Genomic DNA, 144,179 nt, shown 5'->3' with positions numbered 1-144,179 from the left:
AACTAGAGCCTCACAACGGTGAACCGTATGAGATTGTGGAGATGTTGAGTCTCAACACCGCAATCATCTCTGATCAGCGTGGTCGAAGGAAACTGAAGCACCTCGACAAGCTGAAACCGAAAGACGCCGGTCCCGAGGGAGTGCCTGCAGCCAGCCACTAAGTCACCAAGTCTAAATACCTTCTCTCCTTTTTCCCGAAGTTCCCCTTTGCTCATCAACAAAAACTATCGTACCTTGCGCCGAGTGTAAACGCCCATTCTGCTGGAACCACCAGTTAATCCGGTGTTTGAAGCCAGGGTTACGCATTTAAGATGCATCACTTTATCATTGGGTGCGTTTGCCTCCTGGTGCAGACGGTCCATGGACTCTATGAGGAACCTCATAGAGTGGAAAACCACAACTTCAGCCCGCTAAATCAAAACCCCGGGCTGTACTATGAGAGGCTGTCCACACTGCGGTTGTTCCATGTGACCTGGAAGCTGGTGACACGCTTAGAGATCAAGGATTTTCTGGACCAGAAACCTGACGTAAAGAGCAGCATGGAGTATCTCCGGCGAATCTGTCTCCTTCACGAAAACAGCCCGTGTCTGGATAACAAACTCGAACCTGTGTTGCTCAGCAAGATGGGCGATGCACATAAATACGAGGAAATGCTGGCCAATACACCCGACATTGATAAGGAACCCACGACCAAAAGACAGAGACGCTCAGCGCCTTTCGGTTTCGTCGGAAGTGTAGGGCATACCTTGTTCGGATTCCTTACATCAGCAGACGCGGAGTTTTACAATGGAGAAATAGCAAGAAGCAAGCTACAAGAAGAATAGAAGCAGATGACCATGATAATCGAGGAACAAACACACGTCCTGAGTGAACCTGAATAACCAGACGTCGCAGCTGGCTGCAACAGCCAACCGGCTGGCCGTAACCGCAGATCGACAGTCCAACTACACCACTTGGCTGAAATACGAGGCTACCAGGGACGAGTGGCTAAAAGCACTAGAGCGGCACGTGGAGGAGTACCGAATGTCTAATCATCTTAGCCACCGTAGTCACCTTTGCCAAACAAGGAGTCCTACATCCAGTCATCCTCACACCCCAACAGCTATAAGAGGCAGCGGCGGTAATTCAGCATCAGACCCCGTGGGATTTCCCAATGACCTACGACCAAGGAGCTACGTTCGGAGACCCTCAACGAGATCGGAATGGTGACTCCAGGTTACCATCAGGGGAATCTCATCCTCCAAATAGAAATCCCGTTGCTGGACAGGAGATCGTATCAGCTACACCGACTCCTACCCTACTCAACAAAGCAACAGCTGGGAACCAACAAGACGTTAGCAGCTTTTATCCAGCCTCGATTTCCATACCTAGAGATGACAGATGACCAGAGTTAGTACAGCACTCCTAGCGAAGAAGAGCTACGGGGGTGCAAATCTCATCACCATCAGTTTATATACTGGCAGACCATCCCCCTGTACTGCACTACGAAAAGACGGACCTGCGAGACCACGCTGTTAACTGACCCTTAGCGCGTCTCGTGGGACACGTGTGATGTCCAAGCCCTAGAGACGTTAGGCACTTACTAGGTAAGACTGTAAGGAAGACAACGCTTGGCTGTACTCCACAGCCCACATACGGAAGTAAAGATAGCTTGCAGGGACCACCAGGTAGTCTAGGAGACTCTGAGTGCACAAACCCGGCTGACCGTACAACTGATGCTCACAGCCAAAATAAAGAAAAGGTACGTTCCTGTAGTCTCATTGAACCTAACCGAGATCTCTCCAGGACTTCACGGCCCAGAAATGGGGCATATCGTGCGGACGATCTTCCCCCCGTCACAGGCGAAGAAAACTGACTAGGAGCATTCCAAGAATGCCCTCACCTTGAGGAACTGGAGCATCAAGCGAAAGCCCTTGGGAAAGAAGAATATGTAGCCCAAAGGGACACCGCCGTCTATGCCGGATTAGGAAGCATACTGGGCAAATTCGCCTTGATCCTAGTGTACCTGATCTACAAACGATGTACGGACAGGACAACGAGGCCACCATGCAAGCCTCCGGTTCCGTACATTCTCCAACGTACTACGCGGCCGGAAATCGTTCATGCGATACCAATCCCGAGGACCAGTATCGACAAGGTGCGCAGACCTAGCCAGCCACCACCGAGCGACCTCAAGAACAGGGTTGCCCACATTGGCAGAGAATCCGACAGCTTCGTCGTAGTATAAACCACTAAGCATTGTAGCCGGGTACCTTCATTTCACTTTTATTAGAATTACCGTAGCACTACTGAGTATTAGAGATTAGCTTTAAACACTTCCGGAAAAACGAGCATCCCATGAAGGCAAGTAAACTGCAAATATCATTCTAAATCATACGCTTAACCCCGTCAACGGAGTCAGTGTCTTTGGGGAGGCTGTTACAAACAGCCTTTTTCCCCAATATTCGCTAATATTTCCCGGCTATGCAGTCAACGCATTCCTGCACACGCTCGCTTTTCCGAAAGTAGAACAAGAAAGAGGATGACGCAGAGGAGCTGCGATAGAACCAAGTCTGCTGATGTTGCACCTTGCCTCATCAGCGGACAATTTTGAAATCAGGGAAAACTGAGGTTTCTTTATCTAAACCGCGGTAAGTGCTATCAGTCCTTCTGCCCTTTTTGGTGAGTGTCGTGGGCAAAGTACCCATTACCTGAATCCCTTCGAGGCAGTACTTAATCGCTGGAACACCGGTACCGACGTGACGGCAAAATAAAACCAGGGACGTGGATGATGTTGAAGGTCCTCAACGAGAACAGCTGATACATCTTACCCGGTGCCCTGGCAAGGCGCCGATCGGCGTACACGGATAGCCAGCGCTAGGTCAAACCGAAGCTGACCCGAAGCGGATAGGGGAAACCTTTGGACTCACCCCTTTGTCTTATCGATTTTACCCAAGATATCTCAATAGTCGAACTTAATTATCCACAGAATCACAGGTGTCCTTAGGACTTCATTCAAGCTAAGCCCACGAGGATAGTCTCTAACCGCTCGGAGATTATTCTCATTTTATTGAGTTAACAGCAACCGGAGCCTTCAGCCTCGGTTGCACATAATAGGGCCATTGGCTCGTCTCCACCGTCAACGTGAGGCACCTCGTGTCTTACTGCAGGAATCGGTGGATTGTCCTCCCATCTTGAGAAACTACAACACAACTCTACCAGAATCGACACTCCTCTGTCACTGAACAGAACAGACAATTCCATAAAAAGAAAATAATACGTACGTCCGACATATCTGCGATTGACGCTAAAACGGAACGTTACAACAAGTACTACATAATTTCTCATTGCTAACTTATATCTTTAACTTTAACTCATAGTTCATAAACCTTTAACACAAAACTCAAGTTCATAAACCTCACTGACTGAACGCAAAGAACGTAACAAAAGAAAGGATAAGCTGTTCACAAAGTATCATTCTCAGAACTCAAAAATGCTTTCTTGCAATTAACGATCTTGTCAGCTCTGCACCGATTGGCCTCTTCATGACCAATCGTCTTGCACTGATGTACATAAAAACTAATCACAAGTTTCCTCTAGTCTCCCACTCCAAATAAAACTGATGCCACGAAGAATCATCCTTCAGACACCAGAATCATAATTAGAACACAGAACTAAATCGAACGTCAGGAAACATAGAACTAAATTTAAGCCTTAAGCAATCAGAACCTCTTAAGACTTCAAACAATTCAGAACTCTTCGAAATCGAGCACAGCTCATTCTAAATTACTGAATGCTTACATTCATAACCTTCGAACTCAGTATAACTAACTAAGTGAATAAGAACATTATTGTGAAACCATATCTCTAAATCGATTGCAAAAACATCTCATTGTTAATAAATGTGTATTTAAATTAAAGTGTTGTGTATGAATCATAATTTCAATCACGCATAGTGATAGTTGGCACGACCCACAACAACATAATTTTAGATGCCAGCCAAGCTGAACGAGAAATCATACGAGCAGATCATCAAGGTTCGTGAACCTGGACATCATAAGGTTTGTGAAATCAGTTTAAGGAGAAACTTACACAGTGAATCAAAGATTTCTCCTGACGTCCTCTCCAGGACGTGACAAAACATCAAAAAATGGATTTTTCGTAACAACGAAAATAATATTTTTTTTACGTAGACGTTGGTTCACTTTGTAGAGAAAGTTGATAACTTTACTGAAAGAAAAAAAAGGGGATATCTTACCGCGTTCTTCAGGTAGCGTGGTGAAACTAATGCAAATCGTTGTGTTGAGAAAAAGCGTGTGAATATACAGGATGAGTCAATTGAAACGCCGAGAATGGAAGAAGCTTTGTAGATGGATTAGAGCGGATTCCTCAGCCAATCTGGAGTGAGTCAATTGAAACTCCGAGAACAGGAGGAGCTCAATTGTGTTGATCAAAGTAAGCTTCGAAGTCTATATGTAGGTAACCGCTGTGAATGAGACATAATAATGAAGATATAACAATAAAGGAAAGACGACACCAAGAAATGTTAACAATTCGAACTGATTCAAATTAATCAGCACAACTGCGCTCTTCCCATTCTCGGCGTTTAAATTGACTTACCCTGTACATACATACTACGCCCGAACTTGAGACTCTCGGTTGTCTTCAACGCTTAATATTTTCCTTAATTATTCATATTTTTTTTTTTAAATACCACTGATTTTCATCGACAAGAATCTTACAAATAACTTTAAAATAAGGAAAATTCGGTACGTTTTTTCAATTGTTCATAAATGCGAATTGAATGTTTACCCCATAATCAACCGTCAAAACCGTTCTTGCCCCCCTGATGTTAATTTTGCGAACCTTACAGTTTTTCTTACACAAAATTTTCAAAAGAGATTGTAGTAACAAAATCAAAAAAAGACGAATAAATTCGAAATTTTTCGATCCTTACTCCCCTTAAGTAAATTGTATTAGGTCTAATAGGGGTTTTTCTGTAATTGAATACCGAAAACTTAGTTTTGGGGAATGAAATTTGGAGGAAATTAGCGGCTAATTTACGGTCAAGGGAAACCAAATATTTCTCTAACGTTCTGCTTAATACGGGTATACTGGAGTTTGAGGAAGAAACTCTCATCGTCAGATCATCCGCATAGCAAGAGAGTAGAGATATAAGGGGGGTTCTGGGCTACTCTGCCCTATCGACCGAACGGGGACTGCAGGGTGTCTCCCACCTGCAGTCGGTGTGCTAAATTGAAATATAATAGAACTGGAACGCGCGCCGACCGCTCCGACCCGTATAGAGAGGATAGCTCCGAGCGGCGGCTGGTGGTATCCCCGTCTCTGTCGGTACAGTCTAATCCAATATGTTAATTCAACAATAAGTGATCCCATTCACTATAGTGACTGAGGAAGAAAAAATACCGCATCCAATATGTTAATTTAACAATAAGTGATCGAATTCACGGAATGCAGTGACGGACAAGAATTGGCTTGGCATAAAAGTAACGAGACGTGCGTAGCATGACACAACTTTTTGGTGATGCTGTACGGTTCTCGATGTACGCATGCGCGACTCGGTAAGAAAAGGACAAGGATACTGCCAGGTGTATAGTAGAGATCAGTGATTACCGGCGAGCTATCTCTCTCTATATGGTCCGTGTAATGCAACAGAATGGTCAGCGCGCGTTCCAGTTCTATTATATTTCAGTGGTGTGCTACCGACCTAAGAAAATGGCGCACACAATAACGGACAATATAGCGTACAGGATGGTGGACAAGATGGCGGGGGGTGGGAATATAAATTTTTCAAAATAATATTCCAAGAATGGTGATGGCTTACAAATTTGTCCCAAAAGTGTACCGTTTTAAAATAATAGACTAGAGGTGTTGGTGGCTTACAAACTTTTCGCAAAATTGTTTGCCCCAGGCATATTTTCATTCGGAGAAAACGCTACAAATATGAATCAAGATGGTGATGGAAAGTGGATATACCGTTTAGAAATGATAGTAGAACAGTTTGAATATACATTTTCATTTATTCATGGTTACAAATTACAAGTCTCCCAGCGATGTATTTTAGATAGACGAATAAGTTCCTGATGATGGATTTACTCCTTAGAACTCCATGTTGCTGCAGAATGACATATTTCCTTAAACGAGTGATCAATTTATCGCGAATAAGGCTATTAAGTAACTTTTCAAATACTTTCTATTTGTTGATTGGACTATATTTGTTTACGTCAGTTGCGTTGCCCCCTGCTTGTAATGGTGATATAAAAGAAAACTTCCAAGAATTGGGGAATATACCATTCTTTATAAGAAAGTTCAGTCTCCTCAGCAAATTTAGTAATTCTAACAAAATATTGAATCCCATCAACCTAAATTATGGTAATTCTAACAAACCATTACCTTACTTGACCTGAGCATTTGTTCATCCAATCGATATAACACGTCAGTCAACGGAAGATTTGTTCCAATAAATGATTTAATCACAATACTGAATTAAATGTTCAGTCAGTTTTACCTAGCTGTGATTCTTCCAACTACATATTCAGTTCCGTTAACTGAAAATTTTCGAAACACAAAGAATATGATCATGTATAAGAAAAAATGTGTTGGATCGAAAAGTAGGATATTCAGGTCAATAAAATAATTGAAGTTGAACCAAACGTTTTGCCTTCACAAAAATGTTATTGGTTTGAGAGAATTATTTCTTATCAGGTTACTTCAACTCACAATATTATTCATTTACCTAATATTCACTTCATCGCCAATAACCGCCGGATTTACTTGACTGAAACCAATTTCGTTTGATTCAACAAATTTTTTCTCTCAGTGTACCCGATTCTTATTGGTTCTCGGATTACTAAATTTTTAAATTCTAGGTCATCACTAACGTCGATGTGTGCTGTCGCAGACCGCTGGTTGGCTGATAGTTTATCGGGTACTCCAGATTTTGGCACAGGTGTCGAGATGTCTTCGCGAAGCAGTGGTGCTCAGGTGTACTGCGAGGAGACTACGGCCTGCTGGCCAATAGAGTAAGGAATACCGCTCGCCTTAGTTCCCCTCGCGTTGTTGATCTCCATTTGCGGTGCTTTCCATATGCTCGTCGTCATTTTTTTCGAAATCGCCATCACGTGACTCTGCTGAAACTGCTGCCGTCCCTCTGCTTGATGTCGCATATACTCGATAACGAAAAGAAATAAAAATCCACCTATAGTTCGTGAACCCGTTTGTAACGAGAATTAAAATGCCACTTTACAACTTATACCACCCCTTGATAAACTATACTTGTTTCTACTGCCCACGGAAACGGAAACAGGATATAAACAATAGTGCAAGTTCTTTCAAGTTGCTGGAGATCAATATCCGGCCCTCAAATATAAAAAAAAAGTGTCGGTAAATGTCGGTATTGGAGACTGTATCCAGAACTCTTATAACTATTTTACTGATTTCTGCCAGCCGGCCAATGATCTTGTTTCGTGATGAATAGTCGTAAACATCTGGAATGTCACTTCGATTGTCTTTTTGCGATCGTATTTTATTATTTCAGTGCGTTTTATTTCTTGTTATGTGTAGCAGGAATAAGTAACTTAATTATGGTTCATATACTGTCTCATTTTTTACAAATATTAAAAAACATCATGATTTGATTCAACGATTGGCGAGAATTTTTTTGATAATAAATAGCTGTATGGTTTAAAAATTGATAAAACAGTAAATAAACTTTCTTACTAAATATTGTTGGTATGGAAACATAATGTGTTGTAATGAGAGTTACGAAGAAAGTAATTGTTTTTGAAACGCTTGTATTTCTCGGAGAAGTCCAGCCAAACGTGTCGCTGTCGCAGGCTCACGAACATTGTTCGATGGGCTCTTGCCACGCATTCCCAGCATCTGCAACTGATTCGTAATTTGTGCTCGCGTCACCCCTGAATGAGAAATCCCATTCGTACTCAAAGGATTGCTACGAGTTGTGATGCAAACAAAACTATTCTTCTCATTATTTGCCTGAACTTGTTGCTTCAAATGGAGAACCTGGAAACAGAAAGAGAAATCGTAACTCGGGCGAAGTATATCAAAATAAAGTTAAATAAATCGTACTAATTTTTGCTAGTGACGAGTAAATCATTTCCAACGAAATGCATCGTAAATTGTTATAGGTAAATGACTTCTTGAACCCCCCAAACAGCAGAACGTTCATCCGCATGAATTTCCTTGGTGCATGAGTGGTTGCCATAATTGTAAAAACTGCAGTTACATTGGCAAACAATTATCTTCTTGGAAGTATCGCATTAGACAAGTATACGTGCAACAAAAAATTTGTCTTACAAGGAGAGGTCCCGGGGGCCCCTCCCCGATTTCGTTCATTTTAGGATATGTTATTCTTCATCAAAATCTAATATGACTTGTATTTTCTTATCTGTGGAAATACGGTTTAAAGGGGTGAAATCAAGCCCCAAGGTTGAGCATCCCCAGTGGTAGTTTCGCAGTTTCACATATTTCCAGTGGTGATATCCGAATGAAACCAATTGGATGATGATTCTCATGTCGATAATCAAAAATACATCTTGCCCGATAACGATGGGGTTAAATAGTCAAAAACTATAGCGGTTGAAAGTTACAAATTATTTATAACCGAAAAACCATTGCTCATATTTGAATGGAATTAATTGCATTTGAAAAGGTAGAAAAACGTAGGGGATACGTGTTTTTGCGTTTTTCGAAATAATGTTACATAGGGGGTGAACCATCCGTATACACGTGCAACCAAGTTACCATTAAATTGGTAGTATTTTGCTTCACCTCGTCTTATTTAATATTACAAAGCTCTTTCTAGGCAGAAATTGAGGAGCTTATTCGTTTAGATAACATTCGGTTGCATGATTGACAAAAACCACCCTTCAAATGCCTCTGTCTCGGGATTTTCAAATTATCCGTTCAGAAATATTTCTTAGGCTAGAGGAACATATGCCCAGTGGTTTATACCTCAATAACCCCTTTAACCCTCTCCGGGGGGTGAAAAATGACATTTCATGCACTCGATTTTCTATCTCAACTAGGGGCTTTACCCCTGCGCGCTGTAGTGCGTTCGCATTTGTTTATTGTTCAAAGAGTAAGAGATGTACTTTCTGGGTGTTCCCATACTAAGCTTGTCAACCGATTGAATAAAGTGTATATTAGGGATGTCCTTATTTAGGGTGTGATTACATTATTTTATATTATTCAAAAGCTTGGCGCTTCACGCCTCACTCATGCGTAGACAGAACTTATTCTGACCTTTGGGCTGTGACAGTCACCTTCTTTGTTTCAAAAACATCGCCCCGTCTATTTGGACGACAGAAATAACCTTCCTGTCGATCTGGACCACCATCTACATAGCTACAGAGCTGGATCTACAGAGCGGTGGTTCTGAACGACGGAAAGACGACTTCGGCCACAAATACGCTCGCTCCGTCGACCTGGACCATGAATACTACGGAACGCTGGTTCTGTACTACAAAAAACAATGTATCAAAAACGATAACTTCATGCGTCTTAATCGTCCCTGCGATTCTGGTTGCGTCTTTCTTGCGATGCTGGTTGCGTCTTAATTGTTTCTCAACTGTTTATGTTGAGAACCTATATGTTTGAATGTCCTAAAAACGTTAACTTCGGGCGATGAAATCTTTTTAGATAGAGATAGAGAGAGAGATTAAGACTCGATTGACGGATCCTTATGAAAAGAATTATAGATATCCTTTACCCAAAGACCTCTAACGTGAAATAATTTGGCCGCGAGGGGCCACTCCCAAGGTTCTAAAAAAAATTCGTAAAAGTACAAAATTGGTATATTTCAAAATAATCAAAGGAATAAGTACTTTCCGTTCGTCATTCCACCAACGCAGGTATAAATTACTTCCGCGAATTATTTCAGATTTTTGTACGTGGTGCGCCACGTCGAAAATTACGATTTCAGCGCTTTTTCGTAATTATTTCAATATTTTCGGCCATGTCTTGGAAAAAAGTTGTCATTTTCCGTAAGACATTTCATTACCGGGATGTGGAGGGGGTTATGGAGTTATGAACGCCTGGCACATGTTTTTCTGACATAAGAAACATTTCTGAAAGGATACTTTGAAAATCCCGGTACAGAGACATTTGACCCCTTTTAACCCGGGATACCCTTCGGGACGGTGGTTTTTGGGATTAATACACCCGAATGTTATATAAACAAATAAGCTCCTCAATTGTTGCTTAGAAAGAGCTTTGTAATATTAAATAAGACGAGGTGAATGTTACCCTCTATGCGACATTATTTCAGAAAATGCAAAAACAAGTATCCCTACTTTTTTCTACTCTTTCAAGTGCAACTAATTCCATTCAAATATGAGCAATGGTTTTTCAGTTATAAATAATTTGTAACTTTCAACCCCTATAGTTTTTGACTATTCAACCCCATCGTTATCGGACAAAATGTATTTTTCATTATTCGCCATGAGAATTATCCTTCAATTGGTTTCATTCAGCTATCACAACTGGAAATATGCAAAACGGCGAAACTACCACTGGGCATGTCCAACCTTGGGGCTTGATTTCACCCCTTTAAAGCGTATTTTCGCAGATAGGAAAATACGAGTCATCTTAGATTTTGATGAAGACCTTGGAACCTTGGAACCTTACCTAGTCGGATATACATTTTTTTTAACAAGTCTTAACCTCCTACTCCTTTTTTCTAGCCCACGATATATCAAATATTGTAGGCTCTCATTCGGATCATTTTTTTAAAGACTTGCGGCAATTATTTTGCAATAGCATAAAGATGAAAAAGTTTTTAGAATACGTATCATATTATGTCTACTCATATCAATGCAAAATAACTCGATTGAAAATGAAATTAGGAATTATCTTTCGATTTTCTGCTCTGACTCAATTCCTTATATCCATCTTTCTTTTTCAAGGAAGACTTGTTCGAAACGATTAAACGCCGCAGATTTAGTCGTGGCCGCAATGCTATCGAACAAATAAAAATAATTTTTTGAATTTTTACTTACAATTGGTAAGTGAAAATAATTTTGTCCTTCGATTTGCCATAAAAGTAAAATAATGCAAAACATTTCAGAGAAAAAACACCTCTTTGAAAAATGTCAGTATCTCGTGAATATCAAATTGTTATTCTTTGGCAAAATTTAACGAGGAAAATATATTTCTTTTCGTCGAACCTGGATAAACAATATGGGATATTTTCCAACACCTAATTGGAGAGTTCGATTTTCGAAGTCTGTGAAGCATGTGTGAAATGCAACATGGCGGACCCAAAATTAAAGATTTTGCAGTATCGAGTGTCGAATTATTTGAGAAAAAGCGCCAGAACTGGAGTAACTCATTCGAGATTCCGAGAGAGGACACTGTAGGGAGTAGCGAATGAGATATTTCAGGCGGTTTGTTTATTTTTTCTTTCGAGTTTCAAGAGGCTGCGGACCGGGAGCCAACGGAAATCTCTGCATCGCGGGAATCCAAAGCGGACGCGATTCCTGCTGGTGATTGGCGAGCCCCAGTCTCTTCTCCGCTTTTTCCTGCCATCAACTGACCACTGCCTTTGCGAAGAATCGACTAGCGACGAGGGATCATCACCCCGCTCATCGCCGGACCATCACGACGCTGCGCGGCGGGCGAAATTGCAATCTAGCGTTAGGTTCTGCTTCGCGATGCTTCAGCAGGTACGTGTCGGGTTGTGCAATCTACGAAATTGATCTAAAATCAATTGTTGCGAATCTTGCGGGTTTGACGTGACGTAGCAAGGGGCGCAAAGAGATCCGTGTTGCAGTAGACCGTTATATTTTGATATCACCCTAGTTCTGGCGATTGTGAGAGATAGTCGTAATACAGTCAGTTTCGGATAGCGAGTCGTTCTTGGTGAAAAGAATTCCGAACACGTTGCGCGTTTCGGGATTAAAGTTTCGCAATTGAAAAGTTCCGAAAGTGCCTAATTCCGAATTATTTGGTGGCAAAACTTGAAGTAAAGAAATTCAAACCTTACGAAACAACAAAGTTTCAAATGGTTGAAAACCCAACGGTTCAAAATTCCGAAATGCAAGATTCCCAAAATTTAAGTTACAGTAGAGCAAAGTTCCGAAAATTCAAATATACCTGCACAGCGTAATTTACTCAACGAGTGGATGTAAAAAATCATAAAAACCGAAAGTTAGAATGACGGGGATTCCGAACATGAAAATATTGAAAATTCAAAACAAAGAAAGATCGAAGTAGTGAAATTTTATCAAGTAAGAAATTCACACAATTGAAAATCTTTGATTATTCGGTACCTCGATATTTCAGTAGTTTAAATTTTCTCATTTTCTCTCGTTGGGACCTTGACTTGTCGGAACTTTGAGCGTCGGGTTTCCGATCATGCAGGTAAACGGTTCTAAAGAGGCCTAGGCCCTCGAGCGGCACGCCCCTAGAAATCCTTCCAGATTTCACCAGAGGTGACCAAGGGAGGCCGGAGGGTGGTTATTCCCCCCTTGGGCTACCCCAAGACCACTCTTGGCTTCGAGCAGGGTAACCTGGTGGTGCTGACGCTGGGAGAGGCGCTGGACTCCATCCCAGAAGGGGAGGAGGTTTCGCGCTTCGAGCAGTATCAGCATGACCAGTGCGTCTTGTGGACGCAGTGCCGTCTTTTGGTGAAATGCGCCCATGGGCTACCGAGTGCGAGTGTAAATGAGGAAATATTTAGAAAACGATGATGACCCATCAACTTTAGCTCCTTTGGCCTTCACCGAAGCAAACTTGGTTATTATATTTTCGAATGAGACAGAATCAAGTAAATCTACATTGGCCATAAGGGAAGTTATAGGAGTGAGTCTTTCATCAGGAAGAGAGTTGGTTAAAGAATTTTTTACTCTTTTCAGAACTGAAAAGGAAAAGGAGCGCTCTCCTCTAGCATTTGTGGGTAGAATATGTATATTGTAACGCGAAGCCGCGAGATTTGAGAATTCGAGTCCGCGTACCCCTCGCAAGAGGGGAACCGGGAGGGGAATAGGCCAGTGAGCCACCTTTGACCAGCAGTCAGAATTCGACACTCAAAGGTGTTAGCGGCGCGTATTGTGATCTCGGAGTCAAGTGTCCCCGTGAGAGAGTGTGTCTGAAGTGCTCTACGGCTATCAGAAAGTTCGGATAGGGTGCCCGTGAGCTACAACTCAGGGATTACCTTGAATAAAGTACGAAATAAATTGATGTCCAATATCTAATTAATTCACCCGTGTCGAATTTATCAGATTCCATTCTGTTCCTCCTCGCACACTCTTGAGATTATCCCCGAACCTCGCTCAGTAGCCGTGTTTCAGTCACGGACACACGGCCCTCGGGCCACCGACTTAGCTAATTGGGGCAAATATTCTAGTTTGGCTCGGAGATAGATAAGACCAATCATATCCGACCTGGCGCTCAACATTGAAGAGGAGTTTGGTAAGCAAAAGCTTCGTGCTGGCGAGCCGTGGATCGCCGGCGCACGAGAGATCGGCCCCTTTGTGCCCCTGCATGCCTTCGTTTCATTTCCTTAGCAATTACACGCAGGGTGAAGAAAGAGTTTTTTCGTCACAATATATGAATATTTTAAGCAGCGTATCCAAATTTGGGTATGATGTGACGAACCCTTTGTTGCAAATAATTTTCAAGAGCTCTCCAGGTGAGTTTGTCTCCGGGGAGAACGCTTTCAGAATTGCTGAAAATATACGCATTCATTGATCAATTCCTCGTCCAGATCGTCGGGATATATCTTAATGATTTTAGTAGCCTGCCTTCTGATGCTGCTGGCTGAAAGCGAGGACAATTTACTGAGAAATCCAAATCTCGACTCGATCTCAGAGTAAGCAACATTGCTGCGCGACAGCTTTGCGACCAATTTGTCGATTACGAATAAATATGTCACTACGAGCATCAAATGCTGTTTCGTTTGCTCTACTCTCGTCACACCTAAGCTTTCGTCCATTAGATCTAATACTCTGACCCTGATACTCTTCAGATCCAGATATCTTCTTGCCTTCCACTTCGTAGAGATCAAATTGCTCTCGCAGACCGTCGATGTAATTTCTCAGGGAATTCTAGTAACACACAACGTCATCCAAATTAGTGGAGACACTTTACAATGATTTATTTACTTTATCGACACTTGCTACGATGTCTGCCCAAAACTTCATGAGAATCCTTGTCTCTAGAAGTTGGAATCGGTGACTTAAACCCTCAGCCTCAGCTCGAATCTTTGGCTTTTCATTGCAATTACTCGATATTTTGGTCATAGCCGAATGAAATGCATGGTACGAATAAGAGGGTATCGTTTCTACAAGTTCGTTTCTACAAGTTGCTATCTTACAAGTTCGACCGAGAGGTTCGTTTCTACAAGTTGCGACCGGGCGGTCCGTTTCTATAAGTTCGACCGGGTGGTTCGTTTCTACAAGTTGCGACCGGGCGGTTCGTTTCTACAAGTTCGTTTCTACAAGCGACCGAGCGTTTCCGTCGATTTCGTACATTTTGATTTAATTTAAATTAATTCAATTTAATTTAATTTAAATTATTTGACCTCCACTTGTAGAAACGATCCTTTCGGACGGAATTTTAGGACTGCGACTTGTAGAAACGAATCGTCCGGTCGCAACTTGTAGAAGCGAACCCACTCGGTTGAATTTGTAGAAACGAACCGCCCGGTCGTACTTGTAGAATCGCAACTTGTAGAAACGAACCACTCGGTCGAACTTGTAAGATTGCAACTTGTAGAAACGAACTCTTCGGGAAAAACGAACTTGTAGGATTGCCACTTGTAGAAACGGCCCTTTCCCGTACGAATTCAATAGTGCTCGGCATGCGTCGTGTTGCATGGACTAGCCAAAGAGTATAGGATAGAGTGGAAGGTACCCGTATCGCCCTATTACAGCGCCGCCAGCAGCTCTGAGGAAAAGTATAACGTGTATGTGTAGCGTCGGTGAACATGCAATGTAGTATTGCTTGTTGGTGTGATGACGCGGTCGCCATATTCTTTGAGTAAGAATCAGTGGTACGAATTGAGTAGCAAACAAATTTTCTTCCGAAGATGCCGCTTTATTGTGACGTCAAATTATGTGGAAATAAAAAATATCGGAGAAATCTAAGCATTAATAATGAAGATCAAGTGACGTTTTTCGCGTTACGTAAAAAAGAGCAAATGTAAGTAAATTTGAATATATAACCTCATTTCAGTTATTTGTATAAGCTTTTTATCATATGATAGCATATTCATTTATATTCTCAAATTGTCTGGGTCGATATAGGTACGCCAGTTAAAAGACCTACAGACGTTTACTCAAGAGGCACATCATCCCAGTTTCGTAGGAAGTGCAAATGGTCCCCAAACACGGCGCGACGATTTCACATGCAGAGAAAAATTATAAATAAATTAAAAAGTAGATATCGTCGTCTACAAAAACGTAAAGTAAAAATAGAATCCAAGCAGGTCGCAACTAATATAGTAGAAAAATGCACTTCTAATTTACCTAAAGCAACCAAACTGTTGTTAGGGGCACAACTGTGCTTGGGAAATACTAATAAGTATGGAAGACGATATGATGATGGTTTAAAAGACATAGCTCTTTCTATATATTATCATTCACCAAAAGCTTACAAATTTTTAAGATCATTTCTTACATTACCAACAACCAGAACCCTTCGAACGTATCAGAGCTCTTTTCCTATTACAGCCGGGATTAATGAACAAGTATTATTGAATTTACAAGAAAAATTTAAAGATGCAAAAATTGAAAACAAAATAGTATCCCTTCTGTTTGATGAAATTAAGTTAGAACCGGAAATTCATTTTAGTCCAACAACTGATGAGTTTGTTGGTCTTGCTGATGACGGATCAAATAAGGAAAATCGAGTAGCAAAATCAGCCTTAGTTTGTGTAATGACGTGGATCAATATGAATGCGAAACAAGTTGTTGGTCATTGGTTCTTACCAGGTACGGAATGTTCCAACATAACGCATGATATTGTAATGACAACTACAAAAGCAATATTTAATAACCAACTTATTGTTAAAACAATAATTTTTGATCAAGGTCCACGGAATACTGGTTTTCTAAAAAAAAATGATATATCTCCGAAAAAACCATATTTCGAAATAGACGGTCATAAAGTATTTGTCATATTTGATCCACCTCACTTGCTCAAATCGCTCCGTACCAATTTTAAAAACCGGCCACTCATTTATCGCGGAGTGCAGATTCAGTGGAAAGATATTGAACTAATATTTAATCTCAGCAAGGAGCACGAGTTAAATTTAGTTCCAAAATTGAATCGAAAACATTTCGTACTCACCCATTTCAATAAAATGAGAGTTTCGCTAGCAGCACAGATTTTTTCACATACAGTATATATTGCACTGATTTGTTTCCGAAGAATGTTTCCAGAAAAATTTGATCCGAGTACCGAAACAGAAAAATTAATTCTCGACATGGATAAGTTGTTCGATACGATGAACAGTACATTAAGAAATAAAACAGTTCCGCATAAGTTAAATTATGCGATATCTGATTCGACCGAACATATTGATTTCTTAAAACAAATGTTTGAAAATTTTCGCACCCTTAAATTCTCTTCTGGTAAACAACCACCATGTATGAATGGTTGGATTTTGACCATAAATAGTGTAATAATACTATTTTCAGATCTAAAATTAAATTACAATATACATCAACTGCTTACTAGACGTTTAAATCAAGATGCTCTTGAAAATTTGTTTGCTACAATTCGACAACAACATGGTTGTTCGTTGAACCCATCCCCTCTTCAATTCCAGGCAGGGCTAAGACATATTTTGATCACTCAATTGTCAAAATTATCAGAGGCATGTAATTGTCAGGTAGATGATTTCATTTATTGCCAGTGAAGTAAAATGAAACAGTTGCCGAAACCGACATTACCCCACCAGGAAGAAATTCAAATTACAGTTCCAGAAACATCTACACTCTTAGAAATGCCAGAAATTGAAGAGTTCGGAGTGGTGAATGCTATTTAGTATATAGCAGGATATTTGATCAAAATTTTTTTAGACCATCACAAGTGTCTCGAGTGTAAAAAAATCCTGGTATGTGATGATGAGGCAAATTTTAAACTCCATCGAACCTTTGCATATCTGAAAAGATACGAAGAGACGTCTGATATCGTATTGCAAACGACAAAGTATATGAAATAATTAGAAAGTGGGAAAAAAAATATAGCATTTGTATCGATGGGTTGCTGAACACAAAGCGTATTTCACACGTGTTTGCAACAATATTCAATAACACCTATCCTATACTCCAACTGTGTGGAACAGAAAGCACTGAGCAGTTTGTGAAAACTTTTATTCGAGTGAGATGCCATTGGCACGCGCGGTACCTGAGGCGAAATATGGTAGTTTTGGTAGAAAGTAATAAAAAATATAAGAAGTTTTTGAGTTGATGTAATATTTTATGTAACCATTTTTTATAACATAGTATTATGTACCGATATACATTTGTATTAAGATTTGACATTATTGCTTACGTTTTTTAAATATAAGTCCTTTTTTTGATGTTAAGTATTGAAGATTAACTACATAAATATATAATTTCGATACAATTTGTTTGATTTGTTGCCATTTATTTCATTAATTTTTTATTTGACTAAATTCACACCATATTCATACATTCCCCGGTTTAAAAGGAGCGCCAAAATCGTGGTGGGGGTACTTTACTTTTCCTCAGATCCAGCAGAGCGTGCTGAAAATCGAGGTACGCTTTTATACATTGGCTCTTATGGGACCTTCCACTCTATCCTATACTCTTTGGGACTAGCGTGTATCAAATAATTTTTTGGGCAACAGCTTGGCGCTCAAAAAAGTATATACGTTTCGCAGTAATATGAAAAAAACCGTAACTTTCAAACAACAATGAGCAGCAGCTGACCCTACTAAATTTAGAGAGTTGGCGCACAGCGCACTTAAATTCCCAATGTGTTGTGTGCTTTGATCTTCGCTTGTAGTCCCCCATATGGCCCTGACATGTTTGCGGCATTATCGTAGGATTACCCTCTGCAATTCTTAATGTTTATGTCAAAGTCAGAGAGTGTATTCAAGACAGCGAGCTGTGATTCATTACCAGAGTGCCCGGGTTGAGGTATGAATTTTAGGAACCTTTCTACGTGATAATCATAATTATCAATCATCCGCAATATGAATGTTAGTTGATCGCAATGAGTTATGTCGGCAGTGGAATGCACAGAAATAGAGTCATATTTACTCGCTTTCAGTGTGGCTAATATTTGATTGTTTAGCTCTTCGTGAGATCAATTCAAAAAACTCATTACACACGTTCTTCGTGAAACATGACCCTTTCCCTTGTTAGTATGCGTTTCGAAATGGGTTTTGAGAAATGAGTCATATTCGGTGATAAGTTTTAGAAGCCCCAGAAATTCATCGCTTTGATTTGATACGATAACTTCATCAGAACCCCTGAATGCCAATTCTCCTTTACCAAGAAACTTGATCACGCTGACTACTCGACGCAAGACTTAATGCTAGTAGTCGACTTCTTTTGTGCATTGTTCATGAAGCTTTGTAACTACTTTACCTAAGCATTTGCGCGCGTTATCATAGATGTCAGATTAGCTCGGTGCTCTTGGCTTCGTTGATGTTCCCGAAAGCGATTATCGTGTTTCCAAGCATTGAAACCCGTTGAAAAAGCATTCGGGTGCAGGTTACCAGAAAAAAGTTTGCAAGAAATGCAGAAAAATTTTCCTTCCGACTGAGAGTATCTAAGCCATTCCCTCTTATTAGTCTGGCCATTTTCCATTTTAGTGACAAATATAGACTTTGATGCTGACCGTGTTTGGCTGTTATAAACGCGCTTCGATTTTGCAAAACTGATATCGTCCAAGTTGCCTTAAGGTGTTATATTTCTAATAATAAAATCATTTTAGGCCTATCATCAGGGGCCACTTAGCGCGATCTAAAAGGTCAATCACGGGCACAACATCGGCTTTGCGTCCTGAATATTCTGCATGATGCGTTTTGAAGTAGGAAAGTCAGCATTTATATCCGTAATTGGACCCGAATCGACTTCCCCATCATCAGTGTTAGCGGCAACTGTAACATTGCTTTTGGACTCCTTTTCTTTATGTCGTGTGTCCATAACGCTCTCAGTAGTACTGCTAGTGGATGAAGCAGAATTTTCATTCGCAAGCGACTTAAAACATGTATTTATTGTTGGGACATTTTGTAAAACAGTTGAGAGTTCTTCTTCCTTGTCCCTATTTAACCTTCGGCGCCGCGCGCAACTCATTTTCGAACCCATGACGTTTGTATTTGGCTGATCGTGAGGGCAACAGAACTGTAAGAATACCAAGCGGTCAAATGAAATCATGCAGCTCAAACAATATCAGGCTCGGGCAAGAATGTCCGGTTTTGTAACATTCGAAATCAATAGAATCGCATGACAGATTCACCACAACCAGGCCAGCGGTAGCACATCACTTGGTGCTATTCTATCTGCCGTCACATTTTGCTTGCTAGCGGAGAAATTACGACTTTACTAGGCTGCGCCTCCCCGTGGTGGCTTTAGAAACTTTGCCTGGAGCGGGCGCCCGGCGTGGGCGCAGCGACGATGCTTGAGCGCTCGGAATACCAAGAAACGCCGCAGAGCAACGCGGCGCCCCCACTCGGAGACATCTCTAGGCTATAGTCCTGCTAGCCCATACCTAAAGACGGCACTGTCTGTAGGTATAGTGCTCGGATGAGGTGGCGCTGACCTGGCGACGGAGAAGGGAACGAAGAACTCCTCGCCAGGCAGCGAGGTCGGGAAGGCGCCGCAGGGAAGAACACCAGCACCGGCAACGGCAACAAGGCCCTCGTGCGCCGTTGCCCCGATGAAGGACGTGGCCCTCTCTAGCCCGAGGACCGGGGGTGCAAGCCCCGAGGACCGGGGGTGCAAGCCCCGAGATCCGGGGCACGAAGGGGGCAACAAGAGGGAGCAGAGGCTGTGCCGCAAGGCCCAGGTGTCGTCCCCTTAGGGCCCATGAGCTCAGCAGAGTGGGGCGAAAGAACGTACAGGCAGGGTCGCAAAAGATTCTGCCGGGTGCGTTTCTTGCACCAGTGCAGTGGCAGCAAGGGCACCAGCTAGCTGGGCACCGTGCGGGCAAGAGGAAAGGGGGGACTCAGTAACGGGATACCCTCATGACCCGAAACAGCGAAGCTGACGTCCCACGGCCCAATGACCGCGAGGAAGATCAAGTTTGCGCAGATCAACTTGCAACAATGGAAGGCGGCCTCAGCTATCTACAGCCGTAGCCTGGCAGTGGAGCAAACAGACATATCAGTCATTCAAGAACCATGGATTAACAAGGGACTTGTTTCAGAACTGGACAGAAAGATCGGCGTGCTGGTGTCCAAGGAAGGCGTGACTGAACCCGGCCCCAGGGCAGCGGTCTTCATCAATAGCCGGCATCAGGCACTTAGGCTCATCCAGTACTTGGCAGCGGCCTCAATTAAGCTGAAACGGGATGTGACTCCATGGAATCACCTTTCATGGAAGAACTCAAAAAGGTGGTCAGCTACTGCACCGACAAAAGGTTGCACCTTGTAGTGGGCTGCGATGCAAATTCGCACCACACAGTCTGGGGCGGCTCCAACACCAACAAGAGGGGCACAGCTCTGCTGGAGTACGTATCACCAGTAGAGCTCGACATACTGAATAATGGCTCAAGACCAACCTCCATCACCTCCTATAGACAAGAATGATCGACCTCATGCTCTGCAGCCCCAGGCTTCTGGAACTCACCAGCGACTGGCGGGTGCAAGAAAAAGACACACTCTCAGATCACAGGCGCATCATGTTCTCCCCCTCGGCGGAAGCCGAGTTGAAATCGACGGGAATGCGCAGGAATTCCAGGACCACAGACTGGCCCTTCTACAAAGAGAAACTTGGCTGGAGGCTCCAGAGACCCTGCGGCCACCTGAGCAGTGCTAGCGTGGTGGAGAGCGGAGTAACACACCTGAAATCCTACATAATCCAAACCTTTGAGGCAGCGTGACCCGCAAAGCCCAAGGTGAACAAGTCGAAGGTCCCTTGGTGGAGCGGAGAGCTGGGCAAACTCAGGTCGAGCTCCCGAAAACTGCTAAACCTAAGACAAACAAGGACACGGACTGGGCGGCCTACAAGGCTGCCCAGAAAGAGTACAACAAAGTGATCAAAAGATCAAATATGGGGGCCTGGAGAGGGTTCTGCAGCGAGACCGAGGCCCTACCACTAGTGGCCAAGCTCCGCAGAGTCTCTTCGTTTCTGCTGAAAACACTGGAATGACTAGTGAACAGATTCATAAGGGATGGAGCTCTGAATGTGAACCCCCTTTCGAAGATACAGCATCCCTACCAAGCCGGTATGTCAGCAGAGACGGCACTCCACCACCTGGTAAGGGAGGTAGAGGGGCCACTCCACTGAAAGAAAGCAGCGCTTAACATGTTCGTGGACATTGAAGGGGCGTTCGACAACACCTCCTTCGATGCAATTTGTGAGGCTGCTACAAAGTTCGTGATAAGCGCTATACTGGTTGACTGGAACAGGCAGATGCTACAGACCAGGACTGTCACCGCCAGTCTTGGAGGCACCGAGGTCAGGACCCAAGTCGGCAGGGGTTGCTCGCAGAGGGGCGTACTCTCTCCCCTGCTGTGGACCCTGGTCGTGGATAGACTACTCATGGGGTTCGAGAAGATAAAGGTGACGGCGGTGGGGTACGCCGATGACATGGCCTTAATCGTCGCAGCCGACAACCTTCCATCTATGACAAGCAAGATGCAGAAGGCACTCGACTTCGTACGGATTTGTGCACATTTTAGAGACACAGGATTAATCCTAGCAAAACCGAGATGTTACTTTTCACCAGGAAGCGCAACCTCAGGATGGGACATATCGAGATCTTCCGGTAAAGATTAACCCTTTATACCGGGCTGCGCTACCGGGGAGTCATCCTGGATCCCAAACTTACATAGAGGGCCCACATCAACCACCAGGCACAGAAGGCTACGGCCACCTACTGGGCCTGCAGAAGGATGGTCGGCTAAACTTGGGGACTACAACTACGGGTAGTCCGATGGATATTCACAGCCATCAATACTACCTCAAATCACCTATGCCTCACTCGTGTGGTGGCCTGCAATGGGCAAGGCCACATTCCGAAAGGTATACGACCGCATCTACAGGATGGCGATCATAGGAATTAAGGGGGCTCTTCTAGACCTTACCGCCTCCACACATCACGGTGAAGGAGGCGACCTGGAGGGCGGCACTACGTCTGTGGCATCCAGGGCACACCAGTTTGGGACACATGGTGATACTAAACCGGGTGGGAGCACCGCGGACCGCTCTGGGACTGAGCGGGGACCGCTGCTTCAGCATATTCCAATTCGACCACACTTTCAGGGTAATCCTCCCCCCATGGAGCCCTGGGTTAACAACCCGGACGAATTGCTCTCACCAAAAGGTCTCGTTTGGTATGCAGCCGGGTCTAAAACCGAGACAGGCACCGGGGCCGGCTTGTGGTACAGGCGATCAAGGACGAGCACATCGCTCGCCCTGGGACCCCCGGTCTCGGTGCTACAAACTGAAATGTACGTCCTGGTGGCTCGTGCCAAGCACATGCTGAGCAAGGGCTACAGAGGGAAACACATATATTATCTGCAGTGACAGCCGGGTGGCACTTAGACACCTAGACGCATACGTCGTAAGGTCAGTGCTGACCTGGGACTGCATCACTGTTTCAACACGGCTCGCCAAAGATAACCGCGTGAGCCTTATACGGGTGCCAGGACACAGCTGCATCCAACGCAACAAGCTGGCACAGAACCTGGCCAGAGAGGGAGCCTCACACCGAGCGAGCGACGAGGGCTGCCTCGCCGGCCTATCTCCGGGGCACGTAAAATGCCTATCCAAGCAACAGACGGAGGCCCACTTTGCGGAACTCTGGAGCAGTGCACCGGGCATGACTCACATGAGGGCCGTATTCCAAGGGCCATCGCGCGCACTGGCAGCTATACTCATGAAACTGAACAGGACCGAGCTGAAAACCGCAATGGGTCTCATTACTGGTCACTGGTACACAGGCAGATACCTCGCACACTTGGGACCCAGAACAGAGTCCTTGTGCCCGAGATGCAGAGAGGAGTAGGAGACTCCCCCTGCCGCATCACCCGGTGTGGTCGGCTCGAGGGACCGCGCAAACAGGCCTTTGGAGCTAGCTATACTGGCCAGGGAAAAATTGAGGAAATAGGCGTGGGCAGGTTGCTTCAATTCGCCAAGCTGGCTGACCTCACCTCGTTCCTACATACTAGTGGTGCCCCTAACGGGCCTGAGCACAATGGTACAGCAGGACTGAGTGCCCGGCTACCCCCAACACATACAATACAAATCAATCTATTGGATATGTCGTATTATTTTCGGAACTTGGACATTTCTGTGGACATAATTACGATATTTTCTACGTTTCCTAATTTTGGAATCGTCACAAAATGATTTGTAATTTTGCGCTTTTAGAAATTTCAAAATTCTGAATTTGAACCCTACTCAAAAAAAAGTATTTGGTAGATAATTCTTTTTTTACACATCACAAAAGTATTTGGTAACTGAATGTGTCATTCAGTTGAAAATATAATTTGAAACTTACAATATTGTTCCTCTATGATTTATCAAAAGGTGCAATGGATCGCGATCGTTTATTCTCGATAGGCGTAGAATAATTAAAAATCCTGAGTTCGAATTAGCTTTAACGCTTATTAGTATCCAAGATCAATATGGTCGTAAGCATTTTTATAACTTGTTCATAGGTAAATTCTGTCTATATGATCACTACGATAGACGTAGGGAATAAAAGAAGAAATTATTAATCACAGTATGTGGTAGTATGGGTTAAACGACTCAGCGAAACAATGAATTATCTACGAGCATGACCTGATATACTCGAAATTTGATTAACTGGACAGTTGCAAAACGATTCAAATATAACTATACAGGGTGAGTTTTCTCCGATTCCGAATAAGGGATGGGCATATCACTGCCATTATCTCGCCTCTTGCTTCATTATACTGTTATGAAAAACTAGCTCTTACGTTGAGCCGTCCAACAATACCTCACTTGACAAGGCTAAATATCGACGGCTTAACGTAAGAGCTTGTTTTCCATAGAAGTGTAATAAAGCAAGAGGCGGAACATTGGCAGTGATAAGTCCCTCCCTCATTCGGAACCGAAGAAAACTCACCCTGTATAATGCTGTGATTACCATAATAGTTATTATCGTTACATACTTCTCTGTATAGATCGACGACAGCATTAATTTCTTCTTCCTTGGCATTGAGTTCCTTCTCTTTAGCTGTGATTTGTTCTGTTATTGATTTATCGTTGGACTTTGCCGCCTGCGTCTGGAGTTTTTCGTACTCTCTGTAATATTTTGAAGTATTTTGAAGTAGGTGATTTAACCAGAATAACACGATTATTATGCATTTTCACCGTGTGATAGATATTTTCGCATTTAACATACGTGTTTAATTTTTCAAATTCGTCGTGTAACCTAATCAATACTTCACGAATCCCCTTGGAATCACCGGAAACACTGTTGGTATAATTATATTTATTGTCTCCAATGTTTATTTCTTCCTGTAAAATTTGTATTCTATGTTAAACTTGATGAAGAAAACATTTCTCATTTTAAATGTTGATACATACGCTGAGGTGATACAAAACTTCGCAATAAGTGAAAAAAAGGCGGACGAAACCCAAGATAAAATTATGATCTGAATATTCAACAAATTATCTAGTTTCAAACCAATTATTCAGTGAAAGAAATAGGAACAGAAATAGAAATTAAGAATTATTCTTCCACCTTGGAGTAGGTACGGGAAAATCTAGAAAAAGAAACGACTATTGCCTGGAGAACGGTTATCATTTTCTATTTCTATTTTTTTTTTTCACACTGAGTAATCAGTTAAAGCCCATCGTTTATGGTTCTAGCAATAGCCACAGTAGCAGTTTACTTGACGCTTCCTTAGCAGCGCGCTTGTAGTCAATGTTGGATTTCCTGTGATGCTCTTTCTCGATGTATATTGCTTTAATATTTTGTTATAACTTTTACTCTTCTTTGGGCAACAAATGCATCCACTCTCTTGTTCCTGTGGCCAATTTACCCCTTCAGACCCATCCTGCGCAATAATAAAATACAGTATATATAGTCACTAGCGCCAGGCTGTACACGAACTTACAAGTTGGATATTATTGTTGTTAGATATTATTGTAATAACTTATTTCCCAATGTTTATCAATTATTGTAAAGTAAGAAATACACGTACAGTAAAACCTCGCTTATCCGGCTTTCGACCAACTGAGTCTCCACCTTTCGATCAACTGAGTCTCCACGTTATCCAAGGCAACGGACTTATCCAAGCACTCCGCATTAATAACTCGAATAATACGGCAAAACTCGGATGAAAAGGATGGAGCCGCTATTCCTACGCTGTACGCGCGAAATACTTTGCGATTGCTACTTTGTTACTCATGACATACACGTTATGTAGTAACAATGCTTTGTACCTCAAAAATTAATCTACGTTCGTTAGATTTTTACTTTTATATACTTTTGTGATCAAATTTCATTCTATCATTTCAAATACATTAAAAATGATTAAAATTTTCGAATTTTTTATTTTTTTCCTGTTATCTGAGATACCTCCTCCCCATAGTGTCTCGGATAAACGAGGTTTTACTGTATTTACGTTTTTTTCACACAGTACATCCAATTACTTGATATTTTTCTCTATACCTTTTGAGGAAATATTGTACAAAAAATGTATGCATCCTACGGTTGTAAAATCCATTTTTACTCCGAATCTTGTGTAATTTTTTGCAAAAAAATATTTCGGTAATCAATAAAAATGTTTTCAAGAAAAAGTAAATTCTCTAATGCATTTTCCTTCGAGTTCTTCTTTTGTATTTTTTTTTAATCAATTTCAATGATTTTCTGATATTTCTTATGTTTGAATGAAGCCAACCAATAACCCATAAATATATTGTAACAAATTTTTCTTTCAACAATTCAATTCAATGACAAGATAGACGAGGTTGATTAATTCGTTGCCCTAGTCTACAGGTTACCGACGTTAATGAAAAAAGATAATACAATGTGGCGCCAGACGCAATAACGTTAAATTTTAAGAAATAAAATAGAAAGGAAATCAAATCAGATTTTACGACGATTTTACACAATCATTTCAGTATAGACAAGGTATGGTAGAAGGGCAGAGTGAACGCCAACGGAATATACAACGAAAAGTAAGTTGTACCGGTCACGGTATCAAGTGTATTGATATTAATGCGAGAAAACACGCTTTAGGAAATGAAGTTTGGGATAGTATTACTATGGCTACACAATAGGGCCAAATGGCCAGAGCCATTCAAGAGTTAGAGGTTTTGAAAGTTCTTTTCAAAATTTATATACTCAAAAGTATACAGCGTTATAAGAGTTTTCTATTGATTTGGACACTCCACATTCTGTTACAACCCCACCATGGACATGATATTGACACATCAATCCATTTATTCTTTATGTAGCGCATTCGAAACTACAGTACACGTACAAGAGTAAGGTGCATGGTGGTCTGTGCGAGCTAAACAACGCGATGTGTCTTATATATTCAAACCTTCTTTTCCTCAAGCGATGGGCCTCGTGATAATTTTGCTTCCAAATGGCTATGTTTTTGCCCAAAGGAAGCTTGCATGTTAAAAACGCCGCTCGATCTTTTGTTGCGTTGCGATATCAAGCAGATTCCGGTAGATCTTGACTCGTCATTCTCTTCGTCCAATGCTGCGCATTCAGCAATAATACTCTTTTCATTTTCCCAAGAAATATCATCAGTCTGTCTACTCATTAGTAAACAGTTTGGCAATTTTGAACTGTATGGATCATTGATCCGACCCAAAAATGTTGATACTGGTTTAATGCCCTTGCTCATTTTGCGAATCAACAGCGGAGTCATTCCAGTTGCCATTGGCTGTCGTGTTTTCATTATACTCAGTACCTGACAACCATTATTAATAATCAGTCTTTCGAAAAGGTATAATCAGAATGTGAAGTATATAATGTCACTGTTCAATTATAGTCTGTTTTGTGGAATGGTCACCAGAAGTAAACCAAAAGTAGAAGGTTATAAAGATCACAACGAAACCTCACGAATGAAAAAAATGAAAGTGAATACATGCGTCACAAAAAAAAAAAAAAAATTTTATGTTTCATCAAAGAAAATTGTCTAAAGACTTCAAGTTCTTAAAATTATCGGCATTTGTTCCTTTAATTGAATTATTATATTTTGTCGTTCTACTGAGAAATGTGTCATCGGTAGGGCGGTCCTTAAAAAGGTCATTATTGAATTTCGATCGGTAACCCCCCCCCCCCTGCCCCCAAATCAGCTCCAGATATCTAAAAAATAATTCCCTAATTTTTTCAGATTTTTATCTCAATTCTAACCCGTGCCCCAAAGAGAGTGGATTTCTACATCAAATCTACCGAACGGACTTAGATGAAATTTAATACAAGGGGTTTTTTTGGATCGCTGATTACGAATCTGAACTCAACATTTTTAAATTCAAAGTGGCGGAACCCAATATGGTGGTCCAAAACCCAAAAAGTCATTTGATACTGCCATATTGGATCCGCCACCGTGAAATATCAAATTTTGAGTACAAATTCGTAATCAGCGACCCACGAAATCCCGTTGGCAAATTGCATCTAAATCCGTTCGGTAGATTCGATATGCCCCTGATGGCTTGAATCGAATGCACTTTCTTTGAAGCACGGGTTAGAGTTGAGATGAAAATCTGAAAAAAATTAGGGAACTGTTTTTTAATTATCTCGAGCCAATTTGGTGGGCACGCCAGTCGAAATTCAAAAATGATCTTCTTGAGGACCACCCTTGTTATTAGTTATTTAATTTTATACTAGTAGATCATTGTGATAATTATTCAGTTTGTTGAGATTTCAAAATTTCAGCAATTAGCAGTGAATTTGCTTCGTTGAGTGTAGTCGTAAAAAAATTCTGATACGTATACGTACTTGTTGGATATTCAATCCCAAGTTATGGCTTGGTGAAATGGAAGTGCTGACAACAAATGGAATATTTCTGAAATTGAACCTGTTGAAGTAAGACCTGTTGACCTTCTTGAGCTTTGATGCTATTGTTGGTGATTCATAATTCCTTGTAATCGTAGGATCGTAGTATGGAGAAGGATGGGAAGCGGGCTTGCACTTCGTAACTTCTTGATTAGAATTTTCATCTGCGTAATTAATCTGGTTTTCTTCACTTCTCGAAGAGTATTTTTGAAGTTCTTGATTCTTACTTTGCTCCAATGATCTTAATACGGACAACCAATGAAACGGATTGGATGATTATTCATTGTATCATCCAGTTACTTTTCATAATGAAACAATATAATAATACTATATCAATGAAGAGCATGAGCTAAAAGCAGTCATTCATGACAGTCGAACTGATCAACAAGCTCCAAAAAAGTAATTGAAGCTAATTTTGATTTCAAGTCACTATTCTACTTGCGAATTCCAATTTCACACTCTCAGGAATCACTTTTCATATTTTGGCTAGGTAAATGTTTTTGTACTACAGCACTTCACTTCAAATGTCTAAGAAAATTTAAAATGTTTCATAAAAGCATATTTTTATTTCCGAGCAACTCCGAATATATTTTTGTGTTCGAGACTCCGAAAATTGCTAGTGACATTTCATTTTTAGGTAAAAGGTGTAACTGTAAAAAGGGGTTCTTCATTCATATTACCCATTAATTTTTGTAATTGGAAACCTCAAACGAAACAAATCATATGCGAAAGAGTATGTTTTATCGTACTCTGCAACCCGAGAATTCGATCTTGAAATAGATATTGTACTACGAAAGTTTCTCACATGAGTGAAATTATTTTGGATTTTTAGATGAAAGTATTGGTTTTACAGGAAATTTGTTTGTTTTGAAGTTTGCACAGAAACAATTTTGATACACTCCGTAATACAGTGAGATTTCATAGTTTTTAAACCGAGAAGAGATCATACTTTTTGTAAAGAAAATTAAAAAATTGTAATAAAAAGAATTTTTGGCAATTCTCAACAAGTTATTTACATAGTTCAACACAAGTCTTTCTACCAGGAATGTTCGATTTCTTTGGCTCTAAACAACCACATGCGAATGATGCAACGAATTCAGTGTGTCTCCAATACCTGGTATCGTTATGCTTATGAGAAGTCTTATGCCCCGATTCAGAAATTTGTTGCTGCTGATGATGCGGATACGTTATATCACAGTTCATCTGTGTAAGACCATTTTTTTTCAATATAACATTATTATTCCGTGACTGATCCTCGTGCTTAGAATGTTTACTCGAGGAAACTGATATACTGCCACTTCCCCTGTCAACAGCGTTATTGTGGTAGATTTCAACAACTTCAGCTCTATTATGTCGCACATGCTGCACGGGAGTTTCACAATCATGTGTTACGTGCGTACCAGATGGATTCCCTGTGGAAATATTATGTTAAATATTTAATGCTAGTTCTGAAACCCTGAGTTGCTAAGGCTCGCTCGGTGTCACCTTACTCGTGCAACTAGTATTTCATTATATTACTATATGGACGTCAAACTTGGTTTTCATCGCGCTACTAAAGACATAGAACTTGTTTTTAATTGCGTCCCAAAAGATGGAAAGACAATTCTCAATAATGTCGAAACATAATTTAAAAACAATTTCATTATTATGCCTTATATAGGGAGAAGTAGTAGATAGCTAAGATGTGATATTGATAGCCCATCTGCGGGTTAAAATATCTGCGTTATTGTATATTGTACAGGGTATTGTTTTATTTTGATTTTAGTCAACAAGACTTTCTTTGAAGAGACTCAGTAGAGTCTCACGGTAAGTATATTTGTAAAAAAATACACGTGCGAGCTGACGCAATCTCTTCACCACGATGAGAAGCCTACGGCCCGTATAGCGAAAATATGATCACATATTTCTTACCTTTCACGATCAACTGCGACATTCGAGAATTTCACTTAGAAGATGGATTTGAAGAGCTTTTATATAACCTAAAATTCAATGCAATCAGTGCGATGGGATGTATAATCTCTTGTATTTCTAACGTCGTCGGCTCAGTCAATTCGCTCAAGAATATTCGTTTTCTTTTTAGCCAGCAGATATACATATGACATTGGCTTAAGAGTTGAATGTGTGTGTTTTAAGTTGTTAGAATAGCCGTGATAATTGGACGCGTGTGTGAAAAATGGATCACATCCACGAGAGATTGATTCTACATGAGAGAAGATTGGCTTATCTGACAAATACTATCAATTTAATCAAGTGTCCGATTATTTCAATACCCCACTCCCTCCTAAAACTGACCCTCGTCAACTTTGAGCATCCGACTGAGGGGGGTTGCAATCACCACCGAAGGGTCATTCGAACCGACCAGGATGCTACACCGTTACAACGATGATACCGGAAAGTTTATTAAGCCTTAGAGGTCACTGAGAGTGAATTCCATTTCAAATATTTCACAAATTCCTCATAGAGTCCGTTAGTCGTGGAAATGGACCTCTTGGGGCCATTCTTCAAGCGAAATAAAAGCCTTTTATTCGACATTTTTGGCGTATACAGAAATGGATCCCTGAAAGCGATGCTGGATTATTCGTTGGCTACGGTCAAAACAGAAAAGGGCGTAAAGTCTACTTTCCAGACACAGATCCGATATCCATTGGATGTCTATGTACTCCATGCACATGAATGGAGGTCCCATTGAAAAACAACAGGCGGCAAATAATTGCTCTCTTCTCTCGCCATAAAAGAGAGCTCTGAACTATACAAACCCCAAGCAATTCTCCCCATCGTTTACTTCCAAATTTGTCAGGTAGTGAGGGGCATTTATACCTTTGAAATTTCCAAAAATCGATTTTCGGTTTATGTCATTATCTTATAGCATAGAGTCTTAACTCTCATTTGCGACAAAAATTTTATGCAAATTTCAAAAAAAGACCAAGTTATTTGGATACCAGTGGAGCAGATCAGAACATCCTCGTGCGTTACGACTTTAGCGGTCCACGGTGGGCGGTTCGCTGTGACCTTTCACGTATTATGATTTTGACGTACCAGGTAATCCCATGGGCAATGTTTGGAATATGAATTAGTGCTACCAGGTATTTCCACAGGTAAGTTCTTGCAACTATGTACACCACAAAAGCAAAGCCGACGTTTGCCAGCACTATTTAGTTAATCGCAGTAAGTGCTACAGTACAGATCAACGTGCAAACTACTAGTAATTAACGATAATGCTGAAGTGAACGCATTCTGACCGTAAAGTTACTGAAGATTTTGCTGGACATCCTTGCCGCAGTAGAAAAATATCTCAGGATCCAAATTAAATCACTGGGGATCGAAGAGGGATGATAAAAACACCAGTACTTACCGCGAAAAAATTGAAAAGAAATGACACGGACGTAGAAGTAGATGCGTCGATTGGTTATCGCATCATAAACTATGTTACAGTTTTTTCTACTATTAATGAAATTGTAAAGTGTGAGTCGTGCAATAGAAAGGTGAAATTTACAGAAGTAAATATTGCTGGACTAAGTTTTCAATTATTGATCTTGTATGACAAGTGTGATCCTACAATAGTTTCGGCATGCTCCAAAATCGATGAAGCTCAGCAAGACTACGATGTGAACCGACAAACAGTTTTCGCTTGTCGATGACTTGGAAATGGTTTGAGTGGATTTGGAAAATTTTACGCAATAGTGGATCTGCCGAAACTTATTTATAGAAACTCTCATGACACAGTTGTAAGAAACATCAACCTCGCAGCAAAAGCTCTTTTGCACAATTTTGCACATTTTCAGCGGAAGAAGAGAAAAAGGTCTCACTGTTTCTGGGAATGGAACTGGACAAAAACATGGCTCGATAGTGTAGCGTCTCTTATTGGGCATTATACGTATCAAGTATTAAATTTTGTAGTAAAATCTTCGTATTGCAACGCTTGTGAATATTGGGAAAAATGACAAGGAACTGACGAATACGCAGAATGGCTAATGACCCGTGAGGACCGTTGCCAAGCCAACCACAAAAGATCTGCTGGAACGATGGAGGTAGATGGAATGAAAAAACTGTTCGCAACCTGTATCGGTCAGGAAAATTATATGGGGTCAAATACACAAGCTATAATGGAGATGGAGATAGCAAAGCATTCAAAAGTGTAGTCAACTCAAAGCCGTATAAAAATATAGTGATAAAAAAAAGAATGTGTTGCGTACGTCCAAAAAAGGATGGGTACATGACTGGGTAATGTGAAAAAACAAAATAAAGGTATCGGTGGACTTTGGACTTGAAATTAAATGGTATTCATATTCGGTTGAGAAATGAGAGCAGCTATTTAATCGACACTTTATAACAAAGTTTTAACCGTCGAGGAGCCACAACGTCATTGCTGGCCTCCTGATGTAGAGACCTGGGCAGAATGCACATACCAACCATAAGTGCCAGGAGATTGATGCACGGCGCCTAGAAATGGCTGAACGGTGTGCACAGGAATCATCAAAAGAAGTGCGAAAACTTCGTCGAACAGTCCAGAAAGAGGTAAAGGATATACTTGCTGCTGCAAAAGGATTGTTATATGGCGCAGGAATAGCAGATTGAAGGTACGCAAAAGAATTATAATTTAAACAGTTAAATTGTTTATAAAAAAAAAAAAAAATTCAGAACAAAATACATGCCACATTCGTATTTCCCGTACTGTAACGTCTCTGTTTGCTGTGCCTATCACAGACGCGTTGGACGTACTTTATCCCCTCGCTAGGGGCATTTATGTCGATCGGTGTTGGTGTGGGCGGTTCTTGCTCAACAGTGCTGCTCGTTCCTTGGTGCGGAAGTGCAACGTTGGGCGCGGGAGTATGAGGATTTATGTGAGTGGAGTGGCAAAGAATCTACCACTGCAATAGTGCGTAGACGCAGCCGGTGAGTTGAGTGGAGGATTCAGCAGTGCAGTGTGCGCTGCAGTGGCGCACGACCGCAGCCGTGTAGGTATGTGTGCTGGCAATGCATCTCTCACTGCAATAGTGGTGAGACGCAGCCGGTGAGGTGAGTGGATGTGTGACTTAGCAATGCAGGGTGCTCTGTAATAGCGCACGACCGCAGCCGTGTGCGCGTGTTCAGTAGCAATGAATCCCTCACTGCAATAGTGATGAGACGCAGCCGGTGAGGTGGATGGACGTGTGGTTGAGCAATGCAGAGTGCGCTGCAATAGCGCACGACCGCCGCCGTATGTGTGCGTGTGTGCAGTAGCAATAAATCTCTTACTGCAGTAGTGAGAAGATGCAGCCGGTGAGGTGGATGGATGTATGAGTTAGCAATGCAGAGTGCGCTGCAATAGCGCACGACCGCAGTCGTGTGTGTGTAGTAGCAATGAATCTTTCACTGCAAAAGTGAGAAGATGCAGCCGGTGATGTGAGTGGGTGTGTGATTGAGCAATGTAGAGTGCGCTGCAATAGCGCACGACCACAGCCGTGTGTGAATGCGTATGTGTGGCGGCAATGGATCTCTCACTGCAATAGTGATGAGACGCAGCCCGTGGGATGGGGGTGTAGGTGATTGACTGTATCTCTCTTTTCGTGTTTGTTGGAAAAAATAAGAATTATCAATCTATTTCACCATGAGGCGAAAAAAAAATTATACAAATACATTACACAAAAAAAAAATAAGAAAATAAAGAATCAAACGGTATCGAGTGATAAAATAATAATAATGATAAATAATAACAATGAAATAATACAGAAAGTTGTGTGGCCTAATATCGGCGCCAGCTACCGAATTAATTGATTAAATGTTTGTATTGAAATTGATGACAATCGTTATAAATCGTTTGACTAGCTGCAGTGCATCAAATAAAGATAATAAAAATATATATAGGTTTGCTTTTTGAGATGATCTGAGATTTCGAATAGAAGGATATAACACTTTAAATAGCCGTTATACCATTAGAACACAATGTATATAATTGGATCAACTGAGCGACCTCGGCTGATCCTTTGTTTGGGAATTAGCTTCTCCAAAGGAGAGCTGTAAGAAAAGAGTGTTCCCTGTGTCCGAGGCGCCGGCTTATATACTATTTTGGTTGCTTCCCCCTCTTTGTCGGCACACGAGGCTCGGACGCCGTGTGTAGCGTGCCTCATATAGGTATATTTCTTAGTATATACATATTATTCTATTCTCTTTGGTTTTACTCGTTTCGAATATTATATGGCTAGTTTTAGTCTTTTATATGTTATATTCGTGCTTTGCGACGGCTAAAGTTAATTCAAGGAATGATTGACTCGAGGGAAATGGATTGCTTCCGTGGATATAATACATGATGCCTTTTGGGCGTCACAGTACCCAGAAGTATGGAGAACCACCAAAGATGTTAGGCAAATCTCAAAATTTGTGCAATACATGGAAAAAGTGGATTTCATTCGGTTTCTTCTCTTCCATTTATCTCGAAACTATGCTTTACGACCTGGCGTACGTGATTCTCAGAATCTATTTGTTCAACCAACTCCCAATTTAGATTGGACATAATTTATAAAATATTCAGTAGAATCTCCATGTGATTTTTTCATATATTTCTCCATTTGCGTTTGTAAATTACAAACATTTAAAGTTGTTTTTTTCTTAGGACGAAAACTGAACTGTTCTATCAAAATGTTGCCATTTTCACAATTTCCAAAATTTCGAAAATTCTTAAGAGAATTTATGGAGTCGATCATGTCGGAAATACAGCAGATTATATATTTAATCTCTCCACTCATTAATTGCATTGAAATAGAGGTTATATGAAAGGTCTTTAAATCCACAATCTAAATAAAATTCTCGAATCTCACAGTTGATCGTGGAACTTAGGAAATATGTGATCTCATTTTCGTCGTATTGACCGTAGGCTTCTCGTCGCCGTCAAGAGATTACGTTAGCTCGCGCGTATTTTTTTTTTTTTGTTTTTTTTTTCATTCGAGTACTTAGCGCGAGACTATTGATGTGAGTCTCTTGATGAACCGATGCCTGTGATGTCCCAATCGAGCTTCAGCTGTAATAGGACCATAATAATAAAAATAACAGTGGAAATAGTAGTAATAGATATAACAGCAATATTAATATGACTAGAATATAACTAGGTAAACGACAAGCGTACGCGCGGATAATTTTCCGACAGACGAAAATTCTAGATAGACGATCACATACTTTACTCATATTCAATGACATAATTTTTTTGAATTTAAAGATATTAAATCATATTTTACGTTTTCATACCTTTTCGTTTTGTTGTTTTCGGATTCCCTTTATCTGTCGAATTCATGTCCCTAGTCATGACTATATTCCTCGAATTAGCGCTTTTCGGCTTGCCTTTTCTCCGTTTGTTTTTAACATTAGATGTTACTGACAAGGTATCGTCATACTTGGTATGCAAAGTCTTCTTAAGCACTGAACCGGCGCACAAACCTGTTTTCTGCTTTTTCTCAACTCTGAGGATTTTTTTACGCTTGACTGTCGGAGAACTAATCGTACTATTGGTCAGTTTTAAGACTAAAGTTTGTTTTTGCGACTCCATGCTTTCATTATGACAAAACTCATTTCTCCTCCTTCCACTGTCAAGCTTTTTCTCAGGTACGTATCGGTTCGAAGGAACTTTAGTGGCTGCCAAATTAATTTGCAAGTCCGAAGCGTAATTAGTAACATCTCCACAGGCACGTTCTAAGGCCGTTTTACCGTCATTGGCATGTTCTTTTCGTATCTACGGTAAAATTCCTGTAGCTAGAATTATAGGATACGTGCATTTTTTCATTAAATTTAGAGTGAATTTTATTTATTGATAATATAACAGACTCTGTTTGAAAGAGTGCTTTTTGGCGAAGTGATCCTGCACGTATGCTGGACTTTTACCGCAAAAGCCATATCCGCTCTCTCCCTGAACCACACACACACATACACTATCTACAGAAGAAGAGATTATTGACTTCGCCAAATACGGCGAAATTAGTATTTTGTGTTACGAGTGCGGAAAGTAAGCAATTTTCGAGCGTGTGGAGCTTGCAGCGTGTACCGCTAGTGCTGCGTTCACACGAATATAAGTGCGAAATTGATTACACGAGCCGAAAGCCGGAGCTACAATTGCACGAGCACTAGTATGAACGCAGGCATGAGCCAAAACAAGAGCTGTTATCACACGAGACAATTATCGTTCATCGACACGTATGACACATGCTGTTCATTTCAAACACCTGAGAAGGAATCTCTGATTCTAGAAAAATCGAAGATTCCACTGACATAGTGTGGAATTGAGGTTAGCTATTTGACGCTGAATTATACAGTGCGTAAAATTGAATTTTTCGAAAGTGCGTATGCATCAAAGAATGCCCTAGTGTGTGAAATAGAGCATTTTTACTGTGCACATAATTTTTTTTTCTAACACCTGCTTGGGATCTCCAATTTCCGAAGACTATAGAGCGTGCGTCAGGTGCTTTATTTCTAAGCAATGCGCTAAAACAAAGTTGGTGCATGCGTACAATTTGCGTAATCATAACGCTCGTCTTGGGTTATGCTGCGTCCACACGGGTATTCCGTACTGTGTCAGCACTCGTCAGAAGTTGTCGACTTCCCGCACTTGTTGCACAATATACTCTAGGATGAAAAAAATAATAATAAAAACTTTAACAAAATACCCATAAAAAGAGAGTTGCCACTAACAGTGTTATGGCGCATCATGACATGCAGCACAAAGGCTCTATCACGCTTACACACACGCATATAATCACTCTAGTGTATAGATATAACACTCTCGAATCTGTTTATACATAAAAAATAAAGAATAGAAAATATACTTATTAAACTAGAAAAACAATGAAACTTGTGCGTTTCTGACGATTAAACTGTGCACAGATATATTCAATAAAAGTAATACCTGTGTCCAAATCTCGAAAAATGTTATTCACATTACAAATTCACCCCAGGAGGTTTGAGTGCAACATTTAGCGTGCAGCCAGGATTTTTGTGAAATTTTCTATACATGTTCAGGTTTATAACTCTCCGAATATTAGAATCTGAGTGAACATGGTAAGTGTTTAAAAATTGACATGCTGTAGTGTGCACATGCATAATTTAGCAAACGAATTAAAATGAGAGATTTTCTTGAAATCCGTATTTAGTGAACATCTTCAGCTCTGGTAAAACCCTTGAAGTGTTCATTTTCAAAGTAAATAAACTGCGAAATCCGGAAAAGTTCAACGTTTGACACTTTGGAGACTAACTAATTATCAAGGCATTAACAATCTTCAGAATATCAATACAACTACCAAAATAAATTCTCACTGAATTTATGAGAAACCACCTTTTTTCTAATACGGGCTGGAGACCGTGCGTAACACAGTTATATTTTTCTTTTGTTTTTTTACTCTTTGTTAAAGCATAGAGGGATTGCGATTGATATTGACGACAACTATCAATACCCCTCTATACCCACCCAAGATGTTGTTTCGGGCTTCTTTGGGTCGGTTCTCGCAAGTGCCCTAGGCTCGGGCAAAGGTGGAAGGAGCAATAAATGAGATGGAAAAGGTTTAATTGAATGCGTAGACGATTTATTAAACTAGTGAGTAGTGTAAATGTATAAACAAAATGAATTTTGGAATTAAAAGTTGAGTTGGTTGGACGTAGAAATAGAAGTTGATTGAACAAACGGTGAGTTCAAGTGTCTTGCTGAAGGATTGAAAAGAAGTGGGCCCGAGACAAAGAGTGCAAGTAGACGAAAGGTGTGAGAATCCAGAATAGTGGGGAATAGAATTGGCAGAGTAAGGGCGATAATGAGTGGCGTCAGGCTGGATAAAAATAGAAGGATAGGATGGAGACTATAGTGTTACTATGAGGAATGTGGATCAATTAGCAGGTAGAGGCAAGAGGTGGTCGAAGATGATGGGGACTTGTGATAATTCGGCATTGTAGCTCGTCGCTTCAAAGTGGATTGGATGTAAGAATTTCGATTCTCTGCACCTAGTGCGTTTGTTGAAGCCTTAGTAGGAAAAAGCTGTAAAGCATAAAATATAAGAACACTTTGCCGCTGAGTTGCAAATTGACATGCAAGAAAAGCGTTTTATGAAAACTATAGTTCTTCGAAGAAGTATAAATTTTAAAACAAGTTTCTTAATTTTTTTTTTAGCTCAAATGATGCATTCGGGATCTTAAAAAAAACGAAGACAGAAGTCCATACTTAATTTTGATCTCTTGAAAATTATAAAGTTTCGAGTGTTTCAAAGTAGCATTTTGCCGGATTTTACGTTTTTTCATGTTAAATACGAAAACTTCAAGGCTCTTGTCAGAGCTGAACATGTCGACTAAATACAAGTTGCAAAGAGGTTTCTCATTTTCATACATTTGCACAGATCCTGTACACTAGAGCATGTCAATTTTCAAAAGTTTTATATTATCGCTCAACTCTACTGAGTATAGCAGCTGATCATGTTTATTGAAGAGATGCTAATTTTGCTTGCAATGCCTGCGCGTGAATATCCAGAATAGTCACTTTTCTGGTATGATTGCAATGAATGGCTTCACTATAAATCTAGTTTACCGGCAGAGCAGCCTCAACCAGAATTTTCATGTGTAACAAAAAAGTCAAATCAAAATTTTCACAGAATAGAAATGATAGATTTAAGTTTCACAGTACTAACTGAAAAGTGCTCAAACCTTCTTTGTCGGGGGTCTGCGCACCTGTGGTTTGTTTATAACTTATGGATGCCTTGTAATTCTCCGAGCAAAGGAAAACTTTTTCTCGTAAACAATCACTGAGATATGAAATATGCCCAAATCACTACCGAATTACCAGTCAGTTTTCAACACTTTCCATTACATAAAAATAATTGATAATTGGAACAGTAAATAGTCAAAACAAAATTTCTGCAACATCTAGTAATACATCGCAACTAAATCCGGAGTATTGAGGGTAAGGGATAATTACCGGAACATTACGTGGATGCGCGACTTAGGGCCTGTTCACAGAAGCACGAGCCTAAAGGAAAGCTCAGCGGCGCGTGCGACTGCGCGTGCGCGAGGGCCCCCGAGGTTACGCTAGTGGCCGAAAGTCGGTAGAACAACCCGCGTATTTCCGAGCGTACACGAGCGTCGGCCAAGTACCGTGATACTCATCGTCACGCGTGAGCTGAGAGTCCCCCTTTTGTGTGGAAAGTGAGAACGTGTGTGAGTGCCTTCGAGCCAAATAATTGTGGAGGAGGATAACATTTACTTAGGTAATAAATGTCATTTGTTCAACCAAATATCAGTTACGTCCCATAATTATTTGATGGCCCTCGCCTGTACCTGACTTCCTTAAGATTATCGCAAAAACTCGCTGCGGTAGCCGTGCTTCAGTCCGCAGACACATGACCCTCGGGCCGAGAGTCTCCGGGGGTTAGCCGGTATCTCCCAGTTTGGTTCGAGGCTGGGTAAGTAAAATCGCACTCGACCTGGCGCCCAGAAGAAGGATGGTGGATATAGCTTCGTGCCGGCGGGCCGTGGAACGCCGGCATACACTAAAAATTAGGTGTTTAGGCCTGACTTGTGCCCCTTGTCGCTTTCGTGGATTCGCCACACGACTGCGGGGAGGGTGTTTTGCCACAGTGTACCATAAAACAAAAAGTCGAAAGACTTGAAAGCAAAGAAGATGGTGCTCAAAATCTGTACACATAAATAAAACAAGGTAAATAATTAATTCAAGATATTTCTGTATGCAATACTGTAGGCTGCAGTGATAATCATCGGTTACATTTTTTCGATAAATTAATATTTTTCAACAACATTCATATTATTTTATCATTAATATTAACATTTTGTCAAACAAATCACATTCATCTTTTCTTTATCAGCTGTCCTTTTACATATAACGTTATTTAGCAAATTAAATGCCGCATTCATTTGAACATGAGCTTGTTGAAGCTCAACAGGATTGATGCAATGTTGAATTGTTGGATTTATCTGTCAGTGTCACCCCCTGGTCTCGCCGTATCTCGCCGAGAGTGTACTGCCTGCCGCCGGCATAAAGGAAGAACGCAAGATGGTGTTTGTTTCGCTGCGTATTGCCGACCATCGCAAAGCTGTCGGTGCTCACATGCGTATAAACCAACACGCAGCGCGTCGACGTCGTGTCGAGAACGTACGGATAGTCCCCCCTACTCTCGGAATCTAACGTAGCGTCACGTACTCGCGAGAGCCGCGCGCCACCGAACATTCCTATAGGCTTGTGCTACTGTGAAAGACCCATAGAACCACTCTGAGCAGTTCCCAATTTCGACGACGCGACGTCAACTCTAAGAGTATACAAACATGGAAGAAGCCTAGTAAACCCTTCTGTGTAAGTAGAAAACGGCACAGAGAGGGAAGTATTAAGACTACATCCTTTCTCTGTCTCGGAGGCTCCAAATTGGTCGACTCACTCTAGCACCCCGAGCACTCACGCTTGTATGTACCATAAAACCCTGGTGCCTGGCTCTAAGGCTTTGTTGTAATGTACCCTTTAGAGCCGACACACGTTAGAGTATTGCTGTTGTGTTGTAGTACCTATTAAGTTCCATTTAGTTACTGAATCATGTCGTTAAAATGTTGCTTTTCTTCGTGCAAGTCAATCATTACATTTTTTTAGCTTATTACTCAAAAACTTACCTTATATTTCAACATTCATAAATTATATGATTTCGTTTAAAAATCTGCTAAACATTGATATCATTGATTGTTTGTATCAATAACCTGACCCACTATGTATAATATGTATTTACATTATCCGAATTATATTAATGCAATACTCGGGGCAATCAATTACGATAGGTACGCTCTGACCGTAGAAAGAGAGGGCATGTAGGTTACTACCACGGTCTTCTATACAGGTCTTGTAACTCTAGTGGAGAGGGTGTCCCGCTTTACGGGCCTCTTTTATGTAGTTCTTACATTTACCGCTAGAGTCGCATGTTGAAATAAGTTTTGTTTTGGAAATGCCTGACTGTGGACGACGCGACCTTATCGATCGCAACGACTTATGCAGTGATAGAACTAACTATTGAAAAAGAGCCCGTTAAGCGGGACACCCCCACCACCATAAAACCGGCCGAGTCGCCAGACCTGTATAGAAGACCGTGGTTACTACTTCCCTCTCTCTCACTGACTCGGAGATACTTTTTCAGCGTTGATGTTTCCTCAATGTCTATATGCTCTGAGCGTCAACCACACGCTAACGGCTTCAATCCAAACAATCTAACTATGTGAAATTCGGAATTCAGCTCAGAATGTAGGTGAATCTTGGATTGCATATATCAAGAGTCCTTGTATCGCGCATCCATGTAGTATCCCGTTATGTAATAATATGTGCTTATTACTTCTGGTACTTGGACAGATGTTGGAGACGGGGGTGAAGATCTCAGGATTGACATGATGTTTGGAGTTGCCTGATCGACAGCTGATGTTAACAGTGTACAAGTTTTGCGGATCTGTTTTACGTGTTTGCGTTCCGATGATATACTTTCATGCTCATTCTCAATCATTGTGCGATTCTGCTCGGTAACTCTTGAAATTGTTTTAGGAGATCTTGGAGACTGTCTTGGGGAGACTTCTTCTAGATCTGATGAATGGTAAGTTGCAATAATCAGTCCCTAAGTTCTGTAAAGCGTGATTCGTTTCGAGAAATACAACATTAATCAAAAATATGCTACTGGAGCATTCAATAAAGTGTTAACAATTTCGATACTACAATGAATATCATTGACTCATTATGGAAATTTCTCACAGTATGTAAGAGGACTTTAATGTCTTCTTGTCTAACACAATAAAACCCATCAAACAGCCTCTGTGTATGTTAATTATAGGTAAACAATCGGGTACAAAAATTTAGAGTTTTCTGAAAATTTGTAATGACTTCTTAAGGAGAAAAATATCTAGTTACAGTAAGTATATTGTAACGGTGTGAGAAAGTTCAGTGCAATTTTGTGACAACTCTCTGCGTCGTTGAATCAACTATGATGAGTAATAGAAACTAGAGTACTAGAGAAGAGCGTACCCAGCACTTTTGCTACCGAAAATGACTTTGCTGTCATAAGGATGTATTAGCAATTCTGGCATTGGAGCTCCATAAGAAAAAAATGCGAACGTATTATGCTGAAATAGGGTAAGCCACGGTCGTTTTTAAAGTACCACCGCTATAGATGAGGTATAGATCAAATTATTTAAATAATGATTTTAAGTTCTTCTGGCAGTAGGTGTTTGCAACTTTTTCCACTTTTACGATTTTACTTCGGATAGTATAATCGCTGGCGTGGCCACATTTTCCGAATAATTTCACCGATGCCCTTATTGCAGCACTAGGTTAAAAAGCCTTGTGGCTTACGCAGAATTTGATCTCATCGGGACGTGTTTAATATTTTCACCGAAACTCAATTTTGGTTGGGAATATTTGTCCCATAATACCTTAAAGGATAGAATGGAAGTGACTTGTTGGAACTGGAGTAGTATTCCTCATGAAAGTCGAATGGGAAACGTACTTACTGAAAGTGGAATTTGATGAAGATTTGATAGAGAAGTATTTGATGGAAAATCTAAAACTGTGAGTGCGGAAGTCAGAATAGTGGGGATTAAAATAGCTGAGTAAGGGCAATGGCGAGTAGCGTGAGGCCACGCAAAAGACCATAAGGTTACGATGAGGAGTGCGGAAGAGTTAGCAAATAGCATTAAAGATGGGGCTGACATATGGTTCCCAGACCAGACGTAAGACTCGTAGGGGGTTTTTCAGAACGACTAAAAAAAATTATTTCTGGTGCTTTAAGGCCCCACTTTTTACAACACACATAAAAAGTTTAAGGGAAACGAAGAATATGCGGGTTAAGACCCGATCGATTGAGCATGGAATGTTTCATATACATGCATATCTCACCTGAGCTTGAAATATAATGTCTTAACGAAAATTTGAGAAGTTTTCTGCAAAATACAGAATTCAAGCTAAATCAACTTGATGGTCTTCCATAAAACTTGTAGTTTCGCATCAAATTATTGAGTTGTAATGAAATTATGGAAAATTTTAAGAGAAATTTTATCCGAAAAATTCTCGACGTTCTTATAATACCTTATAATTGTTCAACACTGTGTTTAAAGATGGATAAAAAAAGTATGAGTACCTATATGACACTTTGTTCAATATTTTTGTGAGCATTTCAAAATTCCTTTCAAGTACTTCGTTCAGTATTATCATAAAATAACTCGAAAACATATGAGCCGTAATTTTAAGATATATTCTGTTACGTGGATCATGAATTATAGCGAGCTCTTTCGCGATTAAAATTACAATAAAGATTGATAGTTAGTTTAACTATTCACCAGGATCATTCTCGACGATTTCTTGGATCTTGTGGATCTCCTTCAAGAATTGATAATATTTAACATCATCGGGAGCAGAGCTTTCATTGCAATTTTCCTTGTCCATGGCAGAATTTTCCGTCTTCCGCGGTGATTGTTGAACCGCATTCTTTGACTGATCGTATGTTTGCTGTAGTAAGTGTTCCCCTCCCACTTCCATCGACTCTGAAGAACATGGCAGTACTCCTTGATATAACATCTTCATATAATCTAATTGCGACTTTAGGGACCCACATCTTGTTTCCGCAACCTCGAGTTGTTCTTCTAACTCTGAATAATCACCAATTATTAAATGATACGTAAGAGAGTCAAGCAAGGCATAATGTACCCGTAGGGTAGAGTGAACATCTCAAATATTTTCTCGTTGAGCGTTGTTAAAAAAAAACTGTATTTACACAAAAAGATTTGTTCTATGCTAAGTGACAAAGTAAAATATCGTAACAGTCTAAAATATTTCATATTTTGGAAAAATTAAGCATCTGCGTTTAATACGCTGTGAAACGATAACTTATTGTCAGATCAACTAGGGTTTCAGATTACCATATCTTAAATCGCATTCTTGGATCGTTATGATTTTCATTTTTTCAATTAGTTGTGATGTCTGATTTTGTACGGTGATTTTTATTTTCATTTTTGCGCGGTTGAAAATAATTTCATTAAATGTCAAAAAAGTTCCAGTTATTATATTTTTTTTTTTTTGCTGAAAATAACAAGGTAAGTGTGTATTTAACTAAACATGTTTCTGTACAAGGCTTCATTCGACAATGAAAAGATGTTACATCGCTAACGGGATTTTCTGAAGGTTGATTCAACATATCGCGACTTTTCGTGGATCGTTAACGCTAAGGATAGCAACCCAAAGCTTGCACGGTCTAGTGAGATTGCGTGCAGACATACCCTATTCAAGCTAGCTTTATTCTGTTCGAGATCGAGAAAAGCGAGCGTAGAATTTGAAGTCGAAAATAGCTCGCGTAGAATTTGATGGCTGGAACCTTGTTGAACGAAAAAAAACGTACATTGAATGAGTTTGCCCGTGTGTAGAAATTATTCTGCCAATATTTATGGAAAATGAATCAATTTAATTTTTATATTGGGTGCTTTATTTGAAAAAAAAAAATAAGATAATCTTGTGAATAAGTGCAGTACGGTAAAATTGGATCAAGGAAGATGATAAAATGTATTAATTAATGTCAGGTTTGACTTGCAATCAATTTATCATCAAGAATCAAATCATTTGTAAGACATTTTTGTTGAAACGTTGGAACAATAAAATAATTCTTAATTACGGTGTATGATTAATGATTATAGGCTAACAACATTATGCTACATTAGTAATTTGTGTCTGCGCAATTGCGATTAAACAACGAATAATGAATAGATGAATGAGCAAACTTTTCGGATTGAAATGGTGAATTACTAAGAAATCGTTTATTTAAGAATAGTAGTAAGAAATCCGAGAGAATTAATTTTCGGACGATTGTGTTGGTCATTTTCAAACGTCAATGTATTGTCGAGACTCATCGGGAGATTTTGCTGATTTTCATCGAGGTATTTAACTCCAAAAAGCTGCTTTGCTGCAGCTTGACTGTATAGACGAGGTTCATCGAGTGACTGATGTATGAAAATGGCCAACACAATGGTCGAAAAATTAATTCTCTTGGATTTTTTACTATCAGTTTTAAATAAACAATTTTTCAGTGATCCTTTACTTTAATTCGAAGAGTTTCCTGATTCATTTATTCATTATTCGTGCGGTAATTATAACTATGTATAACACAAATTACTAAAATAGCATAATTTTGTTAGAAGATAATTATTATAAATTTATTGTAATTAGCAGCAATACAAGGGGAATTCTGGATCAAGGTTCAATCTATTGCGCATGCGCAACCACGGGAAATTTTAAATCCGCGATGACGTCACAGCAATCGACTCGAAGGTCAAAAATGTGTAGGCATGTTCTGGTTAACCTTGAGCGGCTTCTGGTGCGATATCAACCACCCTAAATTCCACAATTAATAGTTCCGAGAATTGTTTCCGTTAACCCGGATACCTGTGTGATGTCAACCACCCCACATTCCCCAAATTCCTACGATATCAACCACGTGACATTCTTTCCCCCTACCAAGTTCCAAATGTATGTAGTGAGTACCTTATAAAAGTCAGAACTGGAAAGTTCAGCGTTAGTCTGCAAGAATAAGAAGAGTCTTGTTCTTCCTTCAAATGAAAAGTACTTTCCAACAACGTGAATTAAAGAAGCGACTAGAACTACTGGTAAAGAATATTGACAAAGTGAAACATCTGCTGCGAATCAAATCTGAATTGGATCGTCTCACAAGAAAATTTTGCCAAATACATATATATCAACCATTAATCTGACCAGGGCCATATCAGGCGCGCCTCAGTAAGGGATGCCTGATGATAACCTGACGAGGACCTCAAAAAGTACACCTTGGTAAGGGATGCTTGAGGCCGATCTAACCAGGTCCACGTCAGGTGTGCCTTAATGAGACACGCCTGATTTTAACCTGACCAGGGCCTGCACAGACATCAAGCTGGCCTGATGAAATTTTTACTCGAGTGGGGATAAGGAACGCAGGTAGCGAACGCGACTTCAGTATTTGAAATAACAGCCCGACTATTTTAAAATTCATTTCATAATCAAAAATAATAAACTGCAGTTTCTTGTCAAAAATGTTATAATTTCTTCTCCTGTAATATTTGTTTCTGCGTGAAAAATAAAACAATAATAAATAATACAAAACAGAAAGTAAAAAATAAATGGAACAAATAATATAATGATGAATCATAAAAAGGGAAATTAAAAAAAAAATAAACAAAAATTAAAAAATGCATAAATAAATAAACTAATAATAAATAATTAGCCGGTTTGCATAATCCTTTCGAATTATTTATATTTCGTGAGAAAGAAAAGTAACGCCAGCGCGGGATTCGTATCCGGACGGCCAGCATTAGAGCCAGGAACCTTGCCCGCGTAAAGCGCGCAACGTTTCCGGTATAATAGTTATGAGTTAAATTGCCGAATGTTTTATTTGGAAACTGTGGGCCGTTGAAAAAAATCTAGTTAATTAGGCCCTTAGGGTGGGTCCCTCTAAAACATCCGAGACACATCAAAATCCGTAAGTGACAACCTGTAAGGTCCTCTTGTAAGGTCATAAGTTAATAAATCGGTGAGATTGCTTCCTAGAGCAAGGAGCTTGAGCTTTATATCCATAGTTATACGAAGCAAGCTCTCCGTTTCGCCGAAGCGCGCTGTCAGGAGCACCAAGGCTCAACTCCGGGCGGACACTTATCATAATTAGGATGATCATGAGTTGAGCTGTAATGATCGAAGGTTGCTCATATCGTTGACTGAATTAGAGTTACGTCGTATAGCTGAATCATAATTAGTTAGCTTGTTTCTGCTGCCAATTCCTTTGTTTTCCTTTCTACACTCACGCAATCGCCGTGACATTCGATTTTGCACGTGACTGATGCATTCTTTTTCTTTCCACATGGATTTACGGAATTCATATCACTTCGTATTCGGCAGTATCTTTCTTCGCATGCCTAGGCTCGCACATCTTGTCCAACAAACTTTTTACCGCAATGTCAAGGATTTTTTCATCCTGGTATCCGATAATAGAAGAAACTACAAGTAATAAAGTAAAACCTCGTTTTTTCCAAGTTCCATCGCCATGAAGAGTCATTCAGTCGATGGTACATCATTATTTTCTTACTAGTTTTTTCTACTTCTTGGTTAGAAGCTATTTCAACATTTATTCCAAAAATAGTTATAATGCAATCGTGAATGTTTTTAATATAGAATCATACGTAGATTGATAGAAAAATTCCGGCATGACAATCAGACCGCAGAATTTTCAGGCTATTCATAATCTGAGGCCAAGAACTCTTATTGTAAATATTAACCGGGTATTTATTTCGTATGTACATCCAACATTCGGTCATAATGGAAGTACAGGTGCAAATCGGTGAAGCGAGGGGGGGGGGGGGGCGATCGCCCCTCCATATACTCGTATATGTGTAATTATTTTTCTTCGGCATTGAGATAAATCAGATCTTCAATTGTCAAGGCCTATTTTGGTGAACCAATATGGCTACAAATACTTTTTTTACTAATCTAACATTACCTAAAAATATTGGACACCAATAAAATAACGGTCGTAGAGATACAGGCAGGGTAAAAATTCCTTTCGCGAATATCTGAGTGGTATTTTATAAATAAGTAAGGACACGTACGGAAATTGATGCAATGACAGATAATTTTTCTTAACGTGCTACAGGCTGAAATTTTGCAATTGCAATTCATTGCCAACGTATCGCCAACGGTCTGATCGGATCAATTTCCATATTGCAACGTTCAGCTGGACAGCTTGTTCAAAGCCACCATAGTCCAGTGAATATGTCGCTCGGAAAGGGGTATCTATATGCAATAACGTGAGTTGTATGATAGTATGATTTGCTAAAGGGGTGCAGTCTAAGCATAATACCAGATTTACAGTGTTCCCCGAGTGTCAGTGGCACCACTATCGCGAGTAACGCGTTTAATTCAATATCTCGAGAACGGTTCATTTTACACAAAAAAAAAGTATACAAGCCTTTTCTCTCATAAATTTAATTTCCTAACTTCTTTATTCGAAACTTTTTCTTCGAGGATCAACATTTTCTGATTTATTTAGTTCGAAATGCGCAAACTTTCCTTTTTCCGTCGTTTGTTGGCCTCTTATCTCCCTAACCGTTGACTTTTTTTGAATTTCACCTATGATCAAACTTTTTTCCATTAACAATACGTGGATAGTTATTTCTCAGTTTATCGATCAAACTCCGCGCTATCAACGCAATATGAAATTTCTTATAAATGCAAAAAAATTGCGGAAAAGTTTGTGGGTGCAGAGAAGCTAGTTTATACTACTCGGTTACCTATTTGTATTAATTGCAATGAAAATTCTTGTCCTAATGTATCCAATATTATTCATACTATCAACCAAGATGAAGGCGCAAAAAGAAAAAAATAGGGAAGTTTGTGCATTTCGAACGAAATAACTCGGAAAATATTAATGTAAAAAAAACCTTTAAATAAAAAAGTTAGGAAATTTAATTTACGAGAGAAAAGGTATGAATAGTTTGTTGTGTAAAATGAACCGTTCTCAAGATATTGAAATAAACGCGTTACTCGCGATAATGGCGCCACTGGTACTCGGGGAAGCCCGCGAAACCGGCATTATGCTCAGAATACACCCTTCAACAAATCATACTGTCGCACAAATTACGTTATCGCATTGACTCACCTACTCATTGGACTAATACAGAAGACACTACTATTGCCGACTGAAGCCGGGTATATCCGAACGCCGGCAGACACGATGATTAACGAAGACAGCCGAAAGAAGCCGGGTACATCCGAACGCCGGTAGACATGATGATTAACGAAAACAGCCGAAAGAAGGCGGGTACATCCGAACGCCGGCAGACACGATGATTCACGAAGACAGCCGAACGAAGTCGATATGCATTCGGAGTCAGCAGCCACAGACAGGACTCACAAGCGAGACTCACCGCGGCGGCGCAACACGAAGGAAGGGTCACACGCAGTGTACAAGTAAATAGAGGTGGGCCATGAGGCCTCCTCAGCAGATTGGCAGCAAAGCGCTTCACTGACTCAACGCATTAACGACGGGATTGTCGGCACCAGGCTACAGCAGCTAGTACTCTCTTAGATTTTGTTAAACGTGGAACCTTAATTGAGAAATGATTTTTCAGTCGAAGAGGCTAAATTCATAGGTGGAGTGAGATAGTCGTAAATCCACGGTAGCACGGAATTTCAAAAGATAGAATGAGCTAAAAGGAGTTAGCACGATAAATTGAAGAATTAGGGAAGATTTAAACCTTTAGATTATCAGTAAAATCTGTGCTATTTTATTTTTTATTGATTTTTATGTAATTTTTAAGTATAACATTCGTTTTCTGAATTCTACTTATGATTTATTAAATCGTTATGAAACATTATATATACGTATATATTAGGGTGGCCGTTAAATACCATCTTGAGGAGTGAAACCCCACATTTTATAGACAAAAAAAGAAAAAAATTTTGACACCAGAGCGAGGTTTTTAAAATAAAATTAACCCGTGACTAAAAGACCTCAAAGTTTCCCATGTAAAACAGATGCGTTTCCACGTATCTCAATTCAAAAATTCACTGTGAAGCTAATTCTAATTCAAAAAATTCTAAATTAGGTGAAAGTATCAGGTAAGTGTACTACTACATGGAGAAAAATCGCGGATACCGTACCGTTGAATTTGCTTATTATCCCACTTCAAACTAAAATTCTCTTTATCGATTTTACGGGTAAAATTCTAATTTTCGGTAAGTATCTTTCGGATGAAAATTAGAATTTTACCCGTAAAATCAATAAAGAGAATTTTAGTTTTCCCGAGAAATTTCACTCCGGAAATGATTTAAATTATCATAGAATTTCCATCCGAAAGATACTTGCCGAAAATTAGAATTTTACCCGTAAAATCGATAAAGAGAATTTTAGTTTCTCGAGAAATTTCACTCCGGAAATGATTTAAATTATCATAGAATTTTCATCCGAAAGATACTTACCGAAAATTAGAATTTTACCCGTAAAATCGATAAAGAGAATTTTAGTTTGAAGTGGGATAATAAGCAAATTCAACGGTACGGTATCCTCGATTTTTCTCCATGTAGTAGTACACTTACCTGATACTTTCACCTAATTTAGAATTGTTTGAATTAAAATTAGCTTCACAGTGAATTTTTGAATTGAGATACGTGGAAACGCATCTGTTCTACATGGGAAACTTTGAGGTCTTTTAGGCGGGGGTTCATTTTATTTAAAAAACCTCGCTCTGGTGTCAAATTTTTTTTCTTTTTTTTGTCTATAAACTGTGGGGTTTCACATCAAACGTGGCTGAACGGAATTACCGGTTTGTTGAATATTCACCGTTTCTACGATTTCAGAATTTCTTCCACTTTCTACAGGGAGATAGAGATATATGAAAGCACACGCATAATCCGGGAAAACCTATGCTATCAGTTGGATTTCCGTTCGGCTTTCCGTAAATCTGACACAATTCGACTAGGAAATTTTCGGGTGACAGGAGCCGGTTCATGATGGCTGATAAGACACAACATTACTCTAAGTGATGTCATTGGCCCATTCCATTAGATCCGAGCAATCAAATCATGTCACTTAGTTTAACGTTGAACGTCTAGGAGCACTTCATGGCATCGCGAAATGTAAAAATGCAAGCCAGTTCAGCGGCGCCTTAAAAGACTGCGTGCATTCACCACGGTAGTTGGACGTCACTGTGAAAACTATATCCGGGAACGATATCTGGGGAACCGCAACCTGACAGGCAGCCACGGCTACAGCCCTGGTCTGCAGTTTTTCTGACGTATTTAATTAAGTCAGGGGTTATCAGCTTCGGCGTCTGTGCCCAAGTGTGAGCAGGAAGGCGGCTCCGGTTTTCCCGAGTCCGCGCTATAGAAGGAAGCACTGGCATACTGCCCGTGTCTTTGATAAGGTAGCAACGGTTTAAAACCCTTGTCTTATTAAAGGAGCAACGGTGAATAACCCTTGTCTCTGACCAAGGAAGCTCTGGATATTCCGGAATCTGTAAAACTGATAGCAAGATCAGGGTGTTTTCGGGTCGGCGAGACTAGTCCTACTTTTAATCCTTTTGAGAAAGTACTTTACATTAATTAATTCTTTCCAATTCCAGCTAATTGCGCAAAGACATCCACATTACCATGGCCTTCTCATAAGCTATCGCTTCGAGAACAGTCCGCACATGTTACAATATGTGTACTATTAAAATTAGAGCTGTGTGGGTACCAGAATTCTTTGGGGCGGGTCGGGTCGAGAAAAATTTTTCAGTTTCGAGTCGGGTTCCCGAAATTTTCGGGATTCCCGAATCTCCCGATGACAGATGATATACTTTTTACTGAAAATAACGGTGTCATTTACACATACTATTTACTATACGTAGTATGTAAAAGTTGTCCATTATTATAAATATTAGATAATTTAAGTTACACACGTTTCAGATTTCTCAAAAATTTCTGGTGTCTCGAAGATTTCGGGTTTTACAAAAATTCGGAGTTTCCCGAACATCCTGAGTTTTCCGAAGATTCCGGGTTCCCGAAGATTTACGGTTTCACAATCATTCCGGCATCGCCAAAGAACCCGTTCAGATACAAACCCGTCCCGAAACCAACCTTTTTTTTGACGAGTTTTGAAAAATTCGATCAGCCTTGATTAAAATACTACGACCCTAAAAGTATCAAACCTCAACTTACTGCTTTTTTCAGAAATAACTAAAACTGAAAAAAATTAAACAATATTTTTCTCAGGGTTGACGTAACCGATTTGATTGAAAGTTTAATATGTTATTGAGAGAGTCCAGAGCTTTTACAGAAATGATGGACAATTTTTTGGGTTATGTACTTTCATGCTCGAAAAGTATCACAGTAAGAAACAAAAATTTCAGAAAAAATAATTTTCTTTATCATGAATTTAATAAGCTCAAAATTTTTTCATCGTATCTATTAAAATTCATGACTTAATTTTTCAATAACGTAATTAACTTTCAATTACATCGGTGTAGTCAACCCTAAGAAAAAAATTTGATTTCAATTGAGATTGAAGTGTGATATTCTGGATCTTATTGTTTTGATAATATCTACTTATGCATAAAATATCATTCAAATATTCGCAAGAAGCATTTTTACTCTGCTTTTCCCCTATGACCTTTTTCAAATTATCTTTACTATATAAAATATGGTAACATTAATATTTTAATTATTATCTTCATCAATTTTTCATTAAAATAATTTATCAGCATAAAAAATATTGCTTGCATTATACTGCTTCATGAAAATAAACCTCAAATTTACATTACTTTGAAATACATTCATGAAAGCAATAAAAATATTGAAGTTTCAAAAGTTGCTAAGGGATTTTGAAATCGCAATGATTTACGTGAAATTAACGATTTTTAGTAATCTCACTCACAAAGGTTACAAACTTGGGCGAGTGGGAATACGAGGTGTGTTATTATACCGTGGTTTTTAAGAAAAACAAGTAGTCGAAAACTTTGGACGTTGATCAATTTATATGGTTTTAAAAGTAGATTACTTGCACTTTACCTTTTGTTTCTACAACACAAGCCTAGCTAAAAATTTATTTTCTGTTACTACAGAATTTTTATTTCAATTCCTAACCATTAAAATAAAATTGTCAGTCCAGTATTCTTAAAAATGATGTTGAAATATATTTGTTTTATATAAATGTCATTTGAATATCAACGGCAAGGGTATCTTCTACTTACTACAGTGATTTTTAACAAAAAAATCGGGTCGGAGTGATTTGGTACAATTTTTTTGAGGCAAGGCTGTTAGTAATAATTCGTATCACGTATTACTTATTGAAAAAATACTCAGTAATAATTTTTATCAAGGCACATCTTGATTTAAAGTTTAAAAACGAAAAGTATGACATTTTAAAATACAGACATAATGTATATATCTTTTTTACAGTCATGGATACAGTATTTTTTTCATATGTATAGATTCATTTCACCCCCCCCCCCCCCCCCCCCCCTCCTTGTGCCCCAGTCTCATTCAGCTTCGCCCCTCTGCCCTCCAAAAAATCTGCTGTGGATCTACCCCTGGGATTATACAATTGTCGCAGCTGTCGCACATGACAAAGATTTTAAAGACAAGCCACGCGTTACGCCAGTTTAAAATTTTACTTCGCTGTTGCACACCTTACACTTCACGAAAATGGAAATAGTTGCGAAGACAGTGATGAATTTGGCGTATTCTATTGAATCATTCTGGGGACCAATCAGTTCTGCTTGTCGCTTCATTTTTTTCGCCGACGCACTGTAACTCTCACTTTCTTGCTCGACGATTTTCGGATTAAATACGTTTTTCGCTTTTTCGTTCGCGATTACCGGATACCCGCCGATCGACGTAATTCTCTCGAGTCTTACAAGCATTCTGTTTTTCAAACAGCATTAAGTTTTTGTTTCGTGTGATTGAATAAATACTATCCCACGCTGTAAGAACAGATACAATTCAAATTTCCAGGTCATTATTCCATGTTAATAATATGACAGATTAGTCTCCGTGATCACTTTGTGTCTACAGCATTCATAATTAATTTTCGAGAAAAATGTGCCCACAAAGTACGTAGCTCTTGGAATGATGTTACGATATCTCTACACAAAACAGCGAGGTCCATCTTCACGACGTAAACCTACGTGCTGAGATATTCTAGGGCTTGGGGTTCTTTCCTGATGTCACGATAGAGACTGGCAATATTTTGTTCTTGTTGATCTTGTATCTTTTTTTTGTGATGTGGTTTTCGTAATTTGGCAGATTTTTTAACATTTCAGATGTTTTTGCCTGGATTTCGTTACTTTTTGTAAGTATGCCGTAATGATACTGCTGTACCGTAATAACCAACCATTTATAATTGGTATCGTTGTTATGAATTATAACCGCCACGATGAGAACGCGGAATACCAATACTGTTGTTTGATATGTGCCCGTTTATTCGTACAACATAATATAATATAATACGCTCTATACGAAACTTTTTTGCTAACGTTGTTTTATTTTAATATTCAATCAGTTTTGCTTGTAACTTCTTGTTTCAATTTTTTTCCAACAGACTATGTAGATTAGATTGTTGTTTTATTTACAGATTGAAGTTGTTATTTCATCTCCATTAATAACCTTGTTTTCTATTCTAATGGGTCTTGATGAGGTAACTGACTCCTTGTTTTATATGTTGACGTACATTTGGGTGGTGATTCCAGTTCATATTTGGGGTAATTTTACTATAGTTGAACTCGAGGTTGAACTATTGCTCTAAAATTTTCCTGAAACAAATACCGTCGTGTTCACCCTCAGAGTTTTCAGTGTTATCCGCCTTAAATAGCTATTTTCAAGTTTTACTCTGCATTTTAATAATTTCTCGTATCGAGTAGGTAGTATACGTATAATCTAGGACTGCGATCAAACTAACATGGTGTTCATTCACAGCAGTTTTTGTGAGGGGTAAATATATGTAATAATTTACTAGCAATTAATCAGGCACGGTCGTAGAGTTAAATTATATTCGACATTGTAGAAGCCGTTAGTATTAGGATAAACAGTAGATTGACTTAAAAAATCACGATTGGGCAGCATATTATGATGACAAGGAATGACATGTAATATTGAATTCGTATATGCAGGTCGTAGTTAGATCTGAAGCAAAGGTTGTTTCATAAAGATGCACGTGACTGCGCACCGTTCAAAGTGATTGGACAATGACATATTAATTGTAGCGTACAATATTTCAATAATCTGATGGATAACATATTTCACAAGGTATCAACCGATTTGACCAGGTTTTACAAGATATTAAATGATCGAACTGATTTCATACATCTTAAAAGATTGTATAACACTCTACATTATTTCATCATTTTCAAATTGATTTTACAACATTTCAACACGATTATTTTAGAAGATATCACTGGTTTACAAATAATACCGGAAAACTTTAAATGATTTAAACGTCTTAAATAGATGAAATGTGAAACGGTTTTACAAGTTTACAAATCATTCAAAACATTTTAAGAAACTCCATTCCAAACACAGACTTACAAGATTCTATGAGATTTAAAATGATTTGAAACATTTTACAGTTTATATTTAGTTTACTCTTCCGGTAAGAGCTGGTACTCTTAATTGCCTTGTGTAGGATACTCGAGTGTTTCATCTAACAATGCAACACTGGTGCCTTGACAGTCACTGCAAACTGAGACACTTGAGAAATTTGATCATACAAGAGTTCACACGCTCGTGAAAGAAGGCGCGAGTTTTCAGTGGGATGTTCAACAGATTTCGTAAGTGAATAATCCTTTGGTTCAAAGCACTCATTATGCTCACATCCTGATTTTGACTGTCATCAAGACTGAGTGTAAATTCTCTCAATGATGATAAGAACAATTTAGGTTTCTGTGAAAAATATACAAAACAAGAAACATGCAACTACTCACGCATTTATACTATAATCGAATGGTTACGAAGTTTGTAGTTTGTTTAATATGATTATCGAGGAGCAATTAGAAGCAATCGTCAGTCGGACTGAATTGACATTTTTTGTATTGCACACAATTTGCATCTGCCGCTCATCGACCTAACCTCCAAACCTGTGCCTCCCTTCTCCCAGTTTTCTCTAAAACAATGAGGGAACAAATACCGAAATTTAGAAAAAAATCCTAATTTTTTCATTTATTAAAAAAATTATTAAATTATAAAAATTATCTTTCCCTTGATAATTTTTTTTTGTCAATAACGTCTTAAGTCGGCTGCAACCGCATCTATCACAATATAGAGGTAAATTCGAACATTTTCGGTGACTCGAAAAATTAACGACGGAGCCGGGAATCGAACCTGGCACATAAGGATGCTTTGTCTGAAATTAACTCCATCGAACCACCTAGCCACCCTGACTACATTGTCGTTAAATTCTCTTTTAATTATTCTATCTTAGTTTTTGAAAGAAAAATTCCAATACGAGGTGATAAAAGAAATTAACAATATGGTTGAAGTGGCTAGATAGTATAGTAGAGTAAATTTTCAGCAAAGCATTCTTATAGGCCAGGTTCGATTCCTGGCTTCGTCGTTAATTTCATTTTCAAGTTACCAAAAATGTTCGAATTTAACTCTATAATTTTATCTTCGCGAATGATTGATACATCTTCTTTATAGATCATATCATTAATATTCAGACACGTTCTTTAAGTAAACTGTACTGTAACTGCACTTTATCTACAAATGTGATACGTGATATAGCTGTATTACATCTGCCTCCAAACAGCATGGTCTTTAATCTGCTATAATCGACAAAGCTTGCATTAAAATTTAACAATATCTACAATAAGTTGTTCCCCATTTCCCAAACTGTGTATTCCAGTGACTGCTAGGCGAGAATCTTTCTCGTTTGACTTAAGACTACGAAAAACCTTCTTCCGGTTCAAAAAAATTTCCTTTTCCTGAATTTGAATATGTCACTGAAATCGGTTTTACAAACATCATATTATATTGTGTATCAAGTGCGGGAAGTTGGCGATTCCGGAAGAGTGTGAAGTAGAGTCAGGCATCGCCAACTCGCACGAGTTACAAATCCTATTTTTTTGTAAAACCTGTAATGGGAAGTTCAACTACAGAAGATGGAAAGCAAATGAAATAAAAGTAATATTTACCAGAAAATTGGGCGAAGAAAGTCGGTGGGGAGAGCGGAGGGGTCTAGGGGGGAAGCCCCTGAAAAATATGTTAGTTCAAGGTTATTTTTTTATTATTAATACCGAAAAAAATGGTATTCAAGTAACAAAATCATTGCCGTCATCGGAGTCATTACTTAATTAGACTCGTCGTTCTCACTTTTTGTTGGTCGGTTTTTTGACACCTTCTCGAACACGTGAACCCTCTGCGGTTACGGTACTCTAACCTAAACGTTCCTTCTAGGCATCAGACGTGGTCGTAGTCACCACTTAACTCGTCCGATGGCGCTAGTTACGCCCGTTTCGCTCGACGTACATTAACGCACGCTCTCTGCCCAGCGCAGGAATCGGCCACTTCGCGCACATTTTACCGTGCGCGAAATCGAACTTCCCATGCAGGTGTTACAAAAAACTTTTCTTCATCATTTTCACCTACATTGCTACATTCAAAGCGCCTTGATATCATTTTCTATGGCTAAAAAACAAGTGAGAATTTTTTTCCAGCGGCTGAACTGATTAGGTATTATGGGATATATAACAGAAAAAGCTTAATAAGTTAACGTTCTTTCGTATGCAGTCATACTATAATATTTTCTGTGCCTGTTGACTTTTGGCTTCTGATTTATATTGATAGATGGCATTACTAATCATCATTACATCATCATTAATCATCATTATTACTCATCATTACTAATGCTCTCTGAGACGGCTATTAAGCTGACTCAATGTCTAACTATGTCAATTTTCTTGTAACAAAGGAGATCAAACTAATTATTTATACAAATTGTAAAAGAATTTAAAAAGTCATATCCAAATGCGAAAACAATAAGTTGTAGTTGAGAAACTGAAAAGAGTTGAGGAACTAAAAAGTTTATAAATCTTTCAATCACATGATAATCTTTTCAGTTGTGAATGAAACTTTTTCCCCATGTATGTTTCTAAATGAGTAATAGCGATAATGAGTTCTCATCCGTTTATTTACTTTTTAATTTCATAGAACATTCAAGATATTGTACAATACTTTTCGTGACACCCACATGGGAAGTGCAATTTCGCGCATTGAAAAATATGTGAAAAACGCCTGATTCCCCGTCACTTTAAAAATAGTTAGGTATGTTGTGGATATTTTATACATGGATGGTAATATGGAAAACTGTGAGGTAATGTTCATTACAATATAGTTTTCAGATCTAAACTAGCACCATTGGACGTGATGAGTCGTGACTACAATCGCGCCCGCTGTGTTGCAACAACGCGTCTACGTTCAGATTAGGCTACCACGATTTCAATTTTCGCGAGTCAAACTTCCCATTACAGGTGTTACAAAAAATAGTGTACGATACGCGTGCGTGCACATGACTCTTGCACTCGTATGCTTTTGTGACCCTCGCTTCACTCGCCCGACAAACTACACTAATGCGAGAATCACGTACTTCGTGCTCTTGTATCGTAACTACTATATTACTATATTGAGTGTGATTTACAACAAAGGCTTCTAACAAGGAACACCAGTTTGGTGTCCACCCTTCGAATTCCCTGCGACTCATGTATTGTAGAACATTGAAAAATAAAACACATATATTTTGCTATCGGCGGAGGAACGGTTTAAAGGAGTGAGAACGAATCCCAAAAATGATACCGAACGGGGTGATTTAATAAAGAACTTGATGTATTTGAATGAAACCAACGTTGAAATGTTTCTATCGATGAATGAAATAGTTTAGCGTTGGTTTCGTTTAAGTAAATCAAGTGCGTTTGTCCGAAACTGAGAAACTACTCCATTGGGGTGTATATCTACGGGAGTCGTTTTCACCCCTTCAAATAATTTTTTGTTCAACCTGCACCGAAACTATCCCTTTTCGTGCATGTAAAGTGCGCTCAAAGAGGCTTGTTTCCGCCCGGTGTCGAATAAACGGGCGCAAAATGCTGGTGGGCGCAAACAACGTGTTGCAAGCAAGCAAACATGATTTTGTGCCCGCTTCAACAAATGCCGGGCGCAAAATAGAGCTGTGTACCGCGCGATCAAATACGAAGAACTAGCGCTGCCACGCATCGTAACTCCTCACTATCGCGGTCTGTGAGTCGGTACCGCAGTTTTCGCGTATTTCTTTCGTAATTTGTGCACTCAAAGACAAACTATCGGTACGGGTTGTGGCCAAAAAGTATCGTGTGCACCCTGGGCGGAAAGCGCTCACTTTCCGCTCTAGATACACAATATATTATTTCTGTAGATAGGAAAGAATACGCGTATTTTAGTTTTCAATGTCCTACAACATACATGAGTGCAACGAAATCGGAGGGTGACATCAAACTAATGTTCCTTATAAGAATTCCAGCTCGTAGACAATGTGTACGATTGGCGCTAGTTCAATCGTAACGAGAAATCGACGACTTTACTATACTCTAAAATATTTATTTGAATTTTAGGTGGAAGTTAAGACCAACAGAAGTATTGATAAAATTGCTGATAAAAAATTATTTGCAAATTCATAGTAGCCCATTGTGTTCAAATTATTCCAACCTTTCATCATAACGCTCAAGCGGAATTATTTGGGAGAGCTATCATCAGAAAGTGCCATGTATACGAGTGACGAAAGCCACTAAAAATTATAAGCCGAGAGCAATTTTTCTTTACAAATTTAGACTTTTCATCATTTCTCCCGATTTTGATATCGAAATGTTGTTTCTCACTTAAAATGTTTTTAAGTTCGGTCCTTGTTGGTCTAAGCACCTCAGCACCTTCGCGAATCCTGGGTCTTGTTACCGTTTATCAATATGAATCAGTAGTGAAAACTCAACGGGTACAGAACATATCACAAAATAGCTTATTTAGCTTTTTCTGTAATTATCTCCCATAATATAACATTTACGTTCCGTTCAGCTACTGGGAAAAATTTCTTATATGTTCTTAGCGGTAAAAAACGATGTCGAAGCGTTTTGAATGTGGGGATGCATGTGAAAATTATCGTGCTTTAAGCATTATAAAGCAACAGTCTCTTTGGATCGGACAAAGTTTTTTTTTTCAACACGTGCATGAAATAAGCCCTTTTTCTCGAATGTAAAGTGGATGGAAAATTTCTCATTTTGAACGTGGACCTCATTACCTTCCTAAGGAAGTAATGGGAAATAGAATATAACTGATTGTGAATGATTAATTCATATAAATGAAATCAAATATGAAATGTCATTATTTTATATTTAATATTTGTGAGTTTCGTCACAGTAGCACATTTTTGACTGTGTCTGTAAAGATGTTAAAAAATGTGGTGTGTGGCGATTAGAGAGTGTAACTCAGTATCACTACTCCAGCCTGTTAGACGGACTAGGCCGTCCATAGAGGATATGAAAAAGTCACATCAAATCGATGCGAAACGGTAGGTTTTAAAGAAAAACGCAAATTCGAATTGATATGACTTCTTCATATCCTCTTTGGACGGCCGAGTCCGTCTACAGGCTGGAGTAGTAATACTGAGTTACACTCTCTAATAGTCACACACCACAGTCTTTAACATCTTCACAGACAGAGTCAAAAATATGTTACTGCGACGAAATTCACAAATATATACAAAATTCGGCACACCAAAACAAGTTCGAATACACAGGTTGATGGAAGAAATTAATGACATTGGGGTCAGGGTGGTTAGGTGATCTAGTAGAGTAAGTCCCCGGCAAAGCATCTCTAAATACTAGGTTCGATTCCTGGCTACGTCGTTAATTTTTCAAGTCACCTAATTAACATTCGAATTTACATTTTGCAGTATTTTGTATTGTCCTACATGCGCAAAAAGGGCCTATATAGGCATTCGTTGAAAAAAGTACACTATCTCGGCCCATTGCCCCCTTGTTGCACAACGTACTATTCTTCGTTTCAACCTTTAAAGCACCAGCTTAGCTCCATTTGAAGCGGGCATGTAACTCGGAAATTTGACAGGACGTGTTGACTATTTGTATACATAAATCATGTCGGAAAAATCGCGAATCTTAGGAGAAAAATCTCGGCCCTCTAAGAGTCAAGTCAAATGCGGAATATTTCCACTCAGGATTCCCTAAGATATGCAGCTCGGGAATTAAGGAACACCCTAATGATACTAACATACTTCTATACAGGGAAAACCCCAAGGGGCGGGGGGAGGCTTCCCTCTCACAGGTATGGTATAATCTTGAAATTTTCTGGTGTTTATTTTGAATAACAAATTACGAATTGACGTTTTCCATATGTTAAAATTAAAAAATTCCGATTCTATATGATATTATATGCGCCAAAATAACTTCATATGAGTTACACATTTGACGGTACATATCACCTATGGAGACAATATGACCCAAGACATAATTAATATCTAAGGTGAAACACTATTTGTACAAAAAATGTAATAGTTTTCAAATTGAGAAATGATTTGTTGTGATATACTAATTGTTTTAAGTATAAGACGATCCTGAATTCTGAGACAGTATTTCAGGGTGTTTTCTTAATTACCCGTACATAAGACAGTTCGCCGCATAGAGGACGAGGACCATTTTAACGGATACTCTCAATGATAAAAAAAACCTTGGCTTATATTCGGAACAATACGGTTTACCGGATAATTGCAGCCAAGTATCAAATTTTCTTGCAGGTTTAAATCATCGCTGTGTCCATAAAATTTGATTTGACAACACCAAAAATGCATATTTAGTATGCATTTGTAATAGGTATGTATCTTAAATCTAAGTAACCTGTTAATCTTGTATCTAGACCGTTCCCAGGTATCTTTACGTCAGTCTGGTAGCTGATATTGCATCCGACTAACGGTGAATAGTTACCTGTGCAAAAATCGATCAATCATTTGATATTATATCAATAATATGATATGATATGATATGATATGATGTAGTAAATGTGAAATGAGGAGGACTTGAGAATAGTGATGAAGTATGGTAAAACAATTCTTATAAGAACTCATTTTTTGTAAAATTTTGTATTTATCTGTTTACCACATGTCCACTGTTGTATTTCTTGATCGTCCATAACGAGCTTGATTCAAAATAACTGTAGAATTGTAATCCCAACAACTTTTTAAAAGTGATAATTTAACTGATAATACGGAATGAATCCGAACATTTCAGTCTAGCGCTGACTGGAAAAATTTAAACATATTATTTTAAATTAATCGTAACGAAATCGTAACAAATTTATTTATAAAAATAAATGGGTAAATGAGAATAGAAAATGACGCGAAACCAAGAAGAATTCGTAGGTTACGGTACTGAGATTATCTTGTTTCCATGTCATTTTTCATTGAATTATTAACCTGAATCAAACAAAAAACATTTCTACCAATCATCGATGCACAATTTTTTCGGAGTGTATCTCAGAACACATCGTAATTAAAACTATCAATATGTGACATGTTTACCAGTTCTGAGTAGCCTCATGGTTAATCCCTTGGTCACCTAATGATACTTTGACGCACCTTGAGAGTGTATTGAGTGCTCTATCCATATATAAACTCTCCTAGCCCTGGGTTATTTTTCGTATAGGCTTGCCAGGTCTTGGGCGGGTTTGAGGATATTAGCAGTTTCATGTATTATCAACCAAAAAAATGTAAAACATAATCGATATTATACCGGAAGGCTTACAGAGCATTGTCGATTTTGATTTTAGCAAAAATGTTGATTAGGAAAATCATCGATAAATAAAACGTTAAGCCATCTGTCTCTATGGTTCTGTTGAAGATTGAGGGATGATTTTTTGTAGGAAAGAGTATCAAATAGACCTATTAGATCCTGGAAGAATATGTCCGGTAACTTGAAAATTGTCGATGATATTTCCATTCGGTCATAAGTCCAAATGTTCTTTTCTCGAAAAATATGCTTTTTGCAACAAAAAAAAAAATCTAGTATATTCTGAGAGTGGGTACTGAAAACTATTACCGTGATTTTTTAGCAGCTTGTGAAACTTACAGATCAGTAACGATCGAGGAAAGGCGGATTTTCTGAGATCGGTTATGGTTGCTAAACTGTATCGCGTTGCTGGGTAAGCGTTGAATTTTTTTTCGGGAAAAGATTGTTCCACGCCTCGAATAAGTTTTAGTTCACTACGTTAATCATTGACTGAATCACTTACAATGAAGAAAACAATCGATTCTTTTGTTTACTTGCAATATACGGTTAAACTAACAACGCTATGTGATTTTTGTGAAGGACTTTTTTGTAGAGGACAATACGGTGCACAAATTTTGTGCGGAACATTTTTCTCTAAAACATAAAGAAAAAAATGTCGCTAGTTTGCCCGTTTTTCAATTTTTAATCATTTTCAGCGCCCAAACCCGGACTTAACTTTTATGGATAACTTCAAAATCCTTCCTAGCCATTCAATTTACCGACAAGAAAAGTTTCAGAGATGCGTTCTTTCTCGATGGAACTCATGTATGTACATTCCGACCGGTCTAATAACCGCTCGTCGTGATCACAATCATGCACCCCGTAACACCTACGCTACAATTCAGCAATTATCTTTTTTTAGAAAATGACATCTTACGTCTCCCTCTAAGCCCTTAATCTTTTGTCCAAAACGTTTTACCATAAAACCTAGTCTGTCCAAGAAATTTGGAGATTCGACTTCAAATCTTATTCAAGCAATTACTCCAAAACTCTTCATTTTACGATCATTAATTATCATTCATGGATGATCAAATCAGTTGACGCTTATTATTCTCCGTCCGAATTCATTGTGAGATTCGCGAGACATTTTGATTGAGATATTCAGGAAAGGCAACATCGCAGGAAGGAAAAATATTCTGCGTTAAGTGCTGTGGCAAAATTCCTTTTTGTTCTTACTTGCTTCGTCATTCCTGTATCTGCTCGTCGCGACGTCTCGGCTTTGCCCGGGAGGCTAGGTCAGGGGGTTAGGGGTTGGCTGAGTCCATGCGTTGAACTGGATCGACGTTAGTCGCACCCTGCGCGACTGAGAGTACGGACCAATCGACCGCCTAAAGGTAGTGAACTAAGTACGACACAAATTGTGGATCATAACAAGTTCAAGACCCGAATATTTTCTTAGTGGCTAACTCGTTATCAGTAACGGAAAACGAGGACGATTGTGACATCTCAAATTTGTCATTCTACGGTGATACTCGAGTTTTTAAAATTGTTTGATTATTTTATAATTTCAATTTCGCTGACGTCATACAAACTACAAGATGAAGCATTTAACGGTGGAAATGGTGACGGTGGTTTTGCTTTCGGCAACGATTACAGTTGATGCAGGGGTAAGCTTTCAAATTCTTGTACGATCCTTTTATTTACCATGTTAAAGACAATAACAGCCATTGCACGAAATGGAGATGAGGAATGATTTTATCGAATGTAAAAATCGTATAAGCAGTGAATAAATTAAGCAAATTTCAAATCCTTTGATATCATTTACTATAATGTTCTAGTATTTTTACTATAGTTAGAAGAGTCGCTACTTGGAATTCCCTTTTTACGAATATTTTCTCAAAAAAATAAAAATCTAATTATATACAAACCAAGCCATATTTTTTTTAGAATTAGATCTCTTCAAATTCATTCATGTTTGAGTTGACGGTATAACTTATCCAATTGTAAATGTAATTCAACTTAGAAAAAAAAAACATTCGTCAGATCTGCGTATAAAATTATGATCATTATTGGTAAAAACATCAAATAAATATCAAGAGTCTTGAGTATAATTTATATTTAGACAGATTGAATAGAAGAAATGTTTTACAGCCTATTACTTTGTGTTCTATCGCCACGTTTGCAATTCTTTTGATCGATGGCAATTGCCATGTGAGCTAAATGAAAAAGTAAATCTACGTCTGTGTTGAGGGAGGCACACAAACAGAAGCTAACGGAGGTTAATAAACATTATTAATCAATACTTTGCAGACGCGGCCCGGCTTTGTCTCTGATGACATGATAGCAAAGGCGTCTAGTGTCGTGAACGCTTGTCAAACACAGACAGGAGTGACTACCAGTACGTAATGTATCAATAATTGTGTATTCGAATTGTTACCGATCGAGTAAGAACCTATAGATAGGATTTGATGGTAGGATCATTACTTTAAATTACATACTTACGTCTTACATATGTTAATTCATAAAAAAAAATATGCAGACGTGTGATACAATATTTTGGTTGTATAGTTTTTGATCAACAAATTTTTATATTTTGAATTCTATAACAAATCAACTCTGCACCGTTCATGACGAAATCAATGCAAGTTTATTCTGATAACGAGCTGTTTTTCCAAAAATTATCAAAATATTTTACTAATGTTAAGAGGGTAACCTGGTCGATTTTGATATTGATGTGTGGGGTTCGGTCGTGGGATTTAACAATTATTCACGGTAGAGGTATTGATAATAATTACAGCTAAGCACAATATGTACCCTTAGGCAAGTGAAGTCCGCACTAGCTATATCAATTCACTATGTCAAACGTAACCAACCATCTATTTAGTTTATGTATAGGGTATTCAAGCGATATGGTAGCATCGCGTGCCAAGTATTATACTTATGGGGCATTCCGGCTCATCTCAACCAGCTGGAGGAACTTGTGCCTCCGATTTTTTTTTTCAAGATTAGTATGTCGCAGTATCGCGAAAAAAGTTCATCTATAAATTTTAGCTTTTTATTTGAAAAATTGCAAAAGATCTGATCTTATAAACACTATCATTTTTCTGAATTTTGAAGTTTTCAAATATTCGCAATAATGAATGTGAAATGCAAATGTCATAAATTTACTATGATAATATCCATGTTTGTTAGTAGTTTGCAGAGAAATTAGATGAACGTAATTTTTTCGCCCAATTAATATTTCAAGCGGTTCTCTATCAAAACTTTCTTAGGAGTACCGTAACTTATTCCGATTTCATTTTTACGCAACATTCTGCATCAGATACGAAAATTTTCAAGAACAGAACGCCTAGACCTTTGGTTTTGAAGCTATCAATTTTTTAAATTATGGATTATTTGATCAATTTATTTTCATTCTAATCTTATACACATAGGACTTTAATATTTCTTTATCATTCATTGCGAGATTATCACAATTTATTTTTAATTATTAAGTTTTTTTTTGTCAGCATATGTAATGTTTTTTGTTGTTCTTTGCAGCTGAATATTTTTAGTGGTTGACATATTATCACTATGACATGTCGACATGATTGTTTTCTTCGTTTAGGAGCGGAAAAAAACTTAGAGACCATAGCTTATTTATTTTCATCTATGTATTTGAGAGTGATGTGATATATTTTTGTGGGTTGAGAGGCCTATGGGGTATTTCAGCTGAACTCGACTGATGCTCGAATGTATCTGTTCGGATTCAGTTTTTAAGTTGTTTGGAAATTCCATTCGCCCACAAGAATATTCTGATTTTTTTTAGTACTTTTAAATGGATCCGTTTTGAGTTACGATTTTTTCTGCAAATCACCCTTTTCTAAAAAATGATATTTTTTAGGCGAATGTAGCGCAAAATCGTAAGGTCTGACAATAAATATTCATCAACATAAAATACTCAATTCGGTTGGAAATTTGAAGAAAGAAATGAAGAAATAGTCTAAAACCTCCCCAAACGTGATTTTCTTCTTCCTAAATTGAAAAAAAATATTTTCGTCAAGTAGGTCATGATCAATTTTGCCCATATTTTGTTCACGAAAAGATGCATCTGTTATGATCATTTCAAAACCTAGGACATTATGCCCCAATTTTTTGTTGAAGAGTAATAAAGGGAAAAAGTTTTTTTGTAGTGGTAGTTATACCCTGAATCGACCATTGCAGATAGACATCTGACTTCATATGGCATAACAAGACTTCAGTTTCAGGCAAACATGATTATAAACATAACGAAAAAAAGTTTTTAAATAATCCGTGTTAATTTCTTCAACGTATACTATAACATATTTTCATAGAAATTTTGACTGCTGACCTACCAGGTACAGGTTTGTTTAAGAATTGGCAAAATAACCTATACAACCTAACTAGAATACCATAAAATTTATCTGAAATGTAAACATAATCTCTGATTATTCACGCCTTGCTTACCTAGTAAGGGAGTGTTACTGTTCTCATTTGCGATAAGCTGATTTTTTTTTCTTCTAATTATACATTACTATGGAAAACAGGAAAAAAGAGTGCTTCTATTGTATCAGTACATGGTTTTTTCACATGGTAATTCAGCGCATCCAGTACATCGATTTTTTAAATTACTCGGCGTAAATATTGATAAATAATCTTCATATTTCAAAGATTATACTGTTTAAACTACAATATTCATATTATAATTAAGAAAAAGAAAATTCATAAACATTTAAATATACAACAAGTTATAGACAAACGTTATAATGAATACAGGGTTGTCAACCCACGCCAACTACTCACCCAGACATCGTGGAGGGGATTTGAAATAAGAATTTGAACGCTTTTTATTCGAATGCAATGCTAATTATCAACACAAGTATTACATCACCATCATCAGTACGTAGTTATAGGTATAGATTTATCTATCAGTGATTCCTTTAAACTGAATGCTGGCGGTAAAGAGGCAGTCCAGATTTTGAACGGCACATATAAATATTATTATTACGTACAGACGCGACGCCGATATGGCATTACTCCAGGACCCGAACTGTGGTGCAGGTCTGGCAAGTCATAAATGATCCCGATTCTACACCGGGAGTGATAGTCAAAATAATAACTCAATTTGTGACATGAGTGTTAAAATTACACCTAACGCGATCAACACGATGGCAAATAGGATGATAAAATAAAAACAGGAACTCGATATTTTGCATAAAATTAATCAATTGAATAAACGATATTTAAATTATTCATCGAAATATAAAAAAAAAATATTAATTACACGATTTAACACGCAAACATAAGGGTGAAACGTAACACACATACGTGGGGTGAGATTGACACTCACCTTATAACAAAGAAAAGGTTGAACAATAATTATTTGAAAAAATTATCTCCCCTCCACACTATTTCAAAATTATTATCAATAAGCTAACTTTGATAATATCATGAGGGCTACTCGCTGCTACCACTCGGAACTTCACGAGAAAGCGGAAGGAACATGCATTTTTTAAATTTCAACCTTTCATCAGGTTTATGAATTCATTGACGTTCAACAGTCTCTTACCGTATTAATTTACGTTTAAAGTGGGTAGTACACAGTTACTGTGTTGTGTAACTTATAAACTTATGAGACTAATGATGTAATTGTACCACACTGGTAATTGTGGTAGAGAAAAAATGTAGTAAAGTAATTAGCCATAATAAACACATCAATGGCTATTTAACAGTGTTCACTGCGATACACGGAGTCATCTTAAATAACCCAAATGTATCGCTGATCACGTAAAAAAAGTCTTGTTGGCTGAAATTGAGATGAAACAATAACCAGTACTGCGCACATTGTGACCAGCAGATCGGCAACCAATGCCACATCCTACTACAATTCCTCACATAAAGCAAAATAAAGTAATTGTTTTGAATTTATTTTCTTACATGATACAGAATTATTTGTAGGGTCCGTCGGATAGTTCAACGCTTTTTCGTCTCTTACTTTTTGGTCTCATATTTTTTCGTTCTGATACATTTCATTTCAGAGCACGCAATTTTTTTTTTGTTTAGACATAAAAAATTGCGATACACGTCGGATATTATAGATTCAAAACTTTGAAATCACAGAGCAAGTATTTCTTGAACGATGTTTGCAACGATACTGAAATACACGTTGACCGCCAGGGACGAGTAGCGGCGGGAATATGCGGGGGAGGGGGGGAGTATCAAAAATACTTCTCGTCCGAGTTCCATCTTGAAACTTACCTACCTTTCAGGAAATCTGCCAAGGAACACGCTCATATTAGTTTCTCAATGTTGAAGACGAGTTTTCACCTTCAAAGCCGCGTTTAAAAGATATAATTATTTATAAGAAATAGTGATTGTTTCTATAGTACAATTAAAATAATATCATATGAAGGTATATTTCAAGGACTTTAAAAGTCGACACGTTTCCGTTTTATGCCCGTTTTCGACAAAATTCAACCCCGTTCAACTTTGAAACTAATAAGGATGAAAATTGTTTTGAAGTTGGTTGATAGTTATTTCACGCATAGAATCTGTGAAAAATGGGAACCGAATCGAATAGCGGATCCAATCAGGCGGACGAAAATTTCAAATTCCATTGAATCCAGGGCAAAACTTTCCGGGGGGGAAAACTACGCAGGGGTTTTCGGGATCGCTGATTGAATTCACCATATTGAATTTTCAAAATCTGATGTCAGGTACACAATCAGCGGCCCCATAAAACCCTGCACAAAGTTTTTTTCCGGATTCGATCCATTTTGAAATTTTCGTCCGCCATATTGGATTCACCGTACTAGATTTTGAAAATGCGATCTCAGATTCGTAATCAACGACCCCAAAAACATGTAATTATTTAAAACATATATATGTGTGGAGGGGTAACTTTCTCGGAAATAATTATTCCTTCAATTTTCACGATTTTACCAGGGTTTTATTAGCTCGCGTTCTTGTCTGTCTATTTGTCTGTTTCTTGATTTGTCTGATCGGTGCAAATTTTGCAATTTATTTTATACTAACTTCCCGATGAGCTAAGGACTTGAAACTTTAAACATAGCTCAGAACTGAATGACAATGCAATATTATTTGTTTGGTTGACCGGTACAAACTTTACAATCGATTTCATTAAACTATAGAGACACGAGCTGACGTTGACATGAAGACGATACGACGACCACCGACGGAGACCGAAGGTAGCCGAAGACCAATAGCCACGACAATAGCTGACGGATACCGGAGGGAGTCAAAGACGTTAGACGAAGACGACCAACGGCAGACGTCTAGACGGCAGGCGTGGTCAGTGACGCGCACTGACAAAAGACAACCGACAAGCTTTTGATGCAGCGACCTGAAATTTGCCACATGGCTCTGTCATAATTTCAATAAGATATTGAAAATCGATTGCAAATTCTTACACACACAACACCAAAAAGCAGAAAATAATCATTTGAATGAAAATAAAAATTTAAATTTACCACGTCTTAAAAACGGACTGAAAATTACAAAATAATAAGTTTTAAAACTAAAAACGTGGGTTGCATGCAATAGATAATAATAAGGAGTGTAGAGTGTAGTTGTGACTCAGAAAACTCACACAACAGTTCATATCATTTGCAGTGCAATAAAATTGTTACTGATTTAGGTGAGCTATTCATGTATCAATTATCTATTGCATGTGCCCCACGTTTTTCTTTTTATACCATTATTTTGTACTTCTTACTCCGTTTTAAAAACGTGGTAAAATGAAAGATGAATTTTCATTTAAATAATCAATTTTCAATTACTTTATTTCTAAAAATAATAATTTATATTTTATCCCGATAATTACTCTCGGGTATTGAAAACCTATTAGCATACTATAAGAAATATGTTGAAAAGTTCTCTGAATGTACAAAAAATGGATGTAAAATGGGTGGTACGAATACTTAACACTATAACTTAAAGGGATAAACAAGCGTGTCTGAGAGACTTATTCAGCCTAGAAATTCCTCCATCCAGACACTTCTTCATCTTGATTCTTTTCCATCAAGACTTTTTCGTCTGGCTATTTTTGTTTCGGATACATCTTAGTCCAGGAATCTCTTCAAACTTGACGGTTAAATTCAAACCTAACGCATGAGTTTGAACCGTCAAGTATCAGTCGTTACAAAATAGCGAGTGAGGTTGGATTTGTAAAATTTCAGTCAGATATAATGAGACCACGATGGTCATATTATTTCACATGATAGTCTTGGTACAGAGCGTGGACTTTTGGTGCAGGGCACAAAGCGAGAGATTGTAGGTACGATACTGAATAGTAGCGAGCTCCGCTATTGCCGCAGTCCGACTCTGTCCGAACGTGTGCGCACAGACAACTTATCGTGTGCGACGTTGTGTCGATCTCTCGCCGGATGGGGTATACGTCTATAGTGACATAATAAAAATAAAGTCTTACGGACATAGAAGTACAATGGAAATACGAGTTCCACGTATATAATGATCCCGAACGAGCTTGATCGAGTAAGGATTTTGAGGCTAGTGTCAAGTAATAGATTGAAGGAATCGTGCTCTTGGCTGTTACCATCCAAGCCATTCACATTGCCGACAAATGATGTAACAGTACAGTTGTCCGAGTAAAAAGTCACAAAATTAATTGGAATCTTCAAACATTCATCTCTCTCAACATGGCGAGCCGGGAAATACTGCAAACGAGGAGGGAGGGGGGAATGGCACGCGATGTTCTTACAATTAGTCCTAAATCAGATCTTGGGGTAAACCAAAAAATTCTATCAATGAAGTGTTTTACGGAATTTAAAATGTTTTATGCTTTAATTGTATTGAAAATTATTTCATGCTATGGACTTGATTTATAATATTAAACACAAGTAAATTGTGTTTCACTTGTAGACGTTCGTAATTGATTTTTTTTTTTACCTTTAATCTGTGATTGTTTGTGATTATTTTATAATTGCAATTGAAAAAATCGTGTAGCGAAAATGCTGAATTTTATATTCATCAAGATTAATTACATCATTTCAGCTGACATCGAAGCTGTGAGAAATGGACAGTGGCTGGAAAGCAGGCCTTTAATGGTAATCAACTTTCAATGAACCAATGTTATACCAAATTGTATATCTTCTCCTCCTTGATATGATCAGTGTCTTCTTTTGACTCTGTAATGACTCTTCATACAAATATTCTGTTATTGTCTTATCGGATAATAAGGCAGACATTAAGTTTGGTAAAAAAAAATAGTCAAAGATAAAAATTATAAACTCCCGGTTGCAAAAGTGAAACCTAAATTCAACTGGCAGAAAGTATCGCCCATGGCCAACTGTCTATAGATAATTAAGCTGTTGTCTGAGTTATTTGCAGAGAAGTAAAATTTGTCTACCGACATTAACTCGAGAATGGTTGGATCGGTTTAGGTAAAATTTATGCCACAGATTTTGTGTTTTTATACTTGCAATAAAACTTATTAGATTTTGAACAAAATCGACCGAGCAACTACGAGTGTCTTTCTTCGTAGAAAGAAAATCTTTTCGTTATTATCCCTGCTTTTGCATGTTGCACATTGCTTTTTGTACTTTCCTTTTCTGTATATAGTTTAAACTTGATGACTCTTTGAATACTTTTAATGATCATTTTTCACCGTTCCCGTATTATGCTTTTCATTTGCTGGTTCTAGTCTATTTCGTCTTAGATTAGTTCTCCTTTGTTACATTTTTTATGTCACTCACAATTATAAGTGCGTTATATTTTGGCACCACCGTGTCGGCGCGGAGTCGATTCGGCGCTTGGACGTTTGGACGCCCGACGTTTTGGCGCAGGAACGTTCGGTCCGGGGATGTTTCATCATCAAGACAATTTGACACTACGGTATTCCATTGCCGTTCCGAAATGTGCTACAAAGTACACACATCCTGGGTTGAAGTTCAGACATTAACATCCACGAAATGTGTCATACGCCGTGGCGGCATCCGCAGATGTATCTGGATAATTTTTTTTTGTCCAACCTGCACCGAAAGTATCCCTTTTCGTGCATTTACAGTGCGTACAAAGTGGCTTTTTCCCGCCCGGTGACAAATGAGCGGGCGCAAAATTCTGGCGGGCGTAAAATAGAGTGGTGTACAGCGCGATTAAATACGAACTAGCGCCGCAACGCGTAGTAACTCCTCACTATCGCGGTCAGTGAACCAGTACCGCAGTTTTCGCGTATTTGTTTTGTAATTTGTGCACTCAAAGGCAAACTTTCGGTACAGGTTGTGGACAAAAAGTATCGTGTGCACCATGGGCGGAAAGCGCTGGACGCTCGTGCGAGTTTCAGCTGAGCCTCAGGTCCCCTCGACTGAGCTGAAAACTCTCAGTCGAATCAATCGCTCACTTTCCGCCCTAGATACACAATATACTATTGTATTGGCCTGGACTTGGATTGGGACCTGGAGGCCTACCCGTTTCAACTCTGTTGTGATGTCGTGGTTCGCGTTCATTGGCTCTTCACTAGCTGCGTAACATATATTGTAATGTGACGTTTCGAATGCACGTTACAATAAACTCCCTGAACCTTAGGTGGAACCTCAAATTATCATTTGCGCAAAATTCATTACGGTAAATTACGAGAAAGGACCAGAACGAGAGTCACGTATCCGAAATGCTGTGAAGGGACAGTTTACTCGATATCGGATAAGAATCACTTCAGGCCTTTTGTTTGTTTTTGATTTTCAAGTTTCCACGGCATCAAGCAAGGAGTCAGTGAGGATTTCGAAGGAGTTTCAGAGTAGCGGAGTGGCGCCAATTTCGAACTAAGGATATCAAGACTACGTAGAGGGAGCCAACGTAGATCCCCGCAGTGAGGGAGTCCAAGGCGGAAGAAAATCCCGCTAGTGGGCGGCGAGCCGCAGCCTCTCCCCGCCTTTTTCCTCGCGCACTGCTCATCGCGGAATTCAGCGATGCGACTAGCGACGAGGATGCACCTCACCCCACTCGGCAGCGTATCGCCGAGGACTTGCGCAAACGATGAAATTACGATCTATCGATAAGTTTTGCGTCGAAACGTTCTGTCACGTGCGTGTTAGATTCCGCAATAGGCAAAATTTATTTTGAATCGATTGTTACCAATTCCAATAAGGCACGTAAATCACGTAACGCAAAGTGGCGCAAAGAGATCTGCGTTGAGGCAGGTCGTTAGATTTCGAATCACTCTCATCTTGGCGTTTCGTGTTGTAACAAGTTTCGATAGTTCCGAGTTTTGTTTTGACCTTTTTGCGCAGTGGGTAATTATTTCTGTCGGATTGAAAAGAGCCACGATAGCACTGGAGCCTTCCTATGGTAGCTGTATTCGAAGATAAGCGTTGCGCTTACTTCTTGCGATCGAATTTTGAGTGTAGAGTATTCGCGGTTTGTCGAGTAACTGTTAGCCATTTTGAATTACAATTACGACGAGTGCTCGAAATTATTTTGCCCGTCTCTGTGCTTAATAACCAAAGCCTGGGTTGCGTGTTACGAAATTACGAAAGATTACGATGAAAGTCATGATTTTGTTTAACGGTCAATTTTTTTTTTTTTTGAATTGGCAGTATATATCGGATTTGTTTTGTTTTGTTAAATTAGTGAGTCGTGTTGAGTGTCTCACTCTCTCCCCAAATTACCCATCCGCTCTGCACAATACTAAGTAAGTCGAGGCGTAGTGATAAGACCGAGTGAAATAGAGTTCGAGTAATAATTGGTGCAGTGATGTATGTACCTAGTGCCCAACTAGACAAATTACGTTGGTATCATCTGTTCTGGGATCATTGCGGCCGCCAAATTATTTTAAACATTGCTTCGCGGATGTCAGGTTCTCCGGCTTGGCGATCGCTTAGAAAAATCACGGCTATATCTACAAGCAGTAAGGTTAATATGGCGTCACTATGTGGCCTGTGTAAATCTGCGCTCAGCACAATCAGTGCTAACGTCAAATGCGCTGCAGGCTGTGAAAATCAGTTTTACATCACATGTGTGAAAAAAGAGCTGAACATCAAGAAAACAAAACCACTTCCATCAAAATTTAAATACACTTGTGAAAAATGCGAATTTCACTTGTCAGATGACGATCACGAAAACGACAACGCCACCAAACCGTCTAAAACATCCGAAAAAAGTACGTTGAGACAATACATGATTAAAATTAACAACAATATATCGAATTTATCAGGTATACAGCGCAACGCTGAAAGTGCTAACAGAGGCATTAAACTAATGAAATCAGCATTAGATAAATGGGAAAAATCGATGAAATTTTTCTCGGATAAAATCAACGATTTCACCAGAACCATAGATAAACTAACCACTGATAACAAAAAAACTCCAAAATACGTACAACACACTTGAGAAAAAATACATCGTAACCCAAGAAAGATGTATCGAACTTGAAACACAGATCCACAACCTGGAACAAAAACTCAGTAGGAACGAATGGATCAACAGATACAAGCAAAAGAAAATGATCACTGCGTCACAACTACATTCAAGTTTCCCTAACAACAAAATCTACATCAATGAAGCGCTTATCACTGCTAAAAAAAGCCTCTGTACGAGACCAAACAATACGCACAAGGAAAGAACATCAAATACGTTTAGATCAAAGACGGTCAAATCTATATCAGGGAAAAAAAGGAGCCAAGGCAAGACGGATTAACGACATAATAGAACTAACTGACAAAAGGAACTAGAAAATAAACCAAACAATACAATAAAAACCTTACACCCACACAAATGGCAGAATGGAATGAAGACATAGAAATCTTCACACAAATAGACACTGTCGTCTACAAAGGCATACAAACCCTCAACCAAAATATAAGCACACACAGCAACCTCAAACTGCTATACATGAATATTAGAAGTCTGAAAAAGCATGTAGATGAATTGCAATTCTTTTTAAATATACTCGGCCTAGACAAGATTACAACACCTTTAACGCAACAAGTAAAATCACCTACAGAGATGGAATCACAATATTAATCGATAATCAAAGACGATAATGTTAAAAAATTGAGGCTACAAATAGAAAACTAGGGAATCATGCTCTACGGAATCTATCATTCACCGACTCGTAAGGTAAAGAACTTTATTACAAGCCTCAATGAAGAACTGGAAAAAGAGCATGTTTCAACGCAGTCTGGAAAACTGGAGCTGGCAACTCGAAAAAAACGAATCACAAGTACCATATCAACCATGATATTAGAAATCCAAATCACTGATCATTTTACAGTAATTGCCACAATTGAAGATAATCATCGCAGCATAATGAAACACAAAATAAAGGAAAAAATTAGTCACCGGGTTCTGAAAAACTCACTACAAAATAAAACATGGCAACACATTCTCAACGAAACCGATACAAACGGCTCAACCGAACTATTTATGAAAACACTGACGGAACACATACGCAAAGCAACAACGACGCAGGGAGATATGAACAACAATCAAAAAAAGGAAACCATGAATAACCTACCGAAATAATCATAACCTCCATGAAGCACAGAAAAAAATTTGTCAAATACCTGAAGAACAGCCCACTTATAACAACCGAGAAAAAGAAGTATAAAACATACCGAGACACCCTTGCAAAAAGTCATAAAACCAGCAAAAACTGACTATCAGACAGATCAAATCACAAATTCATATGGAGACCCAAGATAAATATGGAACATGATAAACGAAAATAGACCAACCAAAATTACAGCACAAATCCCAAGATAAAAAGTCGACGGACAGTACATAGAAGACGATGACAAAATCGCCAATACCATGAACAACTACTTTGCACCGATAGGGAGTGAGATAGCAGCCAAAATAGTCGCGTCCGCATACACCAACATAACTAAAAATGCGAGATGCACTGAAAACTCAATATTCCTCACACCAATCACCATAGAAGAAGTAGGAAGTTGCATTCAGCAGCTGAAAAATAACACATCTAAAGAACCAGATGGAATTGACTCAAAACATTAAAAGAAGCTGCAAAGTATATAGCAACCTCTCTCACACACATTTACAATAACAGTTTACAACAAGGGGTATCCCCAGAAGTATTTTCAAAAAAAGCATAATGACACCAATACAACAACCGATGGCACAACGAGTGCATCAGAATCCACACATGTGAACAAACATCTTATGATCGTCAATGTGACACAATAAATAGGGCCATGGAACAAAAATACCTCGAAATAATAATGGACGAAAAAATTAAATGGAAATCACAGATACAACACACGACCCAAAAACTGAAAAAGCTCTTCCACACACTACATAATCTGTAAAAAAATTCTAAACAGAAAAACGAAAAGACCAATCTACCATGCACTTTTACACTCCTTAATCCATTATGGAATCACCGTATGGGGAAGCGCTTTCACAAAGAATCTATATCCACTCGAACAAATACAGAAAGTACTGATTAAAACCACATTCAACCTGGATAGCAAATACCCGACGGAAAAAGTCTACAAGGAAAACAAAATACTTGACATACGCCAGCAATACTTGAAAGACACTGTAATGAAACTGCACAAAAAACCGGACAAAATTAAAGACAAAACCCGTGAAGGTGGACATGAGACACGGGCTGTTACATCAAGTGCTCTAAAAATACGCAGAGTACATTCCACGTTCGGCCAAAAGCAAGAGACGATGAAGCCAACATCAACTTTCAAAAAAGCCATCACTGATCGGCTAATCAACTAAGAGATAGATTTTTACACGAAGCTAACAGCGATCTAAGACACCAAAACACAACACTACACTGAAACGTCATAAGGAACATAACAATCAAGTGACCCACTCCCTACGCACAAGTTCCCAGAACTCATGTAGAGTACACACGCCATCCACACAAAACACTTATACACAGTACATACAAATGTAGGAGACTAAGGCGAATTGAATAAAATAAACTAAACTAAACTATACAATACAATACATGCACTATACTGTGCATGCAATCCGTGTATGTGTAAGAATATCAGCGCCACCTATTTGAGTTTTTCGGCGTTAGTGGGGTAAGCCGTACATGTCTGTACCCACTAATTAGCTATACTTAATCACATCGTTCCGTATTTTTTTGGCTCAACTTAACTGAGCACTCTCGTACTATTAATTGTGATAGGTAATTATGAATGTAATTATGACACCATTAAATGAAAGTATCCACTCCGAGTTTTTATGCCGAGCCAAAAGGGTTCGCTCCAAAATGTCCCAAAACATAAATGGATTGTGTCGAAATGGCACACCGAAACGTCCTGTGGTCGAAACGTCCTCCTGCTGAAAAGTCCTGGCACTGAAATAGTGTCACCGAGACAGCAGTGTTGGAACAGCCTGCTTCCAACAAGAATTTAGAACTATCTAGGTCAGTCAAATAAACGACATTTAGGGTCTGAAATAGAAATAATTCGATAATTGATGAACAAAAATGAATCACGTTCGAGACGAGGTACAAGGTAACGATCTCACTTGTTACGACTGTAGCTTGGCATATTTTCGAAAAAAGAAAATATGGAAACACCAGAAAATTGGCAATTTTTTCGCACTGCGAATACTTTGAGCCCTAATGTTGCGAGAACAGGTAAAGATAGAACAAAAATGTCCGGAACTCGTCTCGTAGAGAGCAAAATTTTCAAGTAAATAGTCAGTAATGATACCTATTTATCTTATTTATGGAATTACATATGAAAGAAAAAAGTTTTTTATCTAGTGGGACAATTTTTTTTCTATATTTGTTTGTCGTCACTGTTTTGAACAATTTATAAACAATGGTTTGCAAGAAAAATAAATACGGGGACATTCTTCAGACAGGACCAATCGAATTAAAAAAAAAAAATATAGAAGAAATTCTTGGTTCTTATAAAAAATCGCGAGGGAGGTTTTTTTTTATTTGTTTACTTGCACGTATTGGCGATACAATTATATGTGTGCTAAACGTCAGATGATCGAATTTCTGAAGTACTTGTAAAAGGAAGCGATTGCAAACTATCCGAGCGTGTTCTGATTATTAGATCAAAAGTTACAATAGATCTATTAAAAAATATGATACAACAGAAAGAAAAAATAGATTACAAATGGTCGGTGAAATTCGAAATCTTGAGATAAAAACTGTTTGAATAAAAACTCTTGTATAAAATCTTTTCTTCCATAGGTTGTATTGCAGCGAGAATATTTGTGATTTTTTTCGTCAACATTGACGTATTCAAAATAGATTTAACACTGAGTACTATTTTTTTTTGTCAGTAGCTCACGGCCAAACTGTTGAAAATATGTAGGTGCCGTTACTGAATTTTTTTTCCAAAAACGTGCCAACCTATAGTTCCAACAACTGCGATCTTTATTATGTACATCGTTCTGAATGTGATCTATATTTTTTCATGAACTACAGAATTATTCGGACTCAAACTGTTCATTTCTCTGGCCTATAATTCTAATTTTCCGGCTCCCGGTTTTTTTTATAATACTTGATTTGTTGTTTTTTTCAGGTTGTTCACGCACGTTTCCTTTATACCCTTTTCCACACTTCTTTATTCATTGATACTTGTGTTGTAACTTTTCATACTTACTTGTACAGTGTATTTGTGTAGTCTATAATTATTGTACGTTGTTGTCTAACATACGGAAAATTTCTTCATCATCTTGCCAATTACCATTGAGAATATTTAAACCCCGTTCTTTAACTAATCTTATCAAGGGATCCCCGTTTCTAAAACTTACTGAACATCTGGACATTCACTTTTCCTTGCATCAACTCTCTGTTGCAAGATTTTCCTCTTGTCCGGTTGGGTCAAAATCGTCTTCTATAACTAGTATCTGTTTTTCAGTGTTGTTTACTTTGACCTTTAGCTTCTTTTCGTATTATATTCGTTTTATTATCAGTAATTATTCAGTAAATATTCTCCAACCCTTTCACCAAGTCTAATTCACTGTTCTACTTATTGAGGATTCTCGCGTTTTCGTTTTTATATATATCTGACTCTAGTTAATATCTCTTCTATTTCACTTCCCTTTTGTCTCATGCCGATGAAGCCTTACATTTATATATTCTCCCAAATTTATTTTATAGGTTGTCTAATGTCATGTTACTGTTATCCATCTTACATAAAACCTGATTTTTACGTGTCTTCTACATCGCTACTATCGTTTCCAGAAAAATATTTTTCCTTTTTTCTGTTGCCTCAATTCCGACCAGTCGTGATCGTTTTATAAAGAAATTATTTCGCCTCAACTTTTTTCCTTAATTTCGAATGTTTGAATCATTTGCTCTAGTCCTTTATCGAGTTCCTCCTCTAACTGATGTAGTTTCTTCTTCAAATGCTCAATTTTCTATTTTAGCCTAACTTCTGCACCTCTAGCAACTTTCTATCATTGTCTAGCATTATCTCATCATTTGTAATTTCCTTATTTTGAGAAATCCCATTCTTCAGTTTTTTGATCTCCGTTATGATTACTTTTAGTGACACCATTATAGTTTGCTTTCTTGTCCTCTGATAATTTATCTTTTATACTACCATCCTCCTCAAGTTTTCAGTAATGAACTTTCCTCTTGCTTAGTTAACTTTTAGAAACTTGCAATTAATCCTTTATAGCACTGCAGTGTTCTGCTTTTTCCTGTCATCTATCAGCTTTCAATTTCTTAAGGCTTTTCTTCTGGTCAATTATATCCTGTTTCTGATAATCTTCAGCGGCCTCGTCGCGTACGAAAGTAAAGCAAGTAATCGTTTTCAATTTGATCAATCACCACTGTGGTAAAAGAATACACTACATAGTTGAGTCGAATTTAGTAGAGATATGTGAAACTATTCTTGCTTAAATGCTCATGGCTCTCTTGAAAAAGAGTATTGAATCACATGGATTCAAAATTTCTTTCCAGTGTTACATGTACTGCCTTTGGGAGCAGTTTGGCTTGGTGGATGACAAACGAGAACTCAGCTTGAACGGAATGCTAACTTTTTTCCAACGGATGCCAGCGTATCGGGCAGAAGTTCAAAGAGCTATCCGCGAGTGCAAGAGGATCGGTAAATACTTTGGTATCTTGGGTGTCGTTGTTTCTCCGTTTTTCTTTTTTTTTACAATTATCACAACTCGGCAACTTATTGAATTTTCCGTTAATAAATTGTTTCAGCTGGCGGTGACAATTGTCAGTATGCCTACACGTTCAACAAATGCTACGCGGAAAGATCGCCAAGGGTAAGTTTGACTTAAATTGATGCAATTCAGTGCAATTACCACAACTTTCGCGTTGTTCGTACGGTAATGGTTACAGTTATACTTGTGACGAATAGGTAGCCGGACTTTTTTCAGCCTTCGGGGTGCCATAGTCACTTACCGCATTGTTCGGACGGTTTGGGTGACTTGTGGTTTCGGTAACGCACCGACAGAGAGGCCTGAGAGGTTTTTTTACTATACGTATTGATAGATAATCAGTGATTCATTCAATAGAAGGTAGAATCAAAGAATGGAGAGTTATTTAAAAAAAAATATAATATATGTTTGGTAAAATTTTTGGTGGGGTCCGTCGTGGCCCAGGTTACCTTACCTTTGTTTCGTGCAAGGCAATGTTCACGTCGACTAATAAAAGTTAGATTGAATTCAACCTTTGTTATACCCTTTTATTCAAAACCATCTCGAAAACCATAACACATATATGAGGTATGAGCTATCCTGCCGGTGTTTGTGCCCTGAGAGTTATATCATACTGGGATATTTGTGCTTCAGTTATTTTCTACTGGGATGATTGTGTTTCCGTTATTTATTACTGAGATATTCGTGTTTCGGTTATTTTTTACTGTGACGATTGTGTTTCAGTTATTTACTACTGAGATATTTTTGTTTGATTATCAGTTATTTTGTCGGGATTATTTCACCAGAGATATATTATCGCGAGCTCAATAGACATGAAACCGATTAACTTCATCAAGTCCAGCCACTGTCCCATTCCTGAAACTTTCATTAGCTGTTGCTGTATTGTCACGAATGTGATAATTTTTATGGCTGAATTATTTTGCCGGCATTACTTTCTCACGAGCTCAATACACGTGAAACCGATTAATTTCACCAAAGTCCAGCCACTGTCCCATTCCTGAAACTTCCATCAGCTGTATTATCACCGATGTAACAAATTCGAGGTTATACCAGTCATCCAAATCAGACGACTGAGTTAATTGCACGGTCTTCGTACTGAAAGAGTTTAGGTCGAATTTACATTTTGAGTGTACATTCGCAGACTATGCTAGTGTATAATCTGACACAACCATGCTTTCACAATGCTTCTCCACTGCAAACATTTCCGTTCTTTCACATTTCCCTGTGTAGTTGACGCATCTTTAAAAAATTTTTCTTTGAGATATCGCCACAAAAAAATCTGGTAAGGTCTGGTGTTGCACTGAGTATTGCTTGAACAGAGAGGTATGAAATCGTTCTGTTCATGATGTTTTTGAAGTGGTTTGAGCAAATTATATTTATTTGTTAGGTATTTATAAATTTTGAAAATGCCTAATCACTCGAAAATAATAGGACCGACCAAAAAAACGTTTGAAACAAAAATTGATTATTTTCTCACTTACATTACGAATCTGTAAAAAAACATGGGTATCCATTGAGAAAAAACAAAGCTGTCCTTTACATGTCCTTGAAGTCTTACACTGACCTGAAAATAATTATAGCTATCAGATCCCACTTCGAAGATGATAAAACTTTTTTTTAAGTTACTCGCGTTTGTTAACTTAAATACTCCGCCCTGTATATATATTCATGAAAATAAACTGTAAATTTTTTGTGTTCTAGACCTACTACCTTTTCTGAGATGGCATCGGTAAATTGCAGAGACTGCGCATGAGATGAAGTTCGCCGAATCCTGTTGAGATTGATGTTTTAATATACAGATAAAATTATTAAAAACTTACGATAAGAATGTTGTAACAAGTTTGAATCTATTGATATATTCGATGTACCAAGTGGAACATTTTTGAGGAATTCAGTTGAGTTTCTTTTCTGTGTAAGGCCCCTCAGTAATATGCATAACTAACTCAAAGTTTAGAAGTATTATGGAAGTCAGAGTATTATGATCCTGCATGGGAAGTTCGACTTCGCGCACCATAGAGGATGCGCGAAGTGGCCGCCTCCCCAACAGTTCCAAAACTTATAGGAAATGTTGGAAAACTGTTAGGAAAGGTTTATTCCCCCATGCTAATCTGAGTAAATCAGGCGCAAGTAGTGCCATCGAACGTGATAAGTCGTGACTACACTCGTGCAAGAATCCCGTACTTCGCACACTTGTATCGCAACTTACTCATTTCAGTATCTTACCACCTTTGTTCTCTAGAGGTTAACTACCCTGTGTTACTGTTCAGCTGGACGAGCAGATTTTTTTGACTCTATCGAGTAACCATACCCTATGGGTCATATTTCGTGCCGCTTCAGCGGACCAAGTAGGCTAAGTGTGCGTAGGTAATTTTTACTTCGCAGTGTTTGTCGAATAGATGCTGCTGTGGTGTCCGGTTGATAATAGAAGATTTTTTACCTTTTCGTAAGACATGAAAAAAGCATAGAACATACCGCATATCTTTTTTAGAAGTTGAATAGCATCATATTGAAACTTATTCCCACGGAACGAATAATGTATCGACTCTTTATAATTGCTCCGCAGTTTATAATAGCTGCTTAATCATACTTTTTGGGAACGGTAAAAAGAAACCAAACAGGCACTTCTATAGGTCAAGTTATGCCGAATTTGATATGAATTTCGAGTTACGGGCGTTAATTCGACCAAATCGACGATTTCTCTTGATTACTTCATGGTCACTCGTAGTGGATCTACGTATGTTAGTCACCCGTTCATGAATTGTAGGAAAAATCGAAACAACTGAGAAACGCAGCCCGTTTTCGGGCAGAATAGCGGCAAATTCGAACAAAAACCTTGACACAACGGATATGATTCGATCAAACTGATAATTGTTCCTAAATATTTCCTGGATTGCTCCAAAATGCACTACTAGTTTTATTAATCATCCCAATCTTAGTTTTGAAAAGATTCAGAAAAACTGAATTGCTAATTCCTAGATAGTGTCACGTAAATTTAAACACCGCATCACGTACAAGCGAATGGAAATTCATCAAGTTCTGAAACTTCAATAAATTGCTCTTTTGATGTTCTTAATTTTTCACTTGTGAGTTGTTTTGTTGAAGAAGCAGTAAATTATGGCAGCTTGTTAACTGTTGACCGGTATCAAACAGAGACAAAAATTTTTTTAGAGACGAACTTTATGCTAGGTAATTGGTCCTCAATTGCTCTATCCATACTTTTGATTGCACCTCGGTGATTTTTCCAGAAAACAAATTGAGGAAGATTGCTCCCCACTTGCTTTATTTTGTAGTTACAATTGCTGTTCGATAGTTTTGTAGATCAGCAAAAATGTGAACCATGTTTATGAAAAACATAACTTCAATATACACTATATTTATAGCTTATGTCCAATGTTCTTAACAACCTTCTCGATATGATAAGTTGTTCACTAATTATATGAATCGTAGCATATTATATACGTATATGCAATTTGAATATCAATAAAAAATTGTAATGACTGAAGATGTATCAAGACTGTCAGAATTATGGGACTTTTCGGATGCAGGAATGAACGAAATTTATCATTAGCCGAGGCCCTCTACGTTCTCCATGTAGTTTCCAAAGTTCTCCAAAGTTTTAGACTCAGAACATAACTCTAGGAATATTTTTTGAACGTTTGTAAAATTGCAATATGACGTCAATCAAAATATTACACTTTGAATATTTCCGAAACATTTTGGAGATATCTCCATAGCAATATAAAGTTCTAAATATTTTGAAATTATGGATCAATTTTCTCTGTGTACAAGGCCATTAAAAAGGTGGGCAATTTGTTTTACCAAAAAATTGTGTCGCAATAGGAAAGAGTTTTAACCTTTCATACAGAATACCCTGTAATGGTTGTAACAAATGTTATATTTGGCAAACTAGCAGCCATCTAAAGACTAGAATTAATAAACATAGGCGTAATATCTTTCCAGAGCCGGAAAAATGAATAGCCTTGACAAAACATAGATTAAAGTTTGATCATAGTTTCAATTTTATAGGTGTTAGCATCCTTTTCCCGGAAAATGATTATAAGAAAAGACTTATATTGAAAATGTGTTATATTGTTAGTGTAGTGTAGCAACTCTGTTAATCTCAGATTTATATCAAAATAAACATCTCTAAATGATAAATTACGTTATTATGCTAAGTTTTATTATTGCCTCTGCAGGAATGATATAGGAAAAACTAGATTCCAGAGAACTAGAATCTATGAGATTAGTGTAGTTGCTAGGACATGTAACCAGTAATGCAGACATCGGTGAGTATGTCGATTTCAATCCCAGTTAGTACATACATAATGGTGCGACGTATCACAGCATACTTTGAATAGGCATTTGAACCGACCTTTCATGCATGCTGGTAATTTCTTACCGACATTACACGCATGCATTACCGGCATGCGCGTAATATCGGTAACAAATGCCGCCAAAATGAGATTTCGGTGTACTTCGTAATCGAAAACCAGATCAGCTGCCATTTCGTCATTTCACCATCAAATCTCATGGGACTGGGCTCAAAATCTGTGTTTCATCACCGTCGAGTGGCATCATACCGGATGGGACGATCCATTCAGTGCAACTGTGAAAATTTGGCCAATTTTTGTGAGTGGTAACCAATCTGTAAAATTTCTTTCAAAATTTTGAAAAAGTAAAAAGACGCTCCACTTTTTGCCAAAATAAGGCATCAACTGCCCAAGTTTCACTCTGATCGCTTGAGCGGTATAGAAGTTTTGCATCCCCGCGTTTTCGAGGTGTACAACGGGTCTTTATATGCACCCACGGTTTTCTATACAGGTTGGCGACTCGGCCAGTTTTATGGTGGTGGGGGTGTCCCGCTTAACGGGCTCAAAGAGTATAGGATAGAGTGGAAGGTACCCGTATCGCCCTATTACAGCGCCCCTAGCAGCTCTGAGGAAAAGTATAACGTGTATGTGTAGCGTCAGTGAACATGCGATGTAGTATTGTTTGTTGGTGGGATGACGCGGTCGCCATATTCTCTGAGTAAGAATCAGTGGTAAGAATACATGGTAAGAATTGAGTAACAAACGAACTTTTTTCAAAGATGCCAATTTCTTGTGACATCAAATTATGTGACAATAACAAATATGTAAAAAATCAAAGCATAAATAACGGGAAACAAGTGACGTTTTTCTCGTTACCAAATAAACAGCAACTGTAAGTAAATATGAATATATAACCTCACTTTCGCGGGAATGTTGTGGCTCCTCACGTAACTTCATATATTGTGAAAATAAATGTAATGATTTTCGTACATGGTTGTTTTGGTAGAAACTAATAAAAAATACAAGAGGTTTTTGAGTTGATATAATATTTTATGTAACCATTCTTTATGATACAGTATTATGTACATATATACATTTTTATTAAGATTTGACATTACTGTTTACGTTTTTTAAATATAAGTCAGTTTTTTACCACTGTCGCCACTGAACGGTTGGTGAAACTGCTTGGCTAGTTCGCTAGTCGACTACTGCGCCATCTTCGCACTTTGCATCTTATTTCTTGTTTACCTTTTTATACCCTTCGCTGTCTCGGCCTCGGCTTGCGTACGATTTGAAACCACGAAGAAAAAGAGAAAAATAACAGTTTCTTCATTAGTTAATTTCGGATGACCGGATTCGTTGTGTGTGAATTGTGTGCTCCGCTGTGCGTTTTTATCCAGAAAAAGGTAAGGATGCTATTGATCGACGATCACATTTACCCGTTCTGTGAGCTCATGTGACGTTTAATAGGAACATTTATTTAAGGATGTCAGTCTTAAGTGCTCTGAAAAAAAAGATACTGAAATGTAAAAATCTGCACTTTCATACTATCGAGCGGGTTATCTCGTCAATATTTTCTTTTCTTTTTCGTTCATTGCGTGTCGACATATTTTTATATTTGTACACGTTTTTTTGCATGTGCTATGATATATTTTTGCGTTTTCGCGATTGCAATAGCCGTGGTGATACTGGCGATGGTGGTGGTGGTAAACTTACCAAATTTTTATTCAGGTAATCATGTCATCTGCAAGTGAGGACGAGAATGATGAGAACGACTCTGGGAACGGGCCCCCCACGCCAAAAAAAATGAGACTGGCTCCTGGAGGCGCAAAGCCCAAAAAACAAAAACATCGCGTTCAAAAATATCGAGTCGAATGGGAACGAGATCCGCAATGTTCGCCCTGGCTCGGACCGGACCCAGCTTCAAATACAAAAGCGAGGTGCAAATGGTGCAATGTCATCCTTATCGCTGACATCAGTTTGATCAAAACCCATAAACAAACAAAAAAACACGAAAAAAATGCTGCATTGTACGAATGTAGCTCCTCAAAAGTTTTGACCAAATTTTTCAAACCTCAAGCTTCGTCAAACGCTCGGAATAAAAATATAACGGACGCGGAGATCAAGATTTGTGGTTTTATGGCTGCTCACAATATTCCCTATGCCGTGGTCAATGATCTCATTCCATGCATGAAATCGGCACTCCCAGACTCGAAAATTTTTGGAAGGAATATGTATGAAAAGACAGAAGGCCACAAAAATCGTCACCAACGTCATCGGTGCTTCTCATAAAGAGGAAATCGCCAACCATCTGAAAAAACAGAAGTTTTCGATCTTAACCGATGACTCTACGGATTTTTCCAGCGTGAGGACAGCATGTATTGTAGTTCGATTCTACAATGAAGATCTTGGACGAATCACCAGCATGTTTTGGGAATTGTCGAGCATTTTTCCGGAAGACGATGCTGCGGCAGCTCAGGAAGGAGCTAGTGATCGGCACCTGTACAATTTGCTCATGAAGTCATTTGAAGAAAAAGATATTCCCTTAGCGAATATATTGGGGTTTCGTTGTGACGGCGCAAGTGTTAACATTGGAGCCCGAAACTCGATCGCAAGTCGCCTGAAAGAATCATGCCCTGCGATAATCATCATGAGGTGCATATGCCATTCTCTTCACTTAGCGGCCAGCAAAGCATGCGAACAAAACATTCCTCGGAGCTGTGAAGACCTCGCCAGGAATGTACACAACTACTTACAGCACAGCGCGAAGCGCATTGCTAGTCTCGCTGTGTTTCAAAAATTTTTGAATGTAGCTGTGCACAAAATTCTACATCCAGCACAAACGCGCTGGCTTTCGCTACTCTCGGTTGTGGATCGCATGTTGGAACAATGGGAGCCGCTTCGTCTCTATTTCATTGAACGACACATGGAGGAACGAACATTAGTAGCAGAATCCATTTTCATGTGGCTAAGAGACCCGTTCGTGAAGCTGTTCTATCACTTCCTCTCGTGGGTTTTACCCAAGGTCGTCACGATGAATGCATATTTTCAATCGGAATCGGTGGTCATCACATCTCTCGCTGAGAAAATGGAGTATGCTTTCGAAGAACTTCTCACGACGTATATGACGCAGAAGTACGTAGCGACGACTCCACTCAGCAAGGTTAATACGGAGAATAAAACCGAATTCATCCTACTTGAGAATATATACCTGGGTGTACAAGTGTTGGAAGAATTGAAAAAACCCGAAGTGTCGATAAGACCGGACTTGATAGGAGATTTTCGGGCAAGATGTCGCAATTTTCTGATCAAACTTTGCAAGGGAATTCAAGAGCGATTCGATTTCGATGATCCTCTACTGAATATGCTTCCCTTACTCCATCCATCTAAAGCTGTATCAAGAAATGAGCGAAGCAAACGTCAGTCGCTCGTCGACCTTTGGAGCATCGTTCCAAGAGCCAAGCCCGAGAACCTGCAAGCTCTCCAGCGCTTGGATGATGAATGGCGTCGTCTTCCGCTCGACGAAATTCCTGAAGACGTGGCCAAGGAAAAAGAACCCGACATTTTTTGGCACAAAATGTCACAATTGACTGACTCTGAGGGCTGCAAAAAATATACAGAACTACCATCGTTCGCATTGGCAGTTCTCTGTACTCCTCACGCAAATGCGGATTGTGAAAGAGTTTTCAGCAATTATAATTTGGTGAAAACAAAAAGTAGGAACAGGCTGACGATAGAGAACATTGAAGGCGCTATGCTGGCTTCGCAAGCAGTGAAACTGAACGCTAAGTGTTGTGCCGCGTTTGAGCCGACGAATGCGATGCATAGCCGAATGACGTCTGCAATTTTGTACGAAGCTTCAAACAAACAAACAGCGGATGCAGAAGATCACCGAACTATAAGCGATTTGGACGTGATATTCGAGGAAATCTAAACCTAAGTCGTTAGCCGTGCAAATATTGTTTAACAAACTTCTATTCAACGTTTTTTCAATAAATATTTTAATAATTTGTTATATAATTCGATAAGAAATAAAGATAACATTGCTCACATGGTTTATTACGGTTCATATAGTTTGCCAGATAAATACCACATTCCACATTAAAATTATTATCGCCCAATCATTTTACTGATGATACTTATAGTAAAAGAAGTCGAAAATAGAGTCTGCATTTTTTTTCAGCATCCAAATTTGTTTACGTCGGAGTTATTTTCCATTGTTTGCTCAAGCGAACCGTCGTTTTCGATAAAAAATCTTCGTTATGAATCATTTATTTATTTTTTTCAATATATTTTACATATTATATCCGAAATGCAATTAATATAAAAAAAAAATGTTAAAAGTGATATTTCTTCCGTGTGTTCGATAATTACTGCCCTCTATTAACGGTATACGAAATTGAAATGTACATTTTATTTACTGGGATGCGATTTCCCACACAGTTTGTCTCCCAGAATTGGCAGCGCCAGAGGGGAGCACAGGCGTACTAGTTTCCCGTCTCGAATACCAGCTTTCAGCCAGCTCGGCACAAGGATTTCTAACAATAAGTGGCCGTCTAACATCCCTGCCTTCCACTCTATCCTATACTCTTTGCGGTCGCCGACGAAGCAGCAAGCTTCATCGATCAGCTCGACGTAGATGACGATGTATCGATAGCATCGATAGAATCGTCGTTGACGCAGACGCGTCGCACACCACAGATGAAACATTGGTTGCATCTGCGGTTGAATACGTGGCAGGTTACATTGCGAAGAGATTTATCGAGCTCACGAAATGTGACCAATGCAGAACGTCACTGATCGAATCGAGTCCTGTGCTCGAGTAACCGCGCCAGGTGTTGACATACTTCAGAGCGTATGAAACGAAAGACGCTAAAGAGTTTGGACATCTGTGCGTAGCAACGAAACAGTTCTCGTTTATTTTTAACATAATGAATGCTGTTTTCGATGCCGGTTATCCACAAGTGAGAGACAGGTACGGCATACAAGATACTCTGTTCTCCTACGTGCAAACTCCGGTACACAGGAGATATAGCGGGTGGTTCGACGATGACACGTGCGGTGCTCATCGACGGCAACTCGCATATCACTTCATGAAGGTAAAAATTAATAAAGACGTGAAGTGGTTGAGTGAAAAGTACCGGAATGAAGCCAACCGTTCTTCACAATCGAAGCCTTCCCAAAAATTGATGAATTTGCGAAGCGCGTAGGAAGGTTCTTAAATCGTAAAGTCTGATTTTTGAGAAGCTTTATTTTTTCGTGTCAACCATTTGCAATTTTAATACAAAGATTATTATTTTCTTTATTAACGACACAGGCATAACGAATATTCTCCGTAATCTAGTATTTATAAACAAAAGATTCTTTTATTCCGGAAGAAAGTAATTTCTTTTCATAAATAGAATTCAACGGTGCATTATTGTTATTCCTTGCTAGGCCATATTATTAGTATATCGACTTAAATTCTTCAAATTATTCATCAAAATGATAAACAAGTGTATAAACCACTTTTTGTTAAGAAGTCGAGATATTACGTTACATTGATCTTCGTTTATACTACCTTTCCAATGTCGCAAATATTATATGGTGAATTACAGTTGCTCAACTTTCTTTTCACTTGTTAGCCAGAAATTTTTGAGCCTTCAAAAACAGTTTCGATATTTCGCAATTTGTGAAGCTTCAAAGTTGGTTGAATATTGGAAAACCTTTAAAGTTCGCGGCTTTTCGGAGCGGATATCGAGCGAAATTCTCAAGTTCGCGGCTCTTCGGAGCGGATATCGAACGAAATTCTCAAGTTCGCGGCTCTTTGGAGCGGATCTCGAACTAATATACGGCAGCTGCAGTGTAATAATTCATCTTATTGCTGAATTATATCAGATATACTCAACTACATATAGAGGGAGACAGTGAACTAGAACGTCTTTACATGCGAGCATTTGTTTAGTTTCAAAAGACTATTACCAAAATTAAGCACATGGCAAAAACAATGCTTCATGAAAAACCAACTCTAGTAACAAGTCAATTGGCCTCCGCGTGGCGTCTCCTGGAAATACTCATACACACGGCAATGAGTAGCTAACAATTGACATGATTTGAAGGTAATGAATATGATACTGTTACCGCAAGTGATAGATTTTTATTGCTTTCACGTAAAAACTGTAGTTGTATTCATTCGAGCGTTCAGTTATTCAAAATGAGACGGTACAACATTCAATTTTTAGGTAATTCAATTTTTTATTTTCTCACATCCAATATCGAGTTCTATAAATCATTTGGACATCGCGTTTTTAAAAACGTTTCTTGAGGAGTCCAAGCAATAGATTAGTCGACATACTAATTTAATTAATAATAATTTGGGAATTACTCACTCAACAAATGTCGTTGGATTTTCGTTTACATTACGGCGGGGAAGCTTCAATTTTACACATTTATCAATATCAGACTTGTACTCACCTAAAGATTGGATTATTTTTTATTTGTGGCAAGTAGTTTTGACGTACGTTTTGTACGTACCCTGAAAGCAATAAAATTTTTAATTATTTAGAGATTCAAGAAATTCATAAGATCTGTCGTCATATTTGCTTTATTTACGTAAACATGAGTGCATTATAGCTGCATGTCTGTACGTGCACTGAATAATGTCCGTTTTAGGCGTGGTGAAATCCATGCGTCTTATATCATTGCGGTGATATTATTATCGGGTGTAGCTCTGAATACGGAATTTCACCGTGCGGAAGTCCGTCCGACATTACGGAATGATTATTTCGTAACGATTGTGATGAATACAAGGACCATATCGTGTTACATTTACTTCGAGTTTTAGAGGTTCGGTTCGAAGTAACTTGTTATCTTGCTATGTTGCGACAAAGAGCAAATTTTTTCCAGTGAAACAAAAACTTGCGCGTACGTTATTTTTCTCATTTTGTTTTATCTGTCAACCCTTACAGTTCGCGCGGAGAAAGCGGCAACATTCAGATGCATTCTACATATTCCTTCACTCATACTTCCACATACATTGAATGATTTCCATTGACGTGTACGTTGACTGATCAGTAAACCACGTGTATTCAGAATAATTTGAAACATTCATGTCCTGAACACTGAAAACTTGTTACATGTAATCGCTGGAAACTATTTGGTAAACATCAAGGGCACATAAAATGTTTATCTTCAACTACATCATGATCTTTAACAACGGAAGCGAAGATGATCACGTCACTTCACTTTTTGAGTCCCAAAAATTCGTAAACCAGCCATCACACAAATTCCAGACGTTAAAATTTCATTATTGGACAATTACGATCTACACGATATACCTACTGTTGTGATTATGAGTTCACATAAATAATGATGAAATACCGCTTATACCTATTCTCAAATCCGACATTCTTAATGAGCACGGACACTCCCACACATGTATAATAAAATGGACAGATTTGAGCAGTTATACTTTGGCTCGTTTGACAATAAATTTGTAAACAATCTTGTGTTTAGGGGTTACCGGGCAGAGTCGCAATCTAACGAGGTGACAGTAGAAGTTCAAAAAAAGGAACCCTGATTGTTTTTCATTACTTTTGTGATAATGATTGCTTGAGGTTCATCGGGGTTTATTACAGCATGGAGTCAAACATTAGTAACAATAGAGTGTTACCTAATTTCTAAAAAATAAAAGTTTTCCCCACGTTTTGCGCTACAAATAAACTGTATTTGAAAAGAAAAGAAAAAAAAAACGGAAAACTTGTAACGTAGGATCAAGAACAGTTATCTTCATGTCGGCTCCATCTTCGTTCCCAACGAAGGTGCGAGTTATGTTTTAAACATTAGTTCACAAATTACTTGAGGTGGTACATATGGATACAACTACAATCTTCATTCTTTGATTAATTTCTTCGACTATTTCGCCCATGGTTTGCATCAAGAAAAGGTTCCTAACCCTGTTAACATTCAACCCAGTGTATGTTTGCTCTGCATCTATTTAGATAATAAAATTATTTTTTTCGATTTGATGGAGTTAGATTAACATTGCTGACTTTGCCTTGAACGAATTTTCGTAGTTGAAAAGTACACGGCGTCCGTACGGGCCTATATGAAACGTTAACTGCGTTGACTAGAGTAGGGCAAGCGTTGACTGAGGATATGTATCCCAAGTCAACGGGATAGGTGTGGGTATTGCTGCGGTTGGAAATACGGGGTTAGCTTCACGAGCATATTTTGAAAAATCGGATAAAAATTACCGATTTCTTTTTATTTCCAATTCAATACTTATCTTCTGTTGAGCCTAGAAAAAAAAATTAAGAATATGATAAAATGATTTTTTTATCAAATTAAGAGCATTTAAATAAGAAATGCAGATGCTGGTATTACTGCGGTGTTTACAACCTCGAGAGGGTATTACTGCGCACCAAATACTGCGCGTCGTGTATCTAATTTATAATTGTGTTTTATGAATAACAATTGAATGTACGATATTATCTGATTTTTATTTTAGTGATTACTCAACAATTATTGTCATATTTAAAATAATTATCATCACAATTCAGACTGTCTTTGGCAGAGTACAGCAATTTTTCCCTTTCAATTTTAGCTCCTTTTTTTCGAACAACGATTCCTCTTTTTCTTTTTGTGTAGCCTCACTTTCTTCAACCCGTTCACTTTGAAATGAAATTATATTGACTCAAAGAGCCTTTACTTGAGTAAAGAAACACTTTTTAGACGATTTTGAGATGTTTTGGATAGATGTTTCAAAAATTGATGTTTTTCTTCGGAATATGCGTTTTTCTGGCAACGTGAGAATGATTCTAAAAAAAAAATAACGGTAATCAATTTGTCAGAAAATTGTATCCGTATTTAATATACTTGACAATTATTTAATGTGCGGTATATCTCACGAAAATCGTAAGAAAACGACAATCAAGATTCTATATACTATAGTGTATGTACAAAAAAGCGAATGGGTTAGTCTTTTCTTGTTGTTTCATCAATTTCTCCCTCTCCTCTCCAAATTTTATGTGCTCTTTGTTCAGTTCTCCTACTTCGTTTTGTTTACGTTTGATGATAGTACAACCGCAGTAATGCGCACGTGCCTGAAACATTTGTGCCTAATACGGCAGCAAATTAGAAATAAAAGTAAATCAAATTTTGATGTTTAAAATTTTTTAAATTAAAAATAAGTATAACTTTACTAACCATAACAAAATATAAGGGTATTGCAGCAATAATAAAAATAACGAGGACCTTATACTGATATCGATTTTTTAACGTTACTAGCCAAAAATGATGAAATTTTCACTCACAAGAACCTCTTCATTTTGAAAAATCTCGAATTAACTGAATAGTCACGATGCGCGTCGTTTTGTTGATTCATGATATTTTCTAAACATTGAATTAACAGTCTGATTTTTTTTAAGACATAAATAAATAAACAAGATTAAGTTCTGATGGTATTTTAAGCGTACTGTACATACCTTTGATCCGGCATCAAAAATCCGTACAATAAGGCTTGCGCAGGCTGACACTGAACGGCGCTGATATCACAAAGATCCAACAAATGGCGGGGAGACTAGACAGAGACAGATACACGCGATTATTATTATTATGCATCTATTTCATACAGAAAATGCTTTAACATCACCATAATAGATATAATTTTCATTATAATGCAATTTCCGGCATATTGGAGTATATAAGAAATAAGAGTGCGGCATCGAGTCGCGTGTACAAACACTATCCGCGTTTTTTCTTTCATGATGCCGTCTTCGCCAAAAATGTGTAATAAGTTTATGAGGTTATGTCATAGACTTATAGAGATAGACTGCGCGCTCCGTGCACCGAGCTGAAGCCTAACGTAGAAAGAGAAGGCACCAGCGGGAGTCCGACCTCTCTCTTGCACGGACGAAAGAGTGGGGAGCAGCCGGAGCAGCGCCGCGAGCAATAAGGCAAGCGGGGAGGTAGTTATCAAGATAGGACTAGAGACACGCTGTTTCCCCCCACCAAGTCGTCGATTAAAGTGAGAGGTCGGACTCCCGCTGTTGCTCTCTCTTTCTACGTTGGGCTTCAACTCGGTGCACGGAGCGCGCAGTCTATCTCTATAAGTCTATGGGTTATGTTGATCCTCAACCTCTACTTATCTTTTTAATAAAAATAAACAATTAAAAATCATTACTTTATGCTATCTTTGCTAAATAACATTCGATTAATTCAATTTCCTACCTCAATATAATAACAATCATTAACACTTTTCCCAATATAATTAACGCGGGCACGCGTGCTTATTTATATGTATTTCAGGTGAAAAGCAATACATCATTTCGCCCACGATCGATGTGTATATATATATATATATAAAATCAATTCTTACCAACTTCACTTCGGAACTTTAGACGCAGCGATGCTTTGGATGAAATCTAAAACTACTAAACGACAAATTTTCGAGGACGAATTTTTCGGATGCTCCCAAATAGAGATCGGACTCCTTTACTCTAGTCTCCATGGTTGCAAACTTCATCCATCCCATTTCGACCTGCGTCCGATCTTTGACCTTTCGGATTTGGCCCACCATTATTTATATGATTGTTCTCACATTAAAAGGCACTCATTTCTTTTTAGACTTTGCGTCACGGTTTGAATTTTCTACAATTCTTTTGAATAATTTTTTTGATCGACAAAATTTTAAAATCTGAAAAAATTCTAAAAAATCGAGCGTCGGATATAAAAATTTTTAACCCCAGAGCCGAAGTGGGGAGATTTTTCTCTCTTATTGTTTTCAAACTTCTCCGAAAAAAATTTCAGAAAATAAGAAGCGAAAGTTGTTGTACTGCTACGTCATGGAGCGGACGTCGCGAGCAATCTTTGATTCACTGCGTGATTTTCAGCTTAAACTGGATAAACAAACAGTGCGATTTCCACGTTCACGAACCTTCATGATCTGCTCGTATGATTTCTCGTTCAGCCTCCCTCGTATTTAGATTTATATATGTTGTAGTACGTCGTGCCACAATCACTATGTGTGATTGAAATAATGATTCGGCGATAACACTTTAATTTAAATTCACATTTATTAATAAAAAGATGTTCTTGTAATCGATTTAGAGATTCGGTTTCACAATGATATTCTTATTCGCTTAATTAGTTATACTGAGTTTGGAGGTTCTAGATGTAAGCGTTCAGTGATTTAGAATGAGCTGTGTACGATTTCGAAGAGTTCTAAACTGTCTGAAGTCTAAAAAGGTTCTGATTGCTTAAAGCTTGAATTTCGTTCTGAGTTCTTAACGTTCGATTTAGTTCTCTTACTAATAATGATTCTGGTGTCCGAATAATGATTCTTGTTGCATCATTTGGATTTGAAGTGAGAGTCTTGAAGAGACTTCTGATTGGATTTTAGGTACGTCAATGCAAGACGAATGGTCTTGAAGAGGCCAATCGGTGCAGAGCTGACAAGATTGTTAATTGTAGAATGCATTTTTGCATTCTGACAATGATACCTTGTGAACTGCTTATCTTTTCGTTTCTCAAGTTCTTAACGTTCAGACAGTGAGGTTTGTGAACTTGAGTTCTGGGAATTACGATTGTAAACTCTACGGTCTATATGTGTAAGTCGAAGTTAAACATATAAGTTAATTTGACGCCCAAATTTTCAAAATTTTTTTGTATTTTTAAATTCCGTCAATCAATAAAATCATTTAAAAAAATTGTAGAAAATTTAAACCATGTTGGCAAAATCAAAAAAAAAAATAGTGCCTTTTCATGTAAGAACACTCATATAAAAGATCGCGGGCCAAATCCGAAAGGTCAAGAGTCGGACGCAGGTAGAAATGGGATGGACTACCCCCTATAAAGCTGCTCTGCAAAAATAGGGCGAATGTAGGTCCTGCAAATTGATCTGATAGTTTTAATTCAAAAAGTGGTGACAGATAATTAAACCGACTACGGTCAAGAAAAACAGTTTTATTACAATATTTTTCTTATGTAATCAACCCTCCACCGGCCAACATGGACGATATTGACCACCCTGAGTTTCTCACTGACCGGTGTCTCGGGAGTCTTTCATTATTTGACAGTTTCTATTAATTAAGTAATTGAAAATTTCGTTACGCAAACTATTGGAATATTGAGTCCAACTTGAATCCGAATACTTGAATTTTCTGGAAATTTTTTAAAAGCTCCAACTGAGGCAAAAACAGCCCAAAACGAAATCGTCCATGTTGGCCGGCACCGTCATAGTAAAAAAAAACTACATGACCGGGCAGGAGGTTAAATTTGAGTACCCGTATAAAATCAAATTGCACAAGAAAACACATTTTTATTGTGAAGTTGGGTATTTATATTTCATTTTTGTTACGCCTTAACACTGGCAAAATCATGTGTATCATTCTTAAAGTTCAAACTACGAACAATTTCACTCTCTATGCTCAACAGAGATATCAACGCATCAAGATTTTCTTGCGATGTGTTAAAACGCAAGACATTTTTATACCCTCGTTACTAATGACCTCGTTACGAAACACCTCTCTCCACTGCAATTTGTAACCATCAAACTCAGGTAAATTCTTAATGCGATACCAACGTTTGAATTAATGAGAACATGGTACATCCAGGCGCATCTGCTTTCATATCTTCCTGTTAAAAAATTTGAGGATTCAAATGTTGGAAAATTTGATTTTGAAGATTGAAAGGCCAAAGATTTCGAAAGCCTCTAGCTTTTTCAGCCTTACGGTTAATCCGGTCCTGCAGTAACAGCTTAGAACGATAAAGAATGAATTACCGTAAGCATGCCGGCATGCCGGCGAGCGAGCTGAAGGGAGTGCATAAGCATTCTGGGTCAATACAATTCCAGCGAAGATACGCGAATTTTCCCGACGTAACCCGGAATAACCTTGCTCCAGGATATTCGGTCGTCATATCGTATCATTGAATACAAGCGATATTCCATGGTGTAACTTACACTCGACATACCTGAACTTAAGTAATGGAAGGATTATGTCAATTGCTGAAAGTTGTGTAAGAAGGCTGCCTTCGAATAGAATTTATGATCATTCTGTCACTCATAGTACAGACTGTACTTCTCCTGTCGAGTCTGGTACAGTCGATCGAATGGTTATTGATGGTGTGTTGAAGTTGCAACGTCGGGCAGAATTTAACAGTGCGAAGATGATTGGGTGTGATTGAAATACCCTTGGAAGCAACGTACTATGATTTTTAGTCTGTATACTCGGTAAACATAGATTTATCGAGTATAGTGTTTACAATAATTAGTGCTTGAGCGAGCAAGCACGGAGTTGAGATAGAGAAAGAAGAAGGAGAGAGAGAGAGAGAGCGAGAGAGAGAGAGAGAGAGAGAGAGAGAGGGAGAGAGAAATATTGGGAGAACACGAGGTGGCAAAACCGGTAGATAGCGGACAAAAGTATTTCGTCGAACTCTGCAGTTGAAATCGTATTACAGGAAGATTTTTCACTGTCTACGTGCAATCATTGCGCTAGAAATGGTGGTTCTTCATAAATTTGTTGTAATAATATTGGCCAGTGTAATAAAGAGAGGTATTAATGGGTGAAACGTCCACATGACAAGGCTCTACAGAACGTGAAATGGAGGAAATGATCAATGGTCAGTTAACCAACCGGATTATCTTCGGCTGGCTGGAATTGTCGATGCACCGAACGAAAATAACGCGAACACAGCGTTGATTTGTTGACTGAATAGGTTACAGACGGCAAGATGAATCAGTACGTAAAATGCTTAGAGGTGTATATGAACCATGAATGGGACTCTAAACGAGCCAAATAATTATAAAAACATTCAATCATCGTAATTACCATATTAATAACCAAGTTATAAACATACTGGCACTTGTCACGTGGTTTTATTTTCTTTGTGACGTCACGGTGGACTCTAGTTTGAATTTCTTACCGCAAACGCGAAATACAAAATCTAACACTAAAATGGGGAAAACGAGAGGGGTACACGAAACTACTCCAGAATTAAGAAACCGAATGGTTGGTATGTACGAAGCTGGCTTGGGCCTTCGAGAAATAGCTGCAGCCGTCAACTGCTCTGTAAGTATATTATATACGAACTTTTGTTGAAGAGAATTTAAGACAGTGAATCTAAAATTGAAGATTTTGTTTCTCTTTTGTATGACTCAAAAAAAAAAATTTCCGAATGCTTTATTGACATCATTTTTCAATTTGATAATCCTTCATGAGTCACTTTTTATTCTCCAGCAACGCACTGTCAAGAGGTGGCTCAATCGTTTTGATAAAGAAGGCACTGTTGAGACAAGGGAACGTTGCGGCCGCAAAAGAGCTACGACCTCTGAGCAGGATGAAGCGATCATTCGTTTGGCTACACAGACACCTATAACTGCAGCGAAAGCTGTTCTACCAGCACTGGGATTGTCCTGTTCTGTCGATACCGTCAGAGAAAGACTTCATAAAGCTGGAATACACAATTGGAGCCCTTCACGGAAGCATATGCAAAGAATTCCTTTAGGGTTGGTAGACTGTTAATGATTCAGTTATTGTTATCATACCTAATTGTACTTCTAATTGGAAATGAAGAAGTGAAATTGCGAAATCGATATCGAGAGGATATCCTTATTATAAGATGCACAGAAATTTGCACTCTTAATACAGTCTTGTGGAAACAGATTATTTGAATACTGTAAAAAAAGCTAATCACCTAAAAGCATTTACAGAGTTCACTTGACTCAAAAACTGGCGAATTACAAATTTCTCAGATGCGCACTTAAATGTTGAAACTAATATCACAGTTGAATTCAATCAGAATCAGCATAAATTGAGAAATCTCAGTTACTTTCAAGAGGTCAGCTTTGTTGACTACATTTTGAAAAAGAAAAAAAAATATTTTTTGTGAAAGTTCAATCCTTGAAGCTCATGCTTTGTAAGCTTGAATAAATTTTCAATATTATATGTATATTTCCTAAAGTAAATACTTATTTTGCAAAGCTTGTAGTAATTTTATATACAATGATTTTGGTTGTAATCACTGTTAGTCGAAACAATATACTTTCACGCATAATTTTAGATGGTAGATACCAATTTGACTACACTGAATGCAATTCTTCCAATTATGAACCAATAAAACTGCTTGTAAGCCAGAGCACCATCTCTCAATACTGAGTGCAACCAGACAAATATGCTATCACTTGAGAAATGTAATATTTCTCAAATTGTAAATAATCATCTTTTTTTTTAGCGTTGCCATTTTTATTTTTGTCCCGTGTACTATACTGATGTATTTTACAAAATACAACTTTTTATACATATCTATGAAAAATTAGTAATAATTGAATATCATAATTAGAAATTGTTTTGATGCTGAATAACGAAATCTTTGCATAAGAGAACATATAATAATTTGGAAAATGCGGCAAGTAACTACCACGGTACTCTATTTCTGGGTTTTAACATAGCTTTCCATCGCTTGGTACACTTGCGATGTTTCCAGCAGTGAAGCGGATAGCGTGGTGATTCAACAATCTGTATGGCGGCCAACTGGCACACAGTTAGGAAGGAAAAAGTCTTCCAAAGAAAGAAGCAAAGAGAAAAAAGGTACAACTGTAAACAAAAGGAAAACCCTTTCAAGGAAAACCAAGTCTAAAGATCTGTACATCGGTGATGGTGCTCCGACCGAGGCCTTGAGACAACCCAGTATACAACCTGCGTTTGTATTTCCTTCACAGCAGAATGTTCAGCAACCACAAACTAACAATTTACAAACATCTAGTCAGGCTATACAGGCGAGTCCAATACCATTCAGTAGCGATCTCACTCTCGCTCAGCAACCTGTCTACCAACATCCTGTCCTCAATGTTGCACAGAACTGGCCCCTGGATCTTGTTCAAGGCAGCCATCATTATCCACAGGTTGGTTACTAGTGTTTTATCATAGTATCTTTCGTGACTGAAATTTTATTAACAACTGCAGCTTGAATACGGAAATTTAATTTGCTGGAACAATCTTTTGTAAAACTACTAACCGCTATTTCAATACAACTAAACATATATTAGTAATCATGTTTGAGAACTAAAAATACTATTACAGTGTTGAAACTTTTGAGAAATAGTTCGACTAGTGTTCTTATAAATACCATTATTTCCATGTATATCTCATTCTAAACATAGCAGTTAGTGATTTGTAATTAGCGCACATCTTGATGAAATCATTAACACATGTCTTTTTCACATAAACAAAGTATTGTTGGCAAAGTCATAAAGCGATGCGAAACAATATAATACTACAGGTTAATTCATCTTGTAGAACGTAGTAGTCACATGCAAGAAGCAAGTTCTGGTAAATTGTATGTCACCCAATAGAAACAAAGTGTGGTCATTGATTGGAAATTAATGGTTGAATATAACTTTACTGTCCAAAGATTTGATCATTTGGCCTTTGGTTGTTCTTACCGTACAAGTAATGATTACTAAATTGGAAATTAATGGTTGAATATTAACTTTGCTGTCCAAAGATTTGATCACTTGGTCTTTGATTGTTCTTATCGTACAAGTAATGATTGCTCAAATATCTGTTACGGAATATTATAGAATTTTATTTATTTTTAGTTTAAAAACTATAACTAAATAATCAGCTGGAAATTTCTAAAACAATCGTCGAATGAATAGAAATTCTTCCGACACTGTGTAACTTTTTTAATCCAAAATTCACCAAAACTTAATCATTAATATTTCATTTTTGGCCAACAGGGGCAACCCAATGCTGTAACTCACGAACATCCTCAGCGTCAACAACAGCTACAGGAACTTCATACTCAACAAGAACAACAACAACTGCAAGAACAGCAGATTCAAGAACATTCCAGACAACATAATTCCCACCATCAGAATATTGAACCACAACAACAGCATCAACAACAATCCCAACAGCCATCAGAAGGGCTTAATCAACAGCAGCAGCAGCAGCAAGCATCTCAAGCCAATTTATCGCCAACACATCTCGAAGCGAAAATTTCGAGAATCGATAGTTGTTCAAACTCGAGTAATTCAATCAGCAATGGTCATGTATCTGATGAAGATGGAGAGTTGAATGAAAATGCTCTGAAAAAAGATAAAAGATCTCTCAAGCATAGAAAGAAGAAAGGTGGCAAAGCAAAGGGTACTCTGGAAACTAGTGTTGAAATTAGGAATCGAATGATCGGGATGTCGGAAGCAGGACTGTCAACCTTGTCCATAGCATTGGCTATCAACAGATCGGTAAATTATTATTAATGATAGATCGGATAAGAATTTTCCGAAAATAATACAAGACCTTTTAAACGTTTAGTATAACTTTTGGATATGTATATTTCTCCAGTCTAAAAATGCGTAAATTATTTTATCAAGTTGCTATCATACTCCAAAACAAGCACTGTAAAAAGATTTTGCATGTCAATATAATACTTATCAAGATTATTATTTTTACTCGTGGATTGTATACGGTAACATCAAATAGAATATCATCTAATAGGAACGGACGGTAAAACGATGGCTAGAAAGATGGCACAAGGAAGGCAATGTACAAACAAAAGAACGCAAGGGTCGACGACGTATAACAACGAAAGAACAGGACGAAGCAATAATTGCAATGGCCACTCAACACCCCTTGACTGCAGCAAAATATGTTGCACCAGCATTAGGTTTGAGGTGTAGTGTCGATACAATTAGAGAACGGCTACACAAAGCTGGGATTCACAGTTGGAAACTTGGAAAGAAACAAGGGTAAACAATGCCATTTCGGATGGTTTTCTATTTCATTAATTGGAACAGTATTTAAATCAAGCTAATTACACTTCATAATCTGATCTTTCACATCTTAGAAATTTCAAATGCTAATAAAGATCGATCTTGAGAAATTGATAGAAATTAATTGCAACTATCTATATTAGGGTGGTTCACATTTAAAAAATTTTCCATTTTCCTACGGGCGCATGCAAAAATACTTCTGATCCCAAAAGGAAGTCTTAAAAAGACCGAGCACTGTAGTACCAGTTTTAGGGAGTGCGAAAACTATTTTTTGTGAAAAATGAAATTATATATATGAGCACCCCTTCAACATCTTTCTACATCAGCATTTGACCGTCAACCTGATGTTACAGTACTCAGCCTTGTTGAGGCTTCTTTTTAGGCTAGAAGCAAGCATTCTTTGCATGGGCCTGTAGAAAAATCAAAATTTTTTTAAGCTGCAACACCCTAATCTATGTAATTGAAACACTTTGTTATTTCACAGAGAGGGAAATGCAGTGCATACTGTTCATTTATGGCAACCAAGCGGTAATCGCCCTAATAAACCAAAACTACCTGGAGAAAAAAAGAAAAAATCCTCTGGTGATAAGAAATATAAACAATCGACTAATGAGACAATAAAACGGGCTTCTCGAAAGAAGAAAGTAGAACCGGCACCATTGAAAGTCATTCCCCAGCCAGCAAATATGATCACTGAACAGAACACCATGCAATTCCATGAGCCTCCAAGTAAGTTTTTTACATCGTTTTTAAATTAAGCAATCTATAGAAACCCACAGTCGGAAACAGTTTCATACAGGTGTAAATTTCACAAAAAAAAAAAAAAAATGCAACAACTTTAGTATTGTCTTTAAAGAAAACTTTATTCTGGTCACATTGAATACTTGAAGCACCATTTAAAACAAGTACGGGATACTTAAATACAAGATAAAATTTACGTATAAATATAGTAATTTCAAAAATGGATTCAAAAATCGGGTTTTTTTTTTTTTAATTAAGTATAGTTTTTTGACCATATGTATATGAACTGCTGTCTATTTCTATTGAAAATGTATGATTTATGATACGAACATTTATGTAATATCATAACGAAAATTTTCAAAGAAGAAAGTTTTCAGGAATGGAAAAAGAAAAAGGTTTCCACTTTCAAATCCAAGATCTGTTATCTGATGTAGGTTATGCGAATTTTTTTGGGCAGAGCAGATTTTAAATAATTGATGTAGAGATTCAGGAAGGTTTAGAGCATTTTTATTGTGATTTGAACAATCAGTAATAGCTGCTACAGTTCATCATACCAGCATAGGTAATTTTAATTTGCCTGTGGATGTGGGAGAGTTTGATGAATCATACCCTGTTTCGAGTAACTTCACTCCTCTACCTTGCAAACGAAAATATGCCACAATAAGATCTTGCTGCCCGATGGAGTTGAATTACCGGTAGAGTTGGTCATGCAGCATACTAAACTTCACCGCTTATTCTCTGCATAAAGAACTTCCCTAAATTTTGACCGTTCTTTCAGAAACACTACTGAAATATATGCAAAAAATGTTGGGTACAAATTAATCACTGTCTCAAGTATGGCTGCACAAAATCACATCGTATAATACGAGTCACCAATATTTGCTAGTCTCCTTACCAATCAAAATGATTTAATGCAATATTGCAAATTGCCACCTAGTGGCAACTTATGTTTCAGGCCCTAACATTATGCATCCAGTGGAAGACATGTCTGCACCTCATCCATCATCGCATCCACAGCGACTGCCTATGGTAGAATCGCAAGTTCCTCCCGTTTCACAACCCATGCAACCTATGGGACTACTAATGCAGCAGAGATCAGATTGCAGACTAGCTCAATCTGTTGTGGGACCCTCAGTTTCCAGTCAGGGAAACCCTGCTGTTGCCTATCCTCCTTGTATGGTTGGGACCAACACCCACACAAATCATATTGAGCAGCCAGATCCATTAAACTACGAACCCTATATGTGGAACTTCTAGGCCCAAAATTCCAAGCTATGCGCATATTACCTGTACAAATATCACCAAGATCACTAGCACCATATTTTTTTTTCTTCATACTTTGATTCTCCGTACATTACGTTACTTGTAATTTACGACTTCATTTTACTACTTCCATCAAATTTTTAAAGAATAATTTTTTTATTCACGATATGAATATTAGCTTTAACACGATATTAATTATCGTTAACCTTTTTTCCATATCCCAGTGAACAATTTTCAAACGGGAAAACCATAAGCGACAGGTTTAGTAAAAAATCAGTATAAATTACTTATAAGAACCTCACTTAAGTATAAGTAAATATTCGAAGCATGTATATGTATATATTGTGATTGATTTTAGACGTTTAGTACGTATAGATTGAGGTCATTCGAATATTACGTTGAGCCATTTCGTTGTACACCTTCCACTCTTGAATTCACTAGCGGTCGAAATTTCACATTGAACGTCGTAGATAAGGGCACAAGCTTTATATGAAATTCGAACTTCGTTCTGGACATTGGATTTTTCTAGATAGATTTCCTAGAATTCCGATTGATTGATGAATAAAAGTCCAAACCTAAAATGACATAAATGCTATATTATGATAAAAAATATCCGAGTAGGTCCATTCGCAGTTTTCTATCGTCCCATCTAACATTACTGTGTCATTATCCGAACATTGTTAATCCCAACTAAACTCAATCCCGATTATTTCGGATGATCTTGGTTCTACTGTGTAACGAAATATCATAGTAATAGAAATGCTCCTCAGTATCAGATGTAATATTACATAGGTAATAACTTTACTGTATCATTAGGTAATTAAGTGTAATATAAAAAAACCATTTGTTTTGATACGAATATATAATTGATATCTTAGACGTTAGTATGAAGGAAATTGAAATAAATAACATTTTGAGAGAATTGAATTCTCTACGAAAATATCATTTGAGTTTTTGATGTAAAATGATAGTTTGGCCACTAAAAATGTTTGCATATAAAATTAACTTTCGAACCGAAGTTCACAACTTTCGAATAGTTTGAGCCATGGATTTTGCTTGATGGATACTTTATTAAAGCATTTAATTTGGCAACCGATTTAACTTGATGATGGTATCGAAGTATGTACTTGGAGTATTAAAAACGACAGAAAGCACTTTTCGAGATGCTATCGAAGTCCCAAAATTTCGTTGGCCGAAATTGTTTTATGAAAGAAACGCTGTTTTCTCGATTAGTTAGGGTAATTCTGAGTAAGATGGCCATAAGTAAGAGATGGCCCACAGTTTAGTCCAATACAGGAAAATACGTAAGAAACTACACTTTGGGTCATCTCTTACCTGATTGTGAGTCAAAACACATCAAACCGGAGACCTTTTGTCCATCGATCTTTTCGATTGTTGTGAATTTTTTTTAACGGATTCTATGAGTGAAATAAATTCATCAAACATTTTTTTTTCTATACTCAATATTTCAAAAGTTGTTCCAAGTTGATAATTGCCCAAAATGCCAAAAAACGCCACACACGCTTCCCTTCAAATCTTGATTTCTTTGGTTTTGGAATTGGGCTTCTATTTCATGCTGCTACAAATTTTATAACAGCAAAATTAAAATGTAAAATTTAAAAAAAAATATACAAGCGTATTTAAAAGCGTAAAAAATTTTAGGCTCTCAGAGATCCCATGTAAGAATTGCATATTTTTTTAAAATTTTTTGTGTTCAATAATTTCTCCTTCATCTCATTTTTTTTTTTCTAAATCTAACATTCGAGTCTATTTTCGAAGCCGGTCCAGAGCAGCAGGCCCTGGTGGGAGTGTAAGGGCGAAGCCTCCAACTTAAGAATATTCTTTTTTCATCATCATTATCGTCATTGCCATCGTTATCATATTCTATCGTGTAATTATTCTATCATTTTTCCCGCATTTAACGGGAAGTAAGTCCAAAAGTAGACTCTGCAAATGAGGAAAAAAATTGAGCGGGGAAAAATATGCCACTTTCGTCCCAGTTTTCACGTTAAAAAAGTTCACTTTATGGTTAAGTAGGGAATAATCAATATTTCAGTTCGAGAGGACGTAAAAAAGGAGCATAAACAAAAACGACTGATTTTAATTAATTTAAAAGAAACTTATCGTATTGCAATGCGGGCAAGCGTTACTGAATAAAATAAGGGTTCGTGAGCTAAGAGGACTGGCTCAAAGAAAGGCACGATCAGATTAAGCTGGTAAAAAGGCTTTTTAATAGTGATATAATGTTTATAGTTCGAAGTCCGAAACAAGACTGTTTTTACAATAATGTTGGTTGGCGCAGCTGCCTTATTTATTTTGTGACGTAAGAAGTCTTACATGTTTTATATCTGTGATGACTACTAGATCATTTAAAAAGAAGGTAAAACGGGTGATTTCACCCTTTGTAACAGTATGTTCAGAGAAAAATTTTTACAATTGAAGATTGGCTTCTCAAAATTCAGTAAGTTGAGACCCAAACAATGCGTTCTTCCTGGCGCCAGCGGAGCTCACAGCGTTTGTGTGTGTACAATTCACGAGAATGTAAATTTGTTGATCGACGGTGCAAAGATAGCGCATCTCACAAATAAAACACCACAATCTTTGAATATCAAACGTATGTTTTTGTAAGTGAAGTAATTATAAAGATTGTCTAGCTCGAATGATGTGCTCTCCGGCAACGACGGCCTGCCATTTATCGGAATGTGCAGATTGCCCAGGAGTGGAAAATTTGATTAAACAGCTGACATTTGTATTCGAGACAGAATTAATAGACACTGTGACATACAGGCAGTGGATATCGGTAGATTGGAGTAATTTCGAAATTATTCAGGTTGCAGTAGAAAATTTCTTGGATAAAATTGAGACATAACTGCAACCCCTACGCACGCATGCATTCATTGCTCGGGAACAGTTGGCATATTTTGGAGAACTGAAAGAAAAATTACAACCAAGGAAATGCTTGGTAGTATGCGATGTCGCAGAGAATTACGCCTTTGTAATTCAGGATGCAATTGAGGGCATTCATTAGAATAATGATCAGGTGACGTTGCATCCTTTCGTGGTTTATGGTACCTTGACAATGAAACATATAAATTACATCGCAATTAATCGTTCATCTTTTCCAAAGAAAATTTTTAAACTTTCTGAAACGGGAATTGCAAGGGATACATGAGATCATTTACTTTTCGGATGGTGCTAGTGCACAATATAAAAACAAAAACGAATTTGTCAATCTGTGTTTTCACGAAGAAAATTTTGGAATCATCGCGGAATTAATGGAACTTTTTCGTAACTTCGCACGGCAAAGGACCTTGTGGCGGCATCGTACGAGCCCTCAAAAGATTGGCAGTAAAAAGTAGCCTTGAAGTATTGCAAGATCCCATCACTTACCCCGCAAAAATTCTTTTCGTGAGTTGAAAACAACGAAAATATCAAGAATATGAGTTTCGATTGTTTTACAAATATGGAATGAAAAAACGGAGATGAGTTTTTATCAGCCCGATTCGCTAAAGCGATGGTAGATGCGGTAGAAGGTAGGGGAATCCCGAACGGAATTTCCTATATCTATGATTGCTATACGTTCGAAAGAGATATCAGGAATCTTTTTGACACAGCGTGCGGTAAGTTCATTTCACCGTGCCTGCGGAGCGTGCGGTAAGTGAATGTTACCCTTACAGCGATCTCTATAATTATATTAAAAAAGTCCTACGCACTGTGTATTTACCAGATTATACTGTATACAGATTATGGGTCTTATAATCGATGTAAACAAACGCAGCGTTAAGGAGCGAAGGCGACATTTCTAAAATTGGCAGAGCCTGAATTATACACCGAGCATTGTTTTCGTAGAACCTGTGCAACACTGTTGGTACGAGTATTGGAGAAACTCTCAAAGACCTTAAGTTTTTGACAATTGAAAATGGGAATATTCGCCTGAAAAATAAGGACAAGTATTATGGTCAAGTTCAATTTGGCATGATACTTCTGAATCTAAAACAATTGATTTTGTGATTTATGCACGATTTGATAATAGTGTCATGATATTGTCAGTGGATTTAGATGAAACTTTGGTTTCGTTATAATTTCCTGCCTAATAGCCCCGTACTTCATCAGGTTTGTTTGAATGAAAAACTGTAATTGTTACTGATTGTAGCTACCTCAAGGGTTAGGTTAATTAAAGCAGAAATAATTTTTAAAATGTGTTTGCTCTCCTTAGCAAGATTATCTGACATTTGACTGCCCAAGATTTTAAAAACCAAAGTCGAAGTTTTTTAAATCTTTGATTGGTGCGTTCAATATGCACTCTATATAGCTTTGGCAATGCTGGAGTTCCGGAGTGCATCTGATTGAGAAAATTGAACTTGATTCCTCAAAAACGGTGGTCTTATCAATTTTATATCGTGGTCTTTACAAATATCGTCAATTAAAAAGCCTCTATCGACCATTATAGCATGCTTTTTTCTAACATGTTTATTACAGAACTCTGTTCAAATATAGCTTTATCTTATACTCTCGCTTATACTTGTCCTCCATACGGTTTACTGATGAATGAGATAAGACCACCTGGGGTGACACCCATCATGACGTTCACTGTGTTTGGAGTATCGTAATGAGATTACGCAAGTAATTGGCAGCACAGCTTTTTTTGTTTTGTTCACATTATTTCAGTGTAATCGAGTACAGTACGGACGTTTTCGAAGGTTTGAAAACATGTGGCCAAATTTGTAAAAATTTCTTCTCCAGATAGTCAGGAGATTGCAACTTTTAAACAGTCATACAAAATGCCTAGCATGCAATATAATATCTTTGCAACTCTGAAGAATATAGCATTGGAATAATACCGACAGTAATGCATATGAAAAATTATGCTTTAGCTTCACAAACGTCATGATAACTTTCCCTTCGATGTATCTCGTTTGAAATGTAGCGAACAGTACGTATATTTGCAAAAACTTTTTTTTATCATTTTTCAAAACTTGTTCCAGGCGTAGAGTTTATCAACTTTTTTTTCCTTGATTCTAAATTTATTGCTAATATTTACATTGCATTTGCCGGATCTAGGGAATTAGGGAATCTACGGAATCGAACAGACGAACTCGTGGAGGCTCGTTCAGAGCAGCCACAAACGGAACAATACCATCGGTTTTTCGTATGTAGATCGCAAGATCTTATTCCAATCACTTCTTTTTACATAATTAGTTCTTTACCCCTGGCTTTAACTGCATGTATCTCTCAGATATACAATATTTCCACTACCCGCGCGCAGGTATTATGAGTTACAGCTGATGTTCTGTTTCGCTCGTAACCCTGTATAGCCTGATGTGACTAGTCCAAGATTCAATCGCTAGACGTCGGGGCGCCACATTTTCGATCCCAATTGTTTGGTTTTGGCGCAATGGTAGTATTTATATATATATATATTGTATATTTACCTATACCTATATGATAGAGTGTTTTGGCGCCATTCAAAGAAATGTTCACCGGATAGGTTGGGAATGCTGGATCGGTCAGCTGTCTTAAATAAACATGGCAGCGTTGAATAGCCGGGTCGAGGAGTTGACAAGTTATTTTAAAACACATAACAAAATCAAAGAGCAACAAAGCCACTCGGCAAAGGTTCACAGCGTTGGCTGGAGTTGCGACGGAAGGCTCTTGGCGTCCGGCTCGTTCGACAAGTGTGTCTGTATTTTTTCTCTTGGAACCGATCGTTTGGTGAGTATAAGCTCGCTGAGTGTTACGTGTTTATGTATTATATATATGATATGCCTTAATGAACTTCGGCATTTTAAGACGATGCTCTTAAACTAACCACACTTCACTGACCGCATCAAGTGTCTTATTATTTTTATTATCATCAGAGCCAGTATTGTTAAAACATTTTCGTATAAATCAAGTTTTTGGGTATACAGATTCACCCAGGACTATCGCTCTATAGGTTATCAATATATTTCTCATAAAAATCGGTGATTGAAACGTTTTTGTTTTTGATCACAAATTTGTTGTTTGCAAGTTACAGACATTGATAAGTGAATACATTAAAGTTTCCCTTCATTGCATTTTGGACAGTCCTAAAGTTGCAAATTAGGGATTTTTTCAGAAAATATATTGTTACCAACTTCAATCTCATAATTTTTATTCATTATACATATTCACTTTAATTACAATACAGAGTTATTATTCAATGTAGGTGATAAATCGTAGAATTATCTAGAACAAGTATATTTATGGGAAAATATTTGGAAATAAAAGCTCTCTGCAACGCACACTCAAAAACAGTATAAAAGTATTTTGTAGCAATACGAAAACCTCTGTTCTAGAAACAAGAGACAACGTTCCGCGGACATGGAGGAAGCGTGGATCAATTATGTTGGCACTCATTTCACCCTGAGCTACTATCAACCGCAAGTGGAGACAAAACCATGCGTATATGGGACACAAGGTCTCAAAAATGCACAGCAAATATTGCGACACGGGGTGAAAACATAAATATATCTTGGTCACCTGATGGTAACACAATAGCAGTTGGCAACAAGGAGGATTTGGTGACATTCATTGATGCAAGAGTAATGAAAATTCGTGCCGAGGAACAATTCAACTTTGAAGTTAACGAAATATCTTGGAACAAAGATTCGGACACATTTTATCTTACAAATGGTCAGGGATGTGTTCATATTCTAAGCTATCCGGACCTGGAATTACTACATGTAATCAAAGCTCATCCAGGGACTTGCATTTGCATTGAATTTGACCCTACTGGTCGTTACTTTGCAACAGGATCGGCCGATGCTTTAGTGTCGCTGTGGGATGCTGATGAATTGTGTTGCCTAAGGACATTTTCTCGATTAGAATGGCCTGTTAGAACCATTTCATTCTCTCATGATGGACAACTCTTAGCAGCTGCCTCTGAAGACTTGGTCATAGACATTGGAGAAGTAGAAACGGGAGAAAAAGTTGCAGATATACCAGTTGAAGCTGCAACATTTACAGTTGCGTGGCATCCAAAACAATATTTACTTGCATATGCGTGTGACGATAAAGACACTTATGATAGAAAAAGGGATGCTGGAAGCTTGAAAGTTTTCGGATTTTCAAGTGAATAAAACTGGATCTTACCATATTGACTGCTTTTCGTCACAGTTTCTTTGAATGGGATTTGTGGGTTATTTTGCTTTAATGCTATGTTCATTACCTCAAAAGCACTGTAAACGCCTGTATGTTCTCCATATAGAATATTCGGTAATTTTAGAAGTGAAAATTACTTTTCTTACAAAGGCAAAGCCAGGTAAGAAGATGAATATTGCCTCTACTCAAAACCGATCCTTCTGTAAGTTGTTTATTTTTCTTTCCTTAAACACTTCGAAGCTCATAAGAAAATATCGATTACACTAGTTCGAATGTTTAAAAAATTAGTTTGGAAACAAATAAGTCTTTAAGTGTGACAATCAACAAAATTTTTGTACACTGTCTCTCTATGTTCTGTATCACATTATTTTTATTTTCGTATTCAAATGATGGCTCACATTCGAGAAAATTGAAAATCCGTATTTCTATTATCCGTATTTTACATCTATGTTCGTGGTAGTCTCACCGCGGATCTACACGAAATAAATGACACAAGGTTCTGCTTGCATTATGTGGGAGAGATACTGTGTATACGAATACATTAATATGAGTTGATGCTACTAGTGCAGTGAATATAATCATAGTGCTACTCCTATGCGTTGGAGCATAACAGCAAGTCTGACAGCAGTAATTATTACAAACTAGTAGATAGCTCAACGTCTGCAACTACGCATTAGAAATATCGATAAACATTTTGTATCAAAACAATTAACACCTAGGTATAATAATTTGCTATGACACCTTGTTTATCGAAATGCTAACTTCATACTTCCTAAGCAATTACTCAATCTAGTGTATTCAAGGCACAATCAATGAAAACGTACCGCAATGTTGAGTGAAAATTGTGAAGATTGAAATTATATATGGTATTGTTCTCTTTAAATCAACAAAGATCAATACAATCTACTTATGAGAGAACTGCATGCCTCTGTTGACACAGATCCGAAGGATCAACAAAGAAAAAAAAAACACAAATCACTGAAATAGTACTAACAGGCGACATAAATATGAATCTGTTGAACCAAAACAGTGTCTTACAAGAATATTCGAAAGTATTAAAGTAATTGCTAGTATAGCTAAAATAGTTGAGACATATTCCAAAGATAGAATGCTCAAATTCATCATGAATTAAAAAATATTGAATAATAAACAATTTGGATTTAGAAAGGGAAAATTTGCTTCGATGCTTTGGCTTGACTTAACTAAGAGAAAAAATCCTTGGTTGTTTTTAGTAGACTCGGTAAAGGTGTTTGTCACAATAAATCACAGCAAGATACTAGATGGGCCAGAAAAGTGATCTTTCGAGAATTTGTGAATGATCTATTTTGTAAGTATTGAGTGGAAAAGAAAGGAGATTATGAAAACCAAAAATAACTACCATCGAAAATTTTGTCACGTACATACCTATATGATCCATAACCTGGTCTTTGCTTTTATGCATAACATACTATTGTGTACGTCCGTAGTGTGTGTTCAGTATCTTTTAACTTTTAACTCCAGCCAGGAAGGAGACTAAGAAGCATTGTAGAAGTAGCAACTGTTCATATTGGATCGGTTTTCCTGCGTTGAGGCACAAGTTGTTGACATTTTGTACATATGTACCGATAAACAAAAAGTAATTTAAATCGGATATACAATAATTTATTATTTGTACAATTCACATATATTAACAGTGTTCATCTAAAATTGGACTATACCAATTACTTACCTAATGACAAAATTACTACTCCAGGATTTTTTGTTTTCCCCAGTATTAGGTATTCATGAGGTGATCAACAATACTGTATTAATCAAGCAACACACTATAGGTGCAAAGATCTGAATCATGCATTCTCTACCTGGTGAATATTTCAAGTCAAAGATCTACGTTTTTGACTGAATATCACGTAATCAGTTGATAGTGGTTATACACAAGTATTGCACATTGACAAACAGTGTAGACTTATTAACAATTTCTTTCTAATATTACAATAATACTTTACAAAGTGACCTAATTTATTGAATAATGAGCACAAGTTACTTATATAAGTGAGAATAATTATGCTATGTGCAAACTATGTCATTGATATTCAATCAATATCAAACTTGAAATATCTTTTTGCAGCTTTAAATGCATGTAAAGTGCCGCGAGGTCTAAGTTGTTCTTTAATATTAAACAAAATTTAATATCAAACTAACGGAGGCTGTAAATAATCGCCTTAGTGAAATCAGTTGAAGAACTCTGTCCACCCAAGTCCTTAGTGCGAACTTTTCCATCATTCAATACACGATTAATAGCATCTTTGATCTGTTCAGCATACGTTCGCAAATTAACGTGATTTAGAAGTTTGACAGAACATAAAAGCATGGCAGTGGGATTTGCCACATTTTTACCCACAGCCTCGGAATACGTGTGACGTGCACCCTGTAAATTGAAAGTAGAGAACATTAATGAGAATTTGATCAAAAATTCTTTAATCATGAGGATGTTTTCATAATGATAAAATGCCTGCGCTGGAGAATGAGAAACGTTAAGAATAATAAATTGTTCACAATCAGTTACAGCAGTATCTCATTATAAGTGCTCGTTATAAGAGAATATCCCCTTCGTTCCATTTGAGCGAGTTTTATAGCTTCCCCACTCTACCTGTGTACCTGAGGTCTCTCAACTTTGGCACGGATTCCTAGTTATAAGCGAAGGAGCAATTGCGTGAATCATGTGTTTAAACACCGAATTTGTGTACATAATAACTGATTCTTTTATACTGAGGAGTGTTAACGATTATCGACAGACTCATATATGTGCGATTCCCAATCTTTTCAGGCAGTAGGGAACGCTCCGGCAATGAATTTGTTGAAATCCGATTCCCTTAACCGCCCCAATATTCTCTTATAACGGGGTAGTACTGTAAAACATACTTACAGGCTCGAAAACAACGCACTCTGCACTGAAGCTGGCGCCAGCAACAACGCCAGCACCACCAACCAATCCGGATGCCAAATTATCAACGATATTTCCATACAAATTAGGTGTGACCATAACATCAAATTGTCGTGGATTTGACACCATTTGCATTGTACAATTATCAACAATCATCTTTTCAAATTGAATTCTGAAAAAATATTATCAATGTGCCTCTCATCATATTTTTCTTTGTGGATAAATTACGTAAATCAGTAGATTCGGAACAAAATAGTGAAAAAAATAGTGATTTGATGTGAAATAATTTAAAAAAAAGTAGGTTGTACACTACAGCTTGGATGAAGCGAAACATACCCATACTGCAATAGTAATATTTGCAAATTAATCCTAAAGTTGCACGATATCATTCTTATTTTGCAATATTTCGTTACTTAAACTTTTTTCGATACGTTCGTTATGAACTTCAATGTGGTATAATATAATCCTATATTGAGATATTTATACAAATAGGCTATGCTCCATAGATTAATAATAATAATAATAATATATGTATGTATGTATGTATATATGTATACCTTGGGTACAGTTTGGCTATCTCTTCACATGATCGCAAGAAGAGTCCATCACCAAGCTTCATAATATTAGCTTTGTGTACACACGTAACCTTCTTGCGATTATTTCTGGTTGCATAGTCAAATGCAAATTTCGCAATCCTTTGAGATTTCGAGGCAGTGACGATCTTTAAGCACTCAACAACTCCTTTGACACTCTCGTGTTCCAATGCAGAATATTCACCTTCGGTTTGTTCTCTTATTATCACACAGTCCACGTTTTGGTGACGAGATTTAATACCAGGTAAAGATTTCACGTGTACGACATTAGAATACAAGTCTAAGCTGCGCCTCAGTTTCATATTCAAAGTTTGCAACTCTCCAGTATGAGAGTGATCTGGCGTTGCCAAAATACCCTGAAAATCAAATTTTACACTATTTAGTATTTTCGTATCACTTTGAATTCAATAACAACACTAAAGGAATTTAAAGGATAAGAGGAAAATGTAATAGTTTATGTACAAAATGCTATCTCGATGAATCTTTAAATAAGAATACACGTCGTACTCGAAAATTAAATACAGATATCTCATCTTACAAGAAAGGTAGTTTAGGTACACATCTCCGATTTTAATCTAGTTCATATATGTTGTCGTGCATCGAAAAATAAGCAACACTCATTTTTGTTCATCAAGAAATCACCTTATTGGGTGCGCATCTTTGGGGTTCATTTTCATACCCCCAGTGTTTTATGGTCGGTAAAAAAAATTTGTATCGCTTAGTTTTTGATGCACTATGACATATATGAACTAGATCAAAATCTGAGAGATTGCCCTGGGGTAAGAGTCAGGTGTTCTTCATGATTTCAACAGTGTATTATATATATTAAAATCCATTCCAAAATTGAAGGCACTGGTACTCGATTTTTGCTTCTTTATTTTGATTCCATTTTTCCGTAATTTCCAAATTTAACCCAATGTATCATGTCAGAATTAGATCGTATATAGGGACCGTGCGTGGCGCTTATAGTACCACAAAAGGACTAATCCAAACATTATAGTGGTGAAAATAACAATGCGTGTAAACAGCGTTTATAATTTTTTTTGTATTAATTGGCGGAATACAGATATTTTTTTTGTAATGTCTTCATCGAGATGATATTCGATTGCATTCGAGGCTGTTCAACTTCGAAACGTTAATCCACCAGTGAAGTTTTATTTCCCACGAGCACACTCGGAGCAGCATGGAAAAGTGACAAATGGACAAAATGGATTAAAGCACTTAAGAATTACGTGTAAGTATTATTATGATAATTATACTAAGGCAGTTTATGAGTCAAATCGTAAATTATTAAACAGGTGTCCTTGAAATATAAAATTCAGCATTTAAACATTGGAATTTTCAGAATTTGAACTGGAATTCAGCCACAATCACCAATTTATTTGTGATTCCAGCAAAAACCCAACGGATTGGGAACCAACGAAGAACACTAAAATCTGTAGTGCTCATTCATCAATAACAGAAAATCAGAAGATCCATTAAACCCATCCTATGTTCCCACTATTTTTCATGGGAAACCAATGTCAAAATCTGCTCGAGCTATAGAACGATTTGTACAACAAGAACGTCGTTTGTTAAATCGAATTGGACACGCCAAGGAACTACAAATACTTAGTAATTCCATTGCGATGAAGCAGGTACCAGTGGAACCAATGATAACTTGCAAGTAACCTGTCCGAAGTATAACTTGCCAGAAGGACGCCAGGATGAATAGCGATCCGGATGAACTTGCACATTTCTTGTGTAATTTGAATTACCGTGATGGTATAAGTACTGTAGAAGTACAAGTAAACATTCCAATGAAAAGGGTTGCGCATAACACGTATGAAACGAATCTATCGAGTTTCAAGAATGTCAAAGATTTTGGGTGCAATCCCATTGATCAAGATTCTGAAAAGCTGCAATGTCCGGCATTCATGGAGTTTCATCAATAAAAAATGATGAAAGTTTTTTGTAGTTTGACTGGTGTTAGTTTTTCAGTGTTTTCATTCCTTTTGAGTGTACTTCCAGACTCGGACAGCTCAAAAGCTTAATTACTCTGATGACATTAAAAACAGGGCTCAGCTGTATGGCACTGAGTGTTTTGTTTGGTATTCATCGAACTTCGGTGCAGTGAATATTCATAACAACGTTACAGTGTTTGAGTGTTATTGAAAAACTTTGTATTTCGGCCTTCGACAGAAATTGTAAAAGCGACTTCACCGAAAGCATTCAAAAAACATCACCTCGAAACCCACGTGATAATTGACTGCACTGAAGTGAATACCGAAGTACTATCACAGGTGAAAGAGAAAGTTTCGATGAACTCCAAATTTATACAAACACCATCATACAGTGAAGTTTTTGGTGGGATCTACTCCAAATGGGATTGTCAGCTTCATATCCAAGGGTTACGCTGGCAGGGCAGGCAATTGTTTCATTACGAATGATTGTGGTTTGATAGATTTAATCGAACCTGGAGATGTTGTTCTTGCAGACAAAGATTTCCCCTTGGAGCATTACTGTATATGCTCTAAGGATTTCCCTACAATTCATGCTCAAGTGGAAAACAAAAGCTTGCGTTTTTGTTATGCACGACCCTCAATTTTCACCTGAAGTGGAGGAAATATATACTATCGCTTCAATGCGAATACATATGGAACGGATTATGTAACGAATTGAAGATTTCAACATATTTTCAAAAGTGCCTATATAGCTGTTCTCTCACGTTAATGAAATAATTTTTGTCATTTGTGCTTTAATCAATCTCAAAAAACCGATTATCCGCGTATGATAATACAGAAATTGTAAATAAAATTGTCAAAAGAAATCATGTATCACTACGGATCGAAATAAACAATTATTCAAGAAAATCGATTTTTGAAAATTTTATTTTTATTCGACAAGTTAAAAATGTATGAAAGTACATTAATAAAATTTGTTATAAAATTTCTTTTATACCATATGACTATATAACGCTGAATAAAAATGAATTACGAATATTAGTGTTCGTTAAACGATAGTTTGTGTTGTTAACAATGCTAATCTCAACAGCATAATCTTTGGATATAATGTGTAAAGTAAAATTGCTCGATACAGGGTATTATTCTTGCGAGAAACACATTATCGCGTTTAACTTGTACTAAGGCGGATCCTTTTGGAGAATAAATGAAAACATCGCATAGACCAATATTCGTTACATACATCTGGAGTTGAACTTGAGTAAAAACGGGATCATTTTCTTTCAACCGCAAACCGTTTTCGTCCAACTTCAAGTACTTCACGTTGATTTTTGATAATTCTTGATCATAAATTGGCATATCTCTGCAAACGTATGGACATTTGATTTCGACAAGACGTTTCTCCCAAATATTTGTTCCATACACGACAATTCCGTCTGGAGAACAGCTCAGCCAAGGTTGCATTAAAGAGATAATGAGCCCAACTTTGACGACCTTAGATCCAGAATTTAATAGCTTCTGATAATTGCGCAGAGCAACTTTTTCAGTTTTTGCTCCATATTGTTTATTAAATATTTTCAATCTTCTAGAAAGAAAATTGGTGATTAGTTGGTCTGTTTCAAGTCGCCAATTCATTATGTCGTGGACACTACTTGCGGTAATACGCAATTTTCTTTCCTCAAACCACTCGTGAATTTCGGATTGGTTGATGGTTTTCACACTTATGTCCAAGGCAGTATCGATGTCGCAGCACACTCTTTTGTTGAAAAATTTGAGATATTCAGAAAGGATGGGCATTTGGGAGTAAAATGTTACATTGTCCGTCTGAAGCATGAATATCTCCAGTGTCACTTTCTTGACATCATCTTCTGTGGTTTTGTTTTCGGTCAACTTTGCGATTTTGACCAACAATTCTGCTGTGATGATTTCTGCTTGGTTCTTTTCTTCAAATGGCCGCATTGTTGACAGTGGAATATGAACCAAAGACTTTCTAATGATGTCTGATGATATCAGACAAGGTTTCAATTGAGATGCCTTGGTGCATAAAGGGTTTCGCGAAAACAGACTCGCCATTATTGCACCTTTGTCATAACCCAATAATTGTCTATGCGAAGATTTTCCATATTCTTGCAGCTGACTTGTTTTTGACGAGGCAGTTTCTGGAGATTTCACATAGCGAGCCTGTACACATATATGTTTGCATTTTCCAGGTATAGTGGCTTTACGCGAACACTCAGCATTCAGGATGTTTCTATTGGAATCAAGCTGCAAGTTTAAGAGATATTAAATTATTAAGTATCTAATACTTACCGTTATTTTAAAATTGTAAAGAATTGACATACGAGTCTGAGCTACAACTTTGCCGGTGAAAACTGTATCATTCTTCGTGTTTTAAATTTCCATTACATTTAAAACGTGACCCGAATCAAACAACTTTTTTCTCTCAGTATCATTTTGGCCTTGGACACGATCGTTAATTATAGGTCGAAAACCATATTTTATTACTTTTAACATTTTTATTTGCGATATTGTTTTATTTTCGTATTGCTAAAAGTCAAAATATCACCACACTATTCGGATATTTGGACGCGAGACAGCACACTCTTCGGCAGTGGTACTGCTCTCTACAGCTCACGCACGATCCCCATACTACATTTCTTCAATTTTAAGTAGCCATGACAAACAGTATTCATTTGCCATGAGACATTTAGGTGATGCAAATTTTAAAGTCTTCTCTTCGTTTATTACAGTTTATTAATAATTCAGGAATTGAGTGATATTTTATGTATCTTTGAATGCCGAAAACTTTAAGATCACCGAATGAAATTCTGTCCAAGTACCTTTCACAGTCTAGAATAAAGCTATGCAGAGAAAAAAGTATAGTTGAACCAAGCAGAATGGCAGGTACGGGTGGGAAAATACCGATATTTTTTATTTCGACTAAATATCAGTTAATAAAATAAATATTTCATTGCCTGCTTGCATCTGCAATAAAATTGGATCAATAGGTATTTAAATGTCGTGATTAAATTTGTGTTTTCACACCCTTAATCGCCGTTCTGATGAGCTTAACCATAGTTTTTCCCTGGTGTAGCATTATAGAGGATGTAAATTAAAAAATTCATCTTAGTCTCGTGTATCCTTGATAGTTCTATCAAAGAAAGACCTATTTGAACCATAATTTATTGCAATGGAGATGATTGTGTCGAATAAAAACATAAACATTAAAGATAAAGTATATCAGATAAGGAGCCAACCATGGAGCGCTTATTCATAGAACAATCACTACCGTATTGCCACTCATGCGCTATACCAAAATTCTTTGCATCTACCAATACTCTAGATAACTGATGTTAACGAAAATGGCACGTAAGATTTCATCCGATAGGATCACAGCTGTAATTAGCATATAAATTGCTGCAGAAAATTGAAAAGTGCCTGATGGGTATCCAAATAAAATGCACTTTGTGAATTTTAACAGAAAATCGTAAGTTGCTAATGAAAAGAACTTGCTCTATTTATATTGTATTGAAGGGTTGTGAAATTCATTGCGTACGTAATGAATAACTTGAAGGTAAGCTAACATATGGAGAAACGAAACTAATTTCTAATTCAAATCAAATGTACAAAGACAATTTTCAAACTTGCAGCACTCGTGGGATTTTAGGGGACTTTGTCACGGGTTAAAGGAACCCCTTTTTTCTGATCAAACCATATTAACACTTTTGAACAAGTGAACACACAATTCTACTTGATCTCAAATAAAAATGAAATATAAGTCACAAATTAAACTTGCGTTAGCATAATTGAAATGTTGGTTGGGCTCAAGTTAGTAAAACTGGCAAATAAAAAGCACTGGTTGTAATAAATTTGATGTCGGCAAGCAGGTAATATCGCTTAAAACGTGGTTAAGTTAATACCTTCAAACAAACACGATTCTTAGCGATACTGCCAGAGACTCGTTCAAGAGGAGCACTCAGTGTAGGGTTGACTTCAGACAAGAAAAATGTTTCAAATTCAACGGGAACATTTGCAGCTTTGAAAACTTCTTGGACAGAGTAGACAAGTTCTGGTCCTACTCCGTCTCCAGGGATCAGCGTACATTTTGTTTTTGCCTCTTTTTGCACACCCTGAAAAGAATAGCAGAAATATTAACATGTAATGTGTAATATTCAAGTTCATGAATTACCCTAGGACAAAGTTATTCACTCACTGAGTCCTGCTGATATACAACTCCCAGATGGAATGTTCTGGCTACCGGGCCTTTTTGGGCAGCCTAAAGTTCCAAGAATCCTTACATAAAATTGATGCATTCAAGGCGAGACCAGGGGATAATTTGGAATTGGCAAAGAGAAGAAATAGATATGTAATAAAATACGTTGTTGTAACAAATATGACGCATTATCAAAATGCTGAATTATTTCAAGGTTGTCAGTTGAAACTGTTACAGAAGCGAGTATTGATATAGAGCTAATGCTTTGGTCTTAATTTAATAATATATTTAATTTATTTAAGTAGTACTGCAAAATGAATTATCATAGTTTCAGAATAATGCTCAATTTGTATAAAATTGTCAGATTGATTCTCCACTGTGATCGATGGAATCAGTGAGACCTTCGTTGAAAAATTTGTTTGTATTTTGAACGATGCTTGTCAATCGTTATGTAAAACAAGTCAGATATACCTGAGAAAGAACCTTGCCGACTTTCCTCGCAAGTAGCGCCATTTTTCACGAAGAAGACGAATCTTGGAATGGCTTGAAGTTAGCAAATTTTATCGCTTCTATCGATAATGTTATCGACTCCGAAGGCGGCTATCGATATGTCTAAAAAATGCAGACGGCAAGAATTTATTTGGCCGGAATTTTCATTTGAAAATGCTGAGAAAGTACTGAGGCCCAGGCATCGTGTACAGCGTTCCGATATATTAGCTCCCAGTGCTATTAACAATCATTTATCTCTTTTACACTGCTGAGTTCGTGAGCCGAGTTCGTTTAGCTCTGCCTCTGTCCTAGGGAATTTTTAGCGCTGTCAGCGGATTTCGGAACGCACCCCTCAGTGTAGTATGTTCCGAAATTCGCTCCCGGTGCTACAGTAATAATTTGTCTATTTTGCGCTACCAAATTCGGGGGTAGCTCTATCTGTGTTCTAGGAGTTTTTTGCGTTGTCTAATAGTTTCAGGACGCACCCTTGGCTGCCGGCAGTACCGGTCTTTCTCTTTAGCTGATTTTTAATCATTCAACCGGGTTGTCAGCAGTTGATCTCAGAGTGAAACAAAATCTGTCTCCAAAAGAAAGTGGCCAATTGCACGCGCTAACGCAACTTAGGGTGCGTTCCGAAATTACCTGACAAAGCTAAAAATTCCCTAGAACAGAGGCAGAGCTACTCATGCACTTGATGGAGCAGCAGAGATAAAAGATTGTTGACAGCCCTGGCAGTTAATATCGGAACGCACCCTTAGAGCTGTCTATAGGCAACCCATGCTACACCATACAAGGAGATAGATAAGGCTGTTTGACAAAAGATACATAATCGATACAATATAGAGGTAAACGCAATGCTGCAATAATTTATAAACCCAGTGCAATGTTGCAATAATCTATAAAACGAGTGGCTGTATACGGACCCTCCAGAATCGTGATTACAAATTATCTAACACGTATTATAAAATTCTTTCAGAAACACCGTATTGCAGGCAATGCGCACGTATATTTGGGTGGCAATGTAGATCTGAAATGCAGAATCATACAGAACACTATGTGAAGAGTATAAATTGTATTAGGGATACGACAATGGAACCATTGAAGATAAGCCAATTCCCATCGGATGATTCTGTAGCGCGCAGCAATTGAATAATAATCCGAAAGCTATAATGCGATGAATACATCATTATAATATTAACATGAGAGCCTTTACGCCAATAGCATGTATACCAATTTTGGAAACGAAACATAACAATGTACGAAACATCAACTCTTTATAGAGCCAGTAAGACCTCCATAAAATCACCCAAATTGTATGCGTGGCAACGCTGTATAACCAGCAATAAACTCACTAGAACGATCCTCCGAAATCTCGTAAGACTAATATTTTCTAATTGTAAAGGAAAACTATTATCCCCAATACGCGGGTACAATTTTTAGAAATATCATTAGTTAACACCGGAACATTTAATTTATCAAACCAATACCTTATAGCAACAGCATTCTAATAATGCTGAGACATTTATTAAACAAACCCTACAATTCAGACCACCACAAACCTATGTTAATTTATAAGGTATAAATCAAAGAGTACTCTTTGGTACAAATAAGATCATAGATCCATAAGCCACGGCATAGCATAATATACCGATACACGTAGCAACAGGACGCTTATAAAAGAAAGTTGCCTACCATACGGCGTTTCGAACAGGATTCTACAAATCATACTGGATAATTTGTATTCAATACATTGAGCTCTATATAGCATTGTTTAAAACTATATTGTATTACAGTTTGGTTGTATCTCCGAGGTAATATGGTGTATACCACAGGCTGCTTACAATGCGGGTCCAAACTTCGTGCTCGCAAATGGTATAAGTATTAGTGTTACATAATAATGATTCAATATAATGGTGTCAGTTAGTTATAGTACTAATTTAATAATATTATGATTCTCTGTAGTGCGAAGATCTCATAATATGGCTTCAGACTATGATTTATGATTTTTGGTGTTATATTTCATCTAGGGATATTTTGAACATTTAAAAAGGACTATTGACGACATTGAATCCACTAGCAAATTCTCTACCGAAAGTTGTCCCAACTGAACCAGAGAAGAAATTAAAATACCTCTAGTGTATGAAAAATGGCTGAATAACACGGTGGTCTATTTTTGTGGAAAAAAAATTCGTCGACATATTTTTGTTGTTATTTATCAGCAATTACTCGTTATTTAATGGAGAAAGAAAACAATATGTCTGGCATGACATTACGTGAGTATGAAATGAATATCTACTATTTATTTGTTCGAGCACAAAGTATCTATGTACAATTCTTTCCGCATATCATGTATCACCAACATAAATAAACTCTTGAACATAAGTAGTCATATATCCATTTACGAAGAGTTGGGATACAACATTTTTACCATCTCGAATCAGAAATTTTTCCGCTTGGAATGAATCTGAAAAAATTCTAAATCCAGTTCGTAATTCATATGTATACAGATCAACAGTTAATCTGAAATACTCTAAAAAGATTGGAATTAGGAAAAAAGAAATTTTTTACCGATATCAAAATGTCACCAGCAAAACGATTTTTTCACGCTATTTGAAATTTTTTCCTTCACTCCATACTCACTCCATACATATATACTACATAATATATGTATATCTGATATTGTGAAAAATATCAATCACAGAGAAAAATGAAATAGCATATCTCAACATTCTGTAACTTGGATAAACTCGTATGAATTCTACCGCTTTTGAAACTTATCTAAAGTTGTTCCGGTACTGATAACAGAGCTATAACATTATAGTTGTGTGAGTTAGATTTAACAGATGATCGATATGTAGCGTGAAAGAATTTTCTTATTGACTAGAGTTGAAGGGACTTTGCTGTTCAAAGTAGCTTGACAAGGTTGATTGAAAAATTTTCTTGGTGCTTGTTATCGAGTCAGCGAAACTTTGACATACTCAATCTACATGTCATTGCACCCTTTTTTAAATCTTCACAAATTTCCATGTCACTTTGTAGATCAAGAAATATTTCTCAACGAGTTGTAAAATATAACATTTAGATTCAAATTTTGAAATTATGCACCAAAGTTCCCAATTAGCTCTGTAATTTAGGGCTGTTGGAATTAAAGGGTACCGTCGGATAAAAGGTGCATAAGATTTAAATGAAATTCCAATGAATTAAATGTTACAAAAACGTGTTGGGAATATATATTTTTTTTAATGGCATTTCTCTTCTCTTAGAACACTAAAGTTTGGCAGTTGGTATCGTCCTGAAATTCAAAACAGTCAAGTCATGCTCTTGAATAATGCGCTAATGTAGACGAAAGAAAATTTGGATTTTATTAAATATTTTTTTGGCACTGTTTTCAATACTGTTCAGAAAAATTTGACCTTCAAAATTTTGAAGCAATATTAAATACAGATAAAGTACCACCATATAATTTCTCTGAAATTTTTGTAGGTGGGAAATTTTTACCAGTAATAATACAGTGTTTCTAATAATGCTTATACAGCTTTTTCTTCTAAAACATATATTTTTCAAAAACACTCAGATACAATTGACGGACAAGCTACTGTTATTTTTGCAAACAAGCTGCACTGCTCGCCAGCTGCAAATTGTGAAAGTATACTTCAGTTCAACTTATTCTAAGAAAATTTGTAACGATAAAAACTAAAATTATTCAACGATCTATGAATAAAAAAATTATATCTCTTATACACCTAGAAAAATATCTGAATTTTTTTTAATTCTAAGAATTTTTCGAGAGTTTCGTTTTATGGGGATGAATTGAGATAATAAATGTTGAAAGACGAGTCACTATCGTACAATTTTAAAATGACTTTGAAGAAGATGAGTTTTTTTAAATATGAGTGCATTATTGTTCCACTAGTATTTTTTACAATTTTTTTTCTGGATTTTCAATACCATTATGTAGCAGTTGCCAATCCTTCGCTTGCAAGTACGCAGCGGCAGCAGGGTTTGGTAGCACACTTATAGTTAGGCGTCGAAAGCACAGATGATATTCACTGCTTATATCTCGGTCGAAGAGTTTTATTAAGTTTTGACTCCCACACTAAGGTCCGATTGGCACCGTTCTATTTTACCTGTATTTTGAAAGTACGTTAATGTATGGGTATTTTGTTTTTTATTCATACTTAATTATCATTTATAGTTTGATAAGTTTAGGGTCAGTCTGACCCTAGTGTGGCAGCAGTGTGATTCCAGAGACATGTGGAAGTTAAGGGTTAAGTTTCAAACATGCTTTTATTGTAAATTAACAGACATGTACTTGGCAGTATTATGTGATTTGAATCTTTTTTAATAAAGGATGAGAATATTTATGTTGCTGTGTTTTGTGAAATGTCATTGTTTGTATAAGGTATTACATGCATACATTTTTGATCAAAGAAGGTATTTTTGTGGATGATTACCACATTTTAAATCTACTTAGCGAAAAGTTTTTGCACCAAAGGTGCTTGTTGGGGGGATATCACTACTTTTTGTACAAATTTATTTGTTACTCGTTCTTATGTATAAACTACTTTTGGTAGACATCGATAACTTCGAAATTGGAGAGAATGATTTGGGAACATTATGGTTATTTCAAAACGGTTTCATCGCAGCATGTATTTCGTTTGATGAAGGTGCTATAGATTGTCAAACCAAGTTTGCCTGATTACATGAGAATAAAGTTAAACTTCGCAAGACTACTAGCTTCGTGTCTAGTACCATTGACAGCTCCGTAGTTTATCAAACCAATTTAATGTAGTTAGATACATATGACTAATTTGTATATTCTTACTTACAATTATTTATCATGGAATTTCGATATCAACACCGAATTGAGTTTTTGATTAAAGTTTATCGATAGGAACTTTAGGTAAATCTCATTTCTGAATCAGGAACTACGAAATTAAAAATTGGTTAACAAACATTACATACCACACGACTTGATTGTTGAAAGCTACACAAGGTCAAAAGTAAATATGGAAGAATTTCTCCATCTTGTGAACTTTTACTTCGAAGTGACCAACATCTAATTACATGAAAGTCAATTTATATGAAACTTTGCTGTTAAATTTGTATCACAATAATTTTGCTGAAAGATTTGACTTCAAATTCTGAATGTGTAAAAATTTTAAAACTTCCTAAAGTGATATTAAAAAATCTGTGTTTGTTGCATCATAAAGTTGTACAATGAAATCTGTGGACGGATTCAACGATGATGGTCGAAGGGGCGACTTTCTTTGAAATCATAAACAATTCTCAAGTGATCTTCTGGTGATTTTCCATAATCATACAATGTATCCCACAAAGCATGCTATTCTGCGCCATACAAATTTTCTACATCAAACTCAAAATAATCGCCAGTTGGTCAGACTTATCAATAGAATAATTTTTTGATGATCATTTGACAGGCAACTCTCCTTTTATGTGAAATATACCTCATAAATTTTTACACGTACATTTTAGAGCACGCTCAAATGCTTCCTTTTTCATTATCCCGATTATTTCAACACAACTGTGCTCTTATAACCTTAAAAGTGAAGGTATCATCGTTGAATTAAGCTAAGCCGTACTCGGTCCAATTTCTACGCTGAAACATTATTATGGATGAAAAAAATCCATGCAAATGATTTATTAACCGATTTATTTCTTACATTTGCGAATTTTTTTACATTGGCTCTGATATCGGATTGTTAAGAAATTTAATCGTATATCGCAGCAGGGTGACACTCAATGATTCAATATAGGACCTTTATTCGACAACCCATTGATTACCACCTGAATCGAGCTGGTCGATGAAGTAACGAACCCACCCAGTAAACACTAGTGTCTGAAAGTTGCCTTTAACGCGATCTAGCAGTCCTACCTTTACCGATCGAGCGAACTCATCAGTTTTCTTTCTATATTAAATGAACGAATCATCGGAATGGGTTGAAATTTTGAGGATGCATAGATGTTTTGTAACGGAATCGAGGAAGGTTATTTATATTCCAAAAATCGTGAAAAAAATGTGTGGTTTTTTGACACGTATCGCTATTCCGACATTTCACGCATTTCAAGGGCAAAAAAGTGCATATTTGAGGGACCTTTCTTCATTCTGGAAAGAATGAGGAGTAAAATGAGCCATCGTGAGACTGTTTTAATACAATATTGAGGCCGCTACAAGAAAACTAGTAATTACAATAATTTCGTAAATAAAAGATGCTCTCGCGATCACCCGAGTGTTCCGACCAAGGAACATTCCAACCAAGGAACGCTTGGCCGTACCGACCGTTCGCTCGGTCGGTAAAGGTAGGACTGCTACATCGTGTTAAGGTGCTTATAAAACCCGTTGTATACCTCGAAAACGCGGGGATGCAAGACTCCTTTACCGCTTAAGCGATTAGAGTGAAACTTGGGCAATTAATGCCTTATTTTGGAAAAAAGTAGAGCGTCTCTTTACTTTTTCAAAAAAAGGAAAAAAAAATGTACAGATTAGTTACCACCCACAGAAATTGGCCAAATTTTCACAGTTGCACTGAATAGATCGAACAATTCGGTATAAAGCCACTCGGCGGTGATGAAACACACATTTTGAGCCCAGTCCCATGAGATTTGATGGCGAATTGACGAAATGGCAGCTGACCTGGTTTTCGCTTACGAAGAACACTGAAATCTCATTTTGGTGACATTTGTCGGTAATTTCTTACCGACATTACACGCATACATTACCGGCATGCGCGTAATGTCTGTAACAAATGTCGCCAAAATGAGATTTCGGTGTTCTTCATAATCGAAAACCAGATCAGCTGCCATTTCCTCATTTCACCATCAAATCTCATGTAACTGGGCTCAAAATGTGTGCTTCATCACCGCCGAGTGGCATAATACCGGATAGGTCGATCCATTCAGTGCAACTGTGAAAATTTGGCCAATTTCTGTGAGTGGTAACCAATCTGTAAAATTTTTTTCAAAATTTTGAAAAAGTAAAAAGACGCTCCACTTTTTGCCAAAATAAGGCATTAATTGCCCAAGATTCACTCTAATCGCTTAAGCGGTATAAGAGTCTTGCGTCCCCGCGTTTTCGAGGTGTACAACGAGTCTTTATAAGTACCTTAAGAGCATGAGCACTCCTACCCTTACCGATCGAGTAAACTCACCCTTTTTCCTCTTACATTAAATAAATAAACGAACGGAAAGGGTTCAAATTTAGACGGCGTATCACTCTTTCGGAATTTAAAAAAATTACTTAAATCCCGAAAATCGTGTAAAAAATGTGTGGTATTTTGACATATGTCACTATTCCCACATTTCCCGCATTTCAGGGGCCAAAAAGGGCATATCTCAGATTCTCTCCGAAATGGCGGAACGTATCTCAGGTATGCCTTTTTTTGTCTAAGATTCAAGATGTCTGTTTTCAAATAACGTACCGACATGATTAAATGTCGTCTTTTGGTTGACTTCCAGATGACGTTCGTAGACTAAAGTTGCCTTTTTGCGAGCCCAACCGACAACTTATAGGCAATATATAGTAACCGAATATCCATCTATAGGTATGTTGCCTTTTTCTCGTCTGTAGGATGGTTCAAAAATGACTTTACGACACGACTGATAGTTGACATTTAGACATCTTGCTGTACTTGAAAAAGGAATCTTGGAGTAATCTGAATGTTTTTCACGCGGGTAGCTGGACGTTGTCTTTAAATTGTGACGTATTATTTGACGTTATATTTCGACATATACATTTATCTTTATTACGTAGGAAGATGTATAAAATGTATTCTATAGGATGTAGCGTATTTTATTCGATTGCGTTTATACAATAATGATAAACGATATTTCATAGTTATGATTACACAATTTCCAAGTTTTCTATACTTATATAAAACAACTTGAAGCTTATAACACAATCAAACACTAAAGATTAATTTGTAGTTGACAATGAAGGGAACAATATTATATCTTGTTTACATATAAAGATTTTTAGTTTTTCATATTTAATCATAATCTAAAGCTTTCACATCTTTAAACATATAAAATATAGGGCGAGGACGGTTTCTACAAGTTGCAGTCCTACAAGTTCGTCCGAAAGGTTCGTTTCTACAAGTTGCGTTTCTACAACCGAGCGGTTCGTTTCTACAAGTTCGTTTCTACAAGTGATGGTCAAATGATTTCAATTAAATTGAATTAGATTAAATTAAATTGAATCAAAATGTACGAAATCGACAATTAAATGTATCAGAAACGAACTTGTAAAAACGAACCGCTTGGTTGTAGGATCCCCGCTTGTAGAAACGAACCGCTCCGTTATAACGCCACTTGTAGAAACGAATCGCTTGGTTGTAGGAACGCAAAGAATCGAACTGTTAGATATTGCCACTTGTAGAATCAAACTAGTAGAAATGATACCCCCTCGGTGATACCTCTGTGAATTTTTGGTCAGCCATATAAAGCTCTGTGCTGAATACCTTCGTTATTAGAAAATGCGCACTTGATTTGTTTGGAGATGAGTTTCCTGGATAGCCAATCAGAAGTTAATTTATTGATCTCATTTTGTAAAGTGTATATTAAGTCGGATTTTAGTAACGTTATAAATGTTGGTGTCGGCCACTTGCTCAAGCATTTTTTTAATATAATTAAGTTTAGAGATAGCTACTGTAGTTTTCGCTTTGTTTGCTTTGACGAATATTAAATCTGGGTTGGCTCGATGAAAAGCTTTAACACTGGTTTATTTTTGAAATTTTTGATTTTGTTGGTGAATTTTAGTCTAGCTTGGTTACGCAAGACAGTTTGAATGGCAGTGATGTTCGACTCATAGTGAATGATTAATTTGTTCACAAGCACATTATCCTTTTTGACGGATAAACTAAAATTAGGGTGAAACTCTAATATGTCCGCTACGTTAGATGGAATATTTACATCTTTTCTTTTATTTTATGTTTGTAACTTTGTTTCTTGATCGAAAGGCCGCAATATATATGGTTAGTTGAACGCCTATTGCTCCAAGTTCCACATTTAAGTTTGTTATTTTTAATATCGGTTTCTTTTCTTCAAGTATCCACTACAATCTCAATGTAATTTTTTTAATCTGGTATGTAGATTTGGTTCCCTGTTTATATAGAATAAATCCCTGAGGAGGGCCGGTACCAAGCGTCGAAACGTTGGACAATTCCTGTTTCGATTTGACCTACCTATCTAAGGAAAATTCTTCACATCCGTATTTGCGGTTAAGATTCTAGTTATCATCTTCTATCCATACCGACTACTAGATAAAAAAAAGGGGAATACAAGGGATGACTTCATCCTTCATAAAAATATGATAAAACTTTGGTGTTTTTAATTTGAATCGATGTATGAACATTTCCATCAAGCAAGCTTGATAGAAAACTGAAATTTCCGTTTCTAAGTTGCTGTGGTATATTTCTTCCGATTTCGGAGAGCAAGTGAAACCTCGAGTGAAACCTAATTAGCCATTTGAGAGTACGGAACGCTAAAATTATGGCTAAATATTGTATTCTTTTATTTGTTCCGAATCCTGGGATCACACAAAGGAGGTTCAATTTAGCAGAAAGTTAACGTAGACTTACGTTAACATTGAAATAATTTATATTTTACATCAGTGATCTTTAATGATACACCAATATTTTTACCATCTACATAAAATATTCGGTAGTATCGACAAAGATTATTTGTTGAGTTGTAAATGTAGTGAAATTATGCAATTCTTTACAAAATTCTACACTTGTATATGCTTATGCAGTAATACAATGGGCAAAACAAAAATTTGCATTCAAAAATCGGATGATAAACGTCGCCATTAGCTGCTAATTTGGTTGGCAAATATTATTATCCCATTACTCTGGTAGATTCGGGTGGCTGTTATTATTTATTTTTTTGGGGTTAAAAATCACTAATTTCCTACCTCCATAATTTCAGATCATAATAAGTTATAGTACCCACGCATTACTTCACCGTGTATTATATCACACTCAGTTACTCTCCTCTTGCGAGTGCTACCCCCACTACCTGCTAACTGACGTTGTCTTTCTCTTTTTCGCGTGCGCTTTGGTTCTCTCTCCAGCTCGAGTATCAAAATGGGCGATGCTTTGGAGACTCCCGACCGCAGAGTGGGGGGCTTGCCATATATTACAATCTATTCCCCTACACCCCCGAGCTATTTAATATAACTCGCGGGTACTGTATTACGTCTAAAATGAGATGTTATTTCAAATTTAACATTTTTTAACATTGGTGTACATTTTTGTTTGGTTTCATTATATAGCTGAGGAGGTAACAAAGCATGGTTTTCGGAAACGTATGTGGGACTATATGATGAAAAACGAGCTTGCTAACTTTCCACTTAGTGTACACAATCGTATACCAAATTTTGATGGAAATGCCGAAGCGGCGCTGAAATTGTCCGAGTTGGATGAATTTAAACGAGCAAGAACGGTCAAAGTTAATCCTGACAAGCCGCAAGAAACAGTTCGATTTTTATGCCTTGAGGCAAACAAAAACATCCTGGTACCAATTCCAAGACTCAAGTCGGGCCTCTTTCAACATGTCGTACCGCCGAGTGGTGCGACTAAAGAAGAATTAAAAATTGCAGCTACGCGCCGCGGACTGGAACAATGGGGAAAGCCTGTGGGCTTAGATTTAAAAATGAAGGTAAATTAGATGTTAATTATAGAAATAAGACTATTGCAACTATGTGAAGTAGAAGTTCGTAACATTAGTATAACGATGAATTTTCTGGCAAATTTGTGATTTCACCACTTCAGGATTGTTTAAAATTCAGTTATAAATTATACCAAGAAAAAAAAATGCTTTAAATAATTCTAAATTTACAATACATACAGTGATTATGTACGAGGTTGAAGTCAGTAACGTTATCGTAACGTAACATTGGGAAAAAATGACTATTTTCTTACGTTGACAATGATTTTGATGGAACTAAGATTTCAAAATATGAGTATGTTTTATTTTATTACGGTTTATTGAATTTCAAACAGTTCCAAAATCGCAAAATGACGGTTTTTGCTTAGCATGAATTGTTACGCTAACGTTGCCAACTTCATTCATTAATAGTTTGTCGCTTTGTCATATATCTTTGATGAACATACACTCATATAGGTATATTCACCAAAATACACAGAGAGACTTAGGGTCTCAATATTTTCTTTATTGCTTATTCATAATTACAGAAGAATGTACGGATTAAGTAATAATCAAGGTACTATAATAGTCATTCCTATGATGTAGGAGATCATAGTATTTTTATATAAATGATTATAATCTTGTCGAACAAGTTAGAACTTTACGTTTATAAACAGTATTATTTTTTGGTAGGAAATTTGGAGTGTGAAAAACTGATAGGGATAAGTAATAAGGTTTCTTAAAGTAACTCTGAAAATAAGTACAGTTCTACCTCGTTATGAGACTTCTCGTTATAATAGAGTTCCCCTTCGTTTCGCTTGAACGAGTTTTATAGCTTTCCCCCTCTACCTGTGTACCTAAGGTCTCCTAACTTTGGAGCAGACTCCTCGTTACATAATAACAGAACGTGCGATTGCGTTGGATCATACGTGTTTAGACACCGAATTCGAATGTACAACTTTGATTTTCTTATACTTACACATGTGCGATTCCCAAGCTTTCGAGGCAGTGGTGGGGGAATACTCCGGTGACGAATTTCTTGGAATCTTATTTTCCTAACCGCCCTGAAACTCTTGTATAACGAGATACTACTGTATTTTGAACAATACAAGTTGTCACCATTGTACGAAACTTCAACATTCTCAACAAGAACGTGGATTAAATTGAATGACACTTATACTTTCGAAAACTGAGACTTCAGATGAATCCTAAAAGACTATACGAAAAATTTTCAAATGTTTCCAAGCTATTCCGATTGTACCCGACGGCCAAACTCCCTAGTTAATTAGTTCGTGCCAATTTGGGATGCGCCCGCGATGTCCCACGTGTGAAGTGCAAAATGATTTTCTAAGTAGCTGTGTCTTTTTCGCAGTTTATATGCTGACTTGGGGTTGTTGAGTTGTAGAAGAAAGAGGTGTGTGTGTGTATCAAACGACTGTTAAAGTAGTTTGCAAATACCTACCACCTAGTAATAAATGAGTGGTCATTGAGGTTGAGAATGTCATATCAAATACCGGCCTTTTTTAGTGTAAACTAAATTTTCTTTACATTGCTTTACATATATCGGATGAGTTGATTTGTAAATGTCAAGGTACATTGTCGTTTCGATTATATACATAAATGTAGAAAGTGTTTGATAACCCGGTGAAGATGGCGTTGAACCAGTGGTCCAGGTAAGCATCGTCACAGAGCCTGTTAGTTTCAACGGACATGTAGATCGCAAAATTCTTCGATTAGGTTTATGCGTACTATAATATAGTAGTCGTAAGCCATGGTTACTCGGAACACAATGTGACTCCCGTTTTTTGTATAGTGGTTTACAAAAAATGTAGTGCGTTGATATCGTACGTGCAAAACTTTTGTTTCGCTCTTCTTTCTAAAGAACGATACTGATTTTCGTTATTAGGGTTAATTGCAATATATTATTAAACAGAACACTGTACTTAATACAATTTGCTTGTGAGAGATCAGTACATATTAAGTGAGTTGTCGTATAAGAATAGGATCGAGTACAAGGCTTGTACGGGAGTGTAGATTTGGTCGTAATCGAACAGCAAGTGAGTAGGTGCAAGTCCCTTAAAGTTCTTGGCTAAGTTTGATACAGGTTTTACAGCATGCGTATAGAGCTTTGTGCGTATTGTGGTTTAGGGTTTCTGAGGTCTCCGGTATAGGAAAGCGGATTACCTCGTTGACGTTCTCCGTGGGGAATTATTTAGCTCTAATGTTAGAGAAAAACGGGCAGCGGTCGAGGAATAGCAAAACGGACTCGACTTTTTCCAAATGGCAGAATCGGCAGTTTCTTGTCGAGTAAAGTTTGAAAGTGTCGCCATTTATAGTAATGTTGCTTGCATGTATGCTAGCGAGCCTCAGCTGAGTTGTCATTTTTGTGATATGGAAAGTGTTCTGTACGAAAAACTCAGGCCAGGACGCTAATGGAGGCTTGATTAGAATATTCTGGTAGGCTAAATAGTATGTATATCTGGCAATATCCTGTGTGCAGTGGTGATCACGGCGTTCTGCAATAAGCACAACCTTCTTTTCCTTTTAGAAATCCACCCAGAGGTTTTGTAGCATGTGGCCCTCGTTGATAAGTTTCAGGTGTTCTTTAAATTAGCTGAACTAGTTTAGCTTAGTTGAGTCAAATGGTGATTCAGAGAGCGCGAAAAGTATTAAAAAAACACAACTCAGACATGCGTTGCGTTGCCATGTCAAGTATTTTGATGACTCAGGACACGGCTGCCTTAAACACCACCGTGGACACGTCGGATAATGCTTGTTCTAGTTCCTCGCCGTTATGGAGAAATGTCTGCGGAGTTTTTCTGCGTCCTTGTTATATTGGAAGGACTTTGGTTTTCACCGTATTGGCTATCCAGACATCTAGGTTGCAGTATTCTTCAAGGTTTAAAAAAAAAATTGCATATGGGAGTAAGAGTACATCACTTCCATCAAAAAGATGCCCTCTACTCCATTGTTATCAAGAATTCTTCAACATCGACCAGGTATAAGATAAATAGAAGTGGGCTGAGTATTTCCCCCTGAAGAATGCCTTTTGTAATGCCAATTGGAGATGAGAGGAGACTCTTACTTTTAATTTTCATGTTGATGTTTTTGTACAGACTTTTCAGTGTGTTAAACATCTTTGAGCGGAGTCCCAGCTTAGCAAGTTCGCTTCATAGTGTAGCGTGGGGAACAGAGTCTAGTTTAAAGTCGATATAGATTACGAAGTTGGTGATGTTTTTGAATCAAGATTGCCTTTGCAGTAGATGTAAGAAGTGAAAATACGTTATTTGTATATTTTTTGCCTGGTTGAAAACCGACTTGGGTTTCTGGAAGAAGATTCTTGTTTTCGGCCCATAGTTTTATTTGACGATACAGTATCTGCGTTAGGATTTTGGTTATGCTGTTCACGAGCGCAATACTCCTATAGTTGTTGGGTCCCATTGGTTCACCTTTTTTATGTAGCATTGTCATGATTACTTGAGACCATTCAGGTGGTGTTGTCTCTGATTTCAGTACTTTATTGAAAAGCACTAGGATATATAGCATCCAATTTTCCGGAAGTGCTTTATAGAATTCATTTGCTATTGCATCGGCGCTGGCAGCTTTGCCGTTTACATTTACCGATGGTCTCTCGGAGTTCCTCGATGGTTATTTCTGCGTGTAGTAGTGGCTTATTTTCAGAGAAGGGTGTTCCATGCGAGGGCTTGCTTGGGTAAATTTCCTCTTAGAATCTCCCATTCGTTTAATGGTATTTGTGATTTTGGCGTAAACTTTTTCTGGATAGCGTTTACTGCAGCCCAAAATTCAGCTGGGTTTGTCGCATTGGAGAATTTTTTCCGCGAGGATTCTTCATAGTCGGATTTTTTCTTCTTCAGATGAGAGTAATGTTCTGCTTTAAGGTTATAATATTCCGTCCATAGAGAGACCTGTGCAGGGTCGCCCTTACAGCGTGAGAGACTGGCATCCAGTGACCGCTTCAGGGAAAACAGGCATCGTCAAACCAAGGGTTACTTACTGGTTGTTTCGAATTTGATTTTACATTCGGGTAAGCAAACTGCAGTTAGTAGCCGGAGTATTAATGCCTTGGTGTAGATTTTTGTAGAGTTGCTCTACCGTGTAATCCTGGAAATTCTCGGTTACATTAGAACGGAGCGCTGGTCTCAGAAGATTATCGAGACAGCGACGCCGCTATCTGCGAAGCCCAGGTTGCCCACACGAGCGTTGAAATCGCCGCCAATATCATGGATACTGCTAAGCAGTGATTGAAACTCGTTTAAAATAGGCGTAAAAATTTGCCAAGCCTTACCATTTAACTTTTGTAACTATCCATAGATCTGAACAGGCTAAGGTAGTGGATAACAAGTTTGTTATGATGAGAGAAATCAGCCCGCTGCTGGGCCTACTTTTACCCGATTCTGATTTGGAAGCAGGGATCTATGAATTTTGCCAGCTGTAGTCAAGAGGATTGAAAAGGATGCCATAGTAGTTTTCCATGCTTCTGATATGCCTAAAAAATCTGGGCTCGATGTGCTTAGCAAGTCTTCTGACATTCTTAATCTACGTATGTTCTAAAAAGTGACCTTCAGACAGAGCCTGCGGGTTACATGTGTGTGCTTAGGTCGTTTTTTGATAAGGCTGTACCCCTACGTATTCGGCTCCATTTGAGATATCCCGGGTGTCATTTGCGGTGGTTTCGAGGCAGAGTGAGAAGCATTTGTGTTCTGAGGTCCTGAGCTCTGGACCAGCGACTGAGTCTTGGAGGCATAGCTATATGCTACGGTGTTTGTTTTTTTTTAGCGATAGGGTCTTCCTCGGGGGTGAGGTCGTGGTCGATGTAAACTGGATCTCTAAATTGTCTTTTATTTTTCATGGTGGTCTTTTTCGATGCGAGGTCATATAGTGTGACTTGAATTTGTCTCTTATTTTTACGATTATTACTACATTGGTGAGACAATCATGCAATTTAAAGTTTGAGGCAAGAAAACTAGAGACCGTGGTCTTTAATGTTGCTTGATCGAAAGAGAAACATCTCGCGATAATGTTTTTGAATATGAGTTGACTTTCGATGGAGTTCAGCGTAGTATTTATGATCGTATTTTAAAAAGACGCTAATTGGTTTTAGTTCACGGAATTAGTGCTATATGTAGTAGAGTTTTCTGTATCTTACACTCAATCTTTGAGCCCATCAATTTCTTTTTTGAAGTTCGCATTTCCGTCGGCAAGATCTTTTTCGATCATCTCATATCGTTTGTTATTTGCTTCTTTGATCTCGTGTATTTCATTCAAGAGCTCCCCCTTCATTTCTGTTAGTTCTTATCCTACTGTCTCCATGATTCCAGTTTACTCAGTAATGCATTCCATGCTTTTCTATTAGTGTCCAGCATCTCAGGGTTGCTCCTGGCGCGTGAAGTATTTGGCGGCGAGCACGTTAAGTGATTTTCGTTTCGAAGGTGAGCTACTTCTAGTGCTGAGGTCTTGGTCTCTTGGCCTTTTTTGTGCAATGTTTTTCTGTAGTGTTTTTAAGAAGAAGGCCGGTAATGTACCAATTGAATTTGCGTCTATCTCGGGAACCCGGTCAGCCTTTGATCGACGTTCCTTTGACCTGCGTCTGCTCTTTAATGGAGACCTCACATTGTCTGTTTTGATAGAATGGAGCTTGGTCACTAGAGATTCGAAAACGAATAGTGGGGAAGGCAGATTTAGACTTAAATTTTCCGTACTATGTGATTTGAGAAGAGTGGGGTTGTCTGTCGCTGTCATATGCAGGGAGATTTACAATCTGTCAATTTAAACTCGTTCTCAGTCGGTAAGGGTGGAGCAGCAGTGGACAGCAAAGCACCTTAGGCAAGGTGTAGCACACACGTACAAGAAGCAGTGCACGTGTAAAGCAGGCGGAGAGATGTCAATGATAGTTACGAGATTATGTAGGGCAGCCAGGCCGGCGTTCAGATAAAAGCGAATAGCAGAGTTTCAAATTATGGAGCCGTCAAACCCTATTGGGTGCACGATGGATTGCATTAAGGCGCAAGCGAGAGGTCCTGTAATAAAAGTGCCCGGAGACAGGAAGCGGCACAAAGAAAGCAGAGTAGTAGAAGTAAATGTTCGGGCGTACTAACCGGAACCGGATATCCAAAAAGTTTAATATAATGATTTGCAAATACTGTTATTCTTTCAATGTAAGCCAATATTCTTAGGAGTCATTCAAAAAGAAGATATTAACTTGGCATTCTTAACAGTCACTATGCGAATTTTTGTACTGTGTGTGCGTGCGAAAACGGGAAAGGTCGAAAAGGGAAATGCGTCGTGGGTTTTGCAAGTTGCAGGTAGGCCGGCGTAGAGATAGCGAATTACGGATATTGACCTTACTTGGATGATCGAGGGCGTAGCTCCCTCTCTTTCTTTTTGCTGGGGATGTTGCCCTGAGCGTCGGATGTCTCCATTTACTGTGTGCAGGGTATCAAAACTGTCTTCACAGTCCGAGGACTGGTGGTTTAGTGAGTCCTCGGACCGTGAAGACAGTTTTGATACCCGACTCGGGTTGCCTCGTTCCCGCTTGACCCTGGTCGGCTCCGCTCGGCGGGCTTGGCGTTTATTGTGATGTGCACTTGGTGGTGCAACGTCACACATGAACATCGATGATCTGTAAATTTGTACATTTCACCGTAATTATGGATAAGCAACAAAGCAAAAATCGATGCCTAAAGTCTTTTCATGCATGTCTTTTTCGACAGAAGGTGCTGCAACATGTTGAACTCCGTTTGCATAATAAATTGTACCAATTGTATTAAAGCGATGAATTATTGATTGATATAGTTATCGCCGCACATGAATCGCATTCAAAAATGGTGATGAGAAAAATGAATGGCAAAGTGTATAGAGCTAGGTGGTCTGTTGGTGCGACTTTCAAACCAAGCAACCACTATTAGATGCTGGGTCTGATCCCCGGTTCCGTTGTTGATTCAAAGTTTTCAAATTTTTTCAAATTTACGGATTACTAACTTCAACCTCGTCATAAAATAAAGGGTGAAATATATTTTAAGGGTGTATTTCTTTGATTCGTTATTCAGATTGACCTGGTAGTCTTGGGATCAGTATGCGTAAGCCCTAAGGGGTATCGGATTGGCAAAGGTGAAGGGTTTGCAGACTTGGAATATGCTCTAATGTCAGAGATGGGTGCTGTGAATGATGACACTGTCGTTGTAACAACGGTCCATGATTGTCAGATCGTAAACGACCTTCCTGCAGAATTGTTTCAAAAATATGACGTACCGGTAGACATAATAGTGACGCCCAGTCAAACTATAATTGTTAATCCAAAGCTTAGAAAGCCAGATGGCATTATTTGGAATATTCTGAGTGAAAGAAGACTCAAGTCTATGCCGATACTGCAGCGATTTAAAGAAATACAAGAAAAGTGAGTAGTAATAATATTTTTACAGCATCTACTCGGAAAGATCAATTTTCAGAGGCTCTGAAAGGTGTATAAAGTGCCTTATTTCCAAATAGTGCAGCGAAACAATCTTGACATGTGCACAACTAAAGTGTTAAATTTTACACACACAAGTGGCACAATGTTGTCCGATGATATCCAAAACGGTCTCCGAGAAATGTTACGGACAACTATTTTCGCATAAAGAACAATATCTGTTTTTTAGATCAAAATTATCATTAACATCCCTCAAAATAACTACTTTTTTCGTTCAAAATCACTAATGTCCTCCCAAAATAACTACGTTTTCCGTCCAAAAAGCTGCCATTTAGTCCGACTTAAAAGCACCCTTAAAAAAGTACTGTCAAGATGACAAGTACCCATGAGCGAAACCACAGCTGAATATAATCCGTAAGACTGATGGAACGGCACAACATTCAAGTTATCAGACGATTGCTTTTGAATAGCATTTGGCAATACAATAGCAAGGATGCCGTAAAGAAGCCGATAAAACGAATAAAGTTACGTAATCTAAATGATATCAGAACGCTAGGTGTTCAAGATATACTTAATGTTAGGTCCACTGATCATTAAAGTGACTGCTGAGATCAATATTCCATATACATATTTGCAACGCAGTCACGAATTCGACATCGAATTGAGAAAGTTTATAATTACGCGAAAATGATGTTCTACCGACACTTAATTCTATTATTACTGGACAAGTGTAAGACATTTCCGGGAAACTAAATGAGACATTATTACAAAATGATTCCAGAAAAATGTAATCAATTTGTGTGAAAATAAAATGTATTATCTTCCAGATAACTTTCACGTCTATGACAAAAATTTTTTTGCTTATTGACATCTTCATGAAGTTAACAAACGACGTCCATTAGATAATTTGATGTGACAAATGTTAGCCAACTCTTTATACGGGTTATTTCACTGTAATATTTTTGTCATTTTGTCGGTAACAGCATTATGATAGCAAAAAGTATGTTAGTAAAGTCAAACTCTTGATTATATCATGATAATTTTTGAAGTCACACTATAAATGGCAACTTTTAGGTGTCCATTAGTAACTTTTACCTTTTGGGTATGCTAGAGTTTTCTTTGGCAAACGCGCTCTTTCGAATAAGTCAATTTTATGTGCAGTATCATTGAGTGTAAGTTGCCTAACCCCAATTTTACGCGCCGTCAGTGACACCTTCATTGTTTCTTATTGTCAAATTGAACTTGCCTTTACCATTGTTGGAAAAAAGCGTGTGTCACAAGTGCGGTTCGGCGATTTTATTCGTCTGATCACCACCCTCGCTTCCCTCGGGCGACAAACATCATACTTGTAGTTGCGCTTTATTTCTAGCCTTGATAAAAAATGGAGCTACTAAATTTTCCACGCGTTTAAATATAATGTTTGTAGAACTTGCATATCAAAATATTTTGTTTAATGGTTGTATCACTTCGAAAAACCCATATTATTTTCACTGTTAATAATTTGTTTTAGAGAAGGTAAAGTAATTGTGTTGAAAGAAGTTGACTCAGACGTGGGGACAAGCCATTATGAGAGAGACAATCGTAGACGATTGAAAGTTAGGAGACGGACCAAGTCAAAACAGGAAGGTACGGATTCAGAGGCAGCAAGAGGAGACAAGGAAGAAGGATCAACTCCACGATTTTCTAAGAGGAAGCAAAATTGGAAGCGTAGGGGCGACGGAGATTATGGTTCTCCTACTGGCAGGGTAAAAATGATTAATCTGACAAATATGTTGCTGGCGATTGCTTGTGTTCCACAAAAATAATTTGATTCCAGGAAAATGAGACAGAAGCAGGAAGAGAAAAATCAGGACAACGTCGCAGACCTTTGAAACCCCGTTCTAAGCCACAAATTGATTTTTCTTTGAAATTATCGAATATTGCGCCTGATGTTCGTGTTAGAGACTTGAAAAATGCATTGATTGTACGTGGGGTTAAACCAAGCGATATAACCTGGAGAGGACATCAAGGCTTTTGTTATTTGCATTTTGGGAAACTAAGGAACGAAAAAACCGAGCTTGATCAGCCTACCCAGGTAGATTCGATAGTAGCCAATTTGCAGGAAATGCATATTGGCGAGTCAGAACATGGTGAAAAGGATTACGTAGTTGTTGAGCCAGCGAAGCCTATAACTAGAATTGAAGTCACAGATGTTACTTCTGTCTAAATGAAACTCTTTCAAAAGTACACATCTGCCATAGCACAAACGCGTGCATTATCCAGTCCAGTCTTCTTTTCATAGACATCTCAAAAGTCATGATAAATGTACGATATTTTTTTTTTTACTTTCTCCTTCAATCACTATAGTGCGTATTTCGTGATGCTGTTCCTCATTCTTTTCTTGCTTGCGTTGAACGCTATGAAAATGAATGATAAGACTGGAATGAGTGTGAGAAACGGAATTAACTGTTTCAGCTATATTAGAAGTTAAAATTGCTATTTTATGATTGCATGTAGGGTAGGGTGGTTCGCAGAAACACGATCTTCCAATTTTTTTCCGCACGCCTTTTGAAAATTTCGAAATGTAAAATGTGTAGTATCTCTACACACACAAGGACGCAACATGCATACACGCACGCACGCACACACACACACAAATTGATAAATTAAGCCGTTTATAATGTGCATTAAAAATGGTATATACATATAATTTTGGTAGGTCCTTGTTTAGGGTTTAGGGATAAATAATTTAAAAACAATTCCGTAATTTTTTCGGAGTTTCATCTCGTTGGGCAGCATAAGGAGTTGAGATAAGAATCTAAAAAAATGACGGAATTGTTTTTGAAGTATTTCGAGTGGATTTGGGAAGTGGTACGGAAAATATTCGCTAACGTCTTTGATAAGGATCATACCCTTCATATATGCTGGAAAATTACGTGGATGCGCACCATAAGGGTCTCTAATTATAGTTAATCCAGTGTACATACACTCTGCGTAGAGCTATGAGTTGCAGATATTTGGATTGAAACCGCTAGTGTGCGGCTGATGTCGCCCCGGTGAAACTCAGAGCTACTCAGAGTGGTTCTCATGGTGCACATTCACGTAATTCCCTGGTCACTAAAATATAATATAACTGAAATGTGCACGAAGATGATGGGGGTAGCATAGACAGGAGTGACCACCCATTTCGTTCTATTAGCTACTGCGTATGCGCTGCATCGTTCAAGCGAAAATGTTATCCACTGTGAAGTCGTGATATCCACTGAACAACGTAAGTCGAATTGTTTTGGTCGAATTTTCCGCAAATCAATTTACCGGCAGAGTCAGAAAATAAAACTGTGTTGAATTTTGTTTTTCATGTGCAAATTTATTTATAACTAAACTCAAAAAATTAGAATTCGGAAAACAAACATTAGAAACAGGTGAAGTTAATGCTGTCACAACAGCCAGATGGTCTAGTGGAGTAAGTGTCTGGCAAAGTATCCATAGATGCCTGGTTAGATTCCTGACTCCGTCGTTCATTTTTCACGTCACGCAGTTTTCGATCAGTTTTATCAGCCATTTCTTACTAGGGAATAGATTTAACTAGAAGAAATTCGAATATCACGAGCCAAGATACCAGCAATTTGAGAAGCGGTTTTATGAACAGCGTTAAAAAAATTAAACAATGGTGTTTTTGAATCTGTTCTAATCTTTTTAGGTTCTGTTTACTCACTCATCAGATCTCCACAGACCGTTGGGAAAAGGTCTGAGAAACTCTATATTATAGGGTAATTATAACGGTTGAATGTAATTCTTCATGATCATCTGTGGTACCATGTACTTACACTAATCTATTTTTATCCGCTCTGAGGATAACTATTTGTAAAGATTGTTTCAGTCTGTCTGAGGACGTCGATAGTCAAAACAATGAGCTCAAAAACATTAGAATCGGATCAATAATGGCATAATTTTATCAATCTGAACATTTCAATTGTAATACACTCTTTTAAATTGTTGATATCTTAGCGGGTGTTACTTGATCTATTCAGATTCATTTCTATTACATAGTAGGGATGCTGTTTCAGTAGTGTTCACCGTTATTGATGCGAATAATATTGTCGATGATCTTTTAAACAGTTTCTTTTCTCATAACTTTTGATTCTGGCTGAAAAGTTGCCGCTGGTTCTTGCCGAAAATCTGAATATTTTCAAATTATGAAACTAAAAGCTAATAGTTTAGAACTTCAATTCATATTTTACAAAAT

At 37.8% G+C, this 144,179-nt stretch overlaps 5 protein-coding genes and 2 long non-coding RNA genes across 8 annotated transcripts; 4 read left to right on the top strand and 3 right to left on the bottom strand.

Annotated features, from left to right (window-relative positions):
• Positions 1 to 21,846: 21,846 nt before the first annotated feature.
• Positions 21,847 to 30,458, bottom strand: LOC124415859. The gene is made up of 3 exons (XR_006930741.1): positions 30,448 to 30,458; positions 23,091 to 23,096; positions 21,847 to 22,238 (listed from the first exon to the last, which is right to left on the bottom strand). It is a non-coding gene; the product is annotated as an uncharacterized LOC124415859 (long non-coding RNA).
• Positions 30,459 to 63,753: 33,295 nt separating this feature from the next.
• On the top strand, positions 63,754 to 82,458 carry LOC124407695 (pheromone-binding protein-related protein 6-like). 2 transcript variants are annotated; one of them, XM_046884239.1, is made up of 6 exons: positions 63,754 to 64,082; positions 64,726 to 64,813; positions 71,449 to 71,501; positions 80,309 to 80,453; positions 80,561 to 80,625; positions 82,222 to 82,458. In XM_046884239.1, exons 1-6 carry the CDS (start codon positions 64,014 to 64,016, stop codon positions 82,237 to 82,239), a joined length of 438 nt encoding a protein of 145 aa, XP_046740195.1. In that variant the 5' UTR covers positions 63,754 to 64,013; the 3' UTR covers positions 82,240 to 82,458. The 2 variants fall into 2 exon arrangements, with proteins under 2 accessions (XP_046740195.1, XP_046740104.1); XM_046884148.1 differs by having other exon boundaries at positions 63,755 to 64,082; positions 80,309 to 80,465.
• A 9,491-nt stretch (positions 82,459 to 91,949) lies between these two features.
• Positions 91,950 to 113,232, bottom strand: LOC124405644. The gene is made up of 3 exons (XR_006929131.1): positions 113,222 to 113,232; positions 95,212 to 95,328; positions 91,950 to 91,961 (listed from the first exon to the last, which is right to left on the bottom strand). It is a non-coding gene; the product is annotated as an uncharacterized LOC124405644 (long non-coding RNA).
• On the top strand, positions 98,159 to 104,726 carry LOC124405377 (AF4/FMR2 family member lilli-like). The gene is made up of 7 exons (XM_046880264.1): positions 98,159 to 98,878; positions 99,047 to 99,315; positions 100,293 to 100,710; positions 101,548 to 102,054; positions 102,308 to 102,558; positions 103,067 to 103,311; positions 104,261 to 104,726. The coding sequence occupies exons 1-7, from the start codon at positions 98,765 to 98,767 to the stop codon at positions 104,578 to 104,580; spliced, it is 2,124 nt and encodes a 707-aa protein (XP_046736220.1). The 5' UTR covers positions 98,159 to 98,764; the 3' UTR covers positions 104,581 to 104,726.
• LOC124405579 (THO complex subunit 3) lies at positions 110,045 to 112,030 on the top strand. Its single transcript, XM_046880636.1, has 2 exons — positions 110,045 to 110,298; positions 110,904 to 112,030. Exons 1-2 carry the CDS (start codon positions 110,113 to 110,115, stop codon positions 111,684 to 111,686), a joined length of 969 nt encoding a protein of 322 aa, XP_046736592.1. The 5' UTR covers positions 110,045 to 110,112; the 3' UTR covers positions 111,687 to 112,030.
• Positions 113,233 to 113,327: 95 nt separating the features above from the next.
• LOC124405521 (isocitrate dehydrogenase [NAD] subunit beta, mitochondrial) lies at positions 113,328 to 121,994 on the bottom strand. Its single transcript, XM_046880520.1, has 6 exons — positions 121,846 to 121,994; positions 121,375 to 121,437; positions 121,082 to 121,291; positions 115,186 to 115,577; positions 114,611 to 114,800; positions 113,328 to 114,112 (listed from the first exon to the last, which is right to left on the bottom strand). Exons 1-6 carry the CDS (start codon positions 121,885 to 121,887, stop codon positions 113,882 to 113,884), a joined length of 1,128 nt encoding a protein of 375 aa, XP_046736476.1. The 5' UTR covers positions 121,888 to 121,994; the 3' UTR covers positions 113,328 to 113,881.
• A 2,013-nt stretch (positions 121,995 to 124,007) lies between these two features.
• Positions 124,008 to 143,549, top strand: LOC124405456 (methenyltetrahydrofolate synthase domain-containing protein). Its single transcript, XM_046880389.1, has 5 exons — positions 124,008 to 124,136; positions 132,155 to 132,540; positions 139,596 to 139,942; positions 141,465 to 141,699; positions 141,771 to 143,549. Exons 1-5 carry the CDS (start codon positions 124,100 to 124,102, stop codon positions 142,158 to 142,160), a joined length of 1,395 nt encoding a protein of 464 aa, XP_046736345.1. The 5' UTR covers positions 124,008 to 124,099; the 3' UTR covers positions 142,161 to 143,549.
• The last annotated feature ends 630 nt before the right edge of the window (positions 143,550 to 144,179 follow it).

The sequence above is a fragment of the Diprion similis genome, chromosome 1 (assembly GCF_021155765.1).
Source record: "Diprion similis isolate iyDipSimi1 chromosome 1, iyDipSimi1.1, whole genome shotgun sequence".
NCBI lineage: Eukaryota > Metazoa > Arthropoda > Insecta > Hymenoptera > Diprionidae > Diprion > Diprion similis.
The sequence above is the reverse complement of the archived record's forward strand: the minus strand, read 5'-3'. Positions and strand labels throughout refer to the sequence as shown.

Excerpts from the sequence above, each read along its gene's own strand:
- LOC124405377 (XM_046880264.1), top strand. The coding sequence starts at position 98,765 with ATGGGGAAAACGAGAGGGGTACACGAAACTACTCCAGAATTAAGAAAC. Across the intron at positions 99,316-100,292 it reads ATGCAAAGAATTCCTTTAGG|CAGTGAAGCGGATAGCGTGG; the intron begins GTTGGTAGACTG and ends CGATGTTTCCAG. Across the intron at positions 102,055-102,307 it reads CATTGGCTATCAACAGATCG|GAACGGACGGTAAAACGATG; the intron begins GTAAATTATTAT and ends ATCATCTAATAG.
- LOC124405521 (XM_046880520.1), bottom strand. The coding sequence starts at position 121,887 with ATGGCGCTACTTGCGAGGAAAGTCGGCAAGGTTCTTTCTCAG. Across the intron at positions 115,578-121,081 it reads AGAATCGTGTTTGTTTGAAG|GGTATTTTGGCAACGCCAGA; the intron begins GTATTAACTTAA and ends TTTGATTTTCAG. Across the intron at positions 114,113-114,610 it reads AGTGCGTTGTTTTCGAGCCT|GGTGCACGTCACACGTATTC; the intron begins GTAAGTATGTTT and ends TTCAATTTACAG.
- LOC124405579 (XM_046880636.1), top strand. The coding sequence starts at position 110,113 with ATGGCAGCGTTGAATAGCCGGGTCGAGGAGTTGACAAGTTATTTTAAA. Across the intron at positions 110,299-110,903 it reads CTCTTGGAACCGATCGTTTG|AAACAAGAGACAACGTTCCG; the intron begins GTGAGTATAAGC and ends CCTCTGTTCTAG.
- LOC124405456 (XM_046880389.1), top strand. The coding sequence starts at position 124,100 with ATGGAGAAAGAAAACAATATGTCTGGCATGACATTAC. Across the intron at positions 132,541-139,595 it reads GCTTAGATTTAAAAATGAAG|ATTGACCTGGTAGTCTTGGG; the intron begins GTAAATTAGATG and ends TTCGTTATTCAG. Across the intron at positions 139,943-141,464 it reads TTTAAAGAAATACAAGAAAA|AGAAGGTAAAGTAATTGTGT; the intron begins GTGAGTAGTAAT and ends AATTTGTTTTAG.
- LOC124407695 (XM_046884148.1), top strand. The coding sequence starts at position 64,014 with ATGAAGCATTTAACGGTGGAAATGGTGACGGTGGTTTTGCTTTCGGCA. Across the intron at positions 71,502-80,308 it reads TGGAAAGCAGGCCTTTAATG|TGTTACATGTACTGCCTTTG; the intron begins GTAATCAACTTT and ends ATTTCTTTCCAG. Across the intron at positions 80,466-80,560 it reads GAGGATCGGTAAATACTTTG|CTGGCGGTGACAATTGTCAG; the intron begins GTATCTTGGGTG and ends AAATTGTTTCAG.